Source organism: Amphibalanus amphitrite, unplaced genomic scaffold (genome assembly GCF_019059575.1).
Source record: "Amphibalanus amphitrite isolate SeventyFive unplaced genomic scaffold, NRLGWU_Aamphi_draft 000344F_arrow, whole genome shotgun sequence".
NCBI lineage: Eukaryota > Metazoa > Arthropoda > Thecostraca > Balanomorpha > Balanidae > Amphibalanus > Amphibalanus amphitrite.
Window position 1 is genome coordinate 39,363 of NW_024881839.1, and position 129,617 is coordinate 168,979.

A 129,617-nucleotide genomic window follows, 5' to 3' on the forward strand; every position below is an offset into this window, starting at 1 on the left:
CTAACCTTCAATTTTATCCGAAGTCGCGGAAGTTTGTCCTGCAGATGTGTGTTCACGCGCGTTAGCTTCATGAGTGATACATGCTGTGGCCTTCCAACGATGGGCTTAATCACTTACCTCATCTCGGCGGTATTAATCCTTCGCCCAATTCTCTATCATTTTCGTATTTGTCACTCACCTTCGGCAGTGTGCTCCCTCGTCCTGTCTATGTCTCTTTCTGACTCACCTCTCCGCTTGGGCGTCTTATGGCGTTCTTTGTTCTGATATCTGCCTAACATGTTTACTTACTTCCTCCGTAACGTGAGACAGTTCCAATCCTAGTAGACTTAGACGTATCAGCAGAGTCAAAAACACATGAAAGTGTTGCAACATACCTCCTCTTCGGCTAGCATCCATCCTTAGATTGTTTCCTCCTTGTGTAATTCCGGTTTCAATATCTATCGACCACTTCAAAGTCACTCCTTCTGTATCTCCTTACCTGTCTGATCCATAGAATCCCTTCAGTCCATGTGCGCACCGCTGCGCGGTACGAATCAATCAATACGCGGTACCCGCGACATGAACAAAAAAAAAAATCATTGGATAGAGAAATCTGCGCCGCCAAATACTCAGACCATCTACTACTCCTTTCATCTACACGATATTTACGCCTACCAGCCGAAACGTCTCCACCGCAGCTTGCTATATTCACTCAGTGACGTCATATTCCAGGAAACAGACTGTGTTTACGCTTGTTGATCAGTAATGACGTCATAAGATCGTGTCGTCTGCGGGTTGGTACTTGGTGCATCCTGACTTCTCATCGTCTAACCTTGGACACTCCAACTTTGATCGGAATTTCAACTTGACTATTCTGAGTGTTGCCTGTGATTTAATGAAGTAATTCTCGGTAGTGCCCAATCATTTGTGATCACGAATATTTTATTTGTGGATTGCTGTCTGGCGTCCCTCCCCGCGCTGTCGCAAATTTCTCTGGGGTCGTAAGTATTTGCATCAAGGGAATTATAAGGTAGTGCGCCGGATTAGTCTCAATTTGGCATTTCGATTAAAAAAAAAACAATCCAACTCATGTGATTTCATGTTATCTTACTGAACCAATTTATGAGAGCCAATTTTATAATGCAGGTTTTTATTGATATACTCGACCAGATGATTTATTTAACTTGCAATTCAATTGCAATTGACAATCGACTTGTAGTGTTCTAATTTAAAGAAGCTCGGTTTACCGATTGCTATGTTGTTGAAGGTATACAAATTTTGGCAAATGTGATATCCAATTACTGAGTGGGAACATAAGCAATGAGAAGTGGTTATATCAAATCAAGGGGGGGGGCTGTAAATTACAATAAGCTAATGGGGAACGGACCATTGGAGAATGGTACTAATTTCAAGCTAAATTGATGGCTCGGCAAAGACTGGTGTAATCAATAGTACGCTCATTGCCATTTCTCCAGTGTTAATGGTAAATTGATTTATTTACCTAGTGGGTACTTCTGCTGGCAAACCTGCTATTATAATTTCAGTCAAGGTAGCTGTCCAGGACAGAGGATAATCCTATAGACAGCCCTCCGTTGTATCTGTTCCGCCACCTGACAGAGTTTGTCATGTTCAATGATGCCTTAAAAATTGTCAATTCCAGGATGTTAAGTGAAACCGCACTGGTTTGAAACTGTTGTGCTAGCATCCAAGGCCAGATATGAGATCAGTTGTGACCTGAGGGGTCAATGGTCATTGACATCGAAATTCCATGTTCAATAGATCATGTCAATAGAAAGAGATCTACTAACGGATGTTACTGGGAATAATATGACTTGAATTGTTGCATGTTACTGATTTATCATCTGAATTCATTAATTTCAGCGTATCCCTCTAAAACTTGGTAAGTACAGTTGTCAGTAGCTTTCACACCATGCATGACATGAGATGAATGTCCTAGGCTTGGGGTGGCAATGACCTTTGCCATTTTTGTTGTACCTGTTCGTTAGGAAATGACAATAGAAATGTGACTGGGATTGGTGCAATTTCCTCATAAGTCCCTAGTGCGGCTCAATAATCTAGTATCATCCGACTCAGCCATGGCCTCTTTCTGTCAATTTCTAAGTTTAGTGATGTGCGCTCAATCATAACACAAGTTATTCTCCATTCCTGCCTTTTAGCCTATAATTGTCTGCTAATCTGATTTGGTGGCATGCCTTGCAATGCAGAGTTTGATTTCGACTGACATAGGTAACCAGTTTCTCCCAGAATTAGGCCGTAGAGTTGTTCACCAAGATTTGCTAAAATTTGATCATATGCGACTGCTGTCTATTTCTCCCCTTTTTGCCACCTGCAAATTTGTCCGTCTTTTCTACTGAGGTCATCGTGGGTCAATCGTTGAAAGAAGGGTTCGCCCAGCTGTCTTAACAGATAATTTCTTTCTCTCAGCAGGTCCATATTGGTGCATTGTTCACGGTTCCGCTGAGCTGAGGGCTTGCTGGGCCAGCGCTCTCCAATCTGATGGGGACCGGAATTGCATTCGTGAGATTCAACTGTCCTTGCCGTTTGCCTTATCTGGGTTAAATTAGCATGACAGTCACTTTTGCCTGCTGGTTAAATGAGTTATCACGCCTTACTTGAAAGGTTTCGACAAATTGAACGTATTCCAATGCAATGATCACTAAATGTTATTTAGATCATTTGAGAATGTGCCCTGTGATCAAAAGCCATCTTTGTTTGATTCCTTCTTGTTGGATCTACCCGTTAGCCAATATTCTACGTTAGACCAAGATTTAGCCATCATAAAAAAACGCTGGCGTCAGCCTCTCTCTCTCTCTCTCTCTCTCTCTCTCTCTCTCTCTCTCTCTCTCTCTCTCTCTCTCTCTCTCCCCCTCTCTCTCTCTCTCTCTCTCTCTCTCTCTCCCTCTATCACTCACTCTCTCACTCTCTCTCTCTCTCTCTGTCTGTCTCTCTCTCTCTCTCTCTCTCTCTCTCTCTCTCTCTCTCTCTCTCTCTCTCTCTCTCTCTCTCTCTCTCTCTCTCTCTCTCTCTCTCTCTCTCTCTCTCTCTCTCTCTCTCTCTCTCTCTCTCAAGTACATACTCACTCACGCCCCCATTCACTCATCCACTCCCGCGCGTGCCTACTCATTCACTCATCCTCTATCCCCGTCTGACCGTCTCCTACGCACATTCCACGCGTGAGATGGTCATGTCGCGTCCACTCGCGGCAGAATGAATAAGCAGAGCTTGGCGTGCCTCGGTCATAGGTGGCGCCACCGTTTCCTTTCGGCCTTCTGGGCGGTCGGGCTGCACCGAAAGAGTTGGGTCTTGTGGGTGGCGCTAGGGGCGCTGTCGTCGGTGCGTCTTTATTCTACATGAAGGACATGAGCTGCGGTAATTTCTCGCTTCCCTCCGTAACCAACTCTAGATGTGTACAAGCAGGGTGACATTTTGACATAGTCACATCACATTGAACGGTAACTCGCTTGATGTTTATGATCAATTGTCTCAAATGATGCATCAATTTAACAACCGTGACATTTCCACATTAATCTTTGATATACCTCGAAGGGGGAGCTGGCATCAACATCAGTTAGGTACTGATGATGCTAGGAGAGAAAGGGGGATTGATTGACAGGTTACGAACAGCGATAAATTTATAACGATTGAAATGGTGATTCAGATTTGTATTCGGTTATATGAACGCGAATCACGAAACGACTCAATGCTGACTTAATAACAACCCGGAAGGCAATTCAGACTTGTTCTGGCGCTGAGCTGCCGAAGGAGCAGAATAATGTTTAACGTTTACGATGTTGTACTCTCCCTATCCAATTGCAACTGAACACATTACGACTTCTGGGCCGCCTTCATGACAAACCGTATCCGAATGATGAGTATATCCCATGAATGTGACAATCCTACGATGACCGTCGATTTATCTCGAATAGCACTTGTAAGGATTGAGAATCAATTGACAAACTTGGAATTAACACTAGATTGATAATGAATTGATACGCTGGCCTACCGAGTTCAAACTGATTAGATTATGAAACAACTTATGCTGACCTACTAGCTTCGAAAAAAAATGTATCTGTAAGGGTCGCGTCGTGAGGGATGATCATTGCATTTCCGTTGATTGGTGATCAGACGGCCGTGGCGTAGTCTCATTCAACTCCGGTGAGTCTGTGGTGCTAGGCCGGCGTGAGGCCGTGTGATCGACGATGACGACTCAATGATAATTACGTTAGCGGTCTCTGTGAATCTGAATCAGCAACATATCTGGAGTAACCCTCCCTTTCTTTTCCCAGACAGATTGTTAAATTTTCACGCTATATTTACAAACGGGCGATACAGTAATGCTCAAGCTCAAGCCATAACCGGTGCATTGCGATCGATATAGTCAACTCGCCATTCTCGATACAAACTTAGCCTTAAACCTAATCCTAACGCCCTAACCGCAAAAAGATTATTTACAAAACATCGCCAATTGAACTGTCATGACGTCATCTGACGTAGTTTGACGCGTCAGTGGTGACCAGCGCCCTAAAAATGACACCACCTGACCTGTTCCACTCCCCTCTCATACATTTGAATCCCACACCTCACTGCGGCCGGACCGCGCGCGCGATGACCGACAGATAGCGCTACCCCAATACCAATGTAATGGTGAGCCATTAGCCTACACTGACCATTACTGACCCGCCCCGGCTGTCCCTCTAACCCCTCTGTCTATCCCATAGACAAGGCCGGACCAGTCAGGCCCATTAGCCCCTTCCCGCCTTTACAAACAGACGCACCACTGCCGCGCTGCTCGGTCGGGAGCGGAATGTAGCGACCATCTGCCCTCCCTTCCCTGCCGAATAACACTCCCACGATGTTAAATCCATTACCCTCTAATGGTGGCTCAGGTTAGACCCCAGGGAGTGGCATTTGTAATCCAGATCAGAGACATCCGATGGGTAAATGGGAGGTGAATTGTCCATGACGGGGAGGCAGTCTTGATGAGGCGGACAGATGAGATGACTCACTTGACAGTGTTTGATGATTGCTGTCCACTCCAGCTGAGGTCCGGTGCAGTGATGATCCGATCAGCAGAGAGGCCGCTCCGGCCGAAGCCGGGCGGGGCGGTGTCCCGCGCCGAGTCCCGAGGCGTTCTGTCTCTGGTGGTCGGCCTCCGGTGGTCGGTCTCGGGTCTGTCTGACCCCCTTCTTCTTCTGCATTGAGTTTTTGTTCTCCTGTGATTTCCGGGCCGGAGGTTCCGGGCGTCGCCGGGCCTCGCTGACCGGGGCAGAAAATTGGCGACATCCCGTCTCGCATCCGGAGTCGAGACCGTCGCCCTCCTCCTCCATTCCGCCGGAACGTGACGTCATCCTCACTTGCTCGGCTCATCCGTCTCAGCTGTCTCCTGCCGGATGACGTTTTCACACTCGATTTTCGCCGGATGTCGGTCCCTGCCGGTGCCGGACGGCTGACCGCAACGACATCCTCTCACCTTCCTGTCAGCTGCGTCGGCAGGATGTGCGTGGCGCCAGGCGTCGGGAGGCTGGTCCAGCACCGGGAGCAGGTGGTTCCGGCTGCGTTGTGTTTGTCGGCGGCCACTGCGCCGGCCCGGATGGGTGTGTTTGTACTCCACCCTTCGGCGAGCCTTTGATCTTCGCTTAATGGTGACCGGCCGACGAGTCGGGGATCGTTTGGTCGACCCCCTCCCCACGCCGGCTCAGCGCCGCGGCAGACAGTGCGATCGTCCTTACGTATAGAGTGTGAGAGATGTCTTTTTTTTATGTACGGAAAAAATGTTACAGCTTCCAGCTGTTACAGTTAACGTGCCTTAACAGACGTTGCGAATAGCCCGCGTTGGAATCGCATGGTTGGGAACACAACGCAAGTAAAAATGGGCTTCCTTGATGAACCTACTTTTTAAGCATTGTAGCCTTTGTAATTTTGGATGTTTTGCTGTACCTAGATATTATTTTCTACATATATACTATATAGGCACTCACGTGCTTTAAATCGCGCAATGCAATTGAACCATGGTAAAGACAATGATAAATGAACTGAGAGCTGACATGCCCCATGCTTTGTGTGTGTATGTGTGTGTGTGTGTGTGTGTGTTTTTTTTTTTTTTTGGCGAGTCGATAAAAGTGGTTTTGGACACTGGATGAGTTTTTAGGGGTGTGGTGAGGGGGGATGTAATTCCACAGACCTTCTGTCAGATTCACTAATGCAGTAGGTCTGTGCGGTGTTTAGTTATCGGAGCATTCTTTGAAAGTCGTGAATAGGGCCACCGAGTACCTAAAGCCGTGATATTCCCCCACAAAAACTTCTTTTAAATAACCGGGGATAGGTACATGAGCAGAGTAAATGCTATTACGAACGCCTATCACAATGCTGAGCGAATAGGAAAATCCATAGATGGAGAATTGTGCCGCGTTACGGGTGCTCGGGCGCAGCCAATCCACCGTTACCCCAGCGGTGACCTTGACCCGTCGCGTCTGTCTCGGCTCCAAAGCCAAACCGGCGTGGAATTGGGAGCGTTCGAGCACTCATGGTCCAGCGCAATTCTCCACCTAAATCCATTCCTGATACACATTTGCTTGCTCATAGTCATGTAACCCCGGTAAATTCACCCAACTTTCATATTGGTCGCTCCATAGACAGATGGCCACAGAGATCAACTTAAAAGGCCACTGTTGAATTCATTTAGTGGAGATCATTAAAGAGCCGTGACAGGCCACAAGTCGCGTGACATCATACGTGTAACGACCAATGACGTCGGCCTGCAAAACCCAATGGAAGCGGCTAGCAGCGTGCAATAAAACAGGGCGCTGCTTTCTAAATGTCTGTCGTGCGCCATAAATGAATATATTCTTTGTAGCCTGGCAACTCAGTATCTTTTTTTAACTATTGTACTAGTATTTAATAATTTCATAATTTTATAATTGTGCTTACGCTTTATGTTGATATTAGTGATAAATCCTTAGAAAAAGTAAATCGATGTGATATTTAATAGAAAAATAGCAAACTAACGCACCATTCATTCGAAAGCTGGGGAACCTACTAAAAAGAAGTACTAAAATTCCTGAGGAACTAAAGGATCAAATGGGGATTAAATAGATGCCTGCTATTCCGTCGTGAAAACGGCCAATATGATCCTCACTAGAGCACTTAATGTAATTATTTCAACGTTGAATGGACGGTGAATATATTTGTAATACATGATGTTGTTAAACATACTTTTTGTTTTATTATTTTTATTATAATGTAGTAGACATAGAATATAGGTATTTGCTATTGAACCGTGAACGTTATATTTTAAGATGTTTAACAAATGCTTACAAAACAACATTTGGATTTTGAAACGTTTAAAATTAATAGGGACTTTGTTAGATACACCATGCTTAGGGAATCGTTTCGCGTCGGAGTTCCGAGTTGTCTGACATCGTGCGTGTAGGTAGGATCGGTACGACATACCCGATCATACCCGATTGTTATGATATCTTGGAATGGAACCTATGTGATAACATTCTATGAGTTTATCGGTTTATGGTTTGATTATGTTGTTAGAATTACTATAAAATGTCGAACAAATTTTTGTATAGTTGAGTTGACTTTATTTATTTTCTTAGTGCCTAATCATCGAGTTGTAATATTCATTTTCCTCTGGTAATGACACTTCGAGTCTAAACCGCACATAGAACGTTCGGTCAAGGCTCAAACGGAGCTGGTACGTTATGTATGTCATTTGCAGACATTGCCAGACCGTCCCACTCCATCAGCTTATACACCTGTCCATAGATGGCGCTAGCGACCAGTACCGGAAGGTAGGCTGCGCCGCACGACACGCCCGGCCCGAGACGCCCGATATGGACGGAAAATGAGCCTTACAGACTTGAAAGGCCGGATCGGCTGTGGATTTTTATGTGAATCAGGTAACAGACGCACGATGGTCGATGGCCACCCGCTGCCTGTGTTTATTGTTATGGACATTAGACGCACAAACTGCCCACACTGGACGGTGAGCAGCCGGCAATAACTACATTTATGCCGGAAGGCAGTCGACAGTCGACTGTCCAGACAGTAGGTATTTCATTTTCACCCTACTTTTCATACAAATTAACCGACATGTAGGCATAATGTTCGAATATTTCTTTCCAGATGAGCTGAAAGCTAGAGCTCTTCCTGAGCTGAACAAATTGCGCAGTTCGTGTGTGGACCATTCGATCGAACTTTCTTTTCTTGAGAGGATAGGTAAGCAAGCATTCTCTTACGAATAAAGATAATCTCTCTTATCTAGCCGTTATCCAGTCATTTCGGTGTAAATCCTTAATAAATGAATTTACACATGCGATCTAACGGATTACAAATCATAATTCATTCGACTCAATATTAGTTTGCATGTATTAAAAGACAGTAGCTATCTGTTTTCAGTCGAAGCTCACCAGCGCCATATATCTCTCGGAATATCAAATGCCACAGCTGCCACAGCATTCGCGGCCACTCTGCGATTGTCTACAGACCAGTCACGCTCACATTGAGGCGACACCAGCGGGTGACAGGGCCGTCCGTCTGTTGGGCCCGCTCTGGACAGAGTGCTCCAACCAATGCCATTAGAGCGGGCGCTCTGGACCCGCGGCAGAACATCGGACTAATTAGGCAGAGTTGTTGTGTGTTTGTGTGTGGCGGGGGGGGGGGGGGGGAGCGGCTAGTGCCGCTTATGCTTGTGTGTGTGTGTTTGTAGCTGCTACGACATTTGAATTGATCAGGGTGATTGTCACTTTCCCTCGGCTCCTCTACCATATGACGAGGTCAACGTATCTGCTATCATATTACTTACATTAGAAATAACTAATACATAGTGTTTTTTGGGGAGGGGGAGTCCAAGAGTTTTTTTTTCTTCTAAAATATCAAATACGCTGGCTGTGGTGGATATTCCTAAAACAACTTTGAGCAATATAAGCCCCGGGCAAGTTGTGTCTACTTATCATCTGATCCGATGGACCATGACATCTGCTGAAGCCCGGCACGGAAGTAATTCCCTGGAACTCAGTAATCCAGTAGCATCGCTGTACCATCAGGCAGTCAGACGCTGGCCGACTTCAGTGGAAAGGGTTCCGCTTCGCCCGCTCGATGACAAATAAGAGCCGAACATCGCCAGACATGCGTGAAACAGAAAGATCGTGATCATGACATTAATCCACTTCTGCCTGGTGCATTTAATCTCATTGATGCCAGAAGCATTCTGGTGATAACCTCGAAGGTCATTCTAACTCATCCCGCATAGTAACAAAGCCATGCATTACACTGTATAACGTAAAGTTACATCACACTGCATTGACACTGTAGTTTATCAATGCGGAGGTGAACGCAGATACATTTAATTATGGACAACATCTCTGCATGCCCGTCTTTCGGGTGAACGATCACAGGACACGGCAGTAGGTATCATTATCCCCCGGTGGTTGTCGCCGATGTGGTCGCCCGTCGCGCTGACGTACTGTTACCATTTTTAACCAGTCGAACAATTCATCACTCGCATTTAAAGCGCCTCAATGTGAGTCACGGCCTTAAAATCGTAAAGGAATGAGGGCCGAGGCTATTATTCGGATGGGCAGCCCAATCTAAACAACTAGTAAACTGTTCGATATAAATGACGATATCAGCGCACAAAAACAGCTAAAAAACGATACTGAGCTTGAAAACAACTTACGAAGAAGGCCCTCGAATAAATAGTAAGATGTCTGTATTCTGTGAATCACGTGTAGTTCGCATATAGGCCTTCTCTTGTGGGTACGGTCGACGCTCAGAAGGACTGAAGACAGTCCAAGGTAGCCGACCCCAGAGCGGAATGAATACTGACTGACAATTAACTCACACGGCACAATAATGAAACTCCGTGATAAACGACCAGATAAGACTTAATCTCCGGCGTTAGGGCATTGTCGGAAATGCACAGCACCCATCCCACAGGACCGCCTCAGACAACGGTGTAAAAGACATCGTAAAAGCGGGCGGTGGAAGAGGGCCTAGGTCCAACGGGCTGAGTATGTACTATGTAGGTACTAGGTGCATACCATGGTCATGAGCTGCAAAGGATGTCAATCGATCTTAGTCCGAAAGTTATGCATCATTAACAACCTAACCAGAAACATATCGCCTATCGGCAAACTTATGGCTTACTCAAAAGCGGTTCGGTTCGAACATCGAAAAGGGGGGGGGGTAAGAGTCCAATCTGTTACTTATTGAGGACAGACGAACCGGCCTCCCCCCCCCCCCCCCCCCACACACACACCCTCGTTCCGCTCTGCCGCTGTCCATACGACCATTCCGCTGTGCCGCTCTCAAACACACGATGTCGCTCACTTTTCCTCTGCGCTGCTCTCCGGCCCGCCAGCACCACGTGCAGCTGGACGCCCGCCCACCAAGCCCTCCCCTGCCCGGTACTTCCGGATACCGGATGTGGTCACTGTTCGGCGCCGGCGGATATGGGGGGGCCAGGGGTCGACCGGCCGTGACCTGCCGACTGCCGGTCACCGTGGCTCAGCAGGTCACGGTTTTCAGCTTTTGTGGGAACATAATAAAAACGATTTGATAAATTACTCAGATTGTATGCTTAATTCTAGCTCGTAGTACGTGAAAATAACTCGTGCAGAGACTTCTCTCTATATATAGAGATAGTCCATATATCTAGAGTAGGTATATATAGAGATTAGAGAAGTCTCTGCTCGATGAAACGTTGAACCAGTATGAGAGACGTTTAAAGGGACCCTCCCACCTTCAAAAAAGTTAATTAATTGGCATAAAAGTGATGTAGCGTGAATCACAAAGAGCGAAAATGAACATCTACCAAATTTTACCGGAAAATAATCACCCGTTTTCGAGATATAAGACTTTTATTTTTGTTTACTTTTTGGGAAATCCGCTGTTTCTATGACGTCACATAAAGGTTTTCTTTACGTCGGCATTTGGAAGCAATAGTTTGGTATCAAAGTGCGACAAATATTGCGCGAATGATGCGTTTATCTTATCAAGGTCAATATATGATGGCCAATAAAGGATTCCAGGACAATTCTTATGGCATTTCTTCGTATCGCAATTCTTCGTCTGCAAATCTTCGTCAGGGCATTTATTCGTACCTATCGCATTACTTTGTCTCGCACCAGGGTATATGAAAATCGGCTCGCATTTCTTCTTCAACGCAAATATATGCAAGAGTAAGCATTGAGGGACAAATAAATGCACCGACGAAGATTTGTAGACGAAGAAATGCGGACGAAAAATTGTGCTACGAAGAAATGTCATGCGAGGATTCGTTCGGGTACCATGACATTTATGTGATTTCAAAGTCAAGGTTCACAGCTGATCTGCTAAATCAAGCCAAGAATCCAAACTATCAAAAAACTATAAATATTTGTTTGTCTGTCACAGAGGTCTCAAGCAATATAAGGTTGACATATGTTGAATCAAAAATCTAGTTACTGCCACAACTCACATCTCCTGCCTTAGTTTATCATTGTTGTTTTAACTTGCTTTCAAGAGAAACAGAAGCCAGTAGATGATATCACTTCAGATGATTGTTTCAAGATCTGAGTTCAAATGGAAATAAAAGCAAGATCAAGATGAAACAGGGATTATTGCTGTTAAAGTAGTTTGGCCATGATACAACAAGCACATAAATCATTAGCCAAATCAAATACTGGTTGGTTTGTCAAGATGTTTGTTGTCTGTCGTCTGTCGAGCTGCTATGAACACTGAACGCTCTCACTCTTACTTTAAAGAGAGTAGTTTAAGTTGAATGGTAGTGAGCTGTAATTAGACAAAGCAGCTATTCAGTGCTCACATCAAGCCAGGCTAGGAAATGGCATCAACTGTGGTGGGAGGAAGCAGGTTCGGCAGCCCTATGTTGTAAACTTCTGTTATGTCTTGTGTTTGATCAACTGATGTTTTTTGCTCTGTTTTGTGCAGTGATAGTAGCAGGTAACTGCATGCTTGTCAAATTATGTGAATAAACGAATTCATAACATTGCATTTTTCTCTCCATGCAAGGAACAAGTAAGATGTTGTAGAAAATGTAATAGAGGGCTGCATTGCTGATTTTGCACTTTATCAGAGCTTTATTTAGAATTGCTTTCCTGAAAGCTACACACAGGCCACAGTGCTGAAATTCACAATGTCATAGCTTTTGGCAGAAAAAAGAAAAGACTTTCCTAGGTAAAATTGGCTGAAAGTATGGCAGAGCAGGTCTTGATGCGTATGCCCATCCGTGTGCTTGCTGAAGCCGAACTGACTGCAACACATTTAACTCTGACCCACCATGGTGGCTGGCATATCCTGAACTTTCACCACTCTAAACAAGACAACTTTCAGTCCTCAGCATTGTATTAAAACACTGTACAAAACACTCAAAATTTGTTTCAGTGCCATCCACGGACAACATCAGTCGCCATTCACCAGGCCAGTAAAAACAGAATAGATAATAGCTTCAAACCCATGTAGTCAGAGTTACTAGGTCTGCACCTCAAAACAAAATCCAGGTGACATTCACCACGCCAGTAAAAAACAGGTACTTAGGTAACGTAACAGCTTCAAATCTGGTAACATGTTGGTCGGACTTTACACTAGCATATTTACATGGAATAATATGATACCAAACAATAGTGCAACCATTCTGGACAACAAAAGTGTATGATAAAATTCATAGGCGTAGGAACAGGGGGGGCCAGGTGGGCAAGTGCCCACCCACTTTTCGAGGTGGGGGGGCCAACCATGTGTTTTGGCCCACCCACTTTTTACTCGAGGCCCCTCGTTTCGATTTGAGAGGACGTCGTCACCTTCCAGACTAAACAAACTCGGTAAAAATAAGTTCCACGAATCCCCACGCACGGACTCCAAGGGGCCGTGATGGATCCAAGGAGGCCCTCTGTTCATACTTGTCAGTCGAAGCCCCTGAGACTGATGGCCTGAGAGGCCCTAGTGGATCTGAGGAGGCCCCAATATCCACACTGGTCTGGGGAGGCCCCTGACACTGGCGGTCTGGGAGGCCCCTCTATCCCTCTATCCACACTAGTCAGAGGTCTGAGACTGGTGGTCTGGGAGGCCCCTCCATCCACACTAGTCAGAATAGGCCCCTGACACTGGCGGTCTAGCCGAGGCCCCCTACCCTCACTAGTCAGAGGAGGCCCCTCTATCCTCAATAGTCAGAAGAGGCCCCTGAGACTGATGGTCTGGGTGGCCTATCCATCTACACTGTAGTCTGTAGTCAGAGGAGGCCCTTGAGACTGATGACCTGAGAGGCCCTTATAATCACACCAGGCAGAAGAGGCCCATGAGACTGATGGACTGAGAGACCCTTCTATTCATACTGGCCACAGGAAACACCCAAAACTTTCGCTCTGGGCGGTCCCTCAATCCGGCACCAGTCAGAAGAGTCCCCTGAGACTGATGGTATGAGAGGCCCTCATATTCACACCAGCCAGAAGAGGCCCCCGAGGCTGATAGCTGTGACTTGTGAAGCCCTTCTGTTCATATAACTGGTCACTGGAGGCCCCTGAAACCGGTGGTCTGGGAGGGCCCTCTATCCAAACTAGTCAGAAGAGGCCCCTGAGACCGATGGTCTGAGAGGCTCTTATATTCATACTGGCCACAAGAGGCCCCTGAGACTGATAGTCAGAGAGCTCCACTCCTAATGAAACTGAGGGGGCCCTCTATCCACATTTACACTTTTCTAGGGAGGCCCCCGAGACTGATGGTCTGAGAGGCCCTTTTATTTATACTGTCCACAGGAGCCCCCTGAGAGTAATGGTCTGAGAGGCTCTTCTATTTATACTTACCAGAAGAGGCCCCTAGGATTGATGGTCTAACAGGCCCTTCTATTTATACTAGCCAGAGGAGGCCCATGAGACTGATTGTCTGAGAGGCCCTTCTATTCAAACTAGGCAGATGAGGCCCCTGAGAATGATAGTCCGAAGAGCCATGCGGCGGCAACTGGCCGTGGCCATATTTCGGCTCGGTAGGGCCCCACAGAGCTCATGAGAGCACCTCAAGGGCTCCTGAGTAGACACGCTTATCCCCATAAGGGTGCCACGCCGGCTTCTGAAGGCTCCTTGTAGGCATCTAAGGGCCCTTTCCGGCCTCTAACGACTCCACCCGCCTGTGATGGCTCCACACCAGTGTTTATGAGCGCCACACAGCGGCGCCTTTGAGGGTCATACTAGTGTCTCTTAGGGCCCTATATCGGTGGCTCTGGGGCCCCACACCGGCGCCTCTGTGGGCCACCACACCTGTGCATCTCAAGGCTCTATAGGTACATCTGAAGGACCCACACCGACACCTCTGAGGGCCCCACACCAGTATCTCGGAGCTCTGAAGGCCACACACTGGTGACTCTGAGGACTCACCGGCTCCTGAGAGCACCATGTTGATGTCTAACGGCTCCACAAGGCCACTGAAGGCACCACACAGGCTCTCACTGAGCTCTGATGTCCATGTACCGGCCTCTGAGGGATTTAAGCCAGCGCATTCATAGCTCCACACCAGCAATTGTAAGGGCTTCACACTGAAGTATCTGAGAGTTCCACACCGGTGTCTCTAAGGGCCACATACCGGCATCTCTGAGGGCCCCATACCGGCGTCTCCAAGGGTCCACATCTGGCGGGCACCCATCAGCGACTGAAGGTCCCACACTGTGGACTCCGAGAGCCCCATCTGCGTCTGGGAGCAACATGCCGTCTCTAAGAACCACAGCGGCTCCTCCGTCGAAAGATGGGCGTCTGCATGCCAAAGGGGAGCGGTTCTGAGACAGTAGGGCACCTACGTGCAATAGAGGGGCGCCTATGAAGCCCTAAGCTAGGGGCGCCTCAATGCGAAAGAGGGGTGCCTCTGAGGCCTACATATATGGGCGTCCACATGCAATAGAGGTCTGCAAGACTGCAATTGATCAATGCCATGGGGGTGCATTCATAAGGAACAGGGGCGCCGGCATGGCAAAGAGAGGCGCCTTCAAGTGTCCATAAAAGAGAGATGCCTATGATAAGCGCACATTGTATGCGACAACGGGGCGACTGTGGGACATATAGGGATGTCTCTGATGACTCGTATGCATAGGGCGCTTATAGGTATGCCAAAGAGGGCGCCTATGAAGCTAATAAGGGCACCTGGGAAACGAGGAAGACATTTGTGTAAGGGTTTTCAGGGGTCATGCGCCGTTTGCGGCAAATAGATTCTAAAAAAAAATCGGAGGGGGAATAAGTTTTAAAAATGGTGCGGACTTTCCGCACTGTTCGCTTAAGCGGTTACGCCCCTGGGTACATGTGCCCGATCTCAGAAGCTTGATTTGGAGGTCATACTTGAAAGCAGCCAGCAGGACGAGGCAAAAGTTGGAGGCCCCTGAAAATAGGAGGCCCCTGGAAAAGGAGGCCCCTTGACAGGGTGGCCCACCCACTTTTCATGACGTTCCTACGCCCGTGATAAAATTAATTTAGAATACTCTGGCAGCATGATTTACGAGCACAGGCAGGTGTTACCTACCAGCCTTCTCAATGCTCGTAAAACCAACATTGTAGTTTTGATTTTACCTTACATGATAACACACTTGGCTGCAATGGCACATTTAATTTAATACTGTGAAAAGACCAGTTATAACCACTTCACAAGCACAATTGCACCTCATGCCGACATCCTTTTCCAAAGACAGTCAGCAGCGTCTTTCGTCAAAACTGGAAGATAAATCCCCTTTCAACTGTTAACATCAAAAATATTTCTTCATGGTGTGACTGTGATCTCCATATGGAAACCTTGCAGGAAAAGAATTAATGTCAATTGTCAGCTCTTCAAATTTCTTTGGACTTTAACTTGCAGTACCATATCCAGTTTGCTTTGATATTTTGTTTTTTATTCCATGTTGAAGTTGAACACCAAGCTCCAGATATAGCAGGCAGCTTGATCATCTTCGGCCTTGGTATAATATCAGTCCAAGTTCCAGTGGTGGGTATCTTCTAATATTCAAATTAAAATGAAAAGCAATAGGCTTTCTCAGCGCCGACGACGGATTTCACGTTGATAAAAAAGGGAGCTCAAGGTCAGCAAAACTCGGGTTCAAGGAATGGCGGGCGTTGAAATGACTGCTGACGTCATCAAAAAACCGCTAATGGTTAAAGGAAAAGTGCCACCTTCTTGAAATATGAAGATATCGTTGGTTTTTATTTTGACATTATTATTTTCCATTTTCTTTTCAAAACCGGTGCCAGAAGTGCATAATTCACTAAAAAGTATTTCAAACTATTTAACATATTGGTACTATGTTTATACTCTCTACCGCAGCTACTGTATGATGTCATAGCAATGACGTCACACTCAAGCCAATCAGCCTTGAGGAGGATAGACTCGTCGGACTGTAGCGGTTGTAAACAACTTGTCGCCCCGTGTGTCTGCCCGTGGCGCTAGTTATCTGTCGGAGGTAAGGGTGAAAGATGCATATAATGGCCATGGAACGCTATTTTAGGATTATTGGTGAATAGCAAGAATATAGTTTTGGTGGTTTGAAATTGTTTGTCCTCAGTGATTGGCTTGATTCTCATTTTGCGGCATAAGCGGCTGTTTGGATACATTGCATTTTTTTATAATTGTGTAATAATTATGATTATGTTCCTCCAAAGTAGGCATTACATATCAATCTCAAAGGCAGATCATCGTCTTTTCATGCCTATAATTTTCTTCAAGAATATTTATAAAAAAATATTCCATTTACCCCTGCCTATCATATATCCCATGGAGCTGCCGGTGGAAGTAGGCATACAATGTGACCTAGCATTGGCGATGTGGTTAATAAGCTTTAAAGTACTATTGAATGCTAAAGGTCATCATTTAGAATGGTTTTCAAAACATTCCACTAGGAAATATTCATTGAAACCTGAAAATTACAAAATGTAAATGTATAGCCACGTTTCAAGAGCATTCAGCCGTCTTCTCAGTAAATATATAATGAAACATAATCTTACCTGACCTAGCCTTACCTACAACCTACAACGTACGGCATTGGTAAAGCTGGCATCACTGTCAGCGTATATTAAGGTAGGTTGTAGGTCAGTAGGTAAGGTTAGGTTAGGTTAGATTGTTTTTAAGATTCCTTTTATCTACACATTTACCGGTTAGCGCTGACGGTGACACCAGCTTTACCGATACCCAACCTACCACCTACAACCTACAACCTAAAACCTACATTCAATGGTGGCGGGTGGTGATAATTGTTATACCTATATGATAATACTGGAGATAAATACCATACAGATTAGCTGGTATCCATGACACACTTTCTTAAGAAGAACGTCTTCTATTAAATCATGTCTATATTATAGGAATCAAATGATTTTTGTTGTAGTCACATTCCCTACTCTGACCATCATGTCTGATTATTTCCAGTTACCACTGACAATGCCCAAAACAAGAACAACAAAGGCCCAAAGGTGGCTGTTTGGTAGTGCGCAAAGCTGCTGGTAAGTGGCATCAAAGGATAGGATGTGCTTTGTTATTTCCAGGCACGTAGCCAGGATTTTGCTCAGGGGGGGGGGGGGGGGTCACAGGTTGTGGCCTAGTGTTGTACCCCCTCCAAAAAAGGAAAATTTCTCGGATTAGGCCCACTATTTTGGGGGTGTGTCACAGCCGTTTTTATTAAAAAAAAAAAAATTCGCCATCACCGAGGGGGGAAGGGGCACGAGGGCATGGCTCCCGTGCCCCTCCCCCCTCCTTGGTTATTTCTGAGAGTTTGGATATCACAAAGCTTTAGATATAAATTAGAATGTAATAAGAAGCTTTCAGCATTGCACCTTTCCAGACACTGATAATTCATTTGCCTTTATTGTTTCAAAAGTCAATTTTCAACACAAAAAAGTTGAAATTATTAACTCAAATAATTGCAAATATATACTTTGGTAATTTGCCTTTCGCGTCACTATCAACAAAATAATCAAGGGTGACTAAATATGAAATGTTCCTGCATGATCTTCATCGTGAACAATTGTCAAGGTATGATGTTTGCGTGTTGAAATGTTATAAAGAACTTATGTCATAAAAAGTAAAAACACAACTTGTAAAATTGTGTCTTTCCATATTATTCTGCAAGTAAGCCTTGGAAGGAAGAGACACTATTCCGTCCTACAGAAGCCATTTAGAAATGTGTGACATGTTCAGCACTTTGAGTCAGTCGGTGCCCGGACCTCAGTCGGCTGTATGACCGTCTCCTCGTCCTCTTTTGTCGGCTCCGCCCCGTGCTGTTCTATAAGGGTGTCTGACCCGCTGCCGCTATCCCCACTGTGAGGTCTGACCCGTCGCGCGCTGTCACCACTGTCGGCCCTCTGTGTGCGCGGCAGGTGGTGGTGGATGTCTCTGCTCTGACGCGCGGCGTGCGCCTGCTCAGTGTGGAGGTGCCGCCAACAGCGGTGCCAGCCGGAGTGGCTGCCTCGCCGGCGGCCGACATTGAGCGCGGCACGTGTCAGCCGCCGTTCGGGCCGCTGCAGCTGCTGCAGTCGGCGGCGCAGCTGTCCGTCTCCGTGTCGCTGGCCGTGCCGCTGGACCTGCTGCCGCGGCCGGCGCCGGCGCGCTGCGCCTACGGCCGCCTGCTGGCCGTCGTCTCGCAGCGCGGCCTGCAGCGCAGCGGCGTGCTGCAGCTCATCCAACAGCTCAACGAGCCGCCCAGCCCGGCGGCGGCCGAGGGCACCGCGCCGCGCCGGCCGGGCGACGTCAGCACACCTGGCATCAGCGGCTTCTGCCTGGCCGACCGTCAGCTGCACCCGCTGTTCGCCGAGGGGCGCGCCGACGCCGAGCTGGAACAGACGGCGGCCGCGCCGCGCGCTCTGCCGCGCCGCGACGCTCGACTCTGCCACCATTCGGGCCTGCTGTTTAGGGAGCGCCTGTACCCGCGCCAGCCGGCCGCGTTCCGCGTGCTCGAGGACCACCCGCTACGCGCCCAGCTGCTCGACACCCGCCTCTACACGTTACAGAAACAGGAGCCGGCGCGCGCCGTCCGCGCCATCAGAGAGTGCTTTCGCACGCAGTGGCTGTCGGAAAATGAACCTGCTTCCCAACGAGGCCGGCCTGCAACAACTGCTGGCCGGCTGTTGGCCGAAAAAAAAAAACGCCTTCAACCGGATGTCAGTTGTCAAATCAACGCGTATTAATGCATTCACTATAGGATGGGCTTACGTAAAGCTGTAGAATTGCAAATATATAATGGCACTGTTTTTGATCCGTTCGGCATGCATTGGTATCATATGATCTCTCATTCACAGACGATCAGCTGCGAAGACCCAGATCCGTAGTAGAGGGCTCATCGAGTCTGGGTCCAGCTCCCCGTACTTCCTCCACTTTGGAAACACCGCAGCGCAGACCACAGTTATACATAATATTTAGTTTTCATTCACTTCATAACCGAAGGTTGTTTGATAGGTGATATGCTGCTTGAGTTGCACCCCGGTATATCAATACGAAGCTTCCGTCCCTGCCACATACCAGTGAAGGAGGCGGCGGCGGCGGCGGCGGCGGCGGCGGCCGGGGCCGGGCTGCCCTGCCCACCGACACAGTCTGTGAAATGCCTCAACAACCTTTAAATTTCAACAGGCTTCATAAATGTTTTTTGCACCATATTTTCTCGCGTATATGAAAGCTCTAAAATGTACAATATTCCTTTCAGCCGCAAGCGATATAAAAGCTCTACAAAACGTCATGTCTCTGTGTGCAAGAAAGACACATATATTGTGTATAATCGAGCGTACATGATCTGCAGCGCTGCGGAGGGCTGCTCGGTTGCCGCTTTTTACCAGTCGGCTCTAGGTCGGACATATGGGTAAACAAAATGGAATAGTAATATTAAACAATGCTACCAGCTGATGCTACTGGGCCTCTCATTGGTGAAGAACTGGCAGCCAGCCAGCGTGTTTTTGTGAGAACTGTTTTAACAGCAGCAACCGAACGTCTCTCGGGCCAGCGACCAGTGAGCGTAGACAGCACAGCGCTCCGTTAGGCATCGGCGGGCAAGCACGCATTAGCTGTGGACGGACCGGCCGCCCGAACATATTTGTCGGTATCGAAAGTATCGTGAACCAAATGACTGCTAGCGAAAAAAGGACTGCCTCTCGTATCCATGAAAACATGTGTTCTACAAAAGTACATAATTGCTTAGTTGTCGCCAGTCACTCATTGCACCATGGCGTCAGTGTGGGGCCGCGCCCCGAATCATCTCAATCGCCAGGCAAAGCATCTCAATCGACAGGCACATGGTAGTCCAGCTACGAATCCGAGCCGCGGCATCCCGTCTATATACCTACATTACACCACAATCGAACACTGTCGGGCCACCCGAGACAGCAGTCTCCAATGTAGCATCAAAACACGCCACTCGTCTAATATCAGAAAAATGAGCATTGAGTACCTACCGAATATCGACTACAGAAGATTACAATGGGGTGCAGATCTAGCAAGAGTGTCGCGGTTCGTCTCGGCACGGCTTACAGGCCGCCGAGCCCGCGCAGATGACCGCCAGCTCCACCTGTTCCACCTCCGGCGCGGAAGCTCGATCACAAGACTGACCTCAGTCGGCGCTCTGTGCTCGGCACAGGGCGACCGGGTCAGGAGCGGGCCGCGGCCACCAGCCACGCGGCAGCGCCCGCGCACCGGCCGCCACCACCCGCTCAGCCCAGATGCGCGCCACGGCGTCATTGGGGCTTCCCTGAGCAGGATCGAACCAGAGCTGCATGCACGGCTCCGTATCCGCCGTGAACTTCCACGAGTGATCCCACACCTGAAAAAGGCACACGGTTTGCGTCACAGCTCGGCTCACTTTCACAGTCCACGCACCGGCAGCAATTAAGGGCTACTTAGATAGTGCGCTAATAGAGCGAAATCACTTAGCTTAATCCATATAGTCAACCATGAATTGTTAATTACGAGCGAGCGAGCGAAGCGAAGTCTTTTCAATATCACGGAAAAGCTCAGTATGAGCGCCGAGCGGCCCGACCCGGCCCGGCCTGTAACGCTTTTGAGAGGCTTATATCTCAGCAACCGCTGGACCGATTGGCCTGCGGTCTTTTTTTTTTGTTGGGTAGCCCTATTCCCTCTACCCCGTAATTGACTACTCTTGATACATCACAGGGACCGTCGTGGCACGTGCCACCTGAAAAGTCAAGGGTGTTATTTGTCAAAAGTTGCAAAAGAAGTGATTTTGAGAGGCTCATATCTCAGCAGTCGCTTGGGCGGTCTTGCGGTAAATTTTGTAGGGTAGATGCACCCCTTCAACCAAAGGTCGGATGCTCTTGATCTATGTGAGTGACCCCCACTGCACGTGCAAAATGCAAAAAGAAGAGGTGCCGAATTTGTTCCCATTTCAATAACTCTGTAATTACTGGGGCGATTTAGCTGAAACTTGGCAATTTGGCATGCAGGTAGGCAGTAGGCACCCACCAGACAATGCATTCCCATATGTTGCGGTTAGGGTGCTACTGCTTAGTGTATTATGTGTAAAATAAAGGACGCTTGAATCTTACCTGAGTGATGTCCATTTCTTGATCACTTTCATCTGTGGGTGACCGAGCAGCGACAGCAACCCAAGGCGTATACGGAATCTGTAAAAAATCAGCACACCGTTACATGTTTTAATAAAACTTACCTATAGGGAGGTAGCATAAAATACAGATCAAAACAATAACATACAAACATACAGATATTCGGTTAGGTTGAAATGGCTAAAAAATATAAAAAAAATATAGCAGGCATTTTCATCACTTTTAAAAAATAACTTACAGTCTGATCCGGCAAAGCACTGTTCTTTAGACGCAAACGTTTTTGACTGTGCTTATCATGGTGCGCACTTCTTGTTAAGTTTAAGTGGTCTTGGCTCATTGGTCATGCCACACACCCTCATCCACTTTTCTCTGTACTTCTTTTTTTAGCGGGAACCTAAAAGTAAAAAAGGGTCAACACATGCTTAGTCCATGCAACACATACTCTGTGTATTAACCCTCGCCCGCACATGGGGGGGGGGTTGCCACCCCCCCCCCCAGGTAGTCTTTCTGCTCTGCACTCAAAATTTTTAGAGCTAGAAGGCTGATTTTTCGTATAGCTGCTCCTCTATCCTTTCTTGATGTCCACTGAAAATTTCAAGTTTCTGTGATTTTTGGTTTCGGAGATATGACCTTGTTTTTCAGGTCATGTCATGGCCCAAATGGCCAATTCTCAACATCTTGCGCTTGCCATGGGCCTTGTGAGCTTTTGACACCCTGATTTCGGCCTTTTTTGCCAGTCTTACCTCCCACCTATCATGGAACATGTTGTTCGACGATGTACAGGGGTCAAGGTCAACCTAGGTCATCTAAGATAATTGCATTTTAGGCAAGCTGAATTTACTTTTTGTGAAGTTTTTTGACTGCATTTTTGGTAAAAGCTTCTCAGATCATGATTTCATGTAATATGGACCCAAAAACAATCGGTGCACACATCAGTATACACACAGACACACACAGACATACAAACACATATAATTGACATTGACCTAACTTGACCTGAAATGACCTCAGCAGCAAAATTCTGGTTGGGTAGTGTGACAAAGAGGTTCTAGCTAGCTTGGCACCAGAAAACAGCATCGTCATCGGTATTTGATAAGCAGCGCACTTGATATCCAACGGTGACCCAAAACAGCAATATTTTTTAGTTTGACCTGACCTGGAAGGTCAATGACTGACCTGAGAAGGTAAAACTGGGTATCATTGGATTTGTCTCTTCCCAAAGAATCTTTTTGGTCTTTACCGCTAAGCTCTATCTCCAACAGGAACGAAATGGCGCGGGGGGTGGCAACCACCCCCCCCCCCCATGTGCGTTCTAGGATGGGAAAATGGCATGTGCGGGCGAGGGTTAAGCTGAATAGCTCCACTGAGCCCAGTTTCACCAAGTGCGGTAAACTTAATTTTGGGTTAGTTTTTGTAGTTAAGTAGTGGGGTAGTTTGGTAGTTTACCCCAAATTGAGTTTACCGCACTTGGTGAAACTGGGCTCTGGTGAGTTTCCTTTTCTTGTCAGCACATAAGTGAAAGAAAACTGTGTAGACAAGAGATGAACCAGACCCCCATGGAAAGGTAGGTGTTACCACAACCTGAACCAGGAAATGGGATTTGAAGGGCTGGATAAATGTGTCTGAGTTCTGCCTTTCAGCCAGACTGGAAAACATCCATACACTACGCCGGACGCCCGTGAGCCCCTCATGCGCCAAAATTTGAAGCAAGCAATTTTGAGCTGAAATTCCAGTGCATGATTTCCACTGAAAGTTGGGTGCCTGTTTGCACCAAAATTAAGCCACTTTTACATAAAGCACATGTGCATATCTACCGACCAAGGCTATATCAACCGACTCTCTTCAGACCTGCCAGCGCCCGCAGGGCAAGTCTGCTGCTAGATTGACCACAGCGTGTCAAAAAATTCAGTGACAGCCATTTGCATAAACATTATGCGCCATGCGGTCACCCTGCGCCTAAAAATTCAGCTGCCACCATGCGCTGAATTTGACGCATGCAAAATTATGCTGTATGTGCAATGAAATTTTCGGGGCAACGCCGCAATCACGCCACTTCGCCTGACATATTTGGCATAACTTGTGTTTTTTTATCCAGTCTGGCATTTCAGTTGTGAAAGCCTGAACAGTTCAAAAGGGTTTGCTAATCCAGGGGAGAGTTCTGTGAAAACAAAAGTAATAGAAGAGCCATTGCAATAAATAAGAATTTAGGTACCTACCTAGGTACCTACTTTGACTTACTTGTGCACAGTCACACGCATATCAGTCCTGACCCGACGTAGGTCGTTTGCTCCGCGGATCACGCACTTCTTCATCGTTATTATAGGTATTTGTTCGAAGTCGAACAAAAATGCCCTGATTTCGGATCAGAGCCACGGTATAAAATATGGTATACTGCCTTGCGTAAGATAAAAAGGATAAAAATACATTTTAGCAATTGGCTACCAAACGAGATGTCATCTGTTCAGGGCATAGCATAGGTTTACTTTCATAGACCACATGAAAGTAGCTCATGAAACTCATCACCAATCAGCGCGACGGATTTCAAGATTCGATTGCGGATGTTCATCCGCCGGCCGATTGCCAGAACAGACAACGAAAAATAACGCAACTGCTCGTGGTCTGCTCGCTAGTACAGGGATCCGTGCCTGATCAGTAATGCTGCAAGCTGATTGGTTAAAAACCAAAGCCTCGCCGCGGGTGGCTGTATTGTCGGATAAGAACGCATTCCTGGGATAAGAACGCATTCCTGGCATATTTTCTTTTAAAATTGCCGATAACTACGAATGGAGGCCGAAATCGGCCGTAAGCGGGTAGCCAAGTAGGTTTTCGGACACGGGCTACAAGATGGCTATCTCAGTTTCAATCCCCATGTTAAAGGTGGCCCTTTTCCTTTAAGAGATAGGGACTAAGCTGGTCCCTTATAGATACCTATAAGATACCTATAAGATACCTATATGTTTCTTATAGGTAGCTGGTTTCTTATAGGTATCTTGGCTGGTCCCACCCTGCAAGTAAAGGGAAGAAATTTCTTGAACACCATAAAGCTGCGGGGGTTGCGACCAGGATAAATGGTGGTTTCTGAGCCTGGCCGCAAACTTGGCTATCTCAACTCAAAACTAATGTTAAGGTGGGATGGTCCCTTTAAAAGTTAATGAGCGGTTATATAATATCGTAATTAAAACATGAATATATTTTCATTTTTTGCTAAACTACATTCTTGCGGTTGCGTGCCTACGTAGCATAAAGGAGGCTAAAAGTTTAGGTTTACTTTGGCCAATGCTACGAAATCGCTTAATTTGACACGTGGCTTATCAGAATTCGGTCTGAAACTTGTTCCAATGGAGGCCATATTGGGTGGCGGTCTTGAGGTCGGGCCGAGTCAGAGAGCCAATCTCCGCTGGTGGCCTGTGTGAGGTCGGCCCGCTCGCGCTGCAGCCGCCAACTTTCCCATTCCGGGTCCGTCAGCGCTCCGCCCGGCTCTACAAAATGCTGCGCGATAGAGATACAGCCAGAGCGGTCATCTGGAATGCATGGAGAACGCCGTGCGGCCCCAAAACTACAGATGAAACGGCTTCTCAATCACAGACTTTCCAACGAATGAGCCGCAACAGACCTACCTGTGACCTCAGCGGACGCATAGAAAGTTTAAATAGCGATTCGAGGGCGAATACGGATTTTTTATACCTGATTTCACTATATTTAAGGAATGAGAAGGTGCCCGAAAGCACTGATGGAAGGGAAGGAAGCTCCTAAGACAAATTATAATTAGGTATGTGTACCTGATTATCGAGGCGGCAGGGGTGAAAAATTGTATCGTTTTGTCGTTGTCGACGACAACCGAGAAGACGATCTTATGGCGACCACGCGCAGCGCCTGAACTGATTAACTCCTTCCGCTTAGTGCGGTTAGAAGCGCACAATCCATCCGCCTCTGCCCACGCAACCAAATCACCTCTGCCCACGCAAACTATTCTCTGTCCCTCCCCATCACATCGACTCGCAGTTCTCGAGTCCGTTACCTCCCGTACGCGGCGGCATCCCAGTGGAAAATTTCCTGGTAGCTAGACATATTCCAACTCCCCGTAGCTATTTAGTATATACTGCGTCGTTCGACCATCGTTCGGACGGCCGATCGGCGACCCTCATAAAGACGACCAATGGCATACCAAGTGGTCGCCGTGGTTGTCCGCTGGCAACACGTGTCTGGCAAATCTAGTACATTCCAGGACTCGGCCGGCCCCTGCCCACACCCTTCAGTGCCGCCCCCGGCCGGCGGCCAGTTAGCGTCCCCTCTAATCCGCCGGGGCTCCTTTTGTGACGTCAAAACCCACCCCGGTGGCGCCTGGGGGTAGGTCCGCGGCGGGACATCTTGAGTGGGACCGTGTCAGTGCCGGTAATGTTTTGGTGAGGCCGAGGGGAGGGCACGCCATGTCATGCCCACGAGGATATGGTGGCTCAGGACTTCAGAGGTCGAGGAACACGGATCGTCGGACGATTGAGCCTGACGGCTGAGCGCCCTGCGCTATCAAAAAGGAGCGGAATTATAATATATTCGCACGCAGGGTACGTGGCGTCTGCACGACTGAAGTGTACCTACCAACTTGAACACGTTTTGTTCAAATGTGAGTGGAAGTCGACCAGTGGCACCGTCGAAGGGTCACCGAAAGGGCCAAAAGGGCTGTCTAATCCAAGGTCTAATCTTTTCCGCGGCGCTGTACAGTCTGTCTTAAAAGTACCGCGCAAAGTGACGGTGGATCCATCAAGCCTGACCGAGGAAGGGCCTGCTTTAACCCGCGCCCGGCTGGGGGTCCTGGATTTCCACGCCCTGCTGGGGGGGGGGGGGGTGTTTGAACACCCCCCCCCCCTGGGCCACGTAGCGATACGCGGAAGGCGGCGTTCGAAAGAGCGTCAAAAATAATGACGAAATCACTTCGGTCAATTTTTTGGTCAGGTCAAAGGTCAGGTCACCAGAGGTCATTGAAGGCAAAATTTCGCCGATTTCCAGGTCGAATGTCGAAAGTTTCCAAGAAGCCAACGCATAACTCGGGAACCAATAGAGCTACAGCGCCGCGGAAAAGCGCATTCGATAGCCCTATTAACGCCCTTTCTGAGTAATTCTCTCAGATTTGACCTAACGTCAACGGTTTTGCCTGCAGGGGGCAAAAACTGCAAAAATAGCCGATTTTTTCGGAAACAGTTTTTCTGCAATAACTTTTGACCCAAGCCTTGTACGAGCTTACTTTTACCGGCATCGTGTTCCTCTCGTCAAGACGCATCGAATGAACTATAACTTGACCTTGAAAGGTCAACTTGAAAATTTGACCTTAGGTCAAGGTCATGACCTGACCGGAAAGGGTCATGTTGCATATCAGTCGATCCGTATCGTCGAGCTGAACACATCTAAGGCGTTTTCATCGCTCTAGCACGCCTCTATCAAAAGTAATTCGCGAAAAACTGTTAGATATCATTCGTGACCTAAGATGACCTCAGGGCATAAGCAAGGGTCACGGACACCATTTTCATGTTCAGTGTGTCTAAACCATTTGTAATTCGGTGTTTGGGGGTGTTTATAATGTCTTTCGTCCAAAAGAGGCGCATTTCAATTTTCTCCCATTGACTTATAATGGGGAGGTCGCAAAATTGACCTGACCTTAGGTCATCGATATCAAAATTCTGAGATATACATTTTGTACATACTATTGCTCTTAGCAATCGCTGAAAGTTTCAAAGCGATCGGTCACTCGGTGTAGCTATGACAGACATTGAAACTTTTTATGAGGTGAGGTCACTTCAAGTGACCTGGTGACCTGACCTTGAATGACCTTGGTCTGAAATTTTCACAACATGTGTAGAATTCATGTATGATAAGGTGTACCAAAAACGGCGGCGCTCCGCGCCGCCGTTTTTGAGATATTCGCGAAAAACCACAAAGGGGGGTGTTCAAACACCCCCCCCCAGCAGGGCGCGGGTTAATTTGAAAGTCACCGAACCAATTGACCTGGGGAATGGACGAGAATGTCAATTGCTCCGGTGGATCAAATTTAGCAGGCCCTTCCTCGGTCAGGCTTTATGGATCCACCGTTACTTTGCGCGGTACTTTTAACCCTATTCCTGGCGGGGGGGCCTCAGGAGCCCCCCCTGTGGTTTTTTGGTTATTTCTCCCAAACGCGTTGAGCTAGGAAGCTCAAATTTTCTGACTTTTCCTAAAAGGCTTCTACGCAACATGTCTGAAAATTTTGAGTTGATCTGACCTCAGGTCAGGTCACCAGAGGCGGTTTGGTGACCCTAGGGGAAGTTGGGGCAATGCCGGAGTTGGGGCAAAGCCGAAATTCGAGATATTTCGAAAACCGTAAAACATGGATGCCACCTGTCAGCGATGCTCTGAAGCTTAAGTGACTACAATTATCGCATGTTTGTTACGAGTCGTCATTCGGAATACTTCGACTGTGAGGACGCCAAGAGCGTTTTCAAGGTACGTTTCCCTTGTACTACATGCGCCTTTGAAGCTGCATTTTTTACTCATTATGCTACCGTTTGTCTGGCCAATTCGGTCAAGTAATCTTTAGCATGTCTTTGCATAAGTGTGCTGCCTATTTGAAATTTATATAGCACGTTGAAAAGTTATGGGCCTGCAAATGAAAGTATGGCTGGCTGGGGTAATGCCGAAAACGTGCGATTACGCACGTGTTAAAAGCACGCTACGTGGACTTTACTGCTGTAGAATAGCAACGCGTATTTTTAGTCACACAAATTACACTTTCAACCGACACAACGGCCTGTTACCTATAAGGAATGATTTACCTGGCATTTTCTTATTATATCACACAATTATAACTTCCAGTGTGCACCGCGTCCTCAAGCTCTTGAAACGTGTGTCAGCTTTGATGAATTCTGGATAAAGTTTGAGATAAAATGGCAAAACATCAATGTCGGCATTCCCCGTAGATCATTTCTCCCATTTTCGGCTTTCCCCGCAGTCCGGGGCAACGCCGAAAAAGTCACTTCTTTGATATTTTTAGTTTGTGCGCTTAACGGTATGCGAATTCATCAAATGCGCCTGGTATGTTTGAAAGGCAAAAGACTGGCCTCTCGAATGACGCCAACAAGAATAGCGTATGTTGTCTACCTTGCGTGCTACGGGCGTCAGAAAAAAAGTATTCGGCGTTCCCCCAACTTCCCCTACCTCAGAAAAGTTTGCAATCACGCCAGAGCTAGAGTTTTTGACCGATCAATTTCTTCTCTTCAGGCTTTAGTTAGGGTACCAGTATGTGCAATTTGTATATCTCGGAATTTCGATATCGGTGACCTAAGGTCAGGTCAGTTTCGCGACCTCCCTATTATAAGTCAATGGGGGAAAAATCAACTCCCTGTTTTTACCACTAAAACGGGTCGGAATGGCCCCATATACCACACATGACTTCATATACGATCAACCTTCACTACCTTGAGGTCTGTTTTGCTGTTGGGCAGCTGTGAGGTCATGTGACGTCATCAAAGGTAACCAAAGGTTTTTGGCCAATAACTCCGTACAGGAACAAGATACAGACGCGTGGATGGTCTCATTGTGTTCAGCTCGTCAAGACGCATCGAATGATATACATGATGACCTCGAGGTCACGTGACCCGAGGTCAACCTTTGACCTTGACCTTTCGAGGTCAACATATATATCATTCGATGCGGATTGACGAGAGGATCACGATGATGCCCTTAGTTTGTTCCTATCTTGACTAATTCGAAAGTTATTCGAGAAAAACTCTCTCCATATCTAGCGCCGCCATTTTGAGTTTTTCGACCCCTGTGACGTCATCTTTGACCTGACCTGAAAATGACCTTTGTAAAAATTGTAGATCTTGACCGTGCGTATCCGATGCCGTTTACCGTTTGTCGCTGCGATGTGTAGTTTTTGAGATCTGAAGGGGGGGGGGCCGAATCGGCCCCCCCCCGCCAGTTTCTTGTCCCGGCGGAGCCCGCCAGGAATAGGGTTTTAAAAGGGCGGGGTGTTTGACTTTGACCCCCCCCCCCCCTCCCGAGCAGGGCGTGGAAATCAAGGACCCTCAGCGGGGCGCAGGTTAGACATCTTGAGTTGACAACCAAATAAGCCCGTTTTCCTTTGGACGACAACCACCGAAACACTTTTTCCAGCCCTGCGAGGCGGCGATTGTCATCGTGCGAAGATAGTGATAACCAGTTGATGTAGGTAGATACGGGTTTCAACATCATGGACGGAGTGCAGCGGTCTGGACTGCTGAACCCCACAATGCAGCGACAAGAGCCGTCTGACCTGTGTCGGAGCGATAGCGGCTGACCCTGCCCCCCCCCTCCCCGGTCAGAACTGGACCCTGGAGAGGGGAGGTAACCGCCAGATAATGAAGCCACACCGCCGGAAAACTCGGCCAACCAAAGGCCAACTTGGCCGGCCGGCAAAATTGCCTGCTTTGGAGCCCACATCAATCTTCGGTAGCGATCCTAATTGAAACGCTTCGATGAAAAGGCGTCCGATATTGAAATAGGTGAGACCGGCCGCCGATACGCACGGCACCCGATGATCCGGGCAGGCCAGCCCCGGGACTGGAGAAACGGCGGCTGCTGTAACAGAGGTCATGCCACTAGCGCCTCAACTCGGGCCTTGCAGGTAGACCGAGGCACTCAAAGAACCGCTACGGACAATTATATCCGAAACAGACACAAAACATACATTACATCCGCTACAGACGGATGTGATCAGACGTTCCTCTTAGGCAGATACGAATATACGAGGTGGACCTCTTAAGTGCACAAGTGGACAAGCACTGCACAATGCACATACAACAGGCCACTGACAAAACAGACAGATATACGATCGCGGTTGACGCCGATACGGCAGCCGTTTCAGGGAATGGTAAACAGAGATCAGAAGCTATTTGAACAGTGAAAGGGTGACCACTCAAAGGCGATAAAATGACGGCGTCGGGCGTCGTCTTGCGACTGTTCAAACATATTCCTATGACCCGATCAAATACTTGCATTGGCTTTGCTTCCATGAGACTCACACGCTGAAAGGGCGGCCACTGCAAAACCGATAACAGCTTGTTGGTCAATGAAAGATTAGTCGATCGCATACATTATACCTATGTAAGCTATCCTTCCACCAGTCACTGGCATACATAGGCCTTACGAGTGTGGGCCGTTGAAACTTTACGTGCAACCCTCAATAGGCACAAGTCCCTCAAAGCAGCTATAACATCACATTTAGGCCAATGCATGCGTGATTTCTGCTGAGGATGTCTGGCACGGCGCACGTGGTCCCTGCAGTGCCGAAATCATGGGACGGGGGACGCTGTGGGGAAAGGATTGGGCGATCGGCCGGCCACGCCCGGAGGAGGAGCCAGCCGACGTGTGACAAGTCGTCAACAGGTGGCGTCTACGGGCACCGCTCCCCTCCAGCGCCCCCGGCGCGGGACGGACCCTCCTCCGGCGCCCGCGGGCCTCCCGGCTGTCACGGGACGTCACCGAGGAATGCGGAGAACGCGGCGCCGTGCCGACCCGCCGTGTCAACAGTTTGTCAACGCGTGCCGTGTTCCGTCACAATCTGTCACAACCAGCCAATAACACTTCTCCAAGTCACGCTGATCGATATAGGTACGGGTAATGCTTAGACGCTGTTATGTCGTAGCTGGAACTAAAAGGGTGTTCTTAATTATAGTTTAAAGTATCGGACGCATAACCGGCGAACTGCATGACCAGTATTTAGGTACTTACCTACGTGGCTGATTGCGCTTTCAAAACCAATCGTCAGGCCTCGCGAGTTGTAACCCATGATACCGGCATCAGTGCTGTAGTTAAGACTGCAGCCCGTGGCTTCCACGACTGCATGAGCCCAGGCGGTCGGCACTCGGCAGTCAGCTCTCTGAGGTCCGACTGGTGCGAGCAGCGGCCGACGGATGGAGCTGTCATTTCCTGATGGCCCGGCGGTCACTTTGGGCAGCTCGAAGTACCGGCCGGGCGCACCAACTCAGCAAACTCTGTGCCGAACTTGGGCCTGGTGCAGCCCAGAACCCAACCTGCAGTGAGCACGGGCAGGCCAACCATAACCACCACTTCTGCAGTTAATGAACGGTTGGCGGCCACGCCCACTTAGGAATGGGAGTGACAAAGAAGAACATTCGCTATAATCAGTTTGACTATAGAAATTAAGACGTATGATCAACATTTATGTAATGAAAATTAGGACGTTGAGAAATGAAATGGAATAATAATATTTATAATAATATATAATGATATAATAATAATATAGTAAATATTATTATTATGATATTTATTTTGATATACCTAATAAATATTTATTATTATTTATTATAATATAATAAAATCAATAATAAGAATAATAATATAAATATAAATGGAATTATAAAAAGCTGTTTTAAGAGTTTTATTCGTTGATCGTAAAAAGACGGACTCATTATTCATTAGATCTTGCATTAGATGATCGAAGGGTAAAAGTCAAAAGGCGTTCGCTCGCGCAAAAAGTTCATAATACCAAGCCCGATAGTAACGCTGCTCAGTATATAAGGTTTGTCCATTTAAATTAACGATATGTTTAAAGTTAGCGCTTTCATCCCGCAGGTCAACATATTTCCAAGACGACTGAAGGATATGTATGTACCACCCATCTGAAATGACCATGAGCTCACGTTAGATGCACGTGCTGCAACCACCAGAAGCAGCGCCACCGAAATCATTCTGGCTTATGTTGTATGAGAGCTCAGGTTATCTGTGACAGCGCGCTGTTGGCCGACGGTCGAGTGGTTCCGATTGCGGCTCGGGTGGCGCCGGGGGCACGCCCCCCTCCGGTCGGTGTCTGAGTGGGGGGGGGGTCTGTGTCGGGGGGGGGGGGGGGAGGGGTCGGTGACGGGGGACGGCGCTGCCGCGTCTGGGAGGTGCCCCCTGGCTTCATTACGCGGCCAATAGACAGGCCTCTGGCTTTGCTCTCGGCTGAGCGAACCGGCGGGAATTAGCCGCCCGTAATGTGATGCACGGCTTGGAGTCGGCTCTACCCTCCGGCGTGACTCTCTATCGAGATCTGTCGGTGACCGATAGAGCAAGCGTGGCCCCAGGCGGCCTGCCAGTGGTCCAATGGACATTGCGGGCTGACAGGAGACATAAACAGTTAGATCGGAAAACTATAAACTTCATATTGTTACAAACTTCGAAGCTTTATTGTCCGCAACGTTCAAAGCCCCCGAGCCACGATCATCGTTAAAAATAATAAACGTGCACGTAAGCGTCGACGGCTCATCTCAGCATATAATAACTGCAGACTACAAAATTACGGGAATGGTCCTTAAAAATCGTGGCACGTTTTGCTTTTTGCATTGCTTTGATTTAAAGCGAATAAGCTAAGCTATTGGGCATTTATAATTTATCGTGATAATAAAACAAAATAGCGTACCTATTCCGAACGTTAAAACCATAAGTAAGATAATTAAAAACAGTGCAAATGTGCGCCGAGTGGAGCCTCCGACCATCCCCGCTGGCTGCTGCCCCATAAACGGGAGATACGCCGGGCCCCAAACTCGGAAAGTTCGGGCGAGCCTGCGATTCGTTGAAATGTCCAGATCAGAACATCTGCCATCAGAACTCGGCGGCCACGGCCCGCTCGCAGTGCCACGCTTCCGCCGGAAAGCGACAAAGTTATAATCGAGCGATCGGCTTTGGCTGTAAGTTGAACGATTCGGTGGTTGAGCCGCAGCAGACTTGAAGAGGTCATCATACCAGTAATACCAGAGGCTCCATCAGCCGAGCGCCGAAAAGTCGGGCCCGCTTCGACCCATGGGGGAGGCGGGGGGGGGGGGCATATCGGTCGACTCAGTCCCGCACGGGGAAATCGGTCAGCTGAATGCTCGGAAAAGGCTATTGGTATATTGGTATTGGTACACATAGATCGAGCCACGAGTCCCGAAGGGTGTTATCTGTCAAGTGAGGTTATACGTGATGGACAATTTTTACTTAACTAGTCTTCCCCCAACAGCAAAGTTAAGTTGTACTTTACCGGAGGGCCTCGATAGGCGGTGTTTTAGCGATCTGTAGGTACCTATATCGAGGAGTGAAGGAGCAAGGTGGTAAAGGAGTGTTTCTGACAAATACATTATATAGTTATCGTCGCGCCAGGGGATAGAGCAAGACAGGGTATCAAGACAGGGAATAGACAGGGTACCAAGGCCCTGCCATACGAATATAGCCACTCGAGCTCTGGCAGTGACGGTTGTTACGAACAGGCTCACATCTAGGCTGACATGGCCGAAATGCAGAAAGAATCACTGAAGCCAATCGTGTCCAGTCTGACAGAACCCGAGGGCTGGTCGAGGGCTTGTTTCGTCCCTCCGAGTAGCCACTGGACGTCGAGTGTAGTCGAAAAGTTTCCGACATGTGAATTCAGGCGCTGTCAATCGGTCGGCACTACAAAACTCTCGTCTCGAATTGGAATCTTTCCAGAGCTCCATGATCGATCACACATTAGGATCGAGGGTTTTCTGGAGAACACTCTGCATTTGTTATTTGACAAAGCGTGAATTGACTGGTTATTAAGTTCATCTGCCAGTTACTTTGCAGTCAGCAGTATAAAGCGTTCTGAATCCGTTGCATTGGAACGGGCGTTCGAGTCAAATTGGCGCTGGAAAGGCGTCGGCAGGTAGTCGATCGAAATTATATCCGATGGCATAATTCGCCAATCTGGCCAAGAGCAATATCCGGATTTAAATTTATCAACCGACGTTTCACTGCGCCACTGGTGGATAGCCGACCTCCGACGGAGCTCTGATAAATACGTCAACAGACGAAATTCGAAGAATAATAAATAGAAGCAAAATAGAAGTCCATCAGAATTCAGATCAGGTAGGTACCTACTTCCATTTATTTTCATTGACAAACTGCAATTGGAAGTTGATTTTAATTCGCTCATAAAATGTGCCAATACTACATGCTTTTTACATACTTGAACCCTTATTACAAGATTTAATTTACCTATATTTTAAGACACTATTATATAAGACATAAGACCTTATTATAAGACTTATTATAAGAAAGTTTTCCACAATGTCCCTTCTATGAAAACAATACCGTAAACGAATAGGTTACTCTGCTGGTTTTAATGCATACCTAGGTGTCTAAATACGTTCAGTTACAAAATTTATTTCAAAAACATTTCCTACCTAGTACAGAGCGCGGTTTTATGGGTTTGGGACGGCCGTTTATCACGATGAGCGGCTGGCGGGCGGCCGTTTGCCGCAGTACCAGGCTGTAGAATGCCCGGTCTCATGGCTCTGGAGCGCCATCGATCGCTGAGTGCGCGGTGTCGGTGGCGCGGCCGCCCCCCCCCCCCTCCCTCCCCGCCCCACCGTCCCGGCTACCCCGGTGGAGAGCCCGTCAGCTGGGCGCGGCTCGAGCACATAGAGCGTTTCCACTGAGCAGACAACCCCGTCCTCGTGTGCAGCTCTGGAAAGACCATGCGTATCAATCCACTGTCCCAACAGTTTTTTTTTTTTACCTAGTTATTCGCAGTTCTAGAGAGAGAGCAAACGTCCTAATCCTTAGAAACTTCAGGCCCTAATTCGCAGCTCTTAGACCAGTCTCCAAGCAGCACGGGACAAAAGCAGCCGTCCTTCCTCGGAGCTCGGCCATCCCTGCAGGCCATCCCCCGGCCCCCGGTCATCCATCAGTTCCGGACAGACAGCCGTTCTCCACCGCAGCTTTGATAGCACCAGCCGCCCCAGGTCCTGTCGCTGTTCTAGAAATTTAAGTCGTTCTCCGCCGCACCCTTTTACGAACTAGTTACCTCCCTTGGCCCTTTCACACAGCTCCGAACGGGCCAGCCTGTAGTGCCCCCTCACTGTCCCGCACAAATTACGATGCTGCTTCGCAGCCAGGAACAGACTTCTCCCGTCCCAAACATCTAGTTCTTACAGGCCAGTCATCTCGCCCTTTCCCAGTCCCGAACAGACCAGCTGTCCAACCCCTCTCCTGGCTCTGATCGGAGGCCAGATTCCACCTGGCAGTCCTGGACTGACTCCGCCAGCTCGCCGCTCAATTGATACCGGCGGGCGGCTGCTGGGCCCTGTCGGAGCTCTGGCAGCGTCGAGCTGTTGTGCAACGGACGCTAAAGCAGGCACATGCCGGCTGCAAGGAATGCGGGCACTGGGCAGTGTCTGAAACGGTTGCAATGTTGACGGTTTGGCGTCGACGAAAGCCCCGCATCGATAGCGGCGTCTTCGGCCAGAGGAGTTAATTATTTCGAATCTCTTTCGGCATTTATCTTATGCATCTCACCCTGAGTTCGACAGTTGGTCTGTGCGGATTCCAATAGCCGGCCTGTTATGGGCCCAAACCAGCGCAACTATAGCCTAAGAGTGGCCATTCGGTCGAACATACGGCCATGTGTACCGTCTGTCCGCACCGCTCAATGTGTGGCGATCTGACGCTGTATCAGTGTGTATTGGCGGCAGGCGGTATTTGGCCAGCGCTATATGCCCCATATGCCCCATATGGCCAGGACTGGGTTTTGCCGTTCTCTACCAGATGCAGGCTCGCCGATTGCGCCCCACACTACCTACATATGGTAACGGCCTTCGTCAGAAACGATTGTGTTTCTCAGGGTTGGTGGATAAAATTATGATATGCAATACCCCTTTGTTAGATAGAATCCAAACTAAATGAGGCATGAGCTTAATGCATCCCAAAGACTGGATACTGCAGTTCCAGGAGTTTGTAATGCGTAGTATTTTCCTTCGGAATAAGCATCACGCTCCCGTTCATCACCCTTGGCCTATGAGCCATTTTGCCCAACAATTGGACCACCGCCATCCGCCGACCGGCCAAAACACTGACCGGCCTTGCGCAATGTCCGGTATGGTTGGGAGGGTCGGGGGAGGGGGAGGGTGTCTGCTTGTACTGAAGGCTGACGGCGACCTAAAAATACGGCCACTGGATACTGCAGTTCCAGGAGTTTGTAATGCGTAGTATTTGCCTTCGGAAACCCAATCGTATTGCCGATGATATCATTATGATTAATGAGGAATAACAGACATATTTTGCAATCGCCATCGATAATTCAGTTTTTTCCCTTCCCAGAATGGAACGCATCACCCACAGCGAATAAACTGCCGTGCGATGGGTTTGGTCAGATATTATAAAACAAAATGTAAGCCAGAGACACCTTCTATGACCCTCAGGCGGTCCTCTTTAGTTGATTGTTGTCTAGCGCCCTGGCAGTGGCCGATCGTAAAACAGCAGCACAGATCCATCACCCTGGCCGGCCAACGAAGGTGGGTTACAATTACAATACAACCATCCGGGCCGTTCCGTACACCTCACAGAGCTGTCTAAAGCTGTGTATATATATTTATTCGTCATAGCACACACCGTGATGGACTAGATCACACCCCATAAAGCACTGCAGTAGCACGGACAGGACCACCTCTGCCGTCTCTCCGACACACGGACCGGGCGGGCCGGCAGCGGGAGAGCGCTCCTCAGACTGCCGGCCGCCCGAGTCAGCCACAGACTAGAATCGTCAACAGGACAGGACAGCGGGACATCACAGCGGCACCGGCCGCGCACACGAGCCAGTCACACCGTGCGGGCAGAACTCCTCCGTGACAGCGGGTCAGGGAGGCAGACCGGCCGCCAGCACTGCAGGACACCGCGCGGCGGACAGGGAGGCAGTCTGCCGCCGCGCCGGCCCTCTCTGCCACCGGTCCCGGCTGGGCCGGCCGGCCGTCTGGTGCGGCTGTCGGCCACTCTATTGCGTTGCCGCCCAGAACGCGAGTCTATTGCCGGCCACAGGCCGCGGCTGGTCGGGCCAACCGACTGGGTCGGCTGGGCAGTGGTCGATCGGTCGGCTATCTCCATTTGAACGGAGAAAAGGCGGAGAGCGTGGATCCCACAGAGTCCAGCGTGGAGCCCACCGTCGGCCGGACGGGCGACAGCTGCAACACACCGTCCGTCACACACTGGATACTGGACAGCACAGGCACAGAACGAGACACATAGGACACAATGACATACCAGAGCGTCAGACACTGAATGGAGTCATGAGGGACAGGTAGGGGAAAAGTGCACGACCGTGTCAAACAACGTAGGGATCTACCAAGAGCTGTAGGATCAGTACCTTCATCTTACACATAAGAATGACCATTGCCCATATTTCAGAAAAATCGTTAGTGAAACACTAGTATTCAGAATGTTAGACACACAGGACACGCTCCAGCTGCGCTGCAGCCATAGGCAGAGGACCGGGCGAACGAAAACCAGACAATCATCGCCAACTATCGTCAACTGTTAGTCAACTGTCACCAAATATTAGTCAACGTTCGCAAACAGCAAGTGATATGTAGACATCTACAAATGAACCGCTAGTCAGCAGCTGCAGTGGTCATAAGCGAAATGACCCGATAAGAGGTTAGCGGGCCTGGCCTGGACCCGATGACTTCCAGCTGTTAGTGGGTACTAGGCGCCGACAAAACAACACGGCACAGCGACATCAGAGCTGTCCTTTGTATTATGACCGCCGCGGTGAACCAGGCTGGGGAGGTTCAGAAACTACAGCGGGGTTAACGGTGAGTGGAATTGGGACTACTCGGACGAGGTTCACACCGTGCCCACGGCACCTGGCCCGCGCGTCGCTCAATTCCTGACTAGCGGTCATGTGACCGGCTGCCCGGGGGAGGAGGCTGCCGCTGCTGCTGCGGCCTCCGACTGCTGCTGCTGCTGCTGCTGCTGCTGCTGCTGCTGCTGCTGCTGCTGCTGCTGCTGGGGAGCGGCAGGTCATAGCCCTCAGTCGGACAGGCCACAGCGCTCAGTGCGATTGAGATGGACGGCAGGTTACAGCGCTCAGACAGACCCGGGCGGCAGGTCATAGCGGTCAGTACGACAGCTCTCAGTCCGGTGGAGCCACTCCCACGGGAACGACAGGCCACAGGATATACCCGTCACCAATACTACCATTAGTGATCAAACACAGACTGAAAAGATCACTGAAATCCTCGCCATCAAACGAGCTCGACACACGATTCCCGCCACCAACACAATCGAATCCCAAAACACACACACATGAGCCCGTATCAACGCAAAAGCTCCAAGATAAACACATTGAGCAGCATCAATGAAAACCGCCACCATACGGACTTCGACCCACGACACAAACTTCAGCACACACCATTCAAGCGGAAGCTCGAAGCCGCCTCAACGACACTTCCAGCCCGGATAGCGAAGCGCGACGCCAAATTACGCCGAAAGCGGAAATCGGACGGTACGTGTCACACAGAAGCATATCCCATCACCGATAAGCATCCCATGACAACACACCCAAAGACACACGCGCCCTGGTTACCGGGTTAGTCGCCGGGTGTTCCGCACTGACTGATCAAGGTGCAGCGTGCCTCCTCCACGACTGGGGACGCGACAACGCGGCACACCGCCGTCACAGGTTAGTGCTGCGTTCGTTCGTTATAGGTCTGCGTTCGTTAGCGCTGCGACTGTTGTGGCCGCTATCTACTGTGGTGCGTAGCGGTGTTGCCTTTGCATGACTGTGAGCGCCTGTGCGCATTCGTGCGCGTATGCTTTTCCGTGCGTGAGTGCGGTCACATGCGCGCCCTTCTATGTAACAAATGATTAATTGAGAAAAGACGTGGTTGTCGTTACTAACATAAATAAAAACAGCAAAAAACATTCCACTGCCCCAAAGCCATTCCTTGAGTCGTTCCTAGTGCAAGCAAAAAGGAACAGATTTGCGATACCCAGCCGCTCAACATAATTAGCCCAGCCCCTGTAATCAAAACGTGTCCTAAGCCTTAACATCTTGCCAACAACCGCAGCCCTACCGATGTTTAAGTGGATTTCGTACCACCTAAATCCCCGTTTCCCGCAACGCCGACCGCTGAGTTGGCGTCACTCACCGCCGCCTGTCGATGCTGCTCCTTTTCCAGCACCTTGGCCGTCTGGTCAGAGCTGAATTTGAGCACCGCAGATATCACCTTGGCCAGAGTCTGACGGAGAGGAGGGAAGGAGTGTGTCAGAACCGTGTCTGTGGGAGGGGACCCGGCCTAGACGCGCCCTCCTTGTAGGGCGACTCAACCACCGGATCCCAGTCCGGGATTCCCGTCCAGACCGGCAGATCTCAGACCAGTCCACGGAACTTCAGCGTTTCACCGAACTGGATCCGCGCCAACGCATTCCACCTGAACTGGCCAGACAGTGCCTACCTAAGCAAAGTTACGCCACAGCAACAGCTGGACAGACCGTAACAAGAATACCCCTGCCCACTGTTCGACCATACGGCCTTGGTTCGACCCCGAAATAACTCACCAGCGGCTCCTTTCCCATCATGTACTCGAACAGTATGTTTCTCAGGTACTCCATCTCCGTGTGGGGGTCGAGGCCGGCCTGCTCGCCGTCCGCCGCCGCCGCCGCCGGTACGGACAGGTGCTGCAGCTCCAGTAACCGGCGCAGCTCGGCCACCTCCCGTCTACGGATCACACAAACAGGCGGTTATACGATGAATGCTAAATCAGCGCTCAGGTTAGTAAGCAGGTTGGCTGGCATATGAGCTAGGATGGTCGACAAGCATTAGATGCAATGCAGTGATCTGTAACGACTACAATAAATAATATCCCAGGGAACAATGGAACGTCCACAGCTGACTGAATCTGACATCGAGGTAGTAATTGGTGTTCACCTGGTCACATCTGACACGCTCTGATATTTGAGTAGGCGCCTGCAACAATCGTTAGCACAAGCAACGCGTTATAAATACACACTACATGAAAGAAGACGAGTCGTCTCACCGTTACCAGGCCAGGTCTGGCAGAGATGCTACTCACTTGTGTTTTTTGCGCATCAGTTCGATCTGCCTGTGCTGGGCCAGCACCTGTTTGCGGATCGTCTCCAGGCTGGTGGTGCCGGTTTCGACGGCGGCGGCCGCCATCCGACTGGCCTCGTCCAGCCGCTGTCAACGAGGGCACACAGGCGGTCAGTCAAATGACGGCGGGAATGAAGGTGCTGTCAGTCAGCTAATGACGTGAAGTGGTGGGCTTACCAGTCGGCAGATGCCATGAGATGCTCTGACATCTCCCCTAAAGCCTGGTTCATTCAGATTCTATGATTTTATTTGTAGTCAACTGGAAAATGCGACTTAAGTCAATGCAATCGGAATCACTCAGTACTTGAGCAATACTTGCAATTCACATTTTGTGCTAATCAAGGAAGCAAGAAAGGGCGAACATCAGCACAAACACCAGTCTCCAATTCCGATAAGAACATACCTCATCGTTGGAAGCCGCATCTCCAGACAGCTACAACACAGACAAACTGTAGTTAGTAATGAGCACAAATTAACTAGCGAGCGTAACGGCAAAGGCACTAGGGACGACAAAGACAACTGGGGCATGCCATTCCATCGGTGCGGGGGCGTTTTTAGTTAGTGTGGCCGAGTCTCATCTCGTGCAGCTGCTGGCTCAACTACGATGAATCACGGCACACAGGGAAGAAGGGCTGTTTCTGTCACACTGGGTTAAGTATGGACATCACGGCAAAAGGATCGCACTCATCTGCGTGGCACCTAGGCCCGATTAAGATGCCGGTCAGAAGTTCAGCCCGACGGGCTCTACCACTGTAGATCAGTGCGGATATCACGCCACACAGCACCCCGCCGTCCATTCCGTTCCGTCGTCTTTTCCTCACCCGTCTCTCGGTCTCGAGCTGGTGCTGCAGCTGGTCCAGCTCCTGCCGGCTGTCCCGCGCCGCCCGCTCCACCGTCTCATCCAGCTGGCTGGAGAACTGGGCGCGCAGCTGCTCCAGCTGCTGCTGATAGTCGTCCCGCAGCGCGTGCAGCTGGTCCTCCCGCTCCTGACGTCCGACCAATCGGATAGATGAGCTATCAAGTACCCTTTTACGTTCCCGCATCTACTTTTTACCAAATGTGAGCATTAAAAACGAACATAACGGAAATCGCCATATCATTTCCGATGCTATCGGACCATTTGACGACTTGGGTTATAATCTCCACTCAGCTCATCTCAATTTGATGGCTGAACCATCTCAACTTAACTATTATGTTTAGGTATCCCATCCACGGGTTATCGTTGACAGTTTGGACGTCTCACCATCAACTGCTTTCCGCACCGTTCACGCGTCAGCGGGGAGGGGTCACTGACCTTGAGCTGTGTTCGGGTCAGGTCAATAGCCTCCACCTTCTCGTCGATCTCCCGGTAGAGCGAGCGCACCCTCTCACGGTGCTGCTGGGTCAGGTGGCCCTCGTGGTCCTCGGCCTTACCTGCGGGCGCAGCGGCCGGGTCACTTACGTAACAGAGAAAGTGGAATATAGGGCGGAGCGAGAGGAGGACCGCAGCTGCTTGATACACCAAATTGAGAGCACAACAAGGAACATGCGATAGCAGGGACAGAAATAGCACGAAACATATCAACTGGTCAATCGCAAGCCTTTCGTCGTCTGCTCTTTCGGCACTTCTATGCCGCCTTATTGATCGTGACCTAGCACTCCTAATTGACTTCACACTTAGCAACAGCGCGACAACCCTAGATTCTCATTGACTTTCGCCTAGATCTCGAATAGCTTACGCTTGCTTTGCGAAACAGTCAGAGGTCAATTACTGAGCACAAATGGACCCGGATTTGCCCAATGCATACACAGACGCTGAGTACTGAATAGTAGTAGCTTACGGCGACACGGGTATGTAAGGGGTCGCGCCGCCAATGAAGCGGTTCACTGAGCTGGCGCCGTCAACAGGCGGTGGAAGCTTGATGGAAAATAGAGAGGGAGAGACGGACAGACGAGGATGAAAAGGTGGATGGATGGACTGGGAGGATGCGGAGGGATGGAAGAGGGACTGAGAGTCGGTTAACAGGCGGCGACGGGCAGGATGTGACGGACAGACGTGTACAGACATCCGGGCGGAGAGGACGGGCACGAGCAGAGTGAGACGGCCGGCCGGTGGTCGGTTACCGATGAGCAGCTGGACCTGCCGCTGGTGCGCCTGCTCCTGCTCCCTCAGCCTCAGCTCACAGTCCTCGGTGACGCTGCGCACCACCTGGCGGCTGCTCTCCTCCAGAGACGCACTGCAACAGCGCCATATAACTCAGATCACAGGTACAATTACACTCAGCGCACAAACACAAACACCTGGCGGCTGCTCTCCTCCAGAGACGCACTGCAACAGCGCCATATAACTCAACTCACACACATTCAGTGAATCCGACCACACTCACATACAGAGGGTCCGGCACACCTACAATAACACATGGCGGCTGCTCTCCTCCAGAGACGCACTGCAACAGCGCCATAGAACTCAACTCACACACATTCAGTGAATCCGACCACACTCACATACAGAGGGTCCGGCACACCCACAATAACACCTGGCGGCTCCTCTCCTCCAGAGACGCACTGCAACAGCGCCGGAACACTCAGATCACAGGTACACATACACTAAGCGCACAAACACAAACACCTGACGGCTGCTCTCCTCCAGAGACGCACTGCAACAGCGCCATATAACTCAACTCACACTACCTCAGTGATTCCGACCACACTCACACAAACATCTGACGGCTGCTCTCCTCCAGAGACGCACTGCAACAGCGCGCCGGAACACTCAGATCACAGACTCAGTATCACACTCGGAGCGTCCGGCCCTCACACAAAAAGGAGCATTCAGGGAACCCGATACACTCGAGCCACATAATTACTTTCAATGTCCACAATGCTTCCAAAATGACCCTTAGACCATCGGTAATGCTGAAATCATTCTCCCCACACCTATAAAACATACACAGCGTGGTAATTGCAAACACATTGACCGGCATACCACACAACATTTACCCACAAAGATCAGTGCGTGAGATGTTATCAGTTGCACACCTGCAACATTTCTCGCAAGCAGTTACTCGTGATTGTTTGAAGCCACGGGTCCAATCGAAACCGAGAGCGTTAGTTTATAGCGTTAATGAAGCACCAGTAAAACGCCTTTTGGGCGACCAACGGAGCGAGCGATAGGATGGGCCTTGCACGTGCGAAATTGCGAGGGGGTACCTCCAACTGACTTGTGCACTGCACCCTACTAACCGGTCTTTAGCGATGTGCCAAATTTCAGCGCAATCGGCCTAGCCGTTCTCGAGATCTGGAAGCGGCACACTGCACGTGCGCACGTGCAAGCGGGGTCCAAACTGACTTTTGCACGGCACCCTACTAACTGGTCCCCAACCGCGTACCAAATTTGAGCGCAATCGGCCCAGCCGTTCTCGAGATCTGGGAGCGCCCCCTGCACGTGCGCACGTGCTGTAGCACCCCAACCTTAACACATGCAGATGAATTATCTGATGGAGACCTAACTGTGTACCGAGTTTCAATTCAATCGGCCCAACCGTTGTGCCGTTATTGAGGTTGCAATTTTGGGGGTTCTTAAAAAATGTCCAACTTTACCACGCGCCACGTGCGGTGGTTGGCAAGAACGCATGGTGGCCATCACACCACAGAACTTTTACGTCCAAGTGACATTCAGTAAAGAAGACCGCTTGTCAATCGGATGTCCCGTTCCCAAGATATTAGCTTTTGAAGAGCGTCCCCACGGCCGGCCGGCCGGCCGGCCGGCCGGCCGGCCGCTCATACTCAGGATTTTCCCTTAATTCAGTATGAGACTCCGCTCGCTTCGCTCGCTCCGTAATTAATAGGTTTCTGCGATTAGCGGATAACAACGTGAGAATGAACCAACATCAAGGATAGCAAAATAAACATAAAATAAGTGGTGTTCGCAATGGGTTCAGCAGGCAATGCAAGACTAACATCCAAATTAGAGTTGCAAAATTTCCCTACCGCACTACCGGCATGCCGGTAATTTTTCACTACCGCAGGTTTTTTCGTGGTATCTGGCATGTCTTACCGGTACCATGCCGGTATTTTTGATTTTGCACAAAAAAACACCAGCATATGATTCAAACTTTGGACACTAAGAGGCTATTGAATTGTAATAAGTTGGACAATGGGTGGCTGCTGGGTGGGGCGGTTACTGAAATTGCCAAAATGTGGCATCTCATGTAGGGGTAAGCCAGAATCAGGAATGCAGGTTCTTTAGTATGCCGGTAATTTGGCGGTTTTTTGCTTGGGGCGTGGTAGCAAGCCGGTATCCCAGAAAATGTTTGTGGGGCGGGGCGGTGCCGGTAGCAGCCCATCGGGAAAACTTTGCAACTCTAATCCAAATCAAATCCCATCTTACTCGGTCAATTCAAAACTGAGTTTAACGGAAGGGGCACTTTTTGAATTTAGAATAGACAATTGCCATTGCCCGAAGAGTTCAGTTTCAGTAAGGTAGGTATTATCGACGACGCTACAGTTCATGTGATATATTTTTATATATATTTTGTTCTGACAGTCCGTGGGAGCCAGCCATCAGGGATCCGAACGTTTGACAGCCGTTCCACTGACGCCCATAAGTCCCCCGAGGCCCGGCTGCCAACCCCCACGCAGTGCCTCGCGTGACGCCACCACAATGTATCACAGTCGGCCCGACAGCTCGACGGAAATTAGCAGATTGCTAACGAATTGATTTCGGAAATATGACGGCCCGTTTGATTATGGCATGTCATTAGAATGACATTTCGCGTCTACCCTTGTCACGGACGGTCCCGCATGTCGCGGTGGCGAAGACTGGATTGGGCTGCACTGTCCGCCAGAGCGCGCAGCTGCCCACATGGTACCGAGAAACAGGGTCCAATTTCCGGCACAGAGCGGAAGGCAGAGGCCGATCTAAGGCCACACGTCTAATGCAACCGGCAGCACGGCTCCTGGCCACTAAGTGTTTAAAGTAAACGCGACGGTGGCTGACGGTATACGTAACTATACTTTGAGGTACACGAACTGTACAGTTATGCTTGCAGCATTCGAAACTGAAAAGTGAGAGGGAAATATAATTACCCATATAACAAAACGTCATTTCAAGTAGAGCGGCTCCTTTAAAAATTGTAGAACTGGTTATTAATAGGCGTTAAGTGGAGTTAACAAAACACAAATATGCATACAACACAGTACAGCACACAACATAACACAGCACAGCGCAGCACAACATCCCCGGGAGTGGAACTGCAGGCAAGCAGACGTGAGCCGACAGACATTGGCAGCCATCGTTAATCGGTGTACAGCGGAGCCACAGCTGCGGGGAGGGGGAGCGGCTCGCAGCTCACATGCAGCCTACCGCCCGGCCACGGCGCGCGCCGTCCGTCCGCAGCGCGGTAACCAACTCACTTGGCCTTGTCTCTCTCGGCGTCGAGCAGCCTCTGCAGGTCGGCGCGCTGCTCCTCAGCCGCCTGCTGGTCCGCCCGCAGCTGCTGTAGCTCAGTCTCCAGCTCGGCAGACCGCTGACGCAGCTGCTGCAGCTCGTCCGTCGCCGGCCCGGGCGGGCCAGCCTCGCACAGCCGCGCCTGCACCGCAGACACGGCGTCCGCCTCGTCCACCGGAACCGGAGGACGCTCAGCCACCCCGACCCCGTCGTCAGCGACCGGTGCAGCCCGCTCCAGCTGCTGCAGCCGCTCCGCCAGCGCCTGCTTCTCCTCAGTCATGGCACTGAGCAGCCGCTCGGCGCCGGCCGCCCGCTCGCCGGCCTGCGCCAGTTGCTGTTCCAGCTCGGTCACCCGCGTCTCCAGCGTTCGCTTCTGCTCGGAGAGCTGCTCAGAGTCGGCCAGCGCAGCGGTCGCGCGCGCAGCCTCCTCCTCCAGCTGAGCGAGCCGCCGCTCCGAGTCACCGCGGCTCTCGAGCGCCTCCTGCTGGGCGCGCTCGGCCGCGTCCCGCTCCTTGGTGGCCTCTTCCAGTCGCTCCTCCAGTCGTTCTCGCTCATTCTCGGCGTCACGCAGCTTCTCCTTCCAGTCGTCCAGGTCTCGCTCGACACTGACCTTGCCGGCTGTTAGCGTCTTCAGCTCGTCACGCAGTCGGCGAACGTCTACCTCCAGCTGTTCTCGGGTGGCACGCAGAGTGCCAAGCTCGTTCTGGCCGTTCTTCAGCTGAATATCGGCCTGCTCGGCGCGCCGCTCCGCCTCCTGTCTGTCGACCAGTCCCTGCTCCAGACGACGCTCGAGCTCGGCGCTGGCGGAGCTGGCAGTCGCGTACTGGCGCTGTTTCTCGGCGAGCTGATTCTCGACCTCGGTCAGCCGGCGCTCCAGGTCGTCACGGGTCTCACCAGCTGCCCTCAGTTCGGCGGTACTGCGCTCCAGCTGCGAGCGCACCGAGACAGTCTCCGCGCGCGCCTCTTCCAGACTGGCGATCAGCTCTGTCAGCTCCTCCGTCTTACCGGCCTGAGTGGCGCGCTCAGCAGACAGCTCAGCAGTCAGCTCGGCCGCCGCCGCCTCGGCCCGCTCGAGCCGTCCCTCCCGTTCAGTCACTTCCGCCGACAGCCGGCCCTCCTGCTCCTGCAATGTAACTCTCAGAGCAATCAGCTCGGCTTCCCGCTCTGCAGCCACGACACGAACAGATTCCAGCTCCGACGTGGTCGTGTCTCGGTCCGTTCTGACAGCATCCCGCTCTGCTACTGCCGCTGCCAGCTCAGCTTTGGTCAACTCCAGCTCTGACGTGGTCTTGTCGCGGTCTGTTCGAATCGTGTCTCGTTCTGCTACAGCTGTCGCCAGTTCTGCCTCCCGTTCGGCAGCTGTGGCTCGTACAGACTCCAGTTCCGAGCTGACAGACTCTCGGTCTGAACGGACCGCGTCCCTCTCCGCCACAGCCGCCGCCAGCTCGGCCTTCGTCAACTCCAGCTCTGACCTGGCTGCGTCCGCAGAGGCCGTGAGTGCCGATATACGATTCTGAGCTTCGACCAGCTGAGCGTTCAGTGCGGCCACCCGCTCGGCTCCGGCGGCAGACTCAGCCTCCAGCGCAGCGCAGCGACTAACGAGCTCCTCCAGCCTGGCAGACCTTTCCTGCAGTTCATTGGTGAGGGTCTGCTGGCTCTGAGCATCGGTCTCACGCTCACCGAGGGAGGCAGCCAGCTCAGCCGACTTTTGTTCCAGAAGTTTCTCCAGCTCCCCGACACGATTCTGTAACGCAGTCTTTTCCGCAGCAGTCGACTCCAAACTGGACGCTCCCTGTTTCTGTTCGTGTTCTAACGATCGGATTCTCTCATCGATAGTCACCTTCTCTGAGACTATCGCTTCTTTTTCAGCAACCTTTTGTTCGAGCTCTTGCCGCAGTGTTTGCATTTGCGATTCAACGTCTGCCTTTTCTGCTTGCAGAGAGCTTAGCTCATCGGTTTTCTTGGCATATTCAGCTTCGACGCTTTGTAGTTTATTGGTAAGCTGCTCAATCTCAGTGCGGCTCGTTTCGACCTGTCGCTGTCTTTCTCCGTCCGCTTCTTGGAGTGCTCTCAGCTCTGCCTGCACAGAGTCAACCCGGGCGACCGCCTCGTCCCGGGCGCTCTCTGCCGCCGCGCGCTGTTCGGCAGCCTCTGTCAGCTCGGCCTGTAGTGACTCAGCCCGGCCAACCGCCTCGTCTCGGGCGCTCTCTGCCGCTGCACGCTGCTCGGCCACCTGAACCAGCTCAGCAGCACGCTGTTCGGCAGCCTGTGTTAGCTCGGCTGCGCGCTGTTCAGCCGCTGTCAGCTGCTCCTCGGCGGTCTGGAGGCGACCCGACAGATCTGATGATGATGTCTCCAGTTCTACCAGCCGCGCCCGGACAGCAGACAGCTCCTGATCGGCATCGGCTTGTCTGCTCTTCAAAGCGCATTGCTCTTCCTCGGCTTCAGCGAGCTTGCTCCTGAGTTCCTTCTCTGACTCACCATTGGCTTCCATTGTGGCCTTGAACTTTGTCGCTTCTTGCTTCGCGTTTTCTTGACTGGCCCGAAGCGTTTCTGTCTCTTGTTCTGCTGCCACCAGTTTCACCTTGAGCTCTACGGTTTCCTGGTTCGCGGTCTCCAAGCTCGCCTTTAAATCAGTAGTTTCCTGTTCCGCTGTCTTTAACTTCGCCTCAAGCTCAGCTGCCGTCCCCTCTGAAGTCTCGAGTTTTACCTTCAGCTCCGAAGATGCCTCTTCAACCGCATCCAGTTTCGCCTGAGCGTCCGTTCCTTTTTGCTCAGTTTCAGCCAGCTTTGTCTCGAGTTCTGCTGTTCTCCGTTCAGCCGTTTCCAATTTGGCCTCCATTTCTGTCACCTCCTGCTTAGTTGCCGACAGCTGCGCTTTCAAATCTTCTTTCTCCTGAGAAGACAGTTCAACACTCGAATTCAGGTCTGCTGTAACTTTGTCAGCGCCTTCCAGTCGCTCCTGCAGCTTCGATTTCTCTTGCTTTACTTCTTCGAGAGAAACCTTCAAATGTGTCGTCTCATCAGTCGCGGCATCCAGTTTGGTTTGCAATTCTGAGCTTTCACCCTTCGCTGTTTCCAAAGCAGCCTCTAATGCTTTTACATTTTCAGAGGCATGTTCTAGCTCGGTGCTGAGCCGGCTTTGCTCCTTTTGTGCCGACTCTACCTCTGTGCTAAACCGGCTTTGCTCCTGCTGTGCCGTCTCCCGCTCAGTGTTTAACCTCGTCTGCTCTTGCTGTGCCGTCTCTAGCTCCGCGCTAAGTCGGTTTTGTTCCTGTTGCGCAGTGTCCAGTTCCGTGCTAAGGCGGGTTCTCTCCTGCTGTGCCGACTCTAGCTCTGTAGTTAGCCGTGTTTGCTCCTGTTGTGCCGACTCCAGCTCTGTAGTTAGCCGGGTTCGCTCCTGCTGTGCCGACTCTAGCTCTGTAGTTAGCCGTGTTTGCTCCTGCTGTGAAGTCCCCAGTTCAGCGCTAAGACGGGTTTGTTCCTGTTGCGCTGTCTCCAGCTCCGTCTTTAGTCGTGTTTGCTCCTCTTGGGACGTCTCCAGCTCACTGGTTATCCGAGCTCTATCCTGCTGGGCTGTCTCCAGCTCCTGATTTAGCCTGGTCTGTTCCTGCTGAGCGGTCTCTAGCTCCTGATTAAGCCTCGTCCGCTCCTGCTGAGCGGTCTCTAGCTCCTGATTTAGCCTTGTCTGCTCCTGCTGTGCCGTCTCCAGCTCGGCTCTGAGCGCGTCCCGCTCGGCCTGCGCCTCCTCCTGGCACTGTAGCACGTCACGCTGCGCCTGCTGCTGGCTCTGTACTCCGGCTGCCTCCGTGTGCACTAACCTGGTGTGCAGCTGGTCGGCCGTCTGCTGCAGGGCCGCCAGCTCGGCCGCCAGCCGCCGGTTGGCGTCCTCGGCCAGCGCCGCCTGCGAGTCGAGCGCCGCGCTGGCCGACTGCAGCTCGTCGATCCGCGCCGCGCGCTCCTCACTCTCCCGGCGCTGAAACGAGCACGGAACGGGCGTCAGACGGACGGAGTAAACGGACGGACAGACGGCGATAATTTACCAGCTTTTAACAATGGATATTTATCGGTAAACTGATTTGCAAAAATATTTGTTATGAATCAGGCATATTTCAGGCACATGTCAAATTAACTGACAATTATAGACCATAGTCAAAATAAAGTTTCAAGGACATCAGAAGGTGCACACAAATTACCAATAAATAAGGTATCGTCGACACATTTCTAATGGACAGACACATAAAACAGTAACGCACAACGCTTGAAAGCATCAAGTGTTGGACTAGGGACAGCTCTGTTGTCAGCGCCAAACACATCGTTCATAGAGCACATCAGTCACAGGGTAAAGGGCACACGCAGTCGCGGCTGGTGAGGTCAATGGTACAGGCCGTTAGTCAAAGGGGAATAGGGATAAGCTGACTAGGGTACGTAAAAAATGTCCAAAGATTGCCCAAAATCAGGCTCAATCTGACCAGATGATGTACTCGACAGCTCTAGTATGATTGGACCCATAAAAATTGGAGGTTATTTCAACGAATCTGAATTTGAGCATTGCAATACTTGGAGGCATTTCAAGCATACACGAAAGCACACGTTGGTCTTAAGTTTCTAGTGTAAGCTACATCTGTACTTGGTATTCAGTAGTCACGCTTGGCTCCAATCCAATGGCTAATTGAGAAACTACGGGGTCCACAGGTTGCAGGCAGGACTTAATGCTACTTCAGCGCCGGTCTCGGTCGGTGCAGGTCTTTATGCGGGGCGCACACTCCACTGTTACGCTGGCGCGGCACTCCAGGCGTAGTTGCTGCTGTTAGTCACACGGAGGAGTTCGGACGGCTGCTGCGCCGGTCGGCTCTAGGCCCGACTGACCTCGTCACCGTCCTCGTCCCCAGCGCCGGCCAGGTAGCTCTGACTGCGCACCAGGGCGGCCAGCTCCTCGCGGTGCTCCTGCTCCAGCGCCTGCTCGCTGAGCTGGTGCCGGCGCCGCGCCTCTGCCAGCTCGGCCTCCAGCGCCTGGAGCCGGCCCTCAGCCGACGCCAGGCTGCGCTGGTACTTCTGGCGGCCCTCCTCGGCGCGGCAGCTCAGCTGCTGCACGCGCTGCTCGTACTCGTCGCGCAGTCGGCGCACGCTGGCTTCGTGCTGGCTCTGCAGTCGCTCCATGGCCTGGCGGTGCTCGGCGGTGACCGCCGACAGGCGCGCGTCCGCGTCCGACTGCGCCTCGTCGAAACACTGCTGCCGCTGCGTGGCCAGCTGCTCCAGCTCGAGCCGCGTCCGCTCCAGCTGCTGGCTGAGCTCGTCCAGCTGCCGCCGGTGCGAGGCGATCAGCTCGGCGATGGTGTGGTCACACTGGGAGCGCAGCGCCGCCAGGGCCTGCTGCAGCGCCTCCAGACGCTGCTCGTAGTCGCAGCGCAGTCGGCTCAGCTCCACGTGGTGCGCCAGGTCCTGACTCTTGAGCAGGCCGTTCAGCTGCTGAATTTTCGCCTGCATGGTGTCGATCGAAGTCCGCATCGTCTCCCGCACCTCCGTCAGCTGGCTGATGAAGCGCTCCTTCTCCTCCTGTAGCTTCCGCGCCAGCTCCGACTCCCTGGCCAGGAAACGCTCGCACTCGGTGTGGAGCCGCGTCTTGGCGGCTGCCAGCTCTCCACTAACCGCTCGCAGCGCGGTCTCCTTGGTTCGCACCAGCTCCTGCATTCTGTCCACCTCCGCGCGAGCATCCGCCATCTCGTCCTGGTTGGTCTTCAGCTCCGCCAGAAACACAGCAATCTCCTCGTTTTTGTTGGTGATCTCTCGAAGATATTCCTGCAGACGCTCGTCAAACTCCTCCGTCTTAGCGGCCATTTCTTCGCGTTGATTGTCCAGCACTCGGCGCAGGTGGGCCTTGTCGTCTTCTGCTCGCCGCAGCCGCTCAGTGGTTTCCTCCAGGGTGACGGAGGTGTTTTCATACACCAGCTGAAGTGCGTCGAACTCTGCACTCAGACGACTGCGCTCCTCCTCCAGGGCGGCGGTGACGGATGACACGGTGTCGGAGGCGGAGGCCGTGGAGTCTGGCGTAGGGGCGGGCGTGGGTTCAGACGCTGTAGCAGCGGTTGTTGAGTCGGGTACGTTAGAAACGGTTGCTGAGTCTGTCGCGATGGTTGGGAAGGTCGCAGAATCGGGTGCGGCGGCTGCCGCCTCCAGCATCGCCTTCTCAGCCGCCACCTGCCCCAACTCCGCCCGTAGTGCGTCCATTTCAATGGAGCAGGCGCTGAGCGCCGCCACCAGCCGGTGGTTGTCGTCGGCCAGCTCCTCAGAGCGCCGCGTCAGCTCACTGAGCCTACCCTGCTGCAGTAACATCATCTCGTCCAGTCCTGCGCCGAGCTGACTGCCCTGGGCCGACTCCTCGGCCTCCGGGTCTCTCGGCTCGGAGTCCGAGCTGCTCTGGCGCAGACGCAAACGATCCAGTTCGGCAGCGGTCTGCTCCAGCTCGGCGGCCAGAGCGGTGACGCGCCTCTCCGCCGCCTGACAGCGAGCCTCCAACTCCACATTCAGCTGGTGTAAATCTTGCGCCTTCAATGGTGCCTCACTGTCCTGTCTAGCCGACTCCAGCACCGGGGGATGGTCACTCTTAGGAACCGCTTCACACAGCTCTACTTTTTCCACAACATTCGGACATTCCACTAACTCGGTCACTTCTTTGTCCCCAGCATCGCCTACTGGAGGCACAAGCTCCTGACACAATGACTGATCTGAAGACATCACCTTCTCCTCCTGCTCCACTTGTGTGCTCTCTACGGACGGGGCCTCACTTGCTAAAGGTTTCACAGCACTCGCACTCACTAATTGCTCCTCTAGAGAAGCATTCTTGGCACGCAGCTCCTGCATACTACACCGAAGCTGCGCTACTTCCGTCAACGTCTGATTCAATTTCTCCTCGAAGTTTTTTTTAAGCTCTTTTTCGGCATTGAGCTTCCTGTCGATCTCGACATTAACAGCGCGCAGTGACGCGGTGAGCTCCTCCTGACGTTTCACCTCGGACTCCAGACTGTCGTAGTTGGTTTTCAGCGTGCTGATCTCGTACTTGTAGCAGTCAATCAGCTCCGACTGCTCTTTGAGCTGCTGTTTGAAGAGCGCGATCCTGGCTGCCAGCGTGTCCTTGTCGAGGCCGGCGTCGGCGATGTCACGGTCGACCCGCTTCCTATCCGTCTCGACCGCTGCCAGCTGGGTGGCCAGCTCGGCGGCGCAGCTCCGCTCCGACTCCACCTGGCCACGCAGCTCGGCGTTCTCCTCCCTCAGCTGGATCAGCACCGAGTTGGTGTCCGAACAGAGCGCGTCCATCTTCAGCGAGACATCGTCCTTGTCTCGCTGCTGCTGCTGCAGCCGCTCCTGGAGACACTTCTTCTCCAGCTCGATCAGCTGCCGCTGCCGGGCCGCCTCGTCCAGCTGCGCCTGCAGCTCGGCCAGCTGCAGACGGTACGTCTCGGACACCTTCTGCAGACCGGCCAGCTCACTGCGCAGCGCGGCGTCGTCCGTCTCCGAGTCTCCGGCGGCAGGCTCAGGGTCGGCGCCGGCCGGGTCCGCCTCTGCCGCGTCTGTGCTGTCCGCCGGCCGGTCGTCCGACGAGCCCAGGTCACGACACTCGGCCTTGTACGTCTCGATCTCGCGGCCGAGTTTCTCCAGCGCCTGCATCATGTCCCGCTGCTCGTGCTCCTTCTTCTCGATGCCGGTCTCCAGCTGGGCGCGCAGCTGTGCCTTCTCGGCCATGGCCTGGTCCAGCTTGTGCTGCAGCTGCTCCAGGGAGTGTCCCTGCTGCTGCACGCGCTCCAGCCGCTCCGTCAGTGACGCGCGGATACTCTGCACCTCGTCCTGCACCAGACTGAAGTCGGCCTGGATGCCGGTCACCTCGTCCTTGGTCACAGCGTGCAGGCTCTTCAGCACCTTGACGCGGTCCCGGTGCTTGCGGCCTCGCTCGCGCTCGAAGGCCAGCTCGCCCTTCAGGTTCTGGTTTTCATTCTCGACCAGTTCGACCTTGAGGGCGATTTTCTCCATCTGGAGCAGCCGGCTGGTCAGTTTCTCGTTGGAATCCTGCAGCTGATCAGCGCGCTGTTTCTGGGAGTGAAGCTTGGCCTGCAGTCGGCTCACCTCCGCCGACAAACGCTGAACGTCTGGCCTGAAACCCTCAGACATCTCGTCAATGTCGCTCAGGTCGCTTACCGTCGACTCGAGCTCGCTGCGCGCCGTGCGCAGTGCCTCGTCCAGCTCCGTCTTCTGGGCGTCGCGCTCGTCTCGAGCTTGCTCGGCGGTCTCGGCGCGCTGTCGCAGCTCGGCCAGCTCGCGCTCGCGCTCGGCCAGAGCCTGCTCGGCGCGCTGCCGGTCGGCGTCGGCGGCTGCCGAGAGCGCCGCCACCTTCTCCTCGAGGCCGCGCTTGGCGTCGCTGAGAGCGGCCGCCTGGCTGCTGAAGTCGCCGAGCCGGGCGGCGTTCAGCTCGAGCTGGGCGCGCAGCTCGGCCAGCTGGTCGTCCCGCTGCTGGCGCTCGCCGCCCAGCTGTCCGTTCAGCCGGTCCCGCTCGACCGCCAGCGCCGCCGCCGACCGGCTCTCAGCCTCGTACTTGCTGCTCAGCTCGCCCAGGCTCTCCTCCAGCGAGCGAACCACGCCCGAGAGCTGCTCCATGCGCCGCTCGAGCCGCCGGCGCTCCTCAGATGTCTCGGCAGAGTGGCGCCGCTCGGCCTCCAGCTGGGCGCGCAGCTCGGACACGACTGTCTCGTGCTCGGCCGCGCTGTCCGCCCCCGCCTGCGACTGAGACTCCAGCTTGGCGCTGGAGGCATAAAGAGTTACACGTTACCATCACTTATGGGTACAACACAATATGCTCACAGTCACCTACTACCCAAGTAACAACAATACAGCAATAAAAGTAACAATACACACAAACGTGCTGAGAATTCGGATTAAGAAGAAACGGGGCAATCTGTTCTAGCCGGGTGCCAGGTACTATAATTAACCCGCCATCAATCACAACAAAATAGCATCTGAAAACACTACCCGGCCCAGTAAGAAAAAAAAAACTTCCGTAAGCAGTAAGTACTCCCCAATAAATATCAAAAGGTTTTTGTACCGGAGGACAGCAGGGGAACAGTCCATATTGTGTATGGGTGGGGTGGGGATGGGGGGGGGGGGGGGGGGGCTGGCCACAGCAAGGCCAGTGTGTGTGTGTCACGTCACCTGTACTCTGCGCTGGCACTCTGTCGGGCTGCGGCCACCTCACTCTCTAGCTGGGCGGCAGCTTGACGCTGAGCTTCCTCTAGACGAGCGTCGGCGGCCTTCTGAACCTCCTCCAAACGAGCCTCGGCAGCCTTCTGAGCCTCCTCTAAACGAGCGTCAGCGGCTTCCTTAGCGGCCTTTTCAGCCTCCTCCAGACGGGCGTCGGCAGCCTTCTGAGCTTCTTCTTTCCGGGCATTGGCAGCCTCCTCAGCCGCCTTCTTGGCCTCTTCTACACGAAGCTCAGCGGCCTCTTGAGCAGTCTTCTTAGCCTCTTCTACCCGAGCATCAGCAGCCTTTTCAGCTTCTTCTACACGTGAGTCGGCGGTCTTCTTAGCTTCTTCCACCTTGGCTTCAACGGCCTTTTCGGCTTCTTCTACCCGGACGTCTGCTGCCTTCTTAGCAGCCTCCTCGGCTTCTTTCACCTGAGCATCAGCAGCCTTCTCAGCCTCTTCAACGCGGGCGTCGGCATCTTTCTGAGCCTTCTCCAAACGAGCCTCCGCTTCCTTCCGGGCCTCTTCTAGCTGGGCTTCAGTCTCAAGACGAGCCTGCGCTCTAGCTTCTTCCAGCCGAGCCTCAGTCACAGTCGCTGTTTCTACGGCAGGCTGATCGGCTTTCATTTCAATTTCTTCAGTGACCTTTTCGTTCTGAGCCTCAGTTTCATTACTGACTTCTTTCACCACCTGTTCTGCCTTAGCGTCTAACTCTGCCTTGGCTGTATTTAATCTAGTCTGCAACTCTTCAGCTTCCGCTATTTTTGCGTCGGCCTCTTTTCGGACTTCCTCTAGCTTGGCCTCGGCTTCTCTGCGGCTCTGCTCGAGCTTGGCTTCGGCGTCTTTGTTGGCCTGCTGCAGACATTCCCGGGCTTCGTCCCGGGCCTGTTCGGCCTGTCTCAGACGGGCCTCTAGGGCCACTTGCTCAGCTCGCAGCGCGTCTATTATGTCCTGAAACAAATAGAGTACCTACCGTCATACTAGGGACGAAGCAAGCAACAACGACAAGCTGAGAAATAACATGGTCCAGAACGGACAAACAGAAAACATCACAGAAAACTGCATGTCAGTCAAACAGGTCACACGGTAGGGAGCCAGAAAGGAAGCCGTTAGCCAGCCGCACACCCTACTGATTGATACTGAATGACAAAGGCAGACGAAAATAGCTCAGAAATCCAAGCAATGTGTGGTTAACTGCCAAACCTCAGCCGTTTCCCGCGTCGCCGCTCGGAATCGGGACGGACGGCCCACGAATTTCCACAACATGGGAACGCGAGAGTTCAGGCTAAACCTCCGCAAACATCTTCTGGCAAAACAACAAAAGAGTAGCGCGATGCACAGATGTGACGTGAGCTGAGTGTGTGTGCGTAAATGTGTGTGTTAGTTGTGCAACTGAATCCCAATGTTCCGTTTTTATGACATGTCAATCATAATAGCCATGTGTTCATGGACCGATTGCACGATGTAAATACAAATACAAATACAAATACGAATCAATCCTGCCCTGATCACAGTCAATAGGCCCTCCATCTGGCGTCTCACCGAGCTCCCTATGCCGCTCTCTTACCGCTGTGCTGTCGTCCGGCGGCTGCTCGCGACCGGCAGCTGCCGCCTCGCGCTGCAGCTGCTCCGTCTCGGCCGCCAGCTGCAGCTGGTCGTCCTTCTCTCGTATCTCTGCCCGCAGTTCGTCCTCACGCAGCTGCAGCCGGCGGCCCCACTGTTCGGCCAGGCGCGCCTCCAGCTCCTGCTCCAGCAGACGCAGGGCCTCCTGCTTGGCCCGCGACAGCTCCTGGCGACACAACAACGAAAATTACGTTTTTTTCTCAAGAGCCGAAGGAATTCGAAAGGTGTAGATGACCGTAACAATATAAGCGTCTTACAAGATATTCTCATTGACGGTGTGGTTTTGGTTAATGCGATATAACTATATACCTTACGGGCTTACAAGGCGACTGAGGTTCCTCTTTCATTTTGGCTATCGGTCTAAAATAGAAACATCGAGGCCTACAAAATATTTCATAGCCGGTTTATTTATTTGCTGTGGACAGCGGGCGTCTGGCCAGCGACTTCAGGGGACGGCTGCCATCGGTGGCCGGTGCCAGATCGGCCGGACCGGAGTCACCTCAGCGGCCCGGCAGCTGGCCAGTTGGTCGGGCCGGGTCCCGGCCAGGCGGTCAGAGGAGGGACACTGAATTCCGACACGGACACCAGGCGAGAACATGGGGAGACAGGAGAGCGAGCGGGGCTCGAGACATAAGAACGCGGGAGGGAGGCCAGAGGGAGGAGAGGGAAGACTGTCACTGTTGTACCGTCGTCGTCCGCCAGACCTGTGCTGTCACCAACACGTCTGGCAAGGAGGTTGAATGACAAGACCCTACAGACCCACAAGCGCCAAACCGGCTGATGGCAGTAAACCGCAATCTACAAGTACACAGCACAGGACCCTACAGACCCACCAGCACCAGACCGGCTAATTGCGGTACACTACAGACCCTACAGACCCTACCGACCCACCTGGACAAGACCGGCCTTTTCTTCCTCGGACAGTCGCTCCACCTCCTCCAGCTGATGGCGGTGTGTTTCGCGCAGCTGGCTCGTTTCCGTTTCGAGTGTGGCAACTGTGACAAGATAATGGATAAAATATAAGGTTGCATCGTTGCTGTAGCGCTGACGATGTGTGCCAGCTGACAGTCAAGAAACGAATGCTGTTTACAAGATCCTCTAGAAGTGTATTGCCACAACCTATGACCTGGAATTCGCTCGAAATTTACGTTTGGCCCTCAGATACTTTCTCCACAGCTCATGGTTTCCACATTTCATATCAACATGTCCTTTTCTGTTCATACAAAAATAGCACACTGCCTGCAAGGTTTTGGATGAGGAATTCAGCATAAAAGTGCTTGTCATGTAGCAAAGTCTAGTCAGCCTAAAATGGATTACCTCGACTTTGAAGCTGCTCCAGCGCCTTTCGTTTTGATTCGGCATCCTCTTGGAGTTGACGAACCTGAAAAACGAAACACGGTCACACCTCCGTAGGCCAATTAGTTCCATATACACTCATAAAAAACTCCCACATATTGTCATAATATGTAGCCCGTCGATTAACCACACACCGACTGTGCAGGAGTGAAAAGAAGTGCGAGCCTACACAGTTCAGATAACAAACAACTGCACTACCGCTGGCTAACAAGAACCCTCTTTAGCGATGACTGCCCGACTGACCTGGGCCTCCTTGAGCTCCAGCTCCTGGTGCATTTTGGCCTTTTGTTCGGCGGTGGTCATGGCGCTCTCCTGTTGCTGCTGCTGTGCCGAGCTCATCGTCTGGCGGAGGTCGGTCACCACGGCTTCCAGGCGCTCCAGCTCACTGCGGTGGGCCTCCTGTCGATACAACACACAGACAGTTAAGTACAATTAGACAGACAGACAACCAGATAGACAGACAGATAGACACAGACAGATGGGACAGCACGGCTTTCAGTTGTTCCAATTTACAGCGGTGTTTTCAGTGCGATTGTAAATAAAACACTGGACCATCAGACACAGTCAGAGCGAATACCAGCGACGTCGCAATGTGCTGGAGAGGCCCGTCTCCAGCACATTGCGACGCATAAGACATTCTGTATGTGCCCACTTTCAGTCAGATTGTCAGACATAGACAGATTGAACACCAATGCCTCCAGACATTCGAGCTAACGAACATTTGTCACATATCACAACTCACACTCGTCACATTCCGTTTGTGCCGACATTTTTTCTGACAATGTTTCAGAATTGGTTTGGGCTCACTGCACTAGTGACTAAGGCCGGGTCCTTGGCGGTGCTATTCTGGTGCGATGCCAGTTCTGCCCAGATTCCATCCGTCACCGCGTTAGATAGGCAGCGGCAGATCTGTGTCACAGTCGACAGTGGCGCCTCTTGCGGCCGCCACAGCAACCACGCCCACCTGTTGCCAGCTTCTGCCGAGACCGTTCGTTGGACCCGGGACGGCTGTGACAGCTGACGATGTGAGTCCCCAGGGCCGGGTCCCTCTGGTCAGGGTATGTCAGCAGCCAGTGTGTTTCCCCAGGGATCGAACCAAGCACGCCTGACGCGTCTCTCACGGCACCTGTTAGCGATGCGCGTATTCAACGGCGTGTCGAACTACGCTTCTCCAACAGACAAGGTCGTCGATGGGCCGGGGCCGCCGGAGGGAGGCCTGCCGGCTGCCTCAGTCAGCTGTTGTCTCTGGCACCGGTCCCGGCCGCATTGCTGGCCAGACCCGAAATACGGCGGCCGTGGCCGGTGAGCGAGAGACTGGCCGGCGGCGGACGGCGGTCACGGTCAAAATACGCGGCGAACCACCAGGGGGAAATCACGGTCAACATGCACGGCGGACTTCCGCAACCAGCGATCAAAGCCAAAAGGCAGAGCCCGTACTGACTTCGGTAGACGGAAAAAAATCGCTGACGGTGACAGCACAGTGCGGTGGGCTGCCGTGGATGTCGGAGAGACGGGGGCTGTCAATGACATTTGTGCGGGAGGGCAGGAAACATTCCGACCGAGTGATTTGAGAAGACTCGAAACCACGGGACTCCGGTGAGCGGAAAGGTCAAATATTGTGAGTTGCTGACGACGCAAGGGGCGCCGACCGGCGGTTCTACCCAGTTCAACTGGCTACACCATCAACTGAATTGCTGAGATAAACATATGTGTCTGTGGGGAGTATGTTAATCTCGAGGGACGACCAATTGTGCTTTGAAGCAAACCAGTGAAGAGGAAAGTAGTGTAGTATGAGGACATTGGGATCACAGTGGTCACACGCTTACGACCTTTTGGGACTATCAGAGTGCTGTCACGTACAACCTCCGCAAAAATACGAGTATATTTATTACATGTCACTTCAACGAAAATAGTATCGCGGATCTCGGAATGCATAACGCTGCTCTTAAACACCTAAAACGTGTCTGAGGTCATGCAGCATGCAGCCAATGTCTTCGCTGTTTTTGTGTTGGTTGTCCAACTTTTTAGCATTTCATTATGACTGCTATTGCATGCTGCGCAAAACCATGGTTCCTTTAGAGGAGTTATCCTTCGGTGACTCTCAAAGTATGTGGTTGTAATAATTGGTGAGCCTGCATGTTTTCCATCAGTTCCAAACATCGAAGAAGGGAGCACGAACATGGAGAAAACACCTGCTACTTGACGTAAATAGATGTCGGACTGCCTTCGGCTCAATCAAGATTGGCCAGGCCAAGTCCTCGGGCCACGACGCTGGGCACACAATTGTGACAGCAACAACAGTAATAACAACAAAATGCTGATGCTGACGTTAAATTGGGACCAAGATAAGGTCCCACCAACTAGACCGTCAGAGCCACTCCCCACGAGAAGTGGATGGAAGCTACACACTCACCCCCTACAGGCAGTGTGTAGTAACCCGCAATAAAAAAATCCATCCATTCTCCAGCTTAGCCATCTCACATCCCCTCGACTACCTGGATCCGCTCGTCGTCACCAGCGGCGGCGCGCAGGTTCCAGTCGGCCGGCTGACAGGTGTAGGCCGGCCGCTCTGCCTCGGCCGCCTCCCGGCACTGGCTGCCGGCGAGCTCCAGCGCCTGGCGACTCTGTGCCGTCTCCTCGACCTGCCGGCGCACCGCCTCAGCCACCTCGGCCGCCGGTGGCCGGCGCTCGGGCTCCGGCTGCTCGGCACCGCCCGCCGCCGCCGCCGCTGATGGCTCCGGTGTCGCCTCTCGTATCTCCTTGGGGGCAACCTTCTTTTTGCGGACCACTTTCTTGACGACCTTCTTCTTGGGCTTGACTGAGTCCGAGGCATCGGTGCCTGCGGCGGCTGGAGTGTCAGCTTTGGCCGCTGGAGGATCGGCTGTGGCAGCTGGCGAGTCTACAGAGGTAGCTGGAGGGTCAGTTGAAGCAGCCGGTTGGTCAGCTGTGACTGCTGGGGAATCTACTGAGGCGGTCGGCTGGGTATCCGTGGCGGCTTCCTGACCAGCCGTGTCAGTCCGTTCGACCCCCTCCACTGTCTGTTCGGCCGTCTCCATTGTCTGTTATCACAGCGTCAGTCACCGCTGGATCACTGGCCCGGCGTTCGAATCGCACTCTCACGGTCTTCCCCTCGCGCGCGCACACCGAACAGCACCACCGCCTGGCCTCGTCCGAGCCGCTGTCGTCCCCGGAGTAGAACGTCCCAGCCGCTGGCGAGCGGCCGGGCCGGGCAGGCGAGCCACTGGCACTCTGCCGGCGCCGCCGACACCGTGTCCAAAACGAGCTGCCCCCTGACAGAGCGCCATCGAATGATGACCGTCAGATGACCGGAGGGCAGGCGGGGAGATCGAATGATAGCCGTCAAATGACCGGCGGGAAGATCGAATGATGGCCGTCAAATGACCGGCGCGGGAAGATCGAATGATGGACGTCAAATGACCGGCGCGGGAAGATCGAACGATGGCCATGAAATGGACAGCAAGAAGGAAGAATGACTATAAGATGACAGGAAAATATAATGACGACCGTCAAATGACACGAGGGAAAAACGAATGATGACCGTCAAATGACAGATGGTTAGATCGAATGATGACCGTCAAATAACCCGAGGGCAGACGGAAAACAGGCAGACGTTGGATGAAAGGCGGACAAACGGTGGCCAGCAGTCAATGAATACCAGTCTGTTAACCGGCAGCCAGAGAGGCAAATAGCAGGCTGGCAGACGTTCGGCACAACCGGGCAATATGTCCATTGAGATGACCATTGTGGAGGAGAAATCCTGATATCCCGTAAAAATGAATTTACCAGCCGAACGACGACGGGTTTCTAAAAAGTGATTTCGACACTTGATTAAGCTGTGGTCCTCATAAAATAAAGTATACGCAACACGCCCCACCACAGGAATCGCGATATTATGGAGTAGTGTGAACAACGCCTGGTTATCTGTCAATTGCCTTGAACCCCACGAGGAGTGAGGACATCACGTTCCTTTACCTGCTCGCGCACTGCACCGATGCACAGCGAGAGACATTCAGGATGTAGCACGGTGCCGATAGTGGTACCTAGCTTTGGTGGGCCATGTCACAGGCTCTCGAGTGACGCTCTTATTAGCATTGCTGGAAAAAGGTCCAGAACGCTTTTCGACTGCCTCGAAACAGCTCGACACAAGCTTTTGACACGATGTTTCTGGGCTGCATTTACAGCAGCAGCCATGCTAGACATGCTGTTCAATAACAGCCAGGGCCTGTAGATTGCTGACCGGCACGGTGATCATTTCAGCACGGTCAAAAATCTCCAATACTGGTGAAAACACACACCAGAGGCTCGGAATCGGCACCAGGCCCATCGAAACGTAATTCGGGCTGGACCGAGGCCCAACATCGACGAGGATAGCAATACCTACCACCCCTAATAGTCATTTGACCTCAGCAGGTCATTGAATGCCTTGCTATTTCATATACGCTCTTCCATTGGTGAACTGACGCATAACATAACTCAAATCGGTAGAGGGTTGCTGCGTCGCTCGGACAGTGCGATGACGGCTGATCTGGTGAAGTCCACCGCTCTGGGACGCTACTGTCGCTGTACTGTTGTGCCACCGTGTGCCGCCAGTGTCGCTGTCTTGCTCCGCCGTCGTTAAGGAGCGCCACTGCTATTGTACGGTTTGGTCACCGTGTGTCGCTAGTGTCCAACACAGTAGTCGCTACACCACTGCAGAGGGCGACACTCCGACCGCACGGAGCGCCACCTGCCGCTGCCCTCTCCCCGACCAGTGAGGTGCCCTCAAAGATGAGCCGCTCTCACCAACCACCGACTGCCCGCCAGGCCAGCCATTCGCAACAACTGCCCACCGCCCGTCAAAACTGTGGCGTACCACATCTGCATTACACACCCCTTTATGTCGTGTGGTTAGCATCCAGGGACAGCCTGTGAGGAACCTCACACACGCGCACAAACGTACCTGTGTGGCGGTTAGTTGGTGACGAAGCTGCTCGTTCTCGGCACTGAGACTGGCCGCACGGGTAACGTTCAGCTGGATGTTGTCGCGACACTTGCCCAGTAGCTCCTCCTGCTGTCGTATTTTGGCTGAAACAGCAAGGAACGACCAGATCACGGAAAGCTCGGGGGACGCACACAGAGCCGGACAACGGAACTGTGAGCCTGCACACCAGCTCAGGAAAACACGAATCGAGAGGGACCATATCAGCGATAGCAATTAGGGTGCGTTAAGGTTCGTTTGTTGCACAACAAAAGGAGTCAAGGACCCTCTCTGTTATCAGTTTGCGAAACACGCAGGGACATCAGTCCAGAAATAAGAAACCGCATCGGTTACTGTTACTGCTCATGTTACTGTAGTTCTGTCGGTGAATCAACTGCATTCCGTTAACCTCCCCGTATCGTTAGCCCCCATTCATTTATAACGATAAAATCACGATTTAAACAAAATCATTGTTTTGGTTTGTTTTATATTGCAGGATAGCTTGGGAAATGTTGCTGTTTGAGTAAGTGCATGTAATAATTGGTTTTTGTTCACCACACTGGAAAACGCAATTGTTGAACGTTGAAATATAATTGGCAATTTATAAGTTTGAGATGATTCCGATTGGGTAAAAGGGAAGTATATGAGCGTGGCAGGGCATTGAATTCAGAAGAACAGGGACCGGATTCCAAAGGGAGAACGAGGACAAGCGGGACAGATTCACAGGTTAAAGGGACTATCCCACCTTTAACATGGGGTTTGAGTTGAGATAGCCAAGTTTGCGGCGAGGTTCAGAAACCACTATCTATCTAGGTTGCAACCCCCGCGGCCTCTTGGTGTTGAAGAAATTCGTTCCCTTCATTTGAAAATGGGCCTTGTACAAGGCCCTATCTTCAACATGGAGCGACCGTTAGTGTGACGTCACCTCGTTTAGTCATTCTGATTTAAATGGGTTTGTTCGTTGAAAAATCGCTTAAAACTTGGTCTGAACTTTGTTGTGGTGCCTACAGAGTAAAAAGAATCAGCTTTATGACAGTAATGTGGCCTGGGGAAGGAGGTAATTTTGGGCTGTGACGTCACAATATATTTGAAAGTTTGTGTTTGGAATATGGGAAGCCTAAGATGTTTAATGAAAAACAAATGCCAGAACCGTGTTCCTGGTCATCCAATCTATAAAGTCGGGCACAATTTAACTGGTTTTAACAACATTTTAGAAGGTGGGATAGTCCCTTTAATGGAGGAGGATGGGAGGGGGGGGGGGAGTCTGGCAACCACTCCAAGGCCGAGCGAAGGAGGAGGGGCAGTCCAGTGAATGGCTGTCAATTGCCCGCTGTCCAAACACTGATCTCGTGCCGGGCTACACAAACAAAAGCTGCTATGCCGATGACGCATATCAACACAACTGACCACTGCTCCGCTGTGCCGACAAATTGGTACGGACAGCTGGACATGTGTGAACAACTCAACGAACATTACCGAAGGCAGAATGATCAACTGACACACACGCGTGGATTCACATACCTGGATTACGGAGAGGTCTTGCTGCGGCTTTGGACCAGAGCAGTATTTGGCAGAGATGTGCCGAGGTCTACGCCGAGATAAGTACCTATTTAGCTAAGTCAACACTGAACGTTCATTGGCTGACAAAACACCGTTCAAACCTTCACTACAGCTCGGCCCGACCCGCGACCAACCAGCACCTTTCGGCCTCCCACGAGCACGGAACGTGGGTTGCCCGGCCGCTCGACAGGTCCACCAGCCGCCTATCCCATCGTTCCGACTTCAGTCGATCGGTCCACAGTGGTTGCACGCATCACTGAAGTCAGGTCGCGCGCTCTTGAAGGCAGTTCGCGTTATCTTGAGGTCGGCCAGGGATGTCCTGAGGCCGGCCGCATCGCCTTGAAGCCGGCTTTAACAGTCCTGAAAGCCAGCCCGCACAACACTGTCACCGGTCCCCGTAATCACTCGTCGCCGTCGTATAGGAGCTCTTCGTCTTCGGCGGACGGCGCCGGAGCACTGAGCACCCGCCACCGGTACCAGAAGAGCACCAGAACCCAGAACACGAGCACCCCGTCGGTGAGGGCCAGCAGGAACAGAGTGCGACTGAGCGCGGCCATGGCGGAGCGGCGGAGAGGCGGCGTCACCACCCACGCCGCCGGTACCGGCGTGCCACTCCAGCTGGCAGCCGAGACGGCCGGCCCGCCGCGCGCCGCGCCGGTAGGGCGGCTATTTATAGGCGGCGCTCCGCGCGTCCTGTGGCGGAGACCAACCGGCGGAAGGACGACTGCGACTGTCACCAGAGGACACGCACGGACAGACTAGGTGTGGACAATGGGGAGGAGACGGGAAGGGAAGAGATGATATTCATAGGACACGAAAATGCCCTTAAACCTGAGCTCAGACCATGCCCTAAGCTCAGGAATGGAAACTCGTACCCGACTCCAAGAGCAGTGAAACTACAAGACCGTAGCGGCAAGCGGTTTGGGGTAGCGCTAGCAGGCGTCTGGTAGGTGGGATAGAACGTTGATAGGTAGCCCCAGCCTTGGTCGCTCCAGTCTTGGCGAGTGGGAGAAACCGGAAGTCCGTCAGATATTTATGGGAGCGCATTCGGATTTTATACCGTTCCGGCGATCTTTCAGCCGAAATGTCATGTGACCCGGCCATCCATTTGCATCCCCCACACCGCTGTCATTCAGAAACCGACTCTCTAACTCCCATTGACCAAGAAGTCTTACTCTGACTGACGAAAAGTCAAAACGCAAAGAATCCCGTTTAGTAATGTTTGTACCGGCTATATCAATCTAGCCTAACTCGTCAACCCCCAGATCAACTCGTCTAACAAGAAGTCGAACAATAAAAACTTCCGTTCCTGCATTAGTGCCGAACCGTGTGATCGATTGGCGGATCGGTCAGCGTCAGCGACGCGCCGTCGGCCGGTCGGGGCCACCGGGAACGAAAGGAGGCGACGGCGGGGCGACTGCCGCCCCCGCACCGGTCACAGGTTATTTACGGAGGCCCGCCGCCGACACGGAACTGACACACTTGACCGGAGGGCGGAGACACGGGTAGGTATCAGCGTAAAAGGATGTGCACATTCAATGCGAGTGTTGACAAAATGGCCCGAAATATATCCAAGCAATTGGACCATTAAACGATCAAAAACAATGATCAAACTACCAAACTGCCGGAATTGATAAGGAAGGGTACCAAATACATGGATATAACGTAGACCCTCGGTACGCTAATTCGTCGAACGACTGGGAAGATATGGAGTATATTGCTCGTTAGCAAACAGCCGCTACCCGTTCGCAGCTGTATACGATAAGATAGGATACCGCGGTCCGCGACAGCAGTGTATCTGCCTTCAAACGCGACTTTCAGGAGCCTTGCTTTCTTGACTTTGTCGAAGATTCTCAGGCGACGGTGAAGTGTTAGCGCTCATCTGACCTTCCATGACCAGTGAGAAGGAATGTGATGGAAATGCGGCGGGATGGATCTCTGGTGCATACATGTCATTGTCACTTCATACCCCACGTCATATGTGTATGCGTGTATGGGGGAGTTCAGCTATCAGTTGGAGAGTCTCGGATGCCCTACGTGAGTATGTGTGTGAGAATAGGCTCACCTCTCAGCTGTAAGGTCTCGGCGGCCGACTCTGCCGTCTGCCCCGCGGAGCCGTTTTGGTCGGAGCCGGGGCTCACCGCCGGCTCCTCGGCTCCGCCCTCTCGCAGGAGCTTCACCTGTGGGAGCCACACGCATAACTTCACCAAACACCAACACCAACACCACAAACATCGGCGACAGGCGCGCAGGAGACAGACACACCTGTCCTCACTTACTACTACTGACATTACAAGCGTCGATGGCGCTTCAGTGAGCACGGTTGTATATCCCTCATCTATTCATCTAATAACCTCTAATGGTGAGAAGGTCAATCACAGAAGGCCGTTAAGTAACAGTCAAATGGCTAAGCGTGATAAGAAACTTGGTAGTTGCAGAAAAACGCGTGCATGCTACCTATCCTATTTATTAAAACGATTGAACGGATAGATAGCTTTTCACAAAGCATATAGGTGTGAGGAGGTCAATCAATTATATCATAGACGACTAAGGGGGATGCATCGAGACATGTGGAGCTAGTTTTTTTTCACCGGGAATCATCGCCAGGCCATTTTCAGAGCTGCAATCTTCAAAACTTTAACGCTTCATACATTTCGTCCTTACGAATTAGGACATGTATTGTTTTCCCCAGCACTAGCACAAAATCCGCAGCACTAACAATACGAGGTTAAAGGCTATCGCCAAAGGCTACGACAAAAATATAAACACAAATACGAGCCCGTGCATTGGCCATAGACGAGCCATGTGCGACGTGCGTGTGAGAGGTGAATATCCCTTCTTTTATGATGAGCGTATGTGCACACGTACACAAAGACCAAAATGAACCATTCTAAAGCTATGGACAGACCAGTGCTGGTTTCAATTAAGCTATTACGAAAAAAGATGGCATCTCTAAAGAGGTGACCTTGCCGAGCTGTGCATGTGTATCTTATCACACAACACACCAAAGTGCCCAAAGCTGCCAGTAACACAGCCTACCCTTAACTCAGGGTCAGTGACAAAACTTAGCCTAAGCCCCCGGCATGCAAAGCAGTTGAAGCTAGCAAGATGTAACAACCAAGCACACTGCCGCAAGCAGGCACCCTTAGTGTAACCTGTGAACTGTTAGCTTAGCTACTACCGTTGCCGACCCGAGCGATCCATGCAGCACCTGCCATGCTCCACAATCCCCCCCCCCCCCCGTGTGGAGAGTGAGAGCCCCTGGTCACCGCCGGCTACCTTCATGGTGAGCAGCTTGACCAGCTCGTCTCGCTCCTCGAGGTCTGTGCGCAGCGCCTCCTCCATGTGGGCCTTGGCCTGCTGCTCCAGCTGGCACTGTTCGCGCAGCTCGGCCAGCCGGCGGCCGGCGCGGCCCTCCGCCTCGGCCATCGAGGCCTGCCGCCGCCCGAGCCGGAGCCGGTCAGACCACGGCCGGCGGAGGGGGATTAGGGGCAGGGCGGCCGACCGGTCAGAAGCCAGGCAGGGTGATGGGGAGGGGAGGAGATAGAAGAAGGGAAAAGGGTGGGAGAGGATGAGAGACGGAGGGAAGAGGAGAGGACGCAGAGGGATGAGGAGTGGGGCAGGGCGACTGGCCGGCAGTAAGGGGAGTGGGTGGGGGTTGGGAGAGGGGAAGACGCAGGGAGAGGGACGGGCGGGCGGCGAGAAAGAATGAAAGACGGGAGGAGAGGGGCGGAGACAGCAGGATCACTTCTCGCCGATCAGAAGCCCTTCGTGACACAGCGTGCGATAGCGGGGCCTCCTAATACGGTCAGGGTACTGGATGGTGAAAAGTAAACATAAGTGACTGTGGGTGATGCGTCATTAGTGTCACTATGTCAATTATGGGGGTACGTTGCTGAGTCAGTCTGAGGAGCACGCTACCGCGAGACAAATGGTGTTACCGTGTCAGTAGGGGTAGGAGGCAGTAAAAGCCGCGTGTCCGTATTTACTTGGCAATCGAGACATCGATAAAGGCAACAAAAGCGTAGATCTTGAGTCCATAAGTGAGCCAAGCACCGGTCAGTCAGGAGTCAGCAGTCAGCTGATGTCCGTTTGGGAAAAGAACAATTGATCTCGTCATCGGCCGTCTGTGTGTAAGGCAGTCAGCTGTATCCGCGGGACGGAAAGCTCGTGCAGCTCCATGTTAGGACCACGTTTGTTAGTCTGCAGTTACTGATGATAACATGCGCAGACGTATCAGAGTTATGGCAGGTGTTAGTCCTATCTAAAGCACACCTTGCACGGTTGATCAGGCATTCGCTAATTCACTGCTAGCCGACCCTGTACCCATGCAAGACACTCTACGCGACCGAAAGACCGCTACTACAACCTTAACTACGACTTTTGATCAACGAGATCGAATTATTATGTGAAATTTTCCCCGATACAAACCTAGCCAAGACGAACTGTAATTTTACGCTCGTTGATTGTGTCATTTCGCTCACTCCAAACAGTCAAATTCTCTCTCTGTCCCCGTGATTTCTGTTCTCACCCATCGGAACTACTCTGATCCCGGGTACTCACCCTCATCTTCTCATTGTCATTCTCCAGGTTGTGAAAGGCGCGTGCCAGATCCGTGTATCGGCCGCGGTACTTGTTGTACTTTGCTCGCATGCGCTGGTAGCTGTGCAGAAGCTGCTCCTTGGAGACGGCGCCCAGGTCGGCCACGGAGCTCACCTCACTGCCCGACTCCAGATCGGCCTGAGGTCGGGTCAGGTGGCAGGTCACTGGCGGCCCGCGCGGCACGTCCAGCACAGACGGCATGGTCAGCGGCGGCCGGCGCGGCACCGGAGCCGACTGCATGGCCAGCGCGGACACAGGACGGACGGGACACCGGCACAGGTCACCTCAGTTCCATGGGGAGGCTCTCACTAGACCCTGTCTGGTCCCACAAGTGCTGTCGGTCGGTTACATCACTGGGGTGAGCGCAAACACAGTACGCATCAGTACTACGTCGTACACAGCTCTGACACCACACCGACTTCACAATTATACGGCCTTGAACACCGCCTATATGCAGCACCAATATATGGTCACCGATGGTCAACGGAGCAGCCCACCAGCCCTGTCCTCACACCACAAATGTCTGCTCAACTGGGCTGCGCCAACTGAGCACCGTTCGGCCGGGCCGGCACGTGCCGAGTGGTGCTGGGAGCCGCTGTGTATGGGGCACGCCACTTGGAGCAGCGCGCGGCCGGCCGGGAGGGGTGGGGGCCGGACCGGCGACGCCACCATTCGACAACACCTGTGTGGACCGCGCGATTTCAGCCGGCGTACTGCTTGCCGGCGTCCCCAGTGAACCGAGCTCGCTAATGGAACAAAGAAACTGAACGGGAATTGACGAAAAACTACCGTCATCAGGCGGCATAGCGCATGTATCGGCCGGGTTAGGTCAGTCTCGATTAAAACACACTTGTATGTCATTAAACCGAAAAATGTGTGCAGCTTTAAGCACATCTTCAAGCATGATTTGTCAAATAATTTAACAACCAAGAATACACACGGCTAGGCCAGGCAAATATCAGGACTGCAACCAACAAAAATAAACATGCCAAGTCATTGTAGAAACCTATAACTACGTTAGAAGTAGTGCTTAAGGCTACGAGCAGTTGTGTGGATGCATGCGGTAAGAACTTTGTCAAAACCGTTAGGTGCTGATGTAAAGGTCATATTAGTAGCGAAAGCAGTCATCAAACAGCGCTACAGTCAGTGGTTATTTCTATTCTGAACAGCAGACGCAAAAACAAATTACTGTTTTCGGGAGACGATCTGGAGAAGAAGACGCTGAAAAACCAAGTCAGATGGATGACAATACGATCACAGAAGAAAAGCTGATGTTAAAAAAGTGACAACATAAACCACCAAACATCGCAAATAATAACAATGTCCACAGGAAGGTGGAAAAGTGTCATAATGCTGGCACATTTCAGTTTATCGATGATGATGAATTGGGGTTTTGGGGCGCCCGGACTACAGTGGTCATTGGCGTCAAAATTTCAATTTATCATCGACATCGATGCATAAATGAGCATTGCACAAATCATACTGATAGGGATCTGTTTTAGGAATATCGTTACCATCGCATAAATTATACTCAAAGTGCGTGCAGTTATTAATAAAACGAACTAAGGAAGTGAAGTTGAAAATGACGGAAGCACGTCTTCAAACTGAAACATAATCAGACCCTTTAAATATCAAAGGGCGCCCATGTCCTTATGCACTGTGCAGTGTGCACTGTGCAGCACCTGACCCTGGCCTCTAACATCCTATTTATAATTCCGCTTGTCATGAGCATTCAGAGGCGAAAATTTATCGTGCCCACAGGACACGGCCCGCCCAATGCCGCGCAAATGCCCGGCGACAGGAATCAGCGCCATATGATAAATGTTCATCCCAATCCGTGCATACCAATAGCTATTTTTTCCCGCTATTTTGCAATTAATCCAACTTCGATCAATATTTTCAACCCTCACACTGATCATATGTCTTTAATCTTTAGTCAATTTTCTGATTCGGAGACCATCGAAATTATTTGAAATAGGGCCCTGCAAAATGTATGATCAATTTCCCATAAAGGCGATGACAAAAGTAAAATTACGAAAAATGTTTCAATTCCATGACAGCTACTCGCTGCAGAATAGCAATGATCTGCGCAAAATTGAAAGTAACAACGCTTTTACTACGCAGCCGTGCTCGCTGTGTCTGGTCAGTGCCAGTGCCGGTGCTGCGTGAGGGCGACATACGTGCAGTGTGGCGCGGCGGAGCGGTGCAGCAGCCGCCGGCGACTCGCTAACCGTCGAGGAGGCCGCCGAGCCGCGCCGGAGCCGTCCCGGTACCGTCGGCCGCGCTCCGGGTGCTCCGGCCGCCGCCGCGGCCGACCCTGCCGGACAGAGGGTGGGGTGCTCTGAGCGGCCTGCTAGACAGGGGTGGGGCGCTCAGCGGGACACGGCGGTCTGCCGGGGACTGGGAAATCCGCTGACCTTTGCAGAGAACTAGTGATCTATTTTTGAATTCGCCTGATTGCTGAGTGCCTGCGAAATTATTAGAGATGACCTTTCTAACAACCCTTACAGATTGTGCTACCTGGCTCATAAGCCATACCTGGCTCATAAGCTCACAAGCCACCCCCGCTCCAAGATGTTACAATCGAGACAACAAGATCCCGGTACGGTTTAAGCCGTGCGATATTCCCAGTTGCATCGCTTCCGATTTTATCGGACAATGACTTCCAGTTTCGGTATCCAAGGTGGTCAAGACCTTTTGAATTAGGTACCACAATGTCTATGCACACACTCTGAGATGTCCCCGGAATGGAGTGGGATCCTAACACAAAGACTGGAATCTTTATTATGTTGCCAATACCTATTAAATGCCCCTAGTTCTAATGGAAAGTCTGGGACTCCGTTCGGACGCCTACCTTGGCGTCATTTCCGGAAGATAACGATAAAGATCGTAAACGAGCCGTAGGTAAACACAGACCCGATTGACACTCCGGCATTCTACATCGCACGTGAAATGAAAGATAAGAACGTTTGGAAGGCGCCTCCGGAGTCCAGAGCCTCCACAATCGCGTGCCATATAGCGTCGGCAATTTAACAATTTTAATCGTCAGTCTTATATGATTGTTAACACTGGCATGCCACCGACCGATAATGAGCACCGTTCAGGAATGTTGATGAATGGTTCAACCGACTGGTCTCAGGTTTCCTTACCCTCATCGTCGAGACTGAAGGCGCTGAGATCTGCCTGGTGGCTGGCCCGTGGAGAGTCACCCGAAATGAGCTGTCAAACAGGACGTATTCATGACTAAATTTCATCTATATGCATGCGGTACATGCGCATTGTGCAATGTGCACCTTATTCGCAAGTGCACCTCCGTCTTGAAATATGCACCCCTAAAGACAACCAATCAGCACCCCACCTATCAACCATCACCATAGAGCTATTGACACTCTGTTAATCATTTCTGACATTCTTCCAAATGCTGCTTTCCATGTGTAGCTACATGACCCAGGATCCAAAGAGCACACAAATACACCAGTGCCCCAATGTGTTGCAATTGGAATGCTGCTCTAGTGCAGATTATAAGACAAAAGAAGATAAACAATCCTAGCATCACAAGACAGATTGGGTGACCATGACCCAACCATAGACTTGTAATAGACACATTCAGTGGAGGAGTCATCCCACCATAAGATTAGTGCCCCTAAGCAATTCCAGGACACCCTTAGAATAGCAATCACATCCCCAGTGGATGTCAGTCACACCTGAAAAAAATGAAAAACCTTGCAAAAGTGCAGCAGGTTCAGGTTCAGGTTCAGGTTATGAGCTAGGAGTAGTCACTGTCTATTTGGTGCTCATATCGTGGAATGCACTAATCAGAGGATGAGCTTTGGTGGTCGACTAGGGTAGCCCAATGTCGGTCAAGCCTTTTCTTGAAGGCACTAGTACTTGGTGCTGACACAACATAGTCTGGCAGCTCATTCCAAGGGGTGACTACTCTGTTAGCAAATGACATGTTTCTGAAGTGGTGCATTGACCGCCTTTTCTTCAACTTAAATCGATGACCCCTGGTTCTTTCATTGTCTTGAAATTCAAAGAATCGTCCTGCATCTATATCAACTTTTCCTGTTACAATCTTGTAAGTCTCAATTAAGTCACCTCGCTTGAGTCGATCTCGCATGCTCATCAGATCAAGCCTCGTCAGCCGTTCTTCATAGGGATAGGCTCTAATTTCTCGTACAAGCTTGGTAGCTTGTCTCTGAACTTTTTCAAGCTTTTGTATATCTTGAACCATGTGAGGACCAACCGCAGACAGGCAATAATCTAGATGCGGGCGAACATAAGTGGTGTACAAGGACCTGAAGTTGTTGACATCAATATTTCTGAAAGCCATTTTTAAAAGCCTTAGTGCAGTCATTCCTTTCAGTGCCGCAGCTTGGCAGTGGCATGTTGCTTTCAGGTTGTTGGCTACAATCACGCCCAGATCACGTTCGTGAGTTGTGGTGCAGATCGTCCTGGCTTCATCATTACCTTTCATGACATAGTCCTCTGCAGGGTTCATATATCCACAATGCATGATCTTGCACTTTTCAACGTTGAACTTAAGCAGCCACTGATCTGACCATTCAGATAGCCTGTCAAGGTCTGCTTGCAGTGTTGCACAGTCCTGTTGGGTTACTATGTCTTTGAACAGTTTTGTGTCATCTGCGAACAGTTTACAGCCACTCTGCACCAGGGTTGGAACTTGGAAGCTCATTGATGTAGATCAAAAACAAGGTCGGTCCCAATACCGAACCTTGCGGTACTCCACTGGCCACATCTACACACTGTGACTGGCTTCTCCCCACTGTGACCTGCTGTTTTCTGTTCCTGAGGAAGTCGGTTAACCAAGCGAGCAGTTGTCCTCTTATTCCATAAGCACTCAGCTTGTGGATGAGTCTTGCATGCGGAACTCTATCAAAGGCCTTTTGGTAGTCAAGATATGCAATGTCCACAGCTTTGCCTTCATCCATCCACTGAGTCCAGAGTTCAAATGCTTCAAGTAGGTTGGTCTGGCACGATCTACCCTTTACAAATCCATGTTGGTGCTCACTGATCAGCCTGTGCCTGTTAAGGTGGTCTTTGATGTGTCTCAAAATAATTCTTTCCAGAACTTTGCACAGCTGACAAGTAAGACTTATTGGACGGTAGTTTCCAGCAACTTTCTTGCTCCCTTTCTTGAAAATTGGAGTGATGACTGCCATTTTCCACTGGTTCGGCAACTGTCCTTGAGTCAGAGAGCACCTAAACAGTCCGTTGTGCCTAACGGCCACAGCACATAGGATACCCCCTGCATATCAAGAAAGGTGGGGCTCTCTTATCATGAGTTGGGAGCCCCATAATGTGAGGAATCTCCCTAACAACCAAGCATGACAATCTTGATGAAAACTTGATCTTGTTGGAGCTGGGGCACTCCACAGACCACAGGTGCACAGTATGGTGCGGGATTATCATGAGGGCTCCGGCTGTTCACGGGCACTACAAACTGCTGAGTGTGGTGTGTATGGTGTGTGCAGTAGGCGTGGGGGTAGGGGATGGGCAATCAGCATCAACAGTGACAAAGGGACGCAGTGGGCGGAGCTTGGAGCCTGTGTTATGTGGACAGTCCTACCGCACACAGGGCCCGTGAACAGCCCTATGGTGTGGTGAAAATTTGCGTGAAGCAGTGTGGATCCTCAGTGGTACACTATGCTCATGTGCTGGACTGTTGTGCTGGCAAAGTGTGATCCAAAAAATGATGCACAAGACACAATGGGATTGACAATGTCCATGAAAGAATTGACCCATGTCTTCACCTTATAGGTACTACACCAATTTTCTACAGACCTGAGACAATTGTTGTACTGGCAGCCTCATAGAGGGCTGCCCCACCTCCTCAGTGATTTTCTTCCTCAAATTTTTGAACATATTTGGGAAAGAATCGCATGAATTTAAATAGCCAACAACTCCAACTTCGAATCGTGTCCAAATACAAAACAATATTTTGATCCGAGCGAATTTCGGACGACGGTGAAAACAGGGCGCCTGGGGCGATTTGATCAAGGTTCGTTAAATTTACACGTGATATAGAATATCCAAGACAGTTAGGATAAATGATAACAATAACACGTCAAATGTATATTTAAACACACAAAGCTTTCGGTATGAAAATACCTTGATCACTGTGTTAACAGAAATGAGGACAGAAATTGTCACCGGCAGCTTGTACAAAAATATAAAATAGCACTCGAAAAATAGATCACAATCACGAGATTATCTATCGAAGTCCTGCCACTAAGCTTACAGCGCATGTTGCTAAAGTTATAAATCCAGTCCTAGTATTGATGGTATCGCGTGCTGATATGTGAGCCGCTTCTAAGATTTTTCGTGTCGTTTTTCGTGCGCCCTTCTCTAATAATCGAGTTGCTCCCCAGTTCGGTAAATGATGAGACTGTTCGGCATGTACGACGATTGCGTTCGATGTTCGATGAAACTTAAGGTCACTTTTATGTTCTTTAAGTCTCGTTTCGACCCCCCTCCCCGTTTCTCCCACGTAGCTTTTGTTACACCCACCACAAGGAATTTCGTATACTACACTTTTCGGAGAATCGGATGTGTCGGACGTCTCTTTCGGTCTTCGTTTAATCATCTCGTGTATCTTCGTTCCCGTGTTCGTTGCTACTCGTACGCCTGTCTTCTCAAGTGATTTAGAAATAACCTCCGCGCTCTTGAAGTTTGGAATCGATATCCATTTTCGCTTTTTCCTTCCTTGTTCTTTTTCCTTTTGTTTTGGGTTCTTCTTTATTCGTTCGGCCTTTTGCTTTTGCCGAATGAGATACCCCTTCGGGTATTTCAGTTTCGTGAAAGCGTTGCAAATATGTTTAATCTCTTCGTCCAGGAACTCCTCATCACAAATTCTCATTGCTCGTAAAAAGAAACCTATAACTATACCACTTTTCACACGTTCACTGTGGCCAGAGTAAAAATGAACATAATCTTCTTTGTTGGTTGGCTTTCTATGTACCTTAAATTTGAAACCTGTCTCTCTTCTGATGATGCACGTGTCTAAGAACGCTAGTTGGTCATTTTCTTCGTGCTCGATCGTGAACTGTATTTTCGCATTGACGTCGTTCAGTTGCGCTAGTTTTTGTTCCAGATTCGTGTTTTCTGGAACGATCACTAGGACATCGTCCACATATCTCATCCATATGGAGCTGGACCCCATGATTTCGAAGAAATTTGATGCTTCCAGAGTTTCCATATATAAACAAGCGGCTACTGGGCTGAGAGGAGATCCCATAGCCAGTCCATTCTTTTGTAAGTATTCCTTTCCGTTGAATGAAAAACAGCCAAACTTCATGCACAGAGAAACTAATCTGATATAATCCTCCTTTGGAAGTGGGAGAGAATCCTCATCAGTGGTGCTTACCACTTTTTCGATTGCTTCTAGGGCACCTTGAATGGGGACGTTGGTAAAAAGGGATTTCACGTCAAAGCTTGCCATTTTCATGTCCTCTACGTTTTCCATTTCTTTCAGTAATGGAAAACGTAGAAAAGGGTAAGAAAATGTATCATTTACTGGAGGAAGCACCTGCTGTTCCAAAAATGAAAGGTCTGCCCAAAGTGCACAAGGACGGGATACCCATGCGCCCGATTACATCCGGTATTGGGAGCGCCCCCCACAATCTGGCTAAGACACTGGCAAAACCATTGTCGATGGCCCTCGGATCTATCAGCGATGCGCACCTCAAGAACTCATCAGACATGATGTCTAAACTGAAAGAAATGGAAAACGTAGAGGACATGAAAATGGCAAGCTTTGACGTGAAATCCCTTTTTACCAACGTCCCCATTCAAGGTGCCCTAGAAGCAATCGAAAAAGTGGTAAGCACCACTGATGAGGATTCTCTCCCACTTCCAAAGGAGGATTATATCAGATTAGTTTCTCTGTGCATGAAGTTTGGCTGTTTTTCATTCAACGGAAAGGAATACTTACAAAAGAATGGACTGGCTATGGGATCTCCTCTCAGCCCAGTAGCCGCTTGTTTATATATGGAAACTCTGGAAGCATCAAATTTCTTCGAAATCATGGGGTCCAGCTCCATATGGATGAGATATGTGGACGATGTCCTAGTGATCGTTCCAGAAAACACGAATCTGGAACAAAAACTAGCGCAACTGAACGACGTCAATGCGAAAATACAGTTCACGATCGAGCACGAAGAAAATGACCAACTAGCGTTCTTAGACACGTGCATCATCAGAAGAGAGACAGGTTTCAAATTTAAGGTACATAGAAAGCCAACCAACAAAGAAGATTATGTTCATTTTTACTCTGGCCACAGTGAACGTGTGAAAAGTGGTATAGTTATAGGTTTCTTTTTACGAGCAATGAGAATTTGTGATGAGGAGTTCCTGGACGAAGAGATTAAACATATTTGCAACGCTTTCACGAAACTGAAATACCCGAAGGGGTATCTCATTCGGCAAAAGCAAAAGGCCGAACGAATAAAGAAGAACCCAAAACAAAAGGAAAAAGAACAAGGAAGGAAAAAGCGAAAATGGATATCGATTCCAAACTTCAAGAGCGCGGAGGTTATTTCTAAATCACTTGAGAAGACAGGCGTACGAGTAGCAACGAACACGGGAACGAAGATACACGAGATGATTAAACGAAGACCGAAAGAGACGTCCGACACATCCGATTCTCCGAAAAGTGTAGTATACGAAATTCCTTGTGGTGGGTGTAACAAAAGCTACGTGGGAGAAACGGGGAGGGGGGTCGAAACGAGACTTAAAGAACATAAAAGTGACCTTAAGTTTCATCGAACATCGAACGCAATCGTCGTACATGCCGAACAGTCTCATCATTTACCGAACTGGGGAGCAACTCGATTATTAGAGAAGGGCGCACGAAAAACGACACGAAAAATCTTAGAAGCGGCTCACATATCAGCACGCGATACCATCAATACTAGGACTGGATTTATAACTTTAGCAACATGCGCTGTAAGCTTAGTGGCAGGACTTCGATAGATAATCTCGTGATTGTGATCTATTTTTCGAGTGCTATTTTATATTTTTGTACAAGCTGCCGGTGACAATTTCTGTCCTCATTTCTGTTAACACAGTGATCAAGGTATTTTCATACCGAAAGCTTTGTGTGTTTAAATATACATTTGACGTGTTATTGTTATCATTTACACGTGATGTTTGGGGTACAGAAGGCCCACGGAGGCGGAAAAGTTCCAAATGTCACGTGACTAATATGCCCTCCGGCGCCCTGTTTTCACCGGCGTCCCGAATTTCTATGTTTGTCGTAAAAGCGCATCATCTGCCCGAAATATTGCTGCCATATCTTGACACCTCAAAAATTGGCAGCACCAGCCCTTCACCTAAGTTTTACCTTTTCCCCTACCCTCAGTAACAGGTAACAAACGATCGCTAACCGTTTCTCGGTGACCAAAAATCTTTATTGCAGCCAGTAGCTACCGGCTGATCGCAGAGAAAGTGGTATATACTTCGTTTGATCTGTCCGATGCCGTTTCATCGGTGCCCGTCCGGCTGGTATCCTTATCACACCCTCTAGCTAACTGCCGAACCATTACGCGCTCCGCCAACTTCACTCCTGAGTAGAAGAGTCATTGTGGTTTCGGGTTACTTTTGGCCACCGCGCAGCTTCAGCCCAGCGAGTCAGTGTTGCCAGGTCGAGTGATGCCAATACCTCCAGAAAATGTTGTAAAAACCTCTAGAAACCTCTGTTCCATTGCCGCTGAGTATGAAGTATATAGAGGATTCTTCATGGCTCCGAGTGGAAGATAAGGATATCTTTTCCAAGCGGGTTACTGAAAAACCGAGCGACGAAGGAGCGAGTTTTTTTTTTCTGGAACACGCGAGGAAAAGATATCCGATCACGAGACCTTATCTTTGCATCTGAGAGGAGTGCGAGATAGAAATATCCCTGCACTGTAGACCCAATGGCAAATAAACCTCAACTAGAAAGATATATACCTCCATGCCTACCTCCATATCACAAACCGTGGCGCTGTTTCAAAGCACGCTGCCATTCGCTGCCAGCGCGTAAAGACATCATCAAGCCCATTTCTCCAACACTACCAAAGGGTCTGTTCCAGTCGCACTTCCTAACACCTCGAAACTCCTCCAAGATAGCTTCCCTGTCCCAGTGTCAGCTCTAGCCCCTACAAATCAAAGGAGGGCCCTGCTCCAACCTCCTCTATATTGCTCTTGGAGGAGTTTAGAGGTGTTAGGAAGTGCGACTGGAACATACCCAAAGTGTGAAGTCAGCGCGCTGGCAGCAGCTGGCAGCGGGCTTTGAAACACCCGGTTGTATCCCCAATCAAGATAATTCCCTCATTCTTCGCATGCCTTCGCATTTGTCCACATAACTTGGTGGATTTGGTGCCCACCGTGGGCACCAGGTTTACATAGCCTTGGTGCCCACGTTCAAATAGCCTTGGTGCCCATGGTGCCCACGGTATATCGATAACTTTTAGCTGCAGCCGGCGGCCAGAGCCTCATTAGTGAACAAGCCAAAAGTAGGTTTTTCGTTTCCATCAATCTGTTGATGGAAGTGTGTTGATGGAAGTGAATAGGTGTGTTTAAACGTGCAATACTTAAAAATAATAACATGAAATTTAGTGCCTAAATAGTTCTCAAGAGACCTTGATCCTAGTTGTCTTTTCTCGCATTTTCATATTACCTCTAGAAAACCCTCTAGAATCCGCATTTTTTCAAAAACCTCCAGGAGCCCCGAAACGCTCCCCTAAAACCTCTAGATCTGGAGGTTTACCTCTAGACCTGGCAACACTGCAGCGAGTGGCAGTGAGAACGAGCGCCGGCGCGGCTTTAGCCACCAACTGAATCCAGCCGAGTCTTGGCCGTGCCCGTAGGCTCCATGCGATTGCAGGACAATCTTTATATGCTTTGCATGCAGGGACCGCTATTGCTCAACAGCAGACACGGGCTTTGGTCCCCCTGGAGTGAATCTCAATTCTCAGCTCAATGCCCTGGCTATGACTTTGATCCACCGACGGGCATCCCGACCCACCAGCGGTGGTCCCGATGAAATAAAGTTTAACTGACGCTCACGGCATTGATAGTGATGACGTTCCGTTCCACACCGTCAAACCAATCATCACGCAGTACATACTCATGCAGCAATGGTGACTTATTGAGGAAACCAGGCGGTAAACACTTCACACACGGAAACAAGATTCTCCCATGGTTCCAGAGAGCCTTCGATATTTGAGACATACTGGTATGTCGAGCCGACAGAAAACACTTACGCTGCGCCAGGGCCGTTAACCACGAGCAACAGATACGTCATGAATGTGCGACACGCCCGGCATTTTCCACACCGACCTCTCGTTGAACCACACGCAATGGCCGAACAAGCATGCGACCAGTCATTGTCAATCCCAGTACAGGCATTTACAGTAATGTGCGCGACACAGTATCTCCCTGACCAATGCCACAGAGCGCTGCAAGCATCTTCCACATGGCATGACGCACAGTTTGGCTAGAACAGACGCACAAACGTTCTGATCATCACGACAAATAACACAGATCAATAGGCACCCGGGCCTCTCCTGCACTGGAATTCAGTCGTGCGCGCGCTCAATCACAAGAATGGGTAACATCAGTTGGTGCGGCCTGGTCGAGACATTGCTGTAAGACTGCTGTAACTGAATAAGCAAAGAAAACACAATTGGCAACCAACAATCAAATGGAATCCCTAGCCCAGACTGTAACAAGTGCTGCAATTCTGACTCGGGCAGCTGGTATATTATCACTGAATGCAGTTCTAGTGTCTCATTGGTGAGCCGAGCGAACACATTCCATTGGAATAGTCAACCTAGCCAGTATCCACCCCCTGCGTCCACATTCACAATTAGTAGTACCGAACTGAACGATTTCCATATGAAAACGACTACACCGAACACGCCACTACGCCAAAAATACACACATCGCTGCAGTATACATTATGTACACGTCCGAGCCACATCGCTGTAAAGGTTATGTACACATCTGGGCAAAAAACTATATACAAACCAGTCCCTGTGCGCGTCCTGACTCCTGCAGTATGGCAGAACGGTCAAAACTCTTCCACCACCGTACGACTTCTGGTCAACACCGCTGCGAGCGGAGGCTGCTAGGAACAGATCCGGACTCGCAGCGAGCCAGGGCGGAGTCGACACGGAAAAGTCTCGGACTGTCATCTTCAGACGCGAGCCGAGCGCAGCACTGAGTGTGGGAAATAGCCGGCGAGCGCGGGGAACGCAACATGGAGAGCTTCTGCAGCATGGAGGGAGAGGGACAGAATAACATCCAAATAGAATCGCCACTTAAACCCTCGCAAATAAATCACTGTATGGGGCCAAAGAACTGACGGAGAAGAACGGGGAAAAGAACACCTGAGCATATTTTAGCGGAGGAGATAGTATGACAGGTACTAGCGCGACGGATTCATTCGTCTGACTTGACTCGGGAATTCATTTCCCAAATTGCGTCACAGCTGTCTGGCAGTCGAGCCACCGGCTAATCCCCCACCCTTATCTCCCCTCCCTTCCCCGGCACAGAGTTCCGTCCTCTCGCCCCGAAACTCCTCCGCAGTCCGTGGCGACCAGTCCGTACAGTTCCCGGCATACGACACGCGGCCACCCGCCGGAGACACCGCGTCACTCACAGCACCAAATCCACTGTCAGAGGCTGTACCGCCGACCTCAGCAGCCCTGCCACCTGGCGGCCATGTCAGTACCTACTAGGGCGCGGCCTTGAGCACGGCGCCGCCGGGCCGCGGGACCTCGCCTCCCGGCCCCGAGTCCTCGAGGTTTTTGAGCAGCATGTTGAGCCAGTGTCGGACCGACTTGTCCTCCAGACAGGCGTCAAAGGTATCCCCCTTCAGCTGGTCCGGCAGACATGAGCGCAGAGCCACGCGCGCCCTGGTGGCGGGCGGGAGAGGACGGGTCAGTGGAGAGAAAACAGCACAGAGATACGGCTATATTACCCACACATCAGCACAATCCAGATTTTTATCAACGCCGACCTCTTCCAGCCTGAAACTAACTCCGTTTGTTGCATCCCCCACCAGAGCACCTTTGAGCATTTCCCTGACGCTGCACAGAGGTAGATTATCACCTTCCAAATAAGCACACAACAATAACACAATTCATGTGTGATAATTTGAGCAATCATCGCTCAGCAAATGGAAATGCTTCGTACCTAACACATTCAGCAACGATCTTCCGTAAATATTCACTCAAAAAGAGTAGGTATAGTCGACTACAGAATGATGTTCCACTCCTCAGAAGCTATCAGTTGACCGGAGCGCTAAGTTGTGCCGTTTATCACGCAATTAAGCGTGTCGATTGTGAGCATTGGGACAAAGCTATAATTTGTGAACTTAGCCCGTGTGATGCGGCACAGCCTACCACTCCAGGCAAATAATTGCCTGTGAAAATTGGAACATCATTCTGTAGTCGACTATACATAAGCCGATGACAAAGATCGGGGATTTTCCGGCAGTGCTGACCTGGAGTTGTCGGAGAGCCGCAGGTAGCACCGGATGACGTGCTTCAGCAGGCGGGCCGACTTCTCCTTCTCCAGGTTGATGACCATGTTTCCCAGGGTGATGGCCACGTGGGAGAAGCGGTCGTACGTCTGGCAGATGTGAGCCAGGCCTGAAAGGAGGCGGGAGCATTGGTGGTGGTAAAATCGATCCGTCCGTCGTTTCAATCCTCAGGATGCTGAAATACTTCTCCTCCACGCCGCAACCCTCGCTCCAGGCTAGACAGGCAACTTTATCTCATGCGGGCTGCTCCCTTGGAGCGGCACCACTGCTCCCAAGGGAGCACACCCATAGCCGGGTGCAGAGAGACCTTGAGGGGCTGGTCGGCCAGTCCATTCGGACGGGCTCAGCCCCGGTGACTCTCTAGGGTGTCTGCCCAGACCAATGTCTTCCCTAATTCCTATCACCCTTCCCGCTCTGATATGGACTTGCCAGACCAAAAGGGCCAAAAAAAAAAATGGTAAAATCGGGAGTTCGGGACCAATAATGAGGCAGGTCGACTACTATTTGTCAAATTAGGTGGAGCATATCAGAAAAGAAAACATCACATGAGGTTCATATTAAAGCAAGCTCTCTAACAACCGGTCGTTACCGGACAACATCGAGTAAACTTCAACGAAAGACAAACATGACATTTATCTGTAAAACACGATACAAGTCAACGCTACAATACAATGATGGTACTAAACAATAAACATCCCAACCCTGCTTTCTGCGCTTCCCATACCGATTTCATCGAGAAGAATCTTCTGCAGGATAAAGGTGGCCACGGTTTTGCTGAGTTCCGTGCCGTACTCCATGATACGCAGACAGAGCGGAATAATCTCCGTGGTGAGGAGGAAGTTGATCACCTCCTGCTCGTCAGTCTGAAAATGGACAATTACAGTATTGTAAGCAAAAGATAGGAGACAAAATATGAGCATAACTAACAGTGAATGTCTACCAAAAGTAACGAACTATTCCCGTGGTTAATTTGCGAGCAAGGAAGTGCAAGTAGCTCGGCTACAAAACTATTATCACGACGTAATCAGCTGGTATTACCGTACAAAATATATAAAAAGTATGTTCGTCGTTATATTTCTACCGCGCTTCTAAGACCAACCAAGAAAAAGCGATGAAAAAAGAGACGCTGCTAGCCCTTCAGAAGACCGAACCCACCGATCCTACCGATCCCCTGACCCCACCGATCCCCCGACCTACCTTGACGAGGGCGCCGATAACGCCCAGACTGGTGAGTCGCAGGTACTCGAACGGCTGAGTCTTGGTGTTTGTGGTCAGGAACGGGTACAGGTACTGCGGTATTTGTGCCTGTAGAACACCGAGACGGCAGAGTTACACCTTCATCAAAGGACCGGTTATGACTACAACTTACAAGCACCGAAATTGATTTCTGCACCTACTGAGTCCAGATATCACGACAGCGCACGAGAGTTTACACACCCTTCACACATTCTATTATACAGACGTGCTCTTCAGGTTCGAATTTCGATCAGTAAAGGCTGAAACAGACTCTTTCCGCATTCAGGAAGGAAATCGCATGCGAGAGCCTATTCAAATACTTTATAATTCTTCCCGCATCAATCGCATCCGGGAGGTGCGTGCGATTGATGCGAGCGTGCTTCATTTTGAATAGGCTCTCGTATGCGATTTCCTGACTGCGGCCGAAAGAGTCTGTTTCAGCCTTAACTCCTCCCAGTAACTCATCGACTTACGGCGAGGAAGGCCGACCTGGTCTCGGGGTGCGATGCGACACACTGCAGCAGCGCCAGTGCATTGCACACCCGGTTACTCTGCATGGCCGTCAGGGTGGGCGGGTTCATGTAGCTGTAGATGCTGACGATCTCGTGCAGCAGGGCCGCGATCACAGCACCGGTGTGCCAGAGCATCGGCGCCAGGTCCGGCACCACCTGCGGCGTCAGCGGGAGGTGGAGAGGTCAGCAGGAGGGGGCAATAGGTCGGCAGGAGGGGGGCAATAAGGTCAGCAGGGGGGGGGGAGGTCAGCAGGAGGGGGCAATAGGTCAGCAGGATGGGGCAATAAGGTCAGCAGGGGGGGGGAGGTCAGCAGGAGGGGGCAATAGGTCAGCAGGATGGGGCAATAAGGCAGCAGGAGGGGGCAATAAGTCAGCAGGAGGGGCAATAAGTCAGCAGGAGGGGGCAATAGGTCGGATGGACAGGGATGATGAGTAAGCAGGAAGGATGGAATGTCTGCAGGGGTGACAGGTCAGCAGGAGGGTTGACAGGTCAGGGGTAAAAGGTGACAGGTTGGCAGGAGAGGTGCCAGAAAGAAGGGTGACAGGTCAGCAGGAAGGGTGACAGGTCAGCAGGAAGGGTGACAGGTCAGCAGGAAGGGTGACAGGTCAGGGGTGAGTGGTGACAGGTTGGCATTGTAGGTGCCAGAAAGAAGGGTGACAGGTCAGCAGGAAGGGTGACAGGTCAGGAGTGAGTGGTGACAGGTTGGCAGGACAGGTGTCAGTAGGAGGGGTGACAGGTCAGCAGGAGTGACATATTAGCAGGAGTGGTATCATGTCTGCATGGGCAGTTACAGGTCAGCAAGAGGGGCAACATGTCAGCTAGCAGGAGGGGTGGCAGGCTAGCACATAAGATTAGCATGTGCCCCCAGGACAAGTATAATGAACCAGAAGGCCAGGAGTATAGGCCAGCCACTAGCCAGACAGAGATAATTGGTCTGCTAGGTCAGCAGCACCATAGGGATAAAGTGTCAACAGCACAGCTGGTGGAATAGTAGTTCAGCAGGACAGGACAGGACACCAAGCATGAGCAACGTGTTAACAGGACAGAAATAACATATTGGCAGGGCCGACATTTGGCAGCTTTTCTGGACTGTTGTCACATTTAGCATCACACTGGAAAACCACATCTCATAAATGCTTGATCCACACAATTGATCTCATGAGTGTTAACAATTAACACCAACTGCCAAAATTGTTCCATGATGTGCAGTCCACTTGTTCATGATAACCAGGTTTAGAATTACCGGCCATATTAAAAAATATTAGGTTTTTATGGATATATAATTGTGGAATGTTTGAAAACCATTCCAAATCAAAATGATATCTTTAGCATTTAGTAGCATTTATAAGCTTATAAGCCAAATCAAAAACTAAGTCATATCACACAATTGCATTGCATCAAAAATGTTGCTGAATAGCTGGGATAGAAACAAACTTGCACCCTTCGCAAATCCATAAAGGAAGTCATGGTTACAGGTACTGAAACGGGTGGAGTTCCCCAAAAGTTTCTTACTTTCAAAACCCTCAGAGTTCACTTAATTGTTTGTTCCCACACTGATTGAAATCCACTTAACCTAGCAATAACTTCAAGTTTCCCTCTACGCTTTGCTAAGAGAATCCGAATATTAATCTTGGACACTGTCAAAGTGTGCCATAGGTACCCATACACCCATTATTTTATAGCCTGTGTGCTAGTCAGTCTAACATATAAGCTACAGCATACTCACCTCTCGTTTTTTGCTCAATGCCAATAACGCTTCTTCTCTCTTGTCCGCATTGGTCAAGTCCTGAATCCATTGAAATATCTTTTCAGATTCCACAGGGACAGACGACATTTTCGAATGTTGCACTTAATTTATGCAGGGCGCAGCAAATACAGATCCAACTTTCACTCACAGACCACTTAAATCAATTATTTATGGAAACTAATCACAAAACAAATCCGGCAAATACAGGTCAGTGGTCAAAGAAAGCGGAGCAATAATGCAAATTGCAATCGAGATTGAGATTGTTTCCGGCCTTGAAGGAAGGGAAGGGAAAGAAACAAACTGAAGGAATTTGGGTAGCGTGTTATTTCGTGAAAATATGGTTTATTGTATTTTGTATTATAGAAACGGTAGCAAATATTATCCGGTATATCTAAAACGAAAAATAGCTAACATTTGTCACGAAACAAAAAAAAACTCCATAAATGGCAAAAATATGTCGAAAGAATTTTTCCTACGATGAAGAGTTTGGCAGCTTCTGTGTGAGGTTTGGCAGCTATTTCTTCGCGGCATATCTCGACAAAGATGCCGCAGGTGATACGCTTTGAGAATGTTCGTAAATTTGGATCAAGCTGTTTCCGGCGGATCCTATCCTGTTATCGTCCAATCCCGAACCGGCCCCGGCTGTTCCTGGGAAAGATTCTTACAGGGTCTTGGCTATGAAATTATACTCGCAAACTATTGCGTTGGGAAACTGGAAATAAAGCGAGAAGGGTGCCTCCAAGGCCGCCTCCACTCAAGGCCCTAAATACACCTCCACTGGCCTTGCCTCCATGAAATGGTGCCTCCCTGACTATTTGCTTTCAACTTTTCTCACCAAGACTTTCTTCCAATGACACTCATGGATCCACATGACGCATAGTCGCCGGATCCTTATGTAAAATCAAAACCCAAGTCAAGTCCCAAAGGTCTAAACCTCTCCCGCGCTCTAGACGGTCACCATCAAGGTCACCATCATTGTAGAGTTTGAAATGCTTCTCAGGAGCGGGCTCACCTGCACTGAGATTACGACGCTGGGTGGTCTGCTGCCCGTCGGAAAGCCTCAGCCCTCGAACTTGGGCTCGTAACTAGAAATGCAAAATCACTGGCACGTTCGCGGTTCGAATGTCGAAGAGGCCTTAGAAGGCGTCGCGTCACAGTGAACCGATTTCTTGTGCTCTGACCGGCTCTTTTTCCGCTCCATCCAGTGCTCTCAGCTCTGTCCGCTCCTGACCTTCCCAGCTAACAATTTGCCGTTGTTACAACGTCGTTTAAACGTTGTCAAATGGTTACCACAACGTCCCGATTTATCGTTGTGACAACGTAATTTTGTAGACTCCAGACAACGGCGTGACAACGTCATCCGACAATGCATTTGAATGTCATCACAACGTTTCTGTAACGTGGCCGTGACGTCCCAAAACTGTTCTTACAACGTCCCGCCAACGTTATGAAATGTTTTCTGTAACGTACCAACAGTGTTTCTGGAACGTTGTCACCACGTTTCCGCAACGTGACTACAAGGAGTATAGAACGCTTTGGCAACGTCTCTGCGACGTTTTTATCACGTGCGCACCACGTTGTCGCTACTTCGCATTGCCGTCCCTGCGACCCTAAGTAAACGTCCTAAACATTTTCGCAACGCCCTCTCAACGTGTTCGCAACATACTCAGAATGTGTTTCCGACGCTCTCTTCCCGTTCTCTAGACTTGTAAAAAAGGCATGTAAGAAGTGTATATTTCAATACATCATACAGGTCAATTTACAACAAACAAACAAAACGACGGCGGCGGCATCGGTGATGGGGCATGGGGCCCAGGGGCGCCCCCATGGGGGCGTGGGACGGAATTGGGTTCTACCGGCTCTGACGCTAGCCGCTAGCACGCCAGAACTGGTGGAAGTTCACTTCTTTACTAACCCTCGCTGGGAGGATCACTCGGCGGACCGTTAGGCACCCAGTGGCGCGGGAACTTCTTCCAGACTGGGGGGGGCTGAACCATAATAGAAATCAACCTAGGGTACCCCCAAATCTAGTTTTCTCACCGGTTTTAGGCCACTTATTTTTCAGACCTTGGCCTTTTCAACAACAAAAAAAAACGAAAATATTTTCAAAAAGTGAGGTATTCCGTCTCAGCTGAGTGAAGAAACTATCGTTTTGGCAACCTGGAGTAAAGGTTTTAATCTGCCAAATGAGTTGCCGAGCCAGTGAAATAGGTGGATTTTTCACTTACATGCTTTCTTCCTTTGTGACCCACAACCCCTAATTTGGGGAGGACAAGCTGCCCAGCGGTTCCTGGCCTCATGAAACGTTGTGGGGCACCGTCCCCACGGCCGCAGAGTTGTGGGGGCAAGCTTCCCCCACTGCCCCCTCCCCCGGTTCCCACGCCTATGTATGAATCTATGAAATTATGTTGGCAGATTTCCGATTTCGATTCCTCCAGCTGGGGGGGCTCAAATACATTACGAGCCCCCCCAGCCGAAAAGCTGGGGGGGCTCAGCCCCCCCTAGCCCCCCCCCGGTTCCCGCGCCACTGTAGGCACCGGCTCATTTGCGGCCTCGATGTCCCTAGGCAGCTGGCAGTGCCTGACTAGACGGTCTGCGCACCCCCCGTTCCGGTCGCAGCTTCCGGACAGCCACTTCGCTACCGCATTGCCGACAGTAGGCCTGCCGCAAGGCGCGCTGACGAGTTGCAGGACGTCTGCGGGAAGACATGAGGGAAAATCAGACATTCAATTCATGAAAAAATCACAAAAATACCTGCACCACTTTCCGTAACAGTGCGACAGGCTAGATCAAACTGAAACATGTCAACACCTTAGAGGCTAGAGCTACAATGAACTATAGCCTAGACCGCACGATATTACAAGGCACAATCTTGCAAATGCTACTCGTAAATGGTACTTTGACTTACCAGTCAAAACAACAATCGCATCAAACGCAGACAACTGGCGCTATCTTTCATCTTCCAGCTATCTCAGCCGCGCCCGCCGCCGGCCCTCACTGCTCGCTCGCGCCGCGTAGACTGCGGCTCGGCCGGCTGGCTCTGAACGCCGGTCGGTGACACTGACGTCACGGCCCCTCAGGCGAGGTCAGGGCGCGAGCCACCGTTCGCCTGAGTGGCGGCCCGCGTGGCTTGCTGGCAGCCGCGGATAACAGCCGCGTTTACATAGGGATAGTTGCAAGCCTCTAGCTCCGCCTGTGATGTTGCAAAACATGCCAATGACGCTTTGCAATTTACACATGTTATTACACATATTATATATATATATATATATATATATATATATATATATATATATATATATATATATATATATATATATATATATATATATATATATATATATATATATATATATATATATATATATATATATATATATATATATTAGAGAGAGATAGGGAGAGAAAGGTATCGGAATTTACTTGTAAAAACACCGCTAATTATTCAGTACCTATAATGTCAAGGTTGTGAAAAACCGTTTTAACAACGTGTTGGCGACCACCAGCTGACAACGTGAACAGTCCAAGTGTTAAAATATGTCAAATTTAACTATGAAAACTGAATATGCGCATTGAAAGTCAAAGGAAATGCATTATATGGCCATATATGTCACCATGCATTATCAAAATATAATGCTGCAAGTGCGCGGTTGCTGCAACGTACCAATAAAACGTTGTCACGAAGTTTTACCACGACTTTCGGACCAAACCATGGCTTCACAACGTTCAGAACGTTGCTACAACGTAATTAAAACGTAATTTCGCAACTTACCGAAACACGACGTTGTGACAACGTTGTAGTAACGTTTCCTGTTAGCTGGGTTATTCATAGGCGGCGGAACGGGGGGAGGGGGGCATCGGGGCGCACCACGGATTTTTGCCACGGAGCGGCGCCACGGATTTTTGCCAGGGGTGGCAAGCCGAAGTAGGGGGCCCCTTCATAAGAGGGCCTACTGTTCGCCTCTGGGGCCTCCTCTAAGGTGAAAATTGTAGTCGTTTGTCAGAAAACAGTACCTTTATCTGCAGTTTAAAACGTTTTCGCTTTTCCAATAGCAATAGCGTTTATTCGGGCAAATCCACGCAGAAGTGGATTTTCCTTGCCTAGTGTCGATGGTAACCCAGCTAACAGGAAACGTTAGTACAACGTTGTCACAACGTCGTGTTTCGGTAAGTTGCGAAATTACGTTTTAATTACGTTCTAGCAACGTTCTGAACGTTGTGAAGCCATGGTTTGGTCCTAAAGTTGTGGTAAAACGTTGTGACAACGTTTTATTGGTACGTTGCAGCAACCGCGCACTTGTAACATTATATTTTGAAAATGCATGGTGACATATATGGCCATATAATGCATTTCCGTTGACTTCCAATGCGCATTTTCAGATTTCATCGTTAAATTTGACATGTTTTAACACTAGGACTGTTCATGTTGTCAGCTGGTGGTCGCCAACACGTTGTTAAAACGGTTTTTCACAACCTTGACATTATAGGTACTGAATGATAAGCGGTGTTTTTACAAGTAAATTCTGATACCTCTCTCTGTCTCTCTGTCTCTCTGTCTCTCTGTCTCTCTGTCTCTCTCTCTCTCTCTCTCTCTCTCTCTCTCTCTCTCTCTCTCTCTCTCTCTCTCTCTCTCTCTCTCTCTCTCTCTCTCTCTCTCTCTCTCTCTCTCTCTCCTCTCTCTCTCTCTCTCTCTCTCTCTCTCTCTCTCTCACCCATTAATGCCGGAATTTTTATTTTTTTATTCTTAAGTTGTCCTTAACAAACGTTGGCCACACGGGTCCCAGTAAGAAAACTGTGCAAGCTTAAAAAATTGTTCCATCGGTTCTCAAGTTATAAGCATGGGTCATAAATGACCCAACCGGCATTAGTATAATGGGTGTTCACTAAAAATTGAGACAAAGTTTAGCAGGCTGTATGTTCGGTAAAAATGAACCGATTTAAACAAACGAGGCATTGTTGTAATGCACATTGCATCTGCTGCAAGTCGTAGAGCGTCAACAGATTTGCCTGATCCCCATAGGTCATTTTTTTACATTTCCTTGGAAGTGTTGTCACAAGCTCTGGCACCAGTGGACCGTGATGTTGGCCAGTTGATGGTGGCAATGAGCAACCAGTTGATATTTTGTATGAAATCGAAAGACACCAACATGCGTTACAGCCTTAGACAAATCACATTATACACTCATTTGTTAAATTTCGGACGTGGAAAATGGCTTATCGGGTCTCGTTCCAATGGGAATTTTTACATCGGCCGGGGCCCTCAAGGCGCCCCTTGGTCAGTGTGCTGGCGCGAGGTCGGACCAGAACATCACCTTCTGGTTACATATGTTGTTCTGCATGAACCTCTAGTGCTTAATAATACACTTGGCTCAAAAAGTATCATATTGTAAAGGACCAGTATGGAGGAATAAAGTCAAGCTGATGATATTCTCTGAAATAACACATACACCACGGCATCCAGCGTTAGCTTGCATGCTGACACTTAATTGGACGTTAGCCCTTGTATCATCGATCACATCACAACAGAACACTCCATTGTCTAGTTAATTGTCGCCCTTTAACTAAAAATATGATTTTTCTACCTTAAATAGTTTAACTTTTTTCTGCATTTTTTGTCCCTTTTTTGACCATAGCATATTTACTGCTCTGGCCTTATGTTGTTCCCAGTCGCTTCGAGAAATCATTTGCGCCGGGTGTAACTCAGCCTAGTCTCAGGTGTGATATATCTTCTTCGCTTAGGCACAGTTAATACCTTACTGATCAGCAGCATTGCGCCGTGAGGTGTCAAAAAGCCCCTCCACGTGCATTTTCGGGGCCCCGACCCTTCCTCAGGTCAATATCTTCACAATTACACCACTTCAGCTTTTCGGACTACCACACCCTCTAGAACTTTCGTCCGACTGTACGGTATGTAACTAATTTTGACATTTTAAGTTTTCATTAGGTATTTGTACGTGTCAAACTCTCCCATTGACGGCTATTTTGGGAAAGCCTGCCAACTGGCTTTTGGTAGTCCTTGTTTAAAACGACCTCCAACGCCACTGTTTTCATTACATCCGTGAAATTTTATGCTCGGTATGATAAAAACGTCCCTTTTATCTCTATGCTAAGTTGGATCGTAATAGCTTGCTTCACTTTTGATATGCAGCCATTCAAAGTTTGTGTCAATTTTTAGTGAACACCCTATAGTCACAAATAAGGAGTTATCACGAAAACCAATTTAGCTAGATACCTTATTGTGTATACTGTATAGCGGTCTCAGCCAAACTATTAAGAGGCATTGCATTGCAATGCTTTGCAACGTCTCATTGGCGAGGCCGTTGGTGCCGCTGGCAGGCCTGTGGTGCCTTGTTAGGCCTCTGGTGCTCCATAGGCCTGACAGGCCTGTGGTGTCCCTGGAAGGACTGTGGTGTCCCTGGGTCCTGACAAGCCTGAGGTGCCCCTGACAGACTTGTGGAGTCCCTGACAGGCCTGCGGTGTCATTGTTAGGCCTGTGGTGCCCCTGACAGGCCTGTGGTGCCTATGGCGGGCCTGTGGTGCCCCTGCTAGGCCGCTGGTGCCCCTGGGTCCTGGCAGGATTGTGGTGCCCTTGACAAGCCTAAAGTGCTCCCGACAGGCCCGTGGAGCCCTTTACAGACCCAAGGTGCCCGTGCGAGGCTGGCGGTGCCCCTGTGCATGGCATATTATGCCTCGATACCATATTATGCATGGCCATATTATGCATATGCATGGCCCTCGATACCATATTATGCCTGAGAGCCGGGAGAGGCCGTGGAGGGGAAGGATTTCAGTAGGCTGAGGATGGAAACGATGGGACGGAGGAGTATTTACCTACCAGCTGCCCTGACCGTCCATTTATACGGACGTTGCGCCCTTGGATCTGCCGTACAACAAACAACAACAACAAAACACATTTATTAGACATAAAATGGAAATAAGCAAATAGTCCAGGTGGTGGTGCAAAAGCTGATGCTTAAATCGAGGCACCACCACCTGGTAACGTAAACAGAATAAATGAAAATGGTACAATCCAGGGCCGCGGAGAGTCAGGTCGGCTGCCGCGACAGTTTGCAGTGATAAGCGGTGATAGCGGGCCGGTGCCAGTCCACCGAGACGGGGCTATATCAGTCTGCAGGTGTTTTTGAGGAAGGTCTCATGGGTGTCGTTTTGCATAGGCTTGGGAGTTGGGAGGGCCCGAGCTCTACCAAGGTCAGAATTTTAACATTAACCCTATAGCGGTGCATGGCAAGAATGGCTTTAGCATCCTCAAATTCACCATTACAATTTACAGCCCTATAAACTTCGGGACGCCCGTGGGTGGTCAGCCTACAGTTGGAAGCTGGCGAAACAGTGCCGCACGGAACATGGGCGGTGGGCCTGTCACGTGCCGTGGTCCGTCATCCACTACATTTCGCTAAACCTACGTTCGGTAAGTACGTACATACCTACCTATTATTTATGCCGGCTGTGGGCCAATATCCCAATGATCAAGTGATGTCAGCAATGGCAGCGCCAACCTAACGTATTTCGACAAGTTTTTTTTCCGAGGTGTTGACCTATCAACGCCACATCCTAGGCATACCTTGGCGGACATAAAAGATGGGATTCGCGACCCCTACCATAGGATCGGATAACGGATTCCACTCCAGTAACCGACGCAGTATTAATGACCGCATCAGAAGTCAATATACCTATTCGTTTGCATTCATTACGATCAGCTGACAGATGCTGCAGACAAAGTGTTCAGTCATCAGTTGGTTATCAGTGATGGCGATTGGCGATGCATGGGAAGAGACCACAAACAAAGCACAACAGCTCTCCCGTCGATAAACTTGGAGAGCAACGACCGGCTGTAGCGAAGGCCATCGGGTTCGTTCGTGGCTAGCTTTCCTTTTATTGTCTATTATCTGCCGCTGGAACTTTAATTCATGCCGTAAGCTTCTAGGTACAGTGCGTCGGCCCTCCTGTTAGGTATAAGCCGTCACTCTGCCTCGGGCTCACATATAACAGCGATATGGATTTTGATCAAATTTGCGGTTACCGCCAGCAGGTGGCACTGGTGCGGTGGCTGACGATAGTTTATTTTGCGCGAGGTCGGCTGGTACAGCTCATTCAGCAGCCGCCGTGATGGCGACAGTAGGGCGGATCTGGGTGGTATTGGTCGCGCTGCTGGCCGGACGGGTCTGGGGCGACCTGACCGGCGATGGAGCTGACCTGACCGGCGATGGAGCTGACTTTGGCAGTGGTGATGGGCATGGGGCCGACCTGACCGGCGATGGAGCCGTACCGACTATTGATGAAGCTGACCTAGCCAGTGGTGATGGAGCTGATCTAGTCAACGGTGAGGCTGACCTGACCAGCGATGGAGATGACATGACCAGCGAAGCTGATGCCACACAGCTGGATCGTCAGGCAGCCGACTTCATTGCTAAACTCAACCAGGACTATCAGCTTCACTGTAACCAGATGGTGAAGAAGAGGTGGAATTTCAATGCCAACCTGACAGACCACAACCAGAAGATTATGGTAAGTAACGGTCACGGTCAACATTTGAATCCAATCAATGTGTTACGAGCATCATTATTATTTCAGGCCACATTATGTAAACTTGTGATAGCCAATTATGCTGCAGGCGATATAGGCGCTGCAGCCTGCAGGTGATTCATTCCGAGTACCTCCGATCTCTGAGGACACCTACAGTAACGATGTCGGCAACTTTACATTGGTTATAGGATGGCCGGTGTTACCAGTTTGAACCCTACAGGGTGGAAAGTAATTACGCGAACATGTATTTTCTTACAATTTCGCCCGTCAGTGGAGATTTTGTATGAGCGCGGGCTGTTATGGAACATGACTGGTCGTGTTCGTTGTCGCCTCATCTAACAAAAGTGACCTTACTTTGAAAAATGACTTGGAAGGTCTACAACACCTCTCGGCTTCGAGTGGTGCTGACGCCATACGCTGCTCAAGACCAAAATGGGTAAAGAGCTCAATTTGAAGTTGCCAGGGAAAGCGTTTGTGATTATTTTGGCTGGATTGGTGCGGAAGGGACTCGGAACGGTCTCAGCACCAGCATTACTCAATTACACGTTTGGTTGAAGCATCATGGGCGTAGGAACGGCTGGAACATTGTGGGTGCATGGGTGCAGAAATCCAGCCACGGCCGGTGAAGCGGGGTGGGGGTGGGGGGGGGGGGGCGACACCCGAGCGAAGGCTCGTGTACCATGTCGAGCTTTGAGGGTGTACCATGTCGAAAAGGTACCAACCGATAAGTGCATTTGGAAGCATTGACCCTCGCATGTGTAGGGGGGTCGGATGAACCCCCCCCCCCCATGGTTGTTCGCAAATAACTCGCGCAAAAAGCGGCCGATCGCGACGAAACTTTAGTACCCTCGAGTTGATCAGTTTTACACCTACTCTAAAAATTTCATGACCCTGACCCAAAAGACCTTTGACCTGTGACCTGATTCTCGAGACCTGTTCGGCCGGAATCGCGCGATTTGGCGTATGTCAGCTCACATTTTCCGCGCGTTTCCAGTCTTTTTGTGATTGTAGACGTCCAAACATGTGAAATGATGTTCTTCCCATGCTTCACGGTGGGTGTGAAGATAACCTGAAGGTCAGGTCAGGTCATTGACCTTTGATGACCTCGGTTCACTTTTTCGAGTTTTACATGTTTCTAGGGTAGTTTATAGGGCTGATTTCGAATTTAGCATCCATTTGAACGTTTACGAAGTAGTTTTAGTGCTTTCGTGACATGCTACGACGCCGTCAGTGGTAGTTGACACCAGACATGTGCATGGATCCGAGAAAATGGATCTCGGATCTGATCCCACGGATCCTGATCTCGGATCCGACGGGATCATAGATCCAGCTCTGTAATTTATCGAGAGATCCATAGGGATCCCAGATCCGAGTCTCATTTTTTGCTTGAGATCCAGTGAGATCATAGATCCTCACTTATTTTTTGTCAACACATATATCCCAAAAAATCACTTGTTTCAACTCACAAACGTTCTGTTTAAGTGATTTTATGTGATCGCTCGTCATAATCCATAGTTTTGTGTCACTTATTGGCATATAAACCCTTTAAAACATGGTTTCAAATGTAGTGCCTGGTGGGATCCACTCAGATCATAGATCCATGTTCTTAGTTTATCGTCAGATCATATGAGATCATAGATCCAAGATGTATTTTTCATGCCGGATCGGGGGGGATCATAGATCCCAACCTGTACTTAGCTTCAAGATCCACTGAGATCATAGATCCATCACTCGGATCCATGCACATGTCTGGTTGACACCTACTATGAATAGCCGGTAGGACGCCTAATGGTTGACCTGACCTGACCTGACCCGATCTGGCCTAAATGCATGAAAAAATCATCTGTGATCAAAACTAACATCAGATATTTGTGATCAGCACCCCGAAAAACCCGATAACAGCTTCACTTTACGCAGTTCTAGCAGATCCCGATTTTCCCGACTTTTGGAATATTGACCTGACCTGGAAGGTCAACCAATAAAGTAGGACCTTAAAATTGGGTATCATCGGCTTCCTCTCGTCACGGGCAACACCCTCGTTTTTTCCGCGAAGCTCTAGCTCGATCAGGGGCCGAACGGCAGGGGGTCCGACCGACCCCCTCCCCCTCCCCCTACACATTAGAAGCTGGAAAACGCTGCACACATTCGAGGGCTAATATTGTCAATATTGACTACCGCAAAAAGTAAAAGCGGCCAACTTAGCCATTTTTGAAGATATCGGGCTAAAATTTTGACAGTGGGTCATCGGTTCGGTATGTGTTCAATCACATGCTCCATTTCCCTTTTTCAGCACAAATATAAGTTTTGAAGACCATCACTGATCACAGTAGCAAATGCTTCGAAAGATGGATAGTAGGCAACATATCCTGAATTTGCCGTGCTGCATGGGAAGTAGTGTTGATGAAAAAGGGGTTTTTGGTTCAGATTATTGTGGGTGCAGAATACATTGTCTGCACCCACTGGATAAATATTGTGGGTGCAGCTGCACCCTTGCACCCATGGTTCCTACGCTTATGTGAAGCATAATAAAACTTAAAAAAGAGGACTTAAAAAAGCAAAGCCGTTGGCGGCAGTAAAACCTCGGCGAATTCAGGCGCCGAATGGGTGGTCACCATTTCCGCGACCAAACGACAACAGTCGACCCGAAAACAGGCGAAATGGTTTACTTTGGCCGAGTACCCGATCTAAGATATCACGATTCCTACATAAATCCGTGAAAATTCGAAAATCAAGCCGTACAAACAATCGAGATGGCCAAAATTCATGAATTAACAGCAGGATTGTCAATTTAAGTTTTCTAAAGACCGCCAAACCTTTAGAACAACGCGTTGGGGGCTGCTGATGCCTGATGCGTCCGACGTCCCGCCCGTCCCAACCTTCAAACATCCGGCAAAGGAACACACATCAGCGTGTTATGAGCGCCCGGATGGTGTCAGAATTGCATGTAGTGACGCCACCAAAAATAAAGTATACAACTAGTGGAACATCCTTCCAGACCAGTCTCTTTATCTAATCCATCAATGCACCAAAAGGGGCAAAATGATTGAGCGCACTTTTGTGCCCGACGCAAGAAAGTCTTCTTCATGATTGATAAAGTCCTTCCTCTCACGGCCAAAAAGACGCAAGACTGGTGCTTTGAGAGCCCGTTCTTCTTCTGGGCATATAATGGTCAATCTGGGAATAGCCCAGACCTCAATTTGATCAAAAATATCCAGGCGACTCTTCAGGAGAGCGTTTAGAGCTGCTAGTAGCCACCAACATCGATTGCCTCACCAGACAGCTCCAGGAGGCGTGGACTAAGCTTTGGCCAACAGTGCTTGACATGTTCATGTCAATTATGCCTGAACGCCTTTGTCAGTGTATCGTACATAAATAGGAATATATGAAAAGATGAAATTTTCATGTCACCGCCGCTTTTTCCATTGCTATAAGACGAAAAAGTATGTTCGCGTAATTACTTTCCACCCTGTACAGACCCGAGGACACCGAATTTCGGAAACGTTTCCAAAAATAACGTTCGGTAACATAAATAAATATCCGCTTCACGGGTGATGTCTGTATAAAAAGGCATCCCTTTTTACCACACATCAAGGTGGGCGTATTACCCCAACAGCACATTCAAAACAAAGTTAACCAAAATCAAGCCTGTCACAATTGTGTTGCAAACCAATAAGTGTTCAAAGCATAGTTTAAATCTACAAGCTTGACATAACGAAACTTTATTGCCTTCTTTAATCTCTATCAGACAAAGTTTTAGCAGTAACTAGTAAGAAAGCATGTAATTCCTAAAAAAAATATCAGAAACATACTAATACTAATCTTTATTTTACGTCCAGAACATCCCACTTGTGGAACCCAAAAACGGAGCTGAAACAAATTCCTGCGTGTTCTTTAGAATGACTATCAATAATTCTTTGAAAAGTCGAGCTTTTGACAAATAAGAGGGGTGGACGTTTTACCCGCCCTGGGCGCTTTGCCCCACTTTACCCTTAGCCTATACACAACTATCAGTTTTACGTCTTAAATGTATAAAGCCAGTTCTACGTCTTAAAGGTATAAAGTCAAGTATGCATGTAAACATCCGTAAGTTTTGCCGGGTCACATTTGTTATAGCTCCGATAACCGCATAGGCATGGTTGCCGATTGAAGGGCTGGTGCGTTCTATGTACAGCTCTCTGCAAACTGCGTGGTAGGTATTCTTTTTTTTTCGACAAAAATGAGAATAACGCGAATACTATGTTATCGGTCATTCGGAAATCGTAACAGCAGGACGCGCTAGACCCCGCCCCTTAGATTGGCATCATCACCGTATCCATTTTTCATCTAGTTCGGCAACTAAACCCAAAAGTTTATATTTGCCCCCAAAACAAACTTTTGCATTTTGATGCCACACAAGGCGTATACTTTGTTTATTGATAGACCTAATCGAAGGGGTGGAGCATGGCGCATCTATTTGCAGTGAGTTCCGACAGACTGATAACATAACCTTTGAGTTATTATCGGTTTTGTCGAAAAAAGAATATCTACCACGCAGTCTGCAGAGGGCTGTACATAGTTGTGCAACCGCTACACCCTGTATTGGTATCATCCTCAGCTATTAAATAAACATGCAGGCACCTACTCAACAATATTTGTGGAAATGTATGTAATTAAGCGTGTCTAAATCTTCTGGGGAGCAAAAGTGTTGCCTATGCTCCCACCAAGGATAATAAAACAGACCTAGGCTAAAACGTCTTCGGTAGCACACATATATTCTAAATGCGATACGATGCATAAGTCATAACAATATCTATGATAGGTATTCATATTATTTTGCAATTAAACGTTACTTAGTGTCACTATAACATTCAGAGCAATAGTTACTAAGTGGAAATCCGCTTTCCTCAGACGTTTTAGCGGATGGATTTTAGCATCAAGGCATCCATCCGTGATGACCTAACCAGCCATTGAACACAACGGTCGTGTATATTGTGTCATATTAGGTCCACTGTATTGATCGGTTTTATTAGGTGTCTTTTATGAAGTGTTCATTGTGTGCTCATATTGCATTGTATATGACGAAGGTCGCAGAATAGCCCTGCACCAGTGGAGCGACCTTATTCGGTAAATACATACATACATACATACATGGTAGATTTGCGCTTTTAACTCATACAGACACGAGCACGACGCACCCATCTGCACCATCTGCAGGTGTCCCGTGTCATGACAGCTGCGGGGGATAAGCCGCGTCCGCAGATTTGTCATCCAAAAGTACTTACGTAATGCACTAATCTGTTGTGCAATTGTTGTGCATTCCTCCATCCGATAGGTATGTACATATTGTGTGTCAAGGTTAGGAAAACATTAGGTATACCTTTCTCTCTAAGTGGGCTAACTATGGATAATATGGTTGGCTTACACACAGTATAATTGAAACGATTCGTCGGTAAAGTATTACTTTGGAGACATTCGTTATCACTAAAACATGCAGTTGAGAGTTTCCAGACGTGCACCGTTGAAATTCACATCGACATGAGTTTAGACAAAACACTGTCGAGCAATGATTTCTTTTGGAATACAGAAGTGCAACCTGAGCACTGGCGAATTCGGGGGGGGGGGGAAGTATTTGGGGCCTTTCTTAACTTTGCTTTGCCCTCGCCCCTCCCGTAGAGCCTGAAACTGACGAATTTTTGCAGTTTTTCCCGCATGGAAACAAATCAGCTTCAATAACAAAAAGTTTGTTTTAAACTGCACAGTGCACAGATCGACAGGGAGTGGATATATAAATGCAATGAAAACCCTAAGCCTCATGCTAATAATTGTATTGAAAATAGGGCCAAGAAAATGAGACAACTGTTTCGTGCATAGCACATCGTCAGGTCTGAAGTAAACAATCATTTCATAGTTTTTTAAACGTCACACAAAGCCTGCTCAGTGAATACATCTTCCTCCTAGTTGCGGAATGGTACATACAGTGAGTTATGAATATTAACATATATACACGCACTTCGATTCACAAGTAAAAACACGGTCGTTCGCAGTGATTATAACAAATGACAGTAGATGACATGAATGATCCCAGTCTATTTGAATGGTAGGAATCGGGTATGTGAACAAATAAATGAAAAGATGGTAGAATGAAAGAGCCTATATATGTGTGCAAATTGCTTAGAAAATCCTATGTGTGTGTGTGCACTGTGCAGCATGTGTGCGAGTGATTGAGTGAGTGAGTGATTGAGTGAGCGAGTGAGTGGTTGAATGAGTGGATGATAGACTTAGTTAGTGAGTGAGTGAGTGAGTGAGTGAGTGAGTGAGTGAGTTAGTGAGTGATTGAGTGACTGAGTGAGTCAGTCAGTGGGTGAGTGAGTGAGTGAGTGGGTGTTCACTGGGAGCCATAAGAAGGTGGGGTGAGAAGTTGCCAGGAGGATGTCTGAGTGTTCAGTTTGGGTTTCAGATCTCTAATGCATTGTGATTCAGTAATTTTGAGGTTTGCTACGTCTTTGCAGCGTCGTAGTATGCTTATGTTCAGGGAGGATGTTGTGATGATGGCGTCAGCGTGATGGGTCCGGATGTGGTCACCGAAAGGGCTGTCTTTTGTTTTGTTTTTTGCATCACGGAGATGCTCCGGCCTCCCCATAGATCTTCCGGCCTCCCAATCAAAATCGCATGGCAAAAAAGACAAAGTGTGTCAAACTTCCTCATTCGTTCGGCTCTAAACCCTCCCCCATGCCCATCAGGCAACAAAACTTGCAATGCTTGTGAGTCAGGGCTAAGGGGCAACTGCACATCAAAAAACGTTGTCTATCAAATCAAATGTTTGCTGTGTCAGGATGTCACCTACATTGGTGAAACAAAGCGACAAGTCCGGCTAAGGTTCAACGAGCATCTCCGTGATGCAAAAAACAAAACAAAAGACAGCCCTTTCGGTGACCACATCCGGACCCATCACGCTGACGCCATCATCACAACATCCTCCCTGAACATAAGCATACTACGACGCTGCAAAGACGTAGCAAACCTCAAAATTACTGAATCACAATGCATTAGAGATCTGAAACCCAAACTGAACACTCAGACATCCTCCTGGCAACTTCTCACCCCACCTTCTTATGGCTCCCAGTGAACACCCACTCACTCACTCACTCACCCACTGACTGACTCACTCAGTCACTCAATCACTCACTAACTCACTCACTCACTCACTCACTCACTCACTCACTCACTCACTAACTAATTCTATCATCCACTCATTCAACCACTCACTCGCTCACTCAATCACTCACTCACTCAATCACTCGCACACATGCTGCACAGTGCACACACACACATACTGCACAATGCACACACACACATAGGATTTTCTAAGCAATTTGCACACATATATAGGCTCTTTCATTCTACCATCTTTTCATTTATTTGTTCACATACCCGATTCCTACCATTCAAATAGACTGGGATCATTCATGTCATCTACTGTCATTTGTTATAATCACTGCGAACGACCGTGTTTTTACTTGTGAATCGAAGTGCGTGTATATATGTTAATATTCATAACTCACTGTATGTACCATTCCGCAACTAGGAGGAAGATGTATTCACTGAGCAGGCTTTGTGTGACGTTTAAAAAACTATGAAATGATTGTTTACTTCAGACCTGACGATGTGCTATGCACGAAACAGTTGTCTCATTTTCTTGGCCCTATTTTCAATACAATTATTAGCATGAGGCTTAGGGTTTTCATTGCATTTATATATATAATCATGAGCCTTAAAACCGCGCTTTCTTTCATCATTCGACAGGGAGTGGATCTTATTTTGAGCCACACAAGTAATTGGCCTGCCCTGAAAGCCGGGCGCTGCGACTAGCGCCTTCAGCCTCATCGGGTCAAGCGAGATACGTACGTCGTCCACTCCAGAAGTTTTGAGACTGCCCTCGTAAAAGCCCTATTAACAGTGCTAGATTCTTGTCGCTTTCATGTGTCCTTACCACAGTTGTCGTAAACGTACTTGCATCATTTTGTTTTTGTACGTTGCAAGAGACGGCTAGGGCATCACCCTGAACACGGCAAGTCGCAAGCGGCTTGTCACAGCGGCCAGTGCACAGCATGGTCAGGCTGTTAATGTGAGGACAACTTTGAGGGTCGCTAGGCAATACAATTTTGTGATTAGCTTGATAAAATACCCCAGAAACATTTAAAAATAACACTTCAGTGACTTGGGACGAAAGCTGGATGTATTTTTACCGATCCAGACACCAAGAGACAAAGTGTTCAATGGAAGCACACTGACTCCCCCAGACCCAAGAAAACCAGGCAGAGCAGGTCCACTGTGAAGCTCATAATAATCCTGTATTTTGACAAAAAGGCATTATATTCATTAGCTGGGTCCCGTGCACGGCCAGATGATTAACAAGGAATGTTTCATGAAAGTTCTAGGGGAGTTGAGAAAGGGAATTCGCCGCAAGAGATCCGAACTCTTCAAATTTGGCCAGGGGCACCTGCACCAGGTCAACGCACCCACCCACAAGTCCATCAAGGTGACGAGCTAACTAACACAGATGAGCATCAAAACTGTCCCTCATCCTCCCCACAGTCCAGATCTGGCCATCTGTGGCTTCTGGATGTTCCCCAGAATGACAGAGAAGCTCAGGGGACGCCGGTTGGAGGATTTGGAGGAGATGAATGAGGCTGTGACAGAGGCCCTGGGCACCTTCACTTTGGGAGACTTCCAGCGGGCCTTCAAGAAGTGGCTGGAGCGCTACAACAAGTGTATTGAACTCGGGAGGTCTCATTTCGAGAGTCACTGAAGTTTCATGCTGTTCTGAAACAGCAAACTGTCTCTAATGAAAAAGTCTCAAAACTTCTGTATAACGACAAAACAGACCCTGACCTGACCAGTGGAAAACAAAGATACCGCTCTCTGCAGCAGATAAACCGGCTTAACTAACCGAGCTCGTCACTGCAACCAGAGTTGACGTCAGTGGGGGGGAGGGAGTGGGGGGGGGTCGATGTCGTCACTCGTCGACCTGATTATATAAGACCTGAATAAGTACTGCAGGGGTTTACAATTTATAAGATCTAAAATGATATTTCATGGTAAGCTGTTAAGTTTAAACCCTACGACACAGAAAAACAGCGTTAGGCTGACATTCTGATGTCAAAAAGGATTCCTATATTAATTCACATTCTGTTGGCCTTTAGAAGATTAGGTACATCGTCATCCTCCCACGTTGTACGCCGCCTTCATGCCATCCTGGATGTTTGTAGGTAAAATGGCAATTCTCAGTCACCTAAAGCGCAATAAAAGATTGGTCCCCGTTCCAATATGAGCGCAGTTAAACTTAGCTCATGCAGAAATAATTAATAGCATTTTCCTGTTTCGTTCGACGTTGTTTTTCCGTGACCACCCTCTTCATCGATACCTCCTAAGAGTGCTGTGATTGCGACATTCATGAATTCCTTCTGTCGTCTAAAATGGGTCGAAAAACAAAATGCTGATGATATTTTTGGCGATGGACTTTCTTCAGTGGTAAGCTGGACTTTCTTCCACTGAAGAAAGTCCAGCACCGAAAATTCATTCTGGATTTCATTTCGGCTCTTCTTGGGCATCAACAAAAGGTTGTCATTCATACTTGCGCAATCGTAATAATAATAACGTTGCAAGCAATCAAAACTACAGGGTGTTTCAAAAGTTCGTTGACACGTTTACAGCGGAAAAGCCTTTGCTTTTCCGTCAAAAATTATCCCGCGCCCCGCCCGCTGGACTATTCAGCCATACGCGCCCTGCTGGGGGGAGGGGGGGGGGGGGGCAGATTCTGCCCCCCTGTCTAACTTTCGAACCGATGGTCGTAGAAAGACGGGGAAAACGGCAATCGAAAGCTCTCACCGAGACGGATCTAAAGAGCCGATTTTTTTTTGCTTATGTACGTCAGAGGTCAGGTCAAGGTCAGGTCAAGGGTACAAAATGCAAGTTTCTACAGTATCGGCCTTGTACCGTAGTTGCCGAAGAATGGACTGAGACTGGTTGCCCAAAACTTGTTCTTAGACTACCAAGACAAGATTTGTTGCATACCATGTCCTGCAAAGGTCAAGGTCAAGGTCAGGTCAGGTCACCAAAAACGAAATATAGAAAAGGGCATGTGTAACACATGTTTTATGGGTCAATGCAGGCACACTCAATTAGTGATATGGACCACATCTTGATGAATTTCAGATCGAGGCCAGGTCAAGGTCAGGTCAAGTGAGGTCAAATTTTGAAGTTGATTGTTAAGACGTGAAAAGGTGTCTATCTGATGCAGTTTTTCACGGCGAATCGAATGGTGCTATTTTTGTTTCCGTACGAGGTCTACAAGGTCTGTAGAACTTCCAAAAAAATCATTTTTCGAAACTTTTGTGTGTCGTGACGTCATAAAAGTTTGAATAACTCCCACACTTTTGAACGGATTTTTTTTCTAAAAATTGGCATGTAGGTGCACATAGACCACTTCTCTCACATACTTTCCGTTTTTTCGATAAACAAAAAAAAAAAAATCATAATGATTTTCCAAGTCAATTTTTTGAAAATTTTGGGCCAAAATCCAAAATTTTTAAAACACCAAGATAGCCATTTGATGGGCAAAGTAGAATCACGTATAAACTTTTTTGTTACGTCTTGATTGCTTTAAAAATGAAGATGTTAGTGGCGTTTGAAGTTTTGCAGTTGTTGAAGCGAAAATGGCGTGACATGACGCCACTCAAACGTCATTTTCTTAAATATTTTCTGAATGACTTCACTCAAATTTTCAGGGAACGTGTTAATCCGCGCCCCAGTGGCGGTCTCCGCCAACTTCGCCCTAGTGGGGGGGGGGGGGGGGCATATGTTACCACCCACCTCTAACTCAAAAACTAAGAGGGCTAGAAAGACGCGGTAAAAAGCAGTCGATAGCTCTTGATGCGAGTACGTTTGAAAGTATTTCCGTCATTTTTCATCTTAGAGCAATATTGGGGTCACCAGAGGTCATCAAAGGTCAAAATTTGCGAATTGTCATTATATTTTTCAGAAAACATGCCATTATCTCAGGAACTATGATAGCTAGAAAAACGCTGGGAAAAGCAATCGATAGCTTTTGAACTCTTCTTTTGATAAGGTTATCATCAAAAATGACCTCAGGTCAACGGTTTAGCCTCCAGAGGGCAAAAACTCCAAAAATAGCTGTTTTCAAGAAAAGGGTTTTCCGACAATAACTTTTGACTAAAAAAAGCTAGGTCATTTCTAATGCCAGAATCGTGTTCCTCTCGCCGAGACGCGTCGAATGAACTATAATTTGACCTTGAAAGGTCAACTTCAAAATTTGACCTCAGGTCAAGGTCATGACCTGACCGGAAAAGGTCATGTTGCATATCAGTCGATGCGTCTCGGCAAGACAAACACAATGAGGCCAACTCCAGCGTTCTATCTCTTTCCAATCGAGAGTTATTGGCAAAAAAACTGTTTGTAGCCTCAAATGACCTCGGATGACCTTTCAAGAGGCTATCAGCAAAAACGACACCTTGGTCGTCACGGGTGGTCAAAATCATTGTTATCCTGAAATATTTGGACTGTTCCTATGCGTACACACGGATCTAGAGGCATTTTCGTTTTTCTCCATTGACTTATAATGGAAAGGTCACACCACTGACCTGACCTTAGGTCACGCATATAAAAAATCCGAGATATACAAATTGTAGGCACCCATAACATCATGTAATCCACCAAGTTTGAAACCTCTCTGACAAACACTGCAGGCTGGACATGATTGCAAACTTTTTTTTAGGCTTGGTCAGTTAACTTGACCTAGTGACCTGACCTGACATGACCTTGGGTCAAAAATTTCACACATTGTCCAAAATTGATGTACCAAAAGCTACCCCAAGCGGCGCGGCGCTACGCGCCGCGGTTTTTTTATTTATACGAAGAAAAAAAACGCGACAGGGTGGTAACATATGCCCCCCCCCACTCTGGGGCGAAGGTTAAATTGATGTAAGATAAGGCACATATAACAGTAGTACGTACTTTGTTACCTGTGGATAAGGTATTGAAAGTTTGACGTAGCTGGCGTTACGCGTTTAGAAGTTATTGGCGAAAAACGGGAGGGGGCAGATTCTGCAGCGGGGCGCGGGCTAGATGGATCCCTCCGCAGTTATAGGTGAATGCGGAGTGTAGGCCATAAGACTTTCGGAATGTAGAGCTTGTTTCAGAACGGGTACGCTGCTAATTACCGTTTGTTTCAGAACGAGTACGCCGCTGAGCATGTACGGTTTGTTTCAAAATCAGTACGCCGCTGGGTACGGTTTGTTTCAGAACGAGTACGCTGCCGAGTACGCCAGCTACCAGAAGGAAAAATGGGCGGAGGTCATCCAGTGGGACTGGATGAAGATTAACGACCCCCTCACAAGACGCCAGTTCAAGCACTTCTCCACACTCGGGCCGGCGGCGCTGCCCGACGAAAAGTTCAAAATGGTAATATTACATTACGCCATGCCTTTCATTGTGGAATGTAGGTAAGCAGCCCATACGGGCATTTTGCGCATCCAAGCGGAAGAAATAATTCATTATGCCTTCAGCTTGTCACGGATCAAAACTGATCATGTTATGCGTTGTCGACAACAACGCAATTCGATACATTCTTTTCACTAACGTCATTTCGTTGTTTTAGTATACCGACCTCAGAAGTAAGCTCAAGAAACGCTATGGCTCTGCCACAATATGCGACTTCAATGACCCGAAGAAGTGTGACCTTCGACTCGAACCAGGTACGTTGACTCATTTCAATAATGTATGTATTGCAAGTACCATCTAATAAGACCAAAAACGAATCTCGTACGAGTGTGATTGCTTATAGCATTTGCAACAAATCATTGTGTAGAACCTTAATTTAAGTCGGAATGACATAAGACGACCCAAAAGCTATCAGAGAATGTATTATATGCATTTGCATAAAATAAAATGAGCGCTTGTAAATATTCGATTTAGCTGGTATCTACTTCAACTAACATAAAGTCTCCATTAGGACCCATTAAGTGCATCCAAGCATCCCTGCTTGGATGCCTTGGATGCACCTGTACACTGTACTTTTAAGACATACCTGTACACTGTACATGAGTGTACAGTCTGTCTTAACCCGCGCCCTGGTGGGGTCTGTTTATAACGCGACCTGGTGGGGGGGGGGGCTATTTTTTGCCCCCCCCCCCCCCCTCGTATCTCCGAAACTACTGGACGGATCCGCAAAATTCAAACGGCGTTCGAAAGGCCTGTCAAATTTGTCGAGGGAAACCAAATTTCATTGACCTCGGGGTCACCGATGACGTCACAGGTCAGGTCAAAGATGAAATGTTTCACCGTTCACGGGGCTTCTAGGGAATGCGCTATAACACCGAGGAAAACGCATTTTGTCGAGAATCAGCGGTAGGGCGTCAGTTGCCTAGTAGATATGTTGCTATTAGAGGTCACTGGCAATACCAGGTCAGGTCACAGGTCAGGTCACCAAGGGTCACAGGTCAGGTCACATGAGCCCAACTTTACTAAGGTTGTGTGATACATGTTTTATGGCCAATTTTTCATTTCCAACTCAATGGTGTTGGTTATAAGACTATCAGGTACGGCTTATGTCACTTTCTGGTGAAGTTCAGGTCAAGGTCAGGTCAAGGTCAGGCCAAAAAAGGTCAAATTTTAAAGTTAATAGTTTTGCATAAAATGGGTATTGATTCGATGCAGCTCGTCACGGGGAGTCTAATGGTGGTCTTCGTTTTGCGCTACGGGGTCTAGAATTGCTAAAAATTGAGTTTGAAAATTTGAGGTCATCAATTTTGAACAGTTTTTTCGCTATAGCTTCGCCAAAAAAAGAGGTATCAATCTCAAATTTGGTATGTGGATGGAAGGCGGTAAGGACTATCACATATATTCCGGTTTTTGCGAAATTCAAAAAACTTTTTGGATTTTTCGATTATCATATCCGAAAAATCTATTTTTTGAATTTTGGGGGTCTAAATCCAAAAATTTCAAAAATCCGAGATAGCAGTTTTGTAGCCCTGTCCAATCTACAGCTTTTATGTCTTAATCATTTTTCTGTATTTGCAAAGCTATAGGCCTGACAGCTCTTCCCGCGAAACCTTTTTTTGGGTCGAAAACGGCAGAACATGACGTCACTCTGACGTCATTTCCGGCCAACCTATCATAGCCTTTGGAAAAATTTTTGGTCACAATGTGTAAAATTGATGTCCGGGAGGGTACTGGAAGTTTCGTGACGATCGGCGCAGCGGTTCTGGAGATATATTGAAAAGTCTGGAGGGGGGGGGGGGGGGGCAAAAAATAGCCCCCCCCCACCAGGTCGCGGGTTAAAAGTACCGCGCAAAGTGACGGTGGATCCATCAAGCCTGACAGAGGAAGGGCCTGCTAAATTTGAGTCACCGAAGCAATTGACATCCTCGTCCATTCCCCAGGTCAATTGGTTCGGTGACTTTCAAACTATAGCAGGCCCTTTTTCGGTCAGGCAGGCTTCATGGATCCACCGTCACTTTGCGCGGTACTTTTAAGACAGACTGTACAGTCTGTAGACAGACTGTACAGTCTGTAGACAGACTGTAGACAGACTGAACAGTCTGTCTTAAAAGTACCGCGCAAAGTAACGGTGGATCCATCAAGCCTGACCGAGGAAGGGCCTGCTATAATTTGAAAGTCACCGAACCAATTGACCTGGGGAATGGACGAGGACGTCAATTGCTTCGGTGACTCAAATTTAACAGTCCCTCCACGGTCGGGCTTGATGGATCCCCGCACTGTTGCGCGATACTTTTAAGACAGGCTGTACAGTGCACAGTGTATGCACTCCAAGCGCCGTCTATTATATCCTGAGTCCTGAGAACTTCCATTCAGGACAGGTAGCTAATCTAACACTGCGGTTTCACGTTTCAAGAGCTGGAGGACATTATGATGAACAGCACAGATCCGGATGAGTTGAAGCACGTTTGGCTGCAGTGGAGAGAACAGTCTGGCAAAAAGATGAGAAAAGACTACATACAGTTCGCCGGCCTCATAAACGACATTGCTTGGGCCAACAGTGAGTAATCAGCCATTTTCGTTTTCATCAAATAGCCACAAGACGCTTTAGGTTACCAGCGTCTCAGCATCCTCGAGTCATGGATCTTGCTTCGAAGCTGGCTCGGATTTTAACGACTTCTCATTGGACGTCACACCACAAGCGGGGCTTTGATTGGTGTTTGCGCTGTGACCTGATGTGTGATTGGTGCTCGCGCCGTGACCGCCTCTGTGATTGGTGTTCGCGCCATGACCTTGTCTGTGATTGGTGCTCGCGCCGTGACCTTTGGTCTGTGATTGGTGTTTGTGCCGTGGCCTCGTCTGTGATTGGTGCTGGCGAAGTAACCGTGTCTGTGATTGGGCAGACTTCACGGACGGCACCGACTGTTGTGATTAGTAGCCTCTTACCTTTTTTTTACCTTCACCCGTGACCCGTGTTGATGTACCCTACCTTTCCTCACCCAGTAAAACTTTCCTCTATTTGCCCGCCCCTGTCCTGAATCCATCACTTTTTGTTAGTGATGTAATGCTTCCATTTTTCACCGAGCCGATTTCGTTTTGTTTTTATCCTTTCCAGTCGGTCTGGATCCATCTGTCGCCGTGTTACCGCTACCTGTAAAGTAATAAACCGGCAGAGAAGTTGACGTTGGAATTTCAAGTTGCTAACCAGAGGAATCGGCCTGTAATTTTAGCGTATCTACTACATAGTCCTCCGGGCCGGATGACTGTTTTTTCAGTCATTTGCTTCTTTGTTCTTTGCTGATTGCTTTGAAGATTTGCGCTGTGATTTGACATCAAGATGCCTGACAAGATGAGTGAGGAAGTGGAGGTGTTGGTGAAGGACAGAACTCTGCTTAGAGGTAAGGCCACAAAGCTGACCCGTGACTTGAAAGACTACAGGGCAGGAGTAGTCGATCAAGATGACTTGGCGTACAAAATTCATGTTTTGGAGCAGCTAGAGCAGAAGATGGTTTCTTTGCAGGATGTTCTGACTGTCAAGGGAGTGTTTGACGAGAGTTCACATTTAGATGGCATCAGGGAGGAGGTTTTCAAGGCAAAACGTCATCTGTCAAGGATTGAGAATGTGTCTGCTCAACCAGCCCCAGCTCAGTCTGACTCTACTGACCTGAGGGCATCTGATGTAAAGATTCCAGTATTTTCTGGAGATCTGTTACAGTGGTCAGAATTCTGGGACCTGTTTGAGGTTGCTGTGCACACCAATTCAAGGTATGTGAATGTACAGAAGTTCAGCATACTAAAGAGCCACCTCTCTGGTTTAGCACTGCAATGTGTTAAAGGTATACCAGTGTCTGATGCTTGCTACCAGTCAGCTGTGGATGCATTGAAAGACCGATTCTGTAAAATCGAGAGAGTGAGGGAGGAGATCATGAAAAGGTTGTTGAACATGCCCAGTGTCAGTGACGACCTATCTGCCATGAGATCCTTCATAGACCATCTGATGTCACATGTGAGGACACTGACCGCGATGGGAGTAAGCTGTGCTAACCTGTCGAGCCTGCTTCTTCCCATAGCCAAGGGAAAGCTGCCAGAGTCGTGGAGGCTCGAATGGGCGCGCCAGCACCAGCCGGATCCAGGGTTGGAGGACTTCCTCGGGTTTCTTCGCAAGGAGATGGACATGAGGGAGGAAGCCAACATCGGCGCCAGGCATCCTGTCCCTCCGGAACGGAGCCCACTGCACTCAGTGAGTATGCTGGCGGTGAGTCGGAACCGAACAACCCCTGCCAGTGCTGCATGGACCTGCGTGGCTTGCCAAAAGGATAAACATGGCCTGAGCAAGTGTCTTGACTATCAGAGAATGTCTGTTGATGATAGATGGCTTGTAGTGAGGAGGGCTGGTTTGTGCTATCAGTGCCTGGGGCCGCACTTTGCTCGTGACTGCCGCAGCTCCAACTGCCGTGTGTGTGGAGAGCGACACCACACCAGCCTCCACAGTGAGCCAGGACGCCAGCCCGGAGCTGGTACCCGTGACCGACGGCCGCCCGCACACCGAGCGGACAGCCGTCCCCAGCAACTGCCTCCCTGCCGCGAGGGGAGCTACCTACCAGATCTGCCACCGCCAACGCCAGTTGGTCAGCAACCTCAACGTCCAGGTTGGTCGCCCGCTGTTCCCCGCCAGGCCATGAATGTCACCGCTGCTTGCGCTGTTGATGTGCCACAGCCAGTCTTACCAACGCCAGTCTCACCACAGCCGCTAGTGCCATCATCCAGCACTACCGCTAGGGTGAATACCGCTTGTGCTATGCCCGACGTGCATATGACGCCGTGTGCTGTCGCTCACTGCTCACCTGATGCTTGCCCGCTGGAGGCTGCTCCGTCTGACCGACCTGCTGCATGCGAAAACTTGTGTTACATGCAGACAGCTCTGGTGGAGGCGTCTGGACCGCGGGGTACCTGCCAGCTTCGCGTTCTTCTCGACGGCGGCTCGGACTCGTCGTACGTGAGGACATCTGCAGCGGAGCTACTCGGTCTGCCCACGGTGGGGAGAGGTGTGTTCGCCTGCCTGGGCTTCCAGGAGCGGCTCGAGGAGCCGAGGATGTATGAGAAGGTGAGGCTGTCTCTGCGGAGCCGTCACGGTGGGGAGCCTCACGTCTTCGATCTGTGGAAGACTGATCGTCTCTGTTCCCAACTGACCCCCGCCCGACCGCCTACTGCCGTATTTACACCGCATCTTCTGCTTGCTGATGATTTTGAGGGTGGGCCGGTGGACGTGTTGATCGGCGCCGACCTGATGTACAGAGTTGTGTTGTGGGAGCAGGTGAAGCTGACTGACCATCTCAGGGCCCTGGAGACTGTGTTCGGCTACGTCCTGCACGGCCGAGATGGGTCACCGGTGGACTGCGAGCCGGTGGACTGCGCGTCTGTGAAGTACGCGCTCCGTTGCTGCCGGCTTCCGTCGCCAGACTTCAAGCCGGAGCAGCTCTGGAGTCTGGAGGCGCTCGGCATCTCCGGGGACGAGGACGAGAGATCACCGATGAAGCCGAAGTGGAGTGACGCCGAACAGAGGTACGAAATGAACCTACTGTGGAAGTCTGATGATCGCCCCCTCTCTAACCTCAGCTCAGCAGCAGCCCGGATCGGACGCATGGAGGGACGGCTCACAGTCCCCGAGCGGGAAGCGTACCAGAGACACCTGGAAGATCTGTATAGAGCCGGCGTGATCGAGACGCCGCCCAACGATGACCTACAAGGGTTCTACCTGCCGCACCGCGGCATCTGGCGCGGTGGAAAGCTGCGGGTGGTCTTCGACGGCTCTGCCCGGGACGCCACTGGCCACAGCCTGAATGACTACCTGGAGCCGGGAAGCAATCTGCTCAGACGTCTGCCTGCCGTGCTGCTCAACTTCAGACGAGACGCCGTGGGAGCTCAGACAGACATACGTGCTGCCTTTCACCAGGTTTCGGTGTCCGAGGAGGACCGAAAGTACCTACAGTTTCTGTGGGACGGACAGCGTCTTCGTTTCCGCAGAGTTCCGTTCGGTATAACATGTTCCCCATTCATGCTGCTGCAAACTATCTCTGTTCACCTGGACCTGTACTGTGGGGAGGAGCCGGGTCTGTGCGAGAAGTTGCAATGTGGCCTGTACATGGATGATGTGTGCACCTCCTTCTGCAGCAGAGCCGAAGCTGAGTCGAGCATGTCGCGGGCGGAGGAGATCTTCCGCGACGCAGGCATGGAGTTGCACAAGCGGCGCATCTCCGGTGACGCTGACAGCGAGGCCAACGTTCTGGGTCTTCTGTGGAACCCCGCCACGGACCTGCTCGCAGTGAGTGTGCCTGGCTTCCATGTGGCCAAGACCAGGAGAGAGATGCTGTCCCTGCTGAGTAAGCCGTTTGATCCGCTCGGTGTACTCTCTCCGTGGCTTGTTGTCGGCAGGTCTCTGTTCCAGAGAACGTGGGGAGTCGGATGCACGGTCAGCTGGGATGAGGAGCTGCCCCCACAGCTACAGGAGGAGCTAGCAGAATGGCTCACAGACGCACCAGACCGAACTATATGGTTCCCCCGCGCGCTGCTGACGAATGACTGTGACGTCACCTACCATGTCTTTTGTGATGCCTCAAAGAAAGCGTATTGTTGTGTCATCTACGCTGTGCAGGGTGGGGAGTCCAGGCTGCTCATGTCCAAATCTCGTCTCGCGCCCCTGACTCCCGCCCTCAGCGTGCCCAGACTTGAACTGATGGGTGCCCTCATCGGCGCCAGGCTGATGGACTTTGTCAGACAGGCGTTGAGTCTGGAGAGCCCACAAGTCGTCTATTGGACCGACTCCATGGACGTCATCTTCTGGCTGAAGAGCAAGAAGAAGCTGAAGCTGTTCGTGCAGAACAGAGTGACCACCATCCTCCAGTTGACTCAAGCGGAGCAATGGCACCACGTAAGAGGACAAGACAACCCGGCCGACCTGGGGACGAGAGGTATGTCCATGACCGCTCTGGAGAAGTGTGATCTGTGGTGGCGAGGACCGACATTTCTCCGACAGGGACCTGATACCAGGATCTGCTGTGGACCGACAGTCGAGGCCGACAGTCTGCAGCAGTCTCAGGAGGCCACCAGTGAAGTGAAGCTGCAGAAGCCCCCGTTAAAGCTGACCCTGCTGACGACGCGAAGTGACACAAGTGAGACCCTACCGTTTGACATTACGTCATGTTCTACCCTCACACAGGCTGTGCTGAGGCTCGCGTGGGTGTTCCGTTTCGTCACCAACAGCCGCCTACCGAGGGAGGAGCGCCGGACGGGTCCGCTGACGCCCGAGGAGAAGAGACTGAGCCTCCGCTTCTGGATCAGAGAGGCACAGGCCCGTGCCTACAGAGAGGAGACCAACGCCGTACGTGCCGGTAGACTGCTGCCGGCCGGCTCACCGCTTCAAAAGCTGCATCCACAGCTAAGTGACGATGGCGTGCTGGAGGCGACGCTGCGCAGTGGGGAGCGGGCTGTGCCTGTGCTGCCCGATCTGGCCCATGTCACCACTCTGATTGTCGATGACGCGCACCGCCTCTGCTTCCACCAGGGGACGCGGGTAACCCTCTCCCTGCTGACTGCTGAGTACGCGGTGAGGAGACGCACGGTGCGTCGAATCGTTGAAACCTGTCGCCGATGCCGTCGTTACCGATGCGTACCGTACCGATCACCTGAGGGAGCACTGCCCAACTTCAGAACACAGCCGAGCCGTCCATTTGCCAAAGTCGGTGTCGATTTTTTCGGCCCACTGTACGTTGATCAGAGCCAGGCGAAAGTGTGGGTGCTTTTGATAACATGTGCCACTTCCCGTGCGGTGCACTTAGAGCTTGTTCGCTCACAGGCCACCGCTGACGTGATCCTGGCGCTGAGACGGTTCTGCGCCATCCGAGGGACGCCAGCTCTGGTGTACAGCGACAACGCTCGGACGTTCCGGGCCTTGCTTGGCCACCTACCCCGGTCGGTAACGTGGAAGTTCATCCCTGAGGCTGCCCCCTGGTGGGGAGGGTACTGGGAGCGTTTGGTGGGCGTGACAAAGAAGGCTCTTCGCATCACCCTACATCAGTGCCACCTGACGTTTGAGGAGTTGTCTGCCACGATGTATGAGCTCGCTTTTTTCATAAACCTGCGCCCCCTCACCCAGGGCGATGGTGAAGATCTCCTTACCCCCGCCCACCTGCTGTTCGGCGTGACGAGCATAGACGGTGTCTTGTGCCCAACATTGAAAGAGTGTTCCATCAGCAGGGCCTGGCGTCACCAAAAGCGGGTCTGCGACCATCTGATCCGGCGGTGGTGTGATGAGTACCGCAACGCTCTCCGCTGCTGGAGCGTCTCGCCCCGTGGACGACCTAGCCGTACACCGCGCGTGGGAGACGTGGTGCTAGTCCACAGTGAGAGGCCGCGCGGCCGGTGGCCTGTGGCGCGAGTGACGCGGCTGCTGGCGGGACCGGACGGCCACGTGAGGGCCGCCGTCATCAGCCTGCGCGGGCGGAGCACTCGCCGCCCTGTCAGCCGCCTGTTCCTGCTGGAGGCGGCGGACTGAGTCGGACTGAGTCGTACCGGTGCAGTGATCGGGACGAGTTACGTCGCCGCGAACTATCGCAGAGTGCTGTGCCTTTTGTCGTATTCATCGTTCTGTTTGTTTTTCGAAATCGGTCGTGCGCTCGATTTCGAGTGGGGAGTGTGTTGTGATTAGTAGCCTCTTACCTTTTTTTTACCTTCACCCGTGACCCGTGTTGATGTACCCTACCTTTCCTCACCCAGTAAAACTTTCCTCTATTTGCCCGCCCCTGTCCTGAATCCATCACTTTTTGTTAGTGATGTAATGCTTCCATTTTTCACCGAGCCGATTTCGTTTTGTTTTTATCCTTTCCAGTCGGTCTGGATCCATCTGTCGCCGTGTTACCGCTACCTGTAAAGTAATAAACCGGCAGAGAAGTTGACGTTGGAATTTCAAGTTGCTAACCAGAGGAATCGGCCTGTAATTTTAGCGTATCTACTACACCGACATGTGGCTGGACGATTACGACACTCCCGATTTCCGGGAGCGGCTGGCCGCCCTCTGGGCGGAGGTGGCGCCGCTGTACCGTCAGCTGCACGCCTTCGTGCGCGGCCGCCTCAGGGCCCGCTACGGGGACAGCGTGGTCAGCAGGATCGGACCCATACCGGCCCATCTGCTCGGTAAGGGACAGGGGAGGGGCAGTGGACCCACACCGGCCCACATTCTCGGTAAGGGAGGTATAGCCTCGGTGTCCGGTCCGGAGAAGAGGAGAGCCAGCTGCGGTCGTGGCAGGATAACTTTGTTGTAACTTTTTGTGAGTGCTCCAATCATCATCTGCATCTGGATGTCGCGCCAAAAGGACTACCGGGTGAAATGTTAGAGACCTCTTTACGAGTATCGTAACAAACGATTAAAAAGTCAATGACATAAAACAATTTATAAACGCATGCCAGGAAGGCTGCGAATGGAGGTACATAAAATGAGCATTGAGCAGAGCATTTATTAATGGTCCCGATGAGTGTTCCCCTTAGAACTGGATTGATATAACACAACAATTGTGTTTCCAGGGAACATGTGGGCCCAGACGTGGGGTAACATAATCGATATATGCAAACCGTATCCAGAGAAAAAGGCTGCCGACGTCTCCGCGCAGATGAAAGAAGCCGTGAGTAATGAAAGATAGCGCTGCCTTGAGGCTCATGATTGAAAATATAAATGTGATTAAAAACCTAAGCGAAGTATCATGCTAAAGTACATTTACATTTTACAAAATGGCCGAAAGCATTAGACAACAGTTTCACGCATAGCTCATCATCAGTTTTCTTAATGAGACCTGATGGTGCGCTATGCGCGAAACTATTGTCTAATTCTTTTGACCATTTTGTAAATATGCTTTAGCATGACGCATAACTTTTCATCACATTTATAAGCCGTGAGTATAATGCCCAGTATGCTCATTTTAAGAGGGCTTAAAACAGAGTTTGAAATAAAAAAGATGGAGTTATGTAAACGCACACCCAACGACTTTACAGAATACCAGGCTTTATGAGATTGCAGAACATTCGACCTTTGACCTCTGACGTTGCCCTGTTGCCGGTCAGGGGTACACGCCGGTGCGCATGTTCCGTCTCTCGGAGGAATTTTTCACGTCACTCGGCCTGGAGCCGATGCCGGACACCTTCTGGAACCTGTCGGTGCTGGAGCGGCCCGCGGACGGGAGGGAGCTGGTCTGTCACGCCAGCGCCTGGGACTTCTGTGACCAGCGCGACTTCAGGTCAGTCGCGAGCACAGTCAAATCGGATCGTGATAAGTAGTCGAGCATGGTTATAAATGGACAACTTGCATGGATTTGCATACCTTCATGGTGGGTTGCATATTGCACATTTTAGCTACAGTTGCACTTTGCACGTGCTCATGCGCAGGACTCGATCCGAGGACACCATTACGCTCGCTCGATCATCACAAAATGTCAATTATACATAGGTATCATTATTTTGTTTGCGCACGACCGCCTGGGGGATCGGATCCGACCCCCTCGCTTTTTCTTGTCTGTGTGCCGACAGGATAAAGCAGTGCACGGTGGTCTCGATGGACCAGCTGATAACGGTACACCACGAAATGGGCCACATTCAGTACTACATACAGTACAAAGACCTCCCGATGGCGCTGAGGAGAGGGGCTAACAGCGGTGAGTTTGCGTGCGGACCTGAGGTTACTATTAAAATGTTCACAGATGGGCACGATCCATTCCTTTCCTAATGGGCCTTCACTGCAATATTCAGAAACAGAGGAGCAGACTGGTTAATTAAAAATGGAACGGACCAAATAAGTTCCGTTCCAAGCTGGCGCTTTGTTCTTTTTTGTGCGATTTAGTAAGCTCCTCCATTTCTTAGTCGCTTTTGGTCATCTGAGCGGGTTGGTCTAGCAATTTATCGGCCCAGGTACTCTTCTTACAGAGAAATAACGTTACCTTTTCTTGAGGTCTATCCGAGCACAAGCTCTCCCATATAGGTAAAAGAAAAAAGTTAGTTTCGTTGCCCCTGAACGATCAAAGTAGGTCAAACATTTCTTTCTGCTTTTCAGGATTCCATGAGGCTTTGGGCGACACCTTAGCTCTATCGGTTCAGACCAGGAAACATCTGAAGAAGATTGGTCTTCTGAAGGAAGAAAAAGACGATCCTGAGGTCAGTTCATTCATCTTATTACTGGCGGCTCACTCAGCCGCATTTTGGGCACTTATGACGTAGATACGTGACTGCATGACGTGTGTGGTACATTTTTGCGCTTCGGTTGCGATCAACAGAAGAAAATGGTATTTCGATTCGGAAGGCACGTTTAGTCTTCCTCCATGGCCATTTACAGTGGGAGATATGGGAGAGTTGAGAAACACGCAAGGAGCTTCTCAGCTCCTAATATACATGATACAACCTAAAGTATTGGCTATCAAAGCGACTTTCTCTGGTAACCGAGGAATATCCCTCCAACGACGAGACAAACGGGGAAAAGACTGACTTATGATCATCGCCAGGTGGATCTGAACTTCCTGATGCTGACGGCGCTGGACAAGATCGCCTTTCTGCCGTTCGGCTACCTGATCGACAAGTGGCGCTGGGACCTCTTCTCCAACGTGACGTCGCCTGAGGACCTGAACTGCGCCTGGTGGCAGCTGCGGGAGGAGCTGCAGGGCGTGAAGCCGCCTCAGCCGCGCTCAGAGGCCGACTTCGACCCCGGCGCCAAGTACCACGTGCCCGCCAACACGCCCTACGTCAGGTGGGTGGGCTGCCTTGGCCAGTAGGTAGGTGCGGTGAGCAATTAGTTTCACGCCCTAGTTAAATCTTCCTCTTCGTATGTGATAGTAAGCTCAATCTTTTGCGGCTTATACAACATTTTGCTTTTCGTCAGCAGTCATGTGTAATAATAAAACTTTCACCCACTGTTTACTTTCCTACCCTCACGTTTCCGCAGGTACTTCGTGGCTCGGATCCTGCAGTTCCAGTTCCACAAGGCACTATGCCAGGCGGCTGGAGAGTACGACCCACAGGATTCCAGCCGACCTCTACACCAATGCGACATCTATCAAAGCAAGGAGGCCGGAAAACTACTGAGGTACGAATTACTTTCCGTAGAAATTCATCGACTCTAGGCTTTTTTATTTTCCAGTCCCTCAACAAAGCTGAACTGTCCCGAAAGTGGGTGGATGATCTTTTGTTTGATCATTGGTGAAGTCTCGAGTATATAAAGAGTCACGCTCGACGTTTTCCACTAGTCCGCCTCTGCTATTTGATGTCTTTCTCTGCTCTACCGTCGCTCTGGCCAATCCTTTCATGATTCATCACCTCACATTTATCGTTGACAATACACCGGGTGCACACTGCACGCTTGCTCTTTGCCTAGCCTGCTTTACGCGCCCTATTTCCAGCGCCATGATGCGCCTGGGCCATTCTGTACCGTGGCCGGACGCGCTGGAGGCCATCACGGGCCAGAGGGCGATGGACGCCTCCCCGCTGCGCGAGTACTTCCGACCGCTGGAGGAATGGCTGACGAAGGAGAACGAACGGACCGGCGAGACGGTCGGCTGGAAAAGCGGTACGTATATAATATATGCATAAAAGGGATACATAACTGCTCACTTGACTGTAACTTCTTCAGCTCATGTTTGGACGTTTAGTAACAGTATGTTAAGCATTCGATGACATGAGCCAATATTTTTGCGATTCGAACCATTAGAATGGGGGCACTAAAAAACAAAAGGGTAACGGGCCGCGGGCGAGTGTCGTTTACCTATCATTATTTTATGTTCGTACATTTTAGTGGACTAACTACTGTGTACTGTGTTTTTCTTTAAATCATTTCAGACGGTCCCGTTTGCACGAAGACGCCAGAAGCAACATGATCTGGTCGTAAATAGTCACCTTAGGACGGTTAATGCTTCGTGTAGACACCATATTAAGTGATCGTGGCACCGGCTTTTTCTGTACATGGGTAGGTACTCTCGCCACAAAAAGTGCAAGAATAAGTGCAATGGGCATGTTTCGATGATGCATCAAGAAAGTTACGTTTTGCTGCTCTTTACATGCTTGGTGAACGAATATATTGTTAGGTAAAAAGTCAATGGAGTTTGGCATGTTTAACCCGCGCACCGACGGGGGGGGGCGGATATCCGCCCCCCCCCCCTGAGTTTTTTCGCGAATAGCGGGAAAACCGCGGCGCGTAGCGCCGCGAAATTTGGTACGACTATTACCTCATCAATTTTACACATGGTGTGCAAGTTTGAACCTCCTACCTATTAAAGGGACCCTCCCACCTTCAAAAAAGTTAATGAATTGGCATGAAAGTGATGTCCCTTGGTTCAGAAAGAGCGAAAACGAATATCTACCAAATTTCACCGAAAAATATTCACTGGTTTTCAAGATATTAGGCTTTTACTTTTGTTTACTTTTTGGGATCTCCCCGGTTACTAGCGACTTTATTTGGAAGCAATAATTTGGCAGCCTTAAAGTGCGGCAGACGTTGCGCGCAAAGCAGCGTATACCACCACGTGTTAACGATGGTTTTAGTCTAAGATTTAAAAATCGTTAGATCTCCGCTGACGTCACAAATTCTAAGGGGGCATTCCAATGCATTAGCCCCTTAGAATCCGAAAACTGCAAGTTTGAAATTCCATATCTTCGAATTAAAGCATTTTTCGATGTTGTGAGTGCCCAAACCGGTATTTGCAGGCCATGGCCACCAATTTGGCTATCTCAACTCAAAACTAATGTTAAGGTGGGAGTGTCCCTTTAACCCGCGCCCTGCTGGGGGGGGGGGTGTTTGAACACCCCCCCTTGTGGTTTTTTCGCGAATATCTCAAAAACGGCGGCGCGGAGCGCCGCCGTTTTTGGTACACCTTATCATACATCAATTCTACACATGTTGTGAAAATTTCAGACCAAGGTCATTCAAGGTCAGGTCACCAGGTCACTTGAAGTGACCTCACCTCATAAAAACTTTCAATGTCTGTCATAGCTACACCGAGTGACCGATCGCTTTGAAACTTTCAGCGATTGCTAAGGGCAATAGCATGTACAAAATGTATATCTCAGAATTTTGATATCGATGACCTAAGGTCAGGTCAATTTTGCGACCTCCCCATTATAAGTCAATGGGAGAAAATTGAAATGAGCCTCTTTTGGATGAAAGACATTATAAACACTCCCAAACACCGAATTACAAGTGTTTTAGACACACTGAACTTGAAAATGGTGTCCGTGACCCTTGTTTATGCCCTGAGGTCATCTCAGGTCACGAATGGTATCTAACAGTTTTTCGCAAATAACTTTTGATAGAGGCATTCTAGAGCGATGAAAACGCCTTAGATGTGTTCAGCTCGACGATACGGATCGACTGATATGCAACATGACCCTTTCCGGTCAGGTCATGACCTTGACCTGAGGTCAAATTTTCAAGTTGACCCTTCAAGGTCAAGTTATAGTTCATTCGATGCGTCTTGACGAGAGGAACACGATGGCGGTAAAAGTAAGCTCGTACAAGGCTTGGGTCAAAAGTTATTGCAGAAAAACTGTTTTCGAAAAAAATCGGCTATTTTTGCAGTTTTTGCCCCCTGCAGGCAAAACCGTTGACGTTAGGTCAAATCTGAGAGAATTATTCAGAAAGGGCGTTAATAGGGCTATCGAATGCGCTTTTCCGCGGCGCTGTAGCTCTATTGGTTCCCGAGTTATGCGTTGGCTTCTTGGAAATTTTCGACATTCGACCTGGAAATCGGCGAAATTTTGCCTTCAATGACCTCTGGTGACCTGACCTTTGCCCTGACCAAAAAATTGACCGAAGTGATTTCGTCATTATTTTTGACGCTCTTTCGAACGCCGCCTTCCGCGTATCGCTACGTGGCCCAGGAGCCGAGTTAGAAGGGGGGGGGGGGGTGTTCAAACACCCCCCCCAGCAGGGCGTGGAAATCCAGGACCCCCAGCAGGGCGCGGGTTAAGGTCAGGTCACCAGGTCACTTTGAATGACCCAACCTCAAGTCACTTTTTTGCAACTTTGTCACCGTGCCAGAGCTACAGTAGATGTCGGAGGCCTTTGAAAGTCGCAGGATGTTATTAGGTCATTAGTAGCTACAATTTGTATATCTCGGAATTTTGATATCGGTGACCTAAGGTCAGGTCAATTTCGCGACCTCCCCATTATAAGTCAATGGCGGAAAAATCAACTCCCTGTTTTTTACCACTAAAACGGGTCGGAATGGCCCCATATACCATATATGACTTCATATACGATCAACCTTCACTACCTTGAGGTCTGTTTTGCTGTTGGGCAGCTGTGAGGTCATGTGACGTCATCAAAGGTCACCAAAGGTTTTTGGCCAATAACTCCGTACAGGAACAAGATACAGACGCGTGGATGGTCTCATTGTGTTCAGCTCGTCAAGACGCATCGAATGATATACATGATGACCTCGAGGTCACGTGACCTGAGGTCAACCTTTGACCTTGACCTTTCGAGGTCAACATATATATCATTCGATGCGGATTGACGAGAGGATCACGATGATGCCCTTAGTTTGTTCCTATCTTGACTAATTCGAAAGTTATTCGAGAAAAACTCTCCATATCTAGCGCCGCCATTTTGACTTTTTCGACCCCTGTGACGTCATCTTTGACCTGACCTGAAAATGACCTTAGTAAAAATTGTAGATCTTGACCGTGCGTATCCGATGCCGTTTACCGCTTGTCGCTATCTTGCTTCGTTCTCGAGATCTCAGGGGGGGGGGCGGTCATCCGCCCCCCCGTCGGTGCGAAGTTGGCGCAGACCCCCGTCGGTGCGCGGGTTAAAAATAATCCGAAAAAGACTCAATTACCTCAGATATTTTGGCAAAATAAATGGGCTGTATGTAGACAAAAATATAATCATCGATTATTCGCGTATGCTCTGCTGATGAGGCGGGCGGACTATTCACTAGATGTCACATTCAGCATAGGAATAAGGGCAGAAAGAAATGAACGTACTTATCTTTGAAATCAGCGTAGATAATTCGCCGAAAATGCACAATAAAATCATCGTAAGACTTAAAAACCTGAGCTGACGTTAACATGGCGACAGAGGTCGCCGTGTTATAACGCTGACCAGCCATCAGCATAAAAGAAGTTGAAGTCCGGACAGTCCAGTCTTATATTTGCCTCTTTTATATCACGATATCATTGTCGGTTTTATATCAATTCATGTCAGATACCATTACGTCTTTCCACTAGTTTCAACTATCATTCTTCACACACTACATAAGTGCGTTTCAGTACAATGTTCACAAACGCAAAACTCACAGCAGCTACAAATAAGGGAATGCCGGTGGCCATAGCGAAAAGCAGTTACGAGCCGCGCACATTTTGCCTAGAATATGACGATGTGACGCGTTTAGCTCTTACATTAACTCGCTAAAAATTAAAATCTAGCCTATGGTGGGCTGGAAAAATCTTTGATCACGCCATACCAACACCGTCACTACCAAACTGCACTCAGCACGCTGGCACAAACATCATGTGATACCAAGCAACAGACCGCAGATTCAAACTAGTGTTACATGGCTGACTCCAGTGACGTCCCAATGCAGTCATCCCCAATGCAGTCATCCCCAATCTCCAATGCAGTCATTGGAGTTGTCGCCGCCAAAGTGTCACTGTACAATGATACACAGCAAACTCATTGGCAACATTTCATAACCTTTCGACCGAATTTGAATGAGTGACAACTGACAACACACTTCACTTTCACGCGGCACACTACTCTATAGCACTGGCTCCGTTCTGTCGCAGTATCACTGTCGTGCGACAGTGTCGCAGCCACGCGGCACATCACTGTCGCTTCTTCACGTAGATCGGTGGAGGTTGCGCCGCCGCTACCTCTACCTCATCGGCCCCAGACCCGGCGCCGACGGCGACGACGGGGCTCGCGGAGGGCGCCGCCGTCTTGGCCGGGGGACGCGCCGGTGGCGGGTCGTCGGCGTAGCTGAGGTAGCGCAGCAGGAAGTATCCCTCGGCGACCAGCACCACCAGGGCGGCGGCCAGGCCGGCCAGGATGCGCGTGGCGGTGCTGGCGCCGCCGGCGGCCACCGCCGTGGCCATGTAGCCGAACAGGAAGGCGGCGCCGACCGAGAACACCACCTGCCCGACCTCGACCAGCTGGGCGTTCACCTCGCGCACTGCGGCCGGCCGCGGGCGAACGGGGGGTGAAGGGGGAGAACACAGAGGAGACGAGCAGACAGGCAGAGAAGAAGGCAGAGAAAAATAGACAAAAAGGTCGAAGCAGATATAAGAGAAAATGACTGCACTTAATTATCCATAGCGCGAGCAATCGCCTAAAGATATATGCAACGGTGTAACGGCACACGTAAATCCAAAAGGTCCATTTGTCTATTTCTGACCACCATGGAATAGTCTTTTCTTCGTCGATACTTAACTTAGTGAACTACTTCCATCTGACGGTTTAATTCATCAGGGACGCTCGTTCATTGTGGGTGTAAATCATACTACAAGGATCGTAAATAACGCACGACACTTACTTAAAGACGGGCAAAACGATTATAACCCAATATTATCAATATTGTACACGTGCAGATATAATGGTAGCAGACAAGGAACGATTATATCACACCAAGTCATATAATTGACTCCGTTATTTCATCTTAACTACAGCGGATAACCAGTAGTGAGATATTGGTTGCTTTTGACTATATTTTACTTACCAAAGACGTCATCGGACTATATAGTTTAAACCTTTTCTATCTCACTGTTCCGCGGATCTCGGATCAAAGGACATGGTCGCCAACAACCAAAGCGAGCGTGATCGGAAAGGCGACGAGAAGCCCTCAAGGAACAGCTCAAGGAAAAATAATAAACGCAGGCAGCGGCAGGTCAACTGAACGGACTATCAGCATAACAACAGATGGGCTTCAAGCGTCTCAAGGTCTTTGGGCACGCTCGGGCGCGACGGTTGGCGGATAATGACAGCGAATAATAAAGTCAGGAAAGGGGGAAAAACTATTTGGAGGCAGAGTTTGGGTTCCGGTTCATAAATGACCTGTGCTCTGCTGATCAGAGAAAGTCTTCGTAAGTTAAGTATGGCTAATGCAAGTGTTCAATCCTATTTCTACGAAGGTAAAGACAACGCTGTGTAGGAAGTAAGAAGGAGTGAGAAAGTATCATTGAACACTTACTCTGTTTGCCGATTTCGAGGGAGGGTTCTTTGAAGCGGTTCGAGTCCACGTTCCGGACCATTTTGCGGTAGGAGCGCTCCTCTTGCTCTGCTCTCAAACGCTGACACCGTGCCTGTGAGCACAAGAAAATGGGAACGTGTAACACACTAAACATTTCTGAGCATGGAAGCCTTTTAGATCGAGAGCTGCCATGGTGTCATACATCGCGGGTAACAGTGACCTTTCGGCACTCGGCACTCGGCAGTCAGGAAGAGCTAGATATTGATGCGGGTGATAAATCATATAATCTAACGAAACATGTCGCAGACATTCTGGACAGATCGTCACATATACATCTCGAACGACGGTGGTCGAACTGTACCCAAAATGATGCTTTCCGGTACACGATAATTACGTGGTTCCCACTTCCAATAGATTCAACGAGTTATGACCGTTTCATCATTCAATCGAAAGACAAACATTCCCCAAATCTGCTGCCATCCAACACCCACCTCCAGTTCGGGGTTCCGTTCCTGTGTGACCGGCGAGGGCAGCTCCATCGTCCCGCCGGCCAGCAGGTCAAACAGCGGCTCCTGCTGTCCCTCTGCGGTCAGCCGCTCCCGCAGCCAGCGCACCGCCTCCAGACTGAGACCGCCCCCGGCGGGCCGGTCCAGCCAGCGGCGCACCGCGGCCGGCACAGCGTCCGGCGGCAGCGGCCCCACCAGCAGCCGCACCGACTCGCGGACAGATTCAGACGGGTGCAGCTCCATACTGCTGCCGGGAAACGGAGCAGTAACGGGGTCACGGCGGTACCTGGAGGGAAGGTAGGTCACGGAAGTCTCCGGTATAGAGGCTAGGTCAATGAATCGATGCTGGGTGCTTTTTATTATAGAAAAGAGATGAACTACTTATAATCAATATTCTCTCCACTTACGACTACACCTTTTGTCAGTTTATTTCGGTACGTGCGCGTCCATTTTAGACCTAGCGGATTCTTTGTAGACATACCGCAAGGCTATGTATCAGTTAGCATTGCATGTCGGCCGTTTATAGCGGTGATCGGCATTAGAGCATTTAATTTCGGCGCAGCAGCAAAAGACGCCCGGTTTTGGCGTGTCCGCATTGTATTTCGGCGATGCTGTTGGAGATTGGAGACGGCCGCACGATATTTAGAACAGCAGCAACCAAATTCGGCGATATTCATTCAATTTCGGTGGCTATTTGGAAGCAAGCAGAGACTTCTTGCTTACAAAATTAGCTTGTTGAAGCATTGTTATTCAGTCAAACGTTTTTCAAGGTATTTACTGTTGCCACTGTCTCATTGTCTGGACTTGAGTGCATGCCTCCAGCCCTCCACCCTCTCCGTTATGGCCGAATATTCCTCTCGCCATCGCCAGCGATGAGCATGATTTCATGTCCGTGCTTTCTGTGGGTTAAACAAAGCATTACAATGTGCCTATTAATTTCTATCAAGGAAGTACAAATAACATAAGTTTATAGGCACCTGCTTAAAACGAAGCTAGCGGAGAACAAAACCAGGCCGACGGGGTACGCGACTACTGAACTTTGACCCCGCCCATGCGCCAGAGACGCCCGTCGCCCGGTGTCGTCGCGCGGTTGTTGAAAGGATGCGCCGAGCGCCGGATGGACAGTCAGATGCTCAGGGAGGGGGGGGGGGAGAAAAATACACCTGCCGCAACTACGAGTCTTGTCCATGGGACGGGTTAGAATGTTGGCGCTAAGCCTCTGGGTCTGGTGGTGTTCGTGGGGGTGGGGTGGGGTGAGGGGAGGCGTGATGATACGATACGGAATGATTAATTTATTTTCGTGTCCTTCTGCACACAGTAGGTAAGGGATGCTTGATATTTCACGCTGGCAGTTGATTAATAGGAGATGATTACAGGAAGTGCAACGATAACCGATTGGTAGGACTTATTCTGGTATGGCTGAGCTAATTGTGTTATGTTTGATGACGAGGTGATGGGTTGCTTTCAAAGTGAAGTAAAATAACAGGTCTTTTGATAAAATGGGTTCATGTTTTGGGCAAAAACTTGGCACACAGTGACAACAGCACAGACGTGCTTCAATGAAGGAGAATCGGGGCTTGCCTCGAGTCCAACAACGATTGGCGTTTGCCTTGTCGATCGTCGTCCGCCATGTGCGGACGGAGCGGGTACTGTAATATAAAAAAGAAACCAGCCCACCACAGATGTTATCTTTTTAGGATAAATAGTACTAATTCAGTAAAGTTTATCAATTTTCACTTCAGAATTCGAAACGGGAAACAGCGAAACGATCTTAGGTAGGTACTGTGACGCTAAACAAACAATGGCCTGCTTTTCTCCCCCTGAGAATATCTCAAAGCCATAAAGCTGTATGAGGATTCATTTGATGCTCAAGAAGCGTTCCTGAAAATATGAATCACCTGGGTGCCTCCGGTTACCCGCCGAAATTGAATGAACAGTGCCGAATTTGGTTGTTACTGTTGCTAAATAGCGTGCGCTACCTCTAAACCTGTGCTGGCGCAGCCGATTCTACTTGCGCTATCGCTGAAAATGGAGCGTTTTGCCGCTGTGCCGAAATTGAATGCTTTACCGCCGACTGCCTGACCTGCGCCGAGATATTATGTGATTCTTGTACATAATATTGCGGTGTGTCTACACACATTTCGTTAGTTCTAAAATGGACGATTACGCCCCGAAATAAACTGACAAAAGGTGTAGATACCTATTTAAGCTCAACCATTGCGTGAATAAAAAACATTACCCAATATAAACGAAAAAAAATAAGGCATCCACAGAATTGGCATTGCCGGTTCCCAATCAACTTATGACCTGGGAAGCAGCAGTCTTGAGACTGCACATCATCTCAGCTTATGCCAGCAGTGGTGCCACATTTGTCGGTCTCTGTCAGACTCGGTAACCCCACCTCACCGGCTCACCTCAGTTCTACGTCAGTTTCTGCTGTGCCCGTCGGTAGTAGTCGCGCAGTTCGGCCTCCTTCCGTTCAAACTCCTCGTCCACCTGAGCGCGCGCCTGCTCCAGTTCAGTGAGGAACCGACCCCAGCTCTCCTCGCGCTCGATCTGCAGCTCGGCTACACGGTCCTGCAACTGTGGGGCCGAGCTCAGCGTCAGCGGCGGCCAGCCCGCGGGGTAGGGTGTCCGGGGTGGCAGGGGAAATGGATGAAACAGGAGATCGGCGGGCTCCAGTTGCCCAAATGAATTGCTGGATCCTATATTTGTTACAATCAATGAACTGAGAGGAAAAGAGTATGCATACCAGCAGTCTTAATGTGCATCAAATAATCTTCACATTTTCAGTGGCAGATACAACCACTTAAAATGTCCCAAAATGACATAACCAAAGACCTTTATTTGCTCACTCATTATTTAGATATTAGGATATGCCACCTTTTCGTTGTTGGCTGGTGCTTTGATGAGTGCACGGCACTGTGCCTCCAGCAGTGTGGCGTCCTCCTGCAGGCCGGGCAGGCTCTCCTGCACCAGAGCAGCACAGCCGCCGACCAGCTCAGAGTTGATCTGATTCAGCTGGGCCAGCGGGTCAGCCAGCGATGGTGCACACCCCTCTGGGTGCTTTGACTACCAGCACACAGACAGAGACCAGTCAACAATGGCTATGAATCAGCCTCAACACAGGCAGTGTGCCTGTCAGCATGTGTGATGCCTTTGGTCTAAATCACTACCACATCCTTGTCATAGCAAGGATCACTAGCTAAAGCAAGCACATTGCAGTAAGTTCCTACCTATCTTGCTGCAATGACTTGCATTGCAATCAGTAGTTGGCACTGGCAGCTTGCAACTGCTCAGTTTAGTTGACCTGATGTCTGCCACTGCAGGTATTTAGTATAGAGATATCAGCAGGCAATTAATGCCAATTAAAAGAGTAGAAAGCTAATGATAATAATAAGAGTTCTGAACTTTACAACTACCTACACTAATCCTGATATCTGACATTTGCTGGACCAAACATCAATGTCCTTCATTATTCCTTTAACTGAATGTGCATTAACTACAGTCTAACCAGTTCAGTGGAATTCTCATTGGCTTTTTATTTACATCCAGCTAATCTTGTCCAATGACTTGATAGCATGAATGATTATGAATGTTGCCTGAACGAATGAATAAGTGAATGTGG

General features: G+C 50.0%; 7 protein-coding genes and 2 long non-coding RNA genes across 23 annotated transcripts in view; 5 read left to right on the top strand and 4 right to left on the bottom strand.

Moving 5' to 3' along the window:
• Positions 1–16,223: 16,223 nt before the first annotated feature.
• LOC122389111 lies at positions 16,224–19,213 on the top strand. Of its 3 annotated transcripts, none has more exons than XR_006257911.1 (3): positions 16,224–16,429; positions 17,392–17,465; positions 18,339–19,213. XR_006257911.1 is itself a non-coding variant. In XM_043380805.1 (3 exons), the coding sequence occupies exons 2-3, from the start codon at positions 17,404–17,406 to the stop codon at positions 19,143–19,145; spliced, it is 822 nt and encodes a 273-aa protein (XP_043236740.1). In that variant the 5' UTR covers positions 16,224–16,482; positions 17,392–17,403; the 3' UTR covers positions 19,146–19,213. The 3 variants fall into 3 exon arrangements, 2 of the variants coding, with proteins under 2 accessions (XP_043236740.1, XP_043236739.1); XM_043380805.1 differs by having other exon boundaries at positions 16,224–16,482; positions 18,386–19,213; XM_043380804.1 differs by having other exon boundaries at positions 18,386–19,213.
• A 474-nt stretch (positions 19,214–19,687) lies between these two features.
• LOC122389112 lies at positions 19,688–24,007 on the bottom strand. Of its 4 annotated transcripts, none has more exons than XR_006257912.1 (4): positions 23,763–24,007; positions 21,763–21,918; positions 21,507–21,584; positions 19,688–20,764 (listed from the first exon to the last, which is right to left on the bottom strand). It is a non-coding gene; the product is annotated as an uncharacterized LOC122389112 (long non-coding RNA). The 4 variants fall into 4 exon arrangements; XR_006257914.1 differs by having other exon boundaries at positions 23,829–23,875; XR_006257913.1 differs by lacking the exon at positions 23,763–24,007 and adding an exon at positions 23,002–23,016 and having other exon boundaries at positions 21,763–21,980.
• Positions 21,445–21,820, top strand: LOC122389114. The gene is made up of 2 exons (XR_006257916.1): positions 21,445–21,586; positions 21,765–21,820. It is a non-coding gene; the product is annotated as an uncharacterized LOC122389114 (long non-coding RNA).
• A 12,871-nt stretch (positions 24,008–36,878) lies between the features above and the next one.
• On the bottom strand, positions 36,879–75,140 carry LOC122389107 (golgin subfamily A member 4-like). The gene is made up of 23 exons (XM_043380799.1): positions 74,993–75,140; positions 72,337–72,406; positions 71,368–71,504; positions 69,149–69,325; positions 67,865–68,020; positions 66,651–66,765; positions 63,008–63,132; positions 60,543–61,106; positions 58,291–58,446; positions 58,009–58,072; positions 57,583–57,686; positions 56,636–56,857; positions 55,040–56,019; positions 50,711–54,632; positions 45,808–49,817; positions 42,517–42,629; positions 41,708–41,826; positions 41,235–41,399; positions 40,817–40,846; positions 40,376–40,500; positions 39,861–40,020; positions 39,452–39,541; positions 36,879–37,483 (listed from the first exon to the last, which is right to left on the bottom strand). Exons 1-23 carry the CDS (start codon positions 75,071–75,073, stop codon positions 37,397–37,399), a joined length of 11,772 nt encoding a protein of 3,923 aa, XP_043236734.1. The 5' UTR covers positions 75,074–75,140; the 3' UTR covers positions 36,879–37,396.
• Positions 75,141–80,312: 5,172 nt separating this feature from the next.
• Positions 80,313–86,511, bottom strand: LOC122389115 (CCR4-NOT transcription complex subunit 9-like). The gene is made up of 6 exons (XM_043380806.1): positions 86,212–86,511; positions 84,446–84,640; positions 83,934–84,041; positions 83,461–83,599; positions 82,698–82,845; positions 80,313–82,107 (listed from the first exon to the last, which is right to left on the bottom strand). The coding sequence occupies exons 1-6, from the start codon at positions 86,317–86,319 to the stop codon at positions 81,927–81,929; spliced, it is 879 nt and encodes a 292-aa protein (XP_043236741.1). The 5' UTR covers positions 86,320–86,511; the 3' UTR covers positions 80,313–81,926.
• A 7,818-nt stretch (positions 86,512–94,329) lies between these two features.
• On the top strand, positions 94,330–110,206 carry LOC122389108 (angiotensin-converting enzyme-like). The gene is made up of 5 exons (XM_043380800.1): positions 94,330–94,758; positions 107,077–107,235; positions 107,432–107,528; positions 109,688–109,831; positions 110,175–110,206. The coding sequence occupies exons 1-5, from the start codon at positions 94,360–94,362 to the stop codon at positions 110,204–110,206; spliced, it is 831 nt and encodes a 276-aa protein (XP_043236735.1). The 5' UTR covers positions 94,330–94,359.
• On the top strand, positions 110,206–116,218 carry LOC122389116. 6 transcript variants are annotated; one of them, XM_043380808.1, is made up of 2 exons: positions 110,206–110,669; positions 110,957–116,218. In XM_043380808.1, the coding sequence occupies exon 2, from the start codon at positions 111,197–111,199 to the stop codon at positions 115,820–115,822; it is 4,626 nt and encodes a 1,541-aa protein (XP_043236743.1). In that variant the 5' UTR covers positions 110,206–110,669; positions 110,957–111,196; the 3' UTR covers positions 115,823–116,218. The 6 variants fall into 6 exon arrangements, with proteins under 6 accessions (XP_043236743.1, XP_043236742.1, XP_043236746.1 ...); XM_043380807.1 differs by having other exon boundaries at positions 110,964–116,218; XM_043380811.1 differs by having other exon boundaries at positions 111,342–116,218.
• Positions 116,219–116,276: 58 nt separating this feature from the next.
• Positions 116,277–120,411, top strand: LOC122389117 (angiotensin-converting enzyme-like). Its single transcript, XM_043380814.1, has 9 exons — positions 116,277–116,460; positions 116,848–116,945; positions 117,382–117,554; positions 117,844–117,968; positions 118,364–118,464; positions 118,809–119,050; positions 119,246–119,386; positions 119,700–119,866; positions 120,136–120,411. The coding sequence occupies exons 1-9, from the start codon at positions 116,289–116,291 to the stop codon at positions 120,171–120,173; spliced, it is 1,257 nt and encodes a 418-aa protein (XP_043236749.1). The 5' UTR covers positions 116,277–116,288; the 3' UTR covers positions 120,174–120,411.
• Positions 120,412–123,421: 3,010 nt separating this feature from the next.
• LOC122389118 (transmembrane protein 199-like) overlaps positions 123,422–129,617 on the bottom strand; it is a 7,150-nt gene continuing 954 nt past the window's right edge. The window contains exons 3-7 of one of the 5 annotated variants that reach the window (XM_043380816.1): positions 128,873–129,061; positions 128,404–128,572; positions 125,975–126,233; positions 125,484–125,595; positions 123,422–124,469 (exon numbers count right to left, since the gene is read on the bottom strand). In XM_043380816.1, coding sequence (XP_043236751.1) covers positions 124,123–124,469; positions 125,484–125,595; positions 125,975–126,232 — 717 coding nt within the window. In that variant the 5' untranslated portion in view covers position 126,233; positions 128,404–128,572; positions 128,873–129,061 and the 3' untranslated portion in view covers positions 123,422–124,122. Of the gene's footprint in view, positions 124,470–125,483; positions 125,596–125,974; positions 126,239–128,390; positions 128,573–128,872; positions 129,062–129,617 lie in introns of all 5 variants that reach the window. The other 4 variants (XM_043380815.1, XM_043380819.1, XM_043380818.1 and 1 more) reach the window with 4 other exon arrangements.

Bases quoted from the DNA above. Each gene is read 5' to 3' on its own strand.
- LOC122389107 (XM_043380799.1), bottom strand. From the start codon at position 75,073: ATGTTCAAAAATTTGAGGAAGAAAATCACTGAGGAGGTGGGGCAGCCC. The intron at 57,687-58,008 runs GTAATCCATTTT...ATCTTGTCACAG, and splicing joins GGAGCAGCTTCAAAGTCGAG to TTGCCACACTCGAAACGGAA. The intron at 39,542-39,860 runs GTGAGTTATTTC...CCTCTCCGTCAG, and splicing joins TGATGGGAAAGGAGCCGCTG to ACTCTGGCCAAGGTGATATC.
- LOC122389117 (XM_043380814.1), top strand. From the start codon at position 116,289: ATGTGGCTGGACGATTACGACACTCCCGATTTCCGGGAGCGGCTGGCC. The intron at 117,555-117,843 runs GTCAGTCGCGAG...GTGTGCCGACAG, and splicing joins TGTGACCAGCGCGACTTCAG to GATAAAGCAGTGCACGGTGG. The intron at 117,969-118,363 runs GTGAGTTTGCGT...TCTGCTTTTCAG, and splicing joins GAGGAGAGGGGCTAACAGCG to GATTCCATGAGGCTTTGGGC.
- LOC122389115 (XM_043380806.1), bottom strand. From the start codon at position 86,319: ATGTCGTCTGTCCCTGTGGAATCTGAAAAGATATTTCAATGGATTCAG. The intron at 84,641-86,211 runs GTGAGTATGCTG...CTGACGCCGCAG, and splicing joins CATTGAGCAAAAAACGAGAG to GTGGTGCCGGACCTGGCGCC. The intron at 84,042-84,445 runs GTAAGTCGATGA...GGTGTTCTACAG, and splicing joins CCAGGTCGGCCTTCCTCGCC to GCACAAATACCGCAGTACCT.
- LOC122389111 (XM_043380805.1), top strand. From the start codon at position 17,404: ATGCCCAAAACAAGAACAACAAAGGCCCAAAGGTGGCTGTTTGGTAGT. The intron at 17,466-18,385 runs GTAAGTGGCATC...GCGCCTGCTCAG, and splicing joins GGTAGTGCGCAAAGCTGCTG to TGTGGAGGTGCCGCCAACAG.
- LOC122389116 (XM_043380807.1), top strand. From the start codon at position 110,609: ATGCCTGACAAGATGAGTGAGGAAGTGGAGGTGTTGGTGAAGGACAGA. The intron at 110,670-110,963 runs GTAAGGCCACAA...TAAAGATTCCAG, and splicing joins GGACAGAACTCTGCTTAGAG to TATTTTCTGGAGATCTGTTA.
- LOC122389108 (XM_043380800.1), top strand. From the start codon at position 94,360: ATGGCGACAGTAGGGCGGATCTGGGTGGTATTGGTCGCGCTGCTGGCC. The intron at 94,759-107,076 runs GTAAGTAACGGT...GGTTTGTTTCAG, and splicing joins ACCACAACCAGAAGATTATG to AACGAGTACGCTGCCGAGTA. The intron at 109,832-110,174 runs GTGAGTAATCAG...GTGATTGGGCAG, and splicing joins CGACATTGCTTGGGCCAACA to ACTTCACGGACGGCACCGAC.